Raw genomic sequence first — 129,035 nt, 5'->3', positions numbered from 1 at the left:
TTCTTACGTTTTAATCTCTCCTTAAGCAAAGCCATAGCTCTTACAAATCACCTCTGAGACGGGGAGAGAAATATTTTGCTAACAATTACTGCAGTCGGCTCAGCTGGCCATTTGAAAGTAAGTGACATTTAAAAATATACAATAACAGTAATCTTTAAAAATATTTTAAAAAAATATTATTTGGGGAAAAAAGTCCTCATTCTCTTTCTTTGGCAGGAAATGCCCCACAATTACTTTTATTTTCTTACTGTTTGTGGGATGAATTGAAAATCATTGTTTTAGATGAATTTACCTAGCAGCAATTAATATTTAATTTCCTTTAAAAACATAGAAACATGATTAAAATGCCCAATGGAGGGCTCGCTTCTCCATGATTGAAGTTTGAAATGGATAAAAAAAAAGTTGATGTCCAATGCATTAATCCAGAAGTATGAGAATGAAAACTTATGTTCGATATTCCAGAACTAAACTAAGAAGTGACTTAGAAACTATTTTTGCTTATTGTGGTTATCAAGTACAAGTGTCTCACATACGCACAGGGGTGGCTGGAGCCCACTGGGCTGTGGTCTGCAGTGAAAGGCTGAAGCTCACTTCCCACCAAACTCAGGGCGCCTTGGCTTTGGAACGGCCAGAAATTGGACTAATGTTTGTAAACTCAGCGTTTCATGATTCCTTCTGTGAAAAAGGAAAGAAGGGACTCAAAGATGACAACCTGAGATACTCGCATTCTAACCATACTTATGAAGACATGTATTAATGTATTGTTTGTTACTACAATTATCTGACACTAACCCGCCTGTGGCTGTGAGTTCATATCCTGGAGTTGCTTTGAAGGGTAAATAATTTTGCATATGTTTTCTCTCAAAGGCTCAATGGGGAGATTTATGAAGGCTGCTGTATTCAGTTGTCCTGCACTTAGAAGCCTTACGAAGATGAATAATAAACAATTTTTTTTCTATTTTCCCCACTAGTACCTGGAGATCCAATACACTACTGAAGGCTAAAAGCTGAAGCAAGTCCTTTTTTATGGCAGTGATTTCAACAACAGTGACTGTGTATGAACAGCTTTCTTTAAGCCAGCGAAGAAGAGCAAACAGCTAGAAAAACAAAAATGCAAACTGCTTATGCAAAAATCTGTCGTGGACATCTGGACCACCCTTATCCTGCTCTGAAAAAGTAACAGTCATGCCTGTAACCAAAAAGAATCAATTGCACTTTGTGTTTTTGGATCAAAGGTCCCCTGGCAGCTCTGAGCTGCGGGATGGGCAGCTCCTCGCAGCGCTGTCTCCTGGGGCAGATCTCTGCCATCCACATGCAGCTGCATCACAAGGAGTGTCAGCATTCTTGTATCTGTGATTTCCTAGCATCCGTGCAAGCAGGCAGCTGGAAAGTGTGATGCTGCAGCGGTGGTACAGTGAAAGAGATACGCTGGCACTGAAAGTCAAACGATTCAGTTTCTTCTGTGAAAGCCTGATTCCTGATCGTGAGGATAGCACTATTTCAACTCACTTGGATAGCAAGGTAAAGAAATGGAGAGTAATTTCTCCTTAAGATTCTAGGCTTTCTAGTGAGGCAGTATGGAGAACAGATTTATAATCATTTTACTTTGGAATATCTAAACTGCCACTGATGTGATAGACTGTATTGGCTGAAAAGAACTGATACGACTAAACAGACAGCCTGATATAAGATGAGATATTTCTGTAAAAACAAAGCTTTACAAAATACAACATGAGAAGAAATTTGCCATCTTTATAGCCCAAATACCAAAGAAATCTCTTTCTCTCCAATACTACTGGGTCAAGACATCTGTTTTTCATGCTTAAAATACAAATGGTGTAGTAGCAAACCAGTTCACAACTGTAGGAACTGAAGCCTGTTAGAAAGAAGAATAAAACTGGCTTGTCCTCTAAGGCAAGCAAAAAGCGGGAGGAAAAAGCATCTTGTAATTAATGGTGGAAAATAAAATGAAGTTTTCGCAATTATTGTGGCCATATATAAAATGGACTTCCTCACCACTGAAGCCACAGGCAAAACGTAGTCTGGAGCATTCTTCACACACTGGTCCCTACAAAACTGGCAATTATTTTTGTTCATAAGGCTTTCTGCTATCCCATAAAACTACATCAGAAAATGCCAAGGCTTTGTGTTCTTCTGCCCCACACTCCGCTCCCTCTGGACAAGGCGGCGCATCTGGTCAAAGAGCAGTCCAATCCCAAGTCCCTCTTCACCTGTCTGAGGTTACATCCATCTTCTCTCAGGTCTATTCTTTGTATAATGAACTAAGCTGTCTGCAGGCTGAATCCCCCTGAGAGTCATTGACTTACAGCTTCAAATGTAACATGGATAACATGAAAAGAATCATCTGTAAAGAAATACATATGGTCCAATTCACAGGCTACCCTGGACAATGTTCCTTTAAGTTTAAAGCCTCTATTGTGCTAAATACCCAGATGTTAACAATCTCTTCTAAAGGCTATTGAATGCAGGAAGGACATGTTTTTAGCAATTAGAAAAATAATAGTACACTTACACATGGCAATATTTAGCAGAGTTTGTTTGGTTAATAGGTCAGCAGTTTGGGACAGTTGATGGTTGTTCTGGGGCAGCAAGGAAGGTTTCTGCAATGCGGCATACGGGGAAGCACGCTGAGCTGCCAGATAGCACGGAGTGCTCGCAGATGGAAGTGTGCTCTGTAATCCAAGGCACCCAGAAGACATCCCTTGTTCCACCCCTGGTTTGATGCACACAGTGGAATAATGTTTCAGGCATACAAGGATATGCCAGAAAGGATACTAATAAATAAGGCTTGAACTGAAGTTTGTGTCCTTAAGTACCTCTCGGGTAGAGAAAGAATTAAGCAAGTGATTAAGTGCTTTCCTGAATGGGGCACCACTCCTGGCTGCTGCTCTCCTGAATAGATGATCCTCATTCTTTGCAGAAGCAGAACATGCAATGGATCTCACTCAGGGAGCAGGTGTATGCTAACATTGCTTCTAGAGGAGATGTGTCTGCAGCAACGATTTATGATGCATTCCTCACAGTAGCATGAATTTGGCTGGTGGCCTTTGTAATTTATCTTTGCTGATATCGTTATATGCCTTGAGAACATTTATCTTCCTGAATGTGAAGAGTAAATGATTGTTTTAATGAGGAGAAAACAAGCCTTATTATAACAGCCCTAGACTAAGGACCACAGAAAGGCTTGTATTTTTAACACACTCCAATCTGATTTAACAGCTGCCTTCTGTTTCTATAGGCACTGAAGAAACAAATGTTTTTTACCTTTCTTTATTGATGGCCCAAGTTTCATCTCCCTCTGTGTTTGCAGAACGGCAGAGGCCACAGACCTTTGCAATCAGCTAGATTTGTGCAGTTTTCTGCATGTAGTAGTGCAACTGACACTTCTTACACTGAAATCTTACACTGAAAATTGGATTACATATAAACATGAAAAGAAGGGCTGTATCCAATCTAAATAATCCATCCACTAAGCTCAGTAGTCATTTCCAGCTTTTTAGGATCCATGGATCTTCATGGAGTCCACTGACAAGAGACCTGCTTTCTTGTTTCTTTATTGCTGAACTCTTAGATTTAGTTCAGTCACCACCAAGGTCCATGGAAAAGAGACTTTAAATCATACATCTATGGTATTTATAAGATGCTAGCACCTACATTTCTGCAGTCCTAATGAGTGAACACTAATAAACCTTGAAGACGTTTTTTACTTGCCTACTAAACAGACTAGATATATGATTATGCTTGCTTTCACCTTCTAAGCCACATGCTGCCATAAAGACACTACAGCCTCCATCTGTACGTACACAGTATTCTCTCTTCTAGCAAGGCTCAGAGTGATTTTGGTGGTGATTTTGCAATTCATAAGAATGAAAGCAATTTCTTTACAGATTGTTATTCTTCTCCCTTCCTGGGTATGGGCAGAAATGGAAGAGAACAGGACATCCCACTTATCAGAAAAAGCTAAGCCTCACAGTATTTAAATGAAATTTTAATGAGGAATCAGGGCTTTGGAAGAGTCAAGTGTTAGAGCATGGCTGTCCCGGCTCTCATGCCACTAGAAGAGAGAACAGAAATTAATGTTGGGCTGCTGGGAATGTGAAGGAAGCAGCATAACCACAGAAGCAGCACCAATTTTTTTAATACAGGCCCAGGTTTTGCTTTGGAATAAGAACTTGGACTCACATGAATTATGTGGGGGCTCGGCCTTGAAAAATCAATGGGTGCTCAGTATCTGGCAGGATCAAGTCCACGGTGAACGAGAAACTCGGCCCAGATGTGAAACAACACTTCTTTCCAGCCCCACGGTGTAACCACCAGACCACAAACGTCTTCCCCACTTTTTGCTTTTAAGAAGGAAGCGTCAGTTTTCAAGCTTGGAGAAATGTGGTGGACTGAGGGCAGGAAGGATCTGTCATTCATAAGAAAACCTGGGCTAGAGTTTCAAGATCTATTTTAATTTTAAATTTCCCTAATGCTGATAGAGTCTGGGGGCAGAAGGTTCAGTTGCCTGTGGCTCTCAGTGCAGCACGCAGTGAGAGCTCTCCTCTAGCTGCCTTTTAATAACTAAGGAGACATTTAATTTCTTCACGCTTTGGAAAACAGTGGCACCTTGCACAAGATAGAAAGCTGGCTCATTTTTTATGCGTTTTTCTTTCCTCAGCCTCAAAACAGACCTTGAATTAATGTGCATTCCCGATTAGCATGATTATATAAATCACAGCAAGCTGCTTTCATGTCGAGATGTAAAGCCAGTTCTCCACAGTGCCCTGCAGTACGTGTACTCTCAATAACTTGCAAACGAAACAAAGTTGCTTCTGGTATAATGTGCTACACAAACTGTTGCAATTATCTCCAAGGATGTGGGAGATTTATCTCCTCCAAACCTTTGCTCTTAGACATTATGAAGTTAATTATAAAATGTGCCAAGGGGGAGGCGAGGAGAAACCTTGTTAACCTTTTCTTTCTGTGGTTTCCCCCCCTCCCTCCCTGTTGCATTTACATTGGCCTTGAAGCACTGGGACATTTTGCAGATGGTTTTGGGTCTATAAATTCTTATTTAAATCTTCATGAGCCAAGTATAACAGGTAGCAGTCCAGACTTCTCCAGAAAAGACAAACCCCAGCTAAGCATGTAAATAATACTTCAGTGCTTTTTAGCATATAAATACATATACTGGGCCAGGTATTCTGGAAAGTTTAAACACATTTTTTCCTATTGTTACTCTTTAAAGTGTATTGGGTATTTGCTAAATGACTCTGCAAGATTTTTTTGAAAGCTCCTTCTCAGTGAACAGACCAAAGCTAAGGCTGAAGGTTGGTGACATGTCCTCCACCAGCTCCAGCAGCTGAAGGTGGCTGACAAAGGCAGCCAAAACAGCTGCAGTCAGTGTGTATCCATCACCAGCCTCGAGTGGCAGTGCCCAAACAGCCTGCGGCCAGTCACAAAAAGAGCAAGAGGAAAGAAAATGCCTGATAACCAAGCTGGCAGGAGGAATAGAGGCAAGCAACGTTGTTTTCTTTACTAATGCTGAAGAGAGTGGCAATAATACAGCACATTGCACAGCAGGGGAAGTACTGTTCTCTGCTGCACGCTGCAGCTGAGCGATGTCCTGGGGCTGACACTGATGACACCAGCTATGTGTTTGGAAAATTATATCATCTCTGAGGAAGATAATACCAGTTCCATTTGGCCATGTTGTGAGAGTTAACAAATAAGGGCTCTGTACATTGTACTTCAGATGAAGAATCTTCTGGTCATATCGATTGTTTTTGTTTAAGAGTGAAAGAAAATGAATTTGCACCTATTATTTATTTATTTTCTTCCGAGAAATTCAAGAATCCTTTTCAGGCTTCTTTATTTTTTAAGACTTTTTCTATCTTTTTTTTTTTTTTTTTCTTTCTGTACCCACTTGCCAACACTGCATTACAGTGCATCTGTTGGTGAGTCAAAGAGTGTTAAATGTATATAGCTCCCTCCAGAGTTTCCCAGGGAGATCTGGTGAAGTCCTTGCCAGGAGGGATGCGTCGCTTTTCTCCCACAAGCCACCCCTGCCCCAAGTTTTACTGTTCAATTCCAACTGTTCCTGACTGAGACTTGACAAAAGCCGCCGCAATTTCAAAGTCATTCACAAACACTGGGAAAGATGTTGGCTGTGCCTTTAAACTCTACAATATTAGAAGCAGAATAATATTTTATAGGTGAACATCCACAACAGATTAAACGATCTGGTTGAAAACCGTCTGGATGCTAAGAAATATCTTTCTTTTTAATATTGCATTTTCCCTCATATTTTTGTAGCAGCCTTGTGCCTAAATATACAGGCTATTCTAGAAAGCAGCTAGGGCATATGAATTCCCATCGTCCCATAAAATGCTCCCCCTGAAACTGAAATAGAGTGCAAGTGGTTCTACAGGGTAAACATTAGCTGCAAATGCACATACTCAGCACTTTCTGGACACCCAGCATTTTCAGCTCTGCAAACTCTCTATTCCCTGGTACCACCTCTTAGAGAAAGAATTTCAGAAGTGGAGTTGCTATGGCTTATGGCCATGGATTTTTGGGGACTTGAGTATCTACTGAGAGGATCTCTTTCTTCAGACAAACAGTATTTTCATGGCTGTTAGCCTATTAATCCTTGGTTTCCTGGCCTTCTGCCTTAATGTGTGGTTGCCTATCCCTGCTAGTCTGGCAAGGAGAAGAGAAAATATTTGGCCTTCAGGGGCTAGGCAACTCATTGCCCTCTGTTCCTGACAAGAGTGCATGATTGTGAGTTCAAATATTCTGTACCTGTTTTGCACAGAAATGAGTATTACACAAGGTGCCAGGCAAGTGAAGCATAGCTAATGCAAAAACACCTTGGTCTGGTTCCCAGTTACCCCACAGCTGTGTTAGTATTTACAGCATAGTGAGTAAAGTGCTCCTGAAACAGAATAGGAACCATTTATATTCACTTTGAATTCTTAAATCAGGCTACATAGTTCTGTTGGAATTATGGGCTATTTGCAATCATTTGTTTCCCTCCACATGCTTTGACTAGTAGGTAGTCAGTAATTATTTGATAATAAAAATTACGGGCATTTTTACATTGCTGGTCCTCTGCAGGAGCTGAAGATTACCCAGCAATTTTTACACAAGTTGAGAATTTAAGCCTGATGTACTGGCAGGCTTCCAGGCTGGAAGACTTGATTGCCTATCTAAATCCTCCAGCATTTCTAACTGGCTGTGGCACTCATCCTCGTGGGCTGATGCACAGTGGAGCAGCTGTGTTGTAGTGTGCAGACAGACCTGCAGCACCATAGTGGCAAGAGGAATCCTTCCAAAAGAAAACTGCCTGTAATGGTTGCTTTGATAAAGGCCTTTGGGAGCTGCAGGGATGAAAGGAACTATATGAATGAAATCTATCACTGTGCCTCGTTAGTCTGTTTGTTATGGGATAAAGCTTGTGATAGTTCACACCTGTGTGAAAGATGCTTTGAAAATGCTTTGGTTTTACTGCTTCCCTCAAAAAAAAGCCCCAAACTCAAACTATTGCAGAAGAAACGAAGCGGATTAGTATTAGAACTCAGAAGATGTGAAGAATCATAGGAAAAATACAGAGCCAGAAACTTCTGGTTTGCTTCTGGTGGAACCTGTGCCATCTGCCAGCAGTGCTTCAGTGGGCCGGGTCCTGCTTTGTAAAGGTACTGACTGTAAAATTACTCACTTCTCCCTGACATCATTATAAAGGAGAGCTTTTTTTTGCCTATGCGTGTGATAATTTATGTATTTGTAAATACAAAAAAACCACAGCAGTTTGGACATTTACCGAGAATGACTGGTCTGGGGAATTGGGGAAACAAAAAGAGATAAAAACATCAGCTAGAGAAAGGAGTGCCTGCATTACAAATGGACTTTGTTATTTTTATCTTGGCAAGTATCATTAAACTCTAATTCTTTAGGCACCCAAGACAGATAAGTCTGTCCTACTTTGCATTAAAGATGTTATGTGTTATTTTTGACAAAGTAATAAAATTGCTGCACTCACTGAGACCTCACTCCAGGGCTCCAACGCCTCTGCTCAGCAAACATGGGAACCGGGCCTCCGCTTCTTCTCGTCACCATCTGCAGCATTACTGCTGTGAACTTGGAGACCAGCTTTTTTCCCCTTACTGTTTCCGTTTATGGAGTGAAACTGCCACTTTCATTAGGGAAAGCGAGTCTGCAGTCAAGGGATTCCACAGTGGGCATGCATGCATTTTGGTTTGTGCCTCTCTCATTTGCAAAAACCGAGTCTAGTTTTTCAGTCCGGAAACAAGCGCTAAACCTCAGCCTTTAGCGCAGGCACTGGAATGAGTATTAAACTATCGGAGTCATTACAGCTTGGCCCCTTCCCCTCACTGCTTCCCAAGGCATCCCAGCCCATACGTTACTGGGACACACATTGCTTAGCTTTGTTTGAAGGGCAGCAAATGACTGGTGTCACCTCTAGCCAGCATCTCATTTCCTGTTCATTGCTAATCACCAAGGCAGACAAGGAAAGCGTGTTTGATCCAGACGCGTTTGAATCCAGATCTGAGCTGGTTATAAGCCTTCCATCCATCACGGCCACCCTGGGGGCCTAGCTCTGTAAGCGGCATCCACAGCCATGAGGGATGTTCAGAGTACGTTAAATTTGTTTTGGCTCTTCAGGGCGCCCGCTGGCGTCTCTTGACCTCAGGTGAAGAGAACCGAGGCCAGATGTCCCTGAGGGGCCGTATCGCATGGCGGCCTCGAGGCTGCGCGGGATGAGCCCCGGAGCGCCGCGCTGAGGAGAGCGACTGTTCCTGCACCCGGTGCGGCCCTCAGTCAGGTGGGCGCGATGCCCGCCGAGGGGCTGAGGCGCGGCCCGGGGGGCTCTCGCTCCCTGGGATCCCGCCCGGAGGCGCCGCGACGGAGCAGTGCTACTCCGCGTGTGCGATGCGCGGCCGCGTGTGGGGCGCGGGCGGCGGAGTCTCCACCTCTTCTGGCAACTTGAACCTGTGGCTGCCAAACTCCATTAAAGCTATCAGCAGTCGGGGGGGACGCACTTCACAGCGTAGGCGGGATAGGTTGCTTTTTTTTTTTTTTTAATATCTTTTTTTTTTTAACTCCTCTTCGAAAGCTTGTGACTGCTCCCGAGCCGGCCCCGAGCTGCAGCCGCGGTCCCGAGCCGCGCCGCGGGCACCGGAACGTCCCATGGCCGCACCGCCGCGCGCTGCGCCCCGCTGAGCTCCGCGGGCACCGGCGGCGGTCGCGCTCCTCCCGCCGAGGAAGCAGAGCATCGTCCACCATGGTCCGGTGCTGGTGGCTCGCCGGGCTGCTCGTAGGTAGGTGGCATCAATCAGAGCGGCGGGGGGTGGGAGAGGGCGGCGGGGAGCTGCCCGCCGCCTCCATCCCCACCGGCGGCAGAGAGCCCGCGAGGAAGCCGCGAGGAGGGACGGGCTGCAGCACGGGGTGCCCCGCCGCACAGCACGAAGGAGCCTGGCGCTGCCCCGCTGCCCGCTCCGCTGCGGCCCGGGGGTGGTTCCGTGCCGGGGGGTTTTCAGATCTCCGGCACCTGCCCGGTAAAGGAGCGCTGCAGAAGCTGTCTCCCCCCGGCACTCGGCTGTGGGACCCTCCGGGCGGCACAGGCTGCGTCTTTGCAGCCGCCTTTCAAAAAGGGCTTCGCATAACCACCCCACAGTTCTTGGAGCTGCTTCAGAAGTAAAGGTTCTGGCTGAAGAGATCGTGTGGGAGAACAAAGACAACAGAGCGGTGAAAAAGGCAAAATGATTTCTGATGGTGACAGAGGGCAGAATCCGGGGAAGGCTTCCCCATCCTCACACGGATGTTGCCCTGGGAAATGTTTGGGAGACCCTTGGTTGGAGCTGCGTGCCCCCAAACAGGTGAAAGGAAGGGGGGAGACCCCCATGCCCCTGTGTAGAAGCTGGGTTTCCTTTTCTTCCATTCTTTTCTGCCGCTCAGTTTGCTCATCTGAGTCTCTGGGCAGCCAAATATCACACTGACTGCCTGTGAAACTCTGGGCTCCATTTAGTGACCATTGCAGAGGAGTTGTGTAGTGACAGCTGTTGGAAATTATTTGCACTGAGAGTAATGGACCAGACTACAGAAAGTCTCAAAGCTTGGTACTGTATGGTACCATAGGGTTACTTGTCTGTTCCCTTATCTGGGATCTTTGTCATACATGGTTCCCCAGATATAAGATTCCACAGGTTGAGAAATACATATTCTGCCTCTAGAGATTTCATTAGCTCCAGTTGCGCTGCTCAGAGATCTGCTATACTGCATTATGTAAGGTTACTCATGTAACTCTAATTAGAATACTGCTTTCTTAGATTGTCCTGCAATTTTAGTCCAATCAAATTAAAATCCAGTGCTTTTCCATCTAATGTCAGTGACAGAATTTCCACCGATTTCAGTAAGAACAAAGGTTGGATCCTAAAAGATGTGTTTAAATAGCTAAGTTGGATCCAGAGCTCATTAAAACCAAAGCAAGGTTCGCCAGAGATTTCAGTGTGTGCGAGACTGGCATTGGGAATTTTGCATGAAATGAACATCAGCATGACACCAGTGCATAATTAGTTGAAAAAATGCTTTAGTTAGGTAACTGGACCTGAGTTTAGAGTTTCTTCCAGCAAAGAATCACTCATTCTTAGAAATGTCCCAAGAGACTTACTAAGTTTTTACCTAAACTTTCATTAAAGTCTACATTCCAATAACACGACACCGATATTTTTCATGTGTAGCTTCTCCTGTATGGTTTTAACACTTTCAGAGTATATTTTCAGGTTAGAAAATGACTGTGTTGGGGTAAGATAAGATCAGCAGTTGCATTCAGTTGTAAGAATAGGAAGAGAATCCTCTACACAGTAGCACTGAATTACATACAGACGTGTGCTTACATGTATATATCCACTATTAACATCATTGTCTTTGGTTCAAGTGTTTGATTTGGGCAATATTTACTTTACTAATTTAATTTTTTCAAGTTGGCATTTTTTTTCTTCTCCAGTTCTCGAGTTGGCCAAAAAATCAACAACTAATGTATTATGCTGGGTTGTGTGATTTGACTCTATTTGTTCTTCCATAATTATAGCTTAGCCATGTTCAAAGTATGTGGATATAGATAAAAACAAGGCTGAGATGTGAAAAAAGCATAAGTGAAAAAAAATATCGTGTGGTTTCTATATTTTCCCCACAAGCACAAATTGTTGAGTAAGGAGATTTTCAAAAGCCAGAAATTGCTATGAAGAAAACCAAAGCTGGAATCCAATGCTAGGGGAGGCTGCATCTGGCAGAACAAAGTTTGGAAAGAGATTCTGCTTTCAGTGGGATCCTGTGTTTCCCCAGCATACACAGCATATGTCATCTGCAAAAACAACGCTTTCGTGGATGAGATACAATCACCATTAAAATCAACCTCAAAATTAGGAAGCACCTACACAACACACTCAGCCAGTTCCTTTGGTTTTCTTACCTGTTTCTTGAGGAGGACAAAGCCATGCAAACAGAGAATTCCTAATTTCATCATTTTAAGACAGTGCATCTCAGATACAATATTACCAAGAAACTGAAGGTGAGAAAGTGGGAATTTGGAAGTGTAACCCTTTTTTCTGTAGGCTAAGATTGCTGCCAGAAACTGAAAACATGATTCATATGACTGCTCCCCCTCTCTACCCTGCTTAAATTGTGTAACATCTGAGAGGTTAGTAATCTGCAATCTGTTGGGATTTTTTTCCCCTTAGAGTTTGACAGTCTCATGCTGTAAAGAGTGAAATTGGGAAAGTTCTATTTCTGTGTATTAGGAAAAAAAAATCTGTTTGAAATTCCAAGACTCCAGATTGTTAAGTGATAAAAGGGTTGAAATCCATCATTAGCTTTAGCACTGTGATGGTGTGATAATAAGATCTTTCATACTGATGTTTTCTCATTTTCATCAAAATCATCATGATTTGAATTGAACTGAACCTGGGAATGCTGCAAATGAAGCTCAGCTCCCATGGCCTTGTTAGAGACAGTTGCATCTGTTCAGTAACGTCTCTCGTCTTACAGTTGCTGTGCTGGTACATAAATCAACAGGAGAAACTTCAGCACTGAGTGTTCAAAGAAATTTACTTGAGTCTAGCCCATAAATTAAAGCTTTAAACTTGAGTGCAACCATTTGATCAATCACTGGAAAACTTCTGGTCTCTTCTACGCTGATATGAAGCACTGTCAAACATATGACATTTTGGTCTTGTCTGCATCAAAGAGCTTTTGCCCCTGTACTCTGGGATCAGCTTATACACCCAGCTTCCCACTGAGAGAAATGCATTTACCTGGGTCATCTCTCTTACTGAAGCCACAGATGCTGGACACTGGCAGATTATGACTTTTAAGTATCTCTTCTGACCTGTTAATACAAAATCATAATTAGACTTCATAAAGCTTTTCAGAGATTTTTCAGAGAGCAACTCAGTTTTCCTTGTTTGTTTTGCTGTGAAAAAAGTCCTACATTTTGTTAATTGTGAGTAGCACAAGTCCTGTTATTGGATTATACAGTGTGTAGGTTGAACGTCAACTTTGATTTCAGCATCTGTCGGCTGTGTTTAGGGGAGCTGGAACACATCAAAACTTGGCTGATTTTGACTGGCAGAACAGTAGACTGAAATTTCAAGCTATCTAGAAACCACACCCAGACCCCAAAACACATGTTAGAAGTAACTATAATTCTCTGCTTCAGCTGAACAAGTAAGCTTTTTCTGTGGTCACTTGTGATTCTTTGTTAAACGCGTGCGTATTTCTGGTGTGGAACATGTATCAGTTTACCACCTATGTGCAGAACGTTTTTTCTGAGAACACCCTCTGTTAAGAGTGCTTTTGAATGCCTTCCTCATCCTTGTGCTTTGCGTGGGCCAAGTAGCCCCAGACTATTAGATCCCATTAGATCCCGTTTTTATTACTACAAACAGTATCCTTGCTGCAGTGCCAAGACTCCTATTGTGTTAGGTGCTACATAAGGAGAGAACAAAAGGATCGCTCTTGCTTTAGAGGGTTTATAATCTAATTTCCTGGACTTAGGCTTCCAACAGTGAGTTGCAGGGACATACTGGGGTTCCCAGCTGTGTCCAGCAGTTAGAACCTACTGGAGTTGTTTATATCTTTATGTGCCTAAATGCCTTGGTGCCTCTGGCACGAATTTCTGAACCCACCAAGGCGATCTTGATGAGGAGGAGGGTGAACAATGCGCTTACACAGCAGAGCAGCTGTCTCCCGTGGGAGCTGAGGACCGGGAGTGCTCCATGGCAGTGGGAGACTGAAAGGCCACTCTCAGCATCCCGCCAGCTCCCTGCCAAGAGCGGGTTATTCCCTGCTGTACTAAAGCTTTGTTCAGTCCTTCAAAATCCTGCCAAGCAAGTGGACTTGTGCTGCCTACTAGATTGTGCCTCAAGAAGTTCCCACTGATATACAAGGCAGATTTTTTTCACTCTTCATTCAATCCCAACAGAACCTCTTTATTCGCTGTAAGGAATTCCTTCCCTTCCTTGGTGTTTATGCTTTGTGAATATTTATAGGCTGTTATCATGTCCATCTCTCTCCCCAGTTGTCACTCAGCCAGGCTGCATGTGCTCTGCTCTTTTAATTCTTGCTTCGTAACTCAATCTCTCCCACCCCCTAATCGTTTTCTGTTGTTCTGCTCTCAGCTCCCGCCAGTTCCAGTTGCTCATTTTGCTTGGGGGGAATGCTATATTTATGTTAATATTATGTGGTGGGTGGTCCTCTCTGTGCTTATGGTCCATGTGAGTGATTTAGATGTTTAAAATGAGGTTGGCATTTTATAGCCAAGCCATTGCCTGGTTGCCAGTTCCACTCTTCAAAGCACTCTGGGAGAAAATATGCTTAGCCATCACTATTAAAAGCAGCCACAATAGCCACTGGTAAAGTGTCTGTGCAGGGGTTGGAGGGTATTGCCAAAACTCCATGGATGTGCCACAGATTCAAAATGATGGTATGCCATTACTTTCAAAACCATGCACTGTATTCTCTGTTTTTATCTCGCCTAACTTCAGGAAGATAGATGTCCTATTTCCCATTTGGTTAGAATTGAATTCTGGTTAGAATTTAACTGAGTCGTGGCTTTACCCCTGGGTATTGTTCAGCATGGGGCTGAGCTGGTTTGCTTTTCATTCTCCAGCTGCTCTCACCCATCTGTCACCGTCCAGGTGTCTCACTGGGATCTCAGCAAAACCAAACTGAAGTTCTCATCAGTGTTCGAGGAAGAAAAAGTTGAAGCATTTCCTTTCGTCCTTCAGTGTTCTTTGCCTTTTCCTTCTACATTTCTCTGTGTCAGACACCTGTGGCAGTACTGCTCAAGACTGCACAGGTCACAGTGTGTTCATGCTGTCTGAAATAACATGTTTTTTTGGTGATTTACCAAAGCCAAAAAAGAAGGCACGTAGCAGTTATCCCATTAGCTCACACCTCTGCTCATAACCCTCGGTGCTCCGGCTGTTGGTTCCCGTGGCTCGGGTTGGCACAGTGCTGGCAGCAGGCAGGCTCCTGGCTGCATGCAGGCCGCTGCTGCCTGTGGGGGCCATGTGGTGCTGCTCAGCTGTTTTTGACCGAGTCTTTTGACGCTGGCTGGTCTAGGGGAGGAAAAGCACGAGTCTCCTCTTCCAGAGGCTGCCTGATGCCATCTGAGAGCAAGGAAGGAGGGAGAAGTGGCATGGGGCAGCGGGGCTCATGCCCATTAGGGCAGCGAGCGCAGGGCAGGACGGGCTCTGCTGGAACTGAAAAGTGTGGCATCGTGACCGGCAGTAACTGTAGGAGATCTCTTGGGAACGTGTGCTCACATCTGCTGCCAGAGCTTTTATGTCTCGTGCTGCCATAGTCCTCTATGCCAGCTGCGGTGGGCCCTGCTTTGTTTGCTCCATCTGGGGAGAGAACGTGTCATACCCCATTTCTCCTTTGCATTCCTGTGTTCTTTCAGCGGAGTATTCATGCCAGTTTATGGGGAAGGGCACTTTCTGAATAAGGTCCTGATGCTGTGTTGTTACAGTCGTGGGATCTTTCCTATTTACGACTCCAATGAAAGTGGGATCGAGCCCTGCAATCCTATTTACAGTGTCAGGTCTGGTTTTCTTCAGCGTAAACAGCCAGAGAGAGCAGTTTTAAGAGCCTTTTTATTTAAATATAGTTTATACTGAAGAAGATCTTTGACATGCAGGAGAGAATATCTTCTCCCTTCTCTCTTTCCCTCCTACAACTTCCATTTGCCTTGTCATCTACCCCTGGACATGACACTTACAGGAGAAATAAATGGTTCCATGATTCCAAGAGCAAAATATTTACTTCTCTAGTGCCTTAAAAACCTCTAGACAGCTCACCACAAGTGCTCCACTATTTTAATTGTGGATGTGAGACAAATCAGACAATGATCACAGCCACAGAAGACAGGGTAGAGTGTCTGAACTTGTTTTCCAGTGTGCTTAAAGTTATGTGGTGAATTTATGTTTCAAAAAGTTCTTCTCCAAAACCCTGAGCTGCTCGGGACTTCAGAGTGAGCTGAGTTCCCTCTTAAGATCTGCAGAATGTCGCATGTGGTCACGTTCTGTCCTGCACAAGGGGATGCTCTGCAGTGATAGCTAACATATCCAACATGTTTATTGTGCCACTCTTCAAAGAACACAAAGAAACATCTGGTGAATTCAAAGCATTTTGCAAGTAGCACAGGCTGAGCATCAGTCTAGTGAAACAGCTCTGTATATGCCCATTTTACTGAAAAATAAGGGATGAATAATAGAAATACTTTTCCAGAAGCCAAACAGAACTCCAGTGAAAGCACTGGCATCGTCCCTCAACCACTTGACCACATTCTGGCTTCAGTTCAGGGAGGCATTACTAATCAGGAAAAATGCTCACGAACTGGCTTAATTCGGAACTCGTGCTTAAGTTTCACTGAAACCAATTAGACTTAAGCATGTGCTTAAGTCCTGTCCAAAACTGGGTTCAGATTGAATGTAAGCAAAATGCGAAGTTGTGCAGTGATACACTGCTCCACCCCCAGTGGGTTATATTTAAGTTTTACAACTTTATAATATCATAAAATAAAATATATCTCTTCCCACAGAGTTGTTCTCTTGGGAATGCCTTATTGTGAGTGAATAGAAAGCACTGCTGACTTAATCTCCACACAAATGCAAAAGAAATTGATCTGCTCAATACAGACATCTTTGCTTTTGAAAAAATGCTTATTCCTTTAGTGGCTATCCCAAAATCCATTCTGCATGCTCTCAGAAGAGAAAAATGCTAAGGAAACACTGTTTTGCTCTGTTAATGAAGTCTGTGCGGATAAGTACAATTTACTTAAGCAGAATATATTGATAAGTTTCTTATCACCCATTTCATTCCAGTCTGAACATTCCTCAGAAAATATCAAAGGCTTTAGGTCATCTCTAAGTGAAGAAATCTGAAATTCTCCATGACTTCAGGCACTGATCTTATCCCTGTGAATGGGTGACTAACTGAAACATTAGATTTATAACTGGAAATAATAAATTCTGGCCATAGGAGGCAATAACATAACAGATTAAACAATCTAGCTCTGGAGAAGAGTTCATCTTCAGTAACTAATTTGGTGCAAACTCTAACGTATGCATTTTCTCCTCCATTTATAAAGGAATAGATGTGTGACTCAACTTTTTTCCAAAGTCAATCTGCATGGAGAAACACAAACAAGGTTTGTTTCCAACAGAGCATATTGCAGTATTTCTCTCCTGGATGGTATTTTTTTTCCTTCAAAATGGAGAAATGGATCTGAATCTGCAGCAAAGAGTACTTCTGTAGCACAGCTCCTGTGGCAGGTTCTCATTTCAGGCTTGGCCATTGCCTAGGAATCTTTCGTCCTAATTTTACCAAGAATTTACTTTGCGTAGGAATTTCCAGTTCTGCCTTTCTATCATTTGATGCTGTGGGTCTGATTTTTTCTAAGAGTTGCTTATACAAATGAGAGTATGGAATAGTTGATTAGTATTTGCTACTGCAGTTGTCTCAAGACTCGGTCCAGTTTTTGCTGGTTCCAGGGATCAGCCTGGCGTTCCTAATTGCCTGAGTACTTGTGCAGCCCTCTTGCCTGGAGACCTTGGGCCAGCGCTTTGGATGCAGCACGCACCAGAAAGCTGGAAAAAGATCCTGTTTTGTCTAGCTGCTGCACTGAGGAGCTCTCTGGAAACGCTTGTGGTTAATCAATACAGACAGACAGGATAACGAGAGAATGGAAGAGATCACAGTTGGAGATTTTTTTTAGATTTTCCTATGAATGAGTATTTTTGTCTTGAAGATGAATTGTCATTAATTCCTTCCCCCCCCCCCCCCCTCCTTGCCCAAGAACTCTATGAAGCAGTCAGCTTGTGTCTCTCTTAAGATGGAGACAGGAGCTGCGCTGATGTGCGCCCCCAGGGGCCGAGTAACAGAGTGACACATGAGTGACACATGAGTGACACATGAGTGACAGCCACTTTATGCTGCTCTTGGAATCAAAATGTGGCCTAACTACAGATTTTAGGTCTGGAATTGAACTTTTCCAAGTTGAAACACACTGTTTGGATCTGGTGGGGCTGGGCTGGAGTATTTGAGAGAGAAAAAAGCAGCCACAAAATTTGGATACAATCCAGTAGCTTTTGGTTTGAGGATGCATTCAGCTTGGAGTCTTGTGTACAGTTAAGTAAGATAAAATCCCAAGGAATTCCCATCATGTCAAATATTTACATTCTGGAGGTTTTTTTATTTTTACTTTTTCTCTCTCACTTTTTTTTTTCCCCCATGGAGTTTGATCCTGATTATAAAAATTCCCTTTCCTATTGAATGTGTCAAAATCTTGTGATCATGTTGCCACAGTGTCTGTGCTCTCAAATAATGCAGACTTTTCGTGTCTCTGCCAAAAGCAGCAGTAAGGGTTCAGTCAAACACTGAGGCTTCTGCCGCAATAAACACACACACAGCAGTTAGCAAGTTCAGCACGGGGCTGTATTCACTGCTGTTATTTCGGTATAACTATAGACTGCACTAACACCTCCAGAGCCCTTCTGTGGTTGTAAGCAGGAGCAAATTTGGCCCATATGATCTGTTACCTCTAAGCCAAATACAGCTATTTGTGTAGTTTACAGTTTTCTCTAAGATAATTATTTAATATGCTTTAAGTGTGGTTCACTCTGGACTGTCCTTTAACTGAAAGATCTCCAACAGCTTTGCCAGCAGTTAGGCCTGGTGCTAGGATGGGCAGCTGGAGCTTGGCTATTCTGCTGCTGAGTGAGAAAGCAGCAGGAGTGGGGCTCCTCAGAGCACAGCTCTGGCAGCAGTGGGTGAGAGAGCAGAACCACGGTGGTACCAGGCTGCAAACTTAACCAGCAGCCAGGGCTTTGTCATTCAGGTTTATCTTTTCATCTGAGGGCTCGCAGGAACTGATTTTTAGGAAGCACAATGCAGTGCAAGCAATTGAGAAGGAGCAGGCTATCCCTGCTCACCCTGTCAGGCCCTTTACAGATGATTAAAACAGAACAATTGCGAGTCTGCTCCAGGAAGACCCCTCAGCACCAATAAAGCATCTTTCCAGGCAGTTCCTGCACTGCAGCGCGCGGTGAGGTAACAGAACATCCGCAGTGCTTTCAGTGCCTTTGGGTTGGTCGGCTGCTTGTTAACGCTCCCCTGCTCGGCTGGGGCTTTGTGTGCCGTGCGCTTATTCCCTGTGGTCATTCCAGGGTCTGTGTGTTAACATCTGCACACATTTTGAAGGCGCTGTTCCTGCGATGTGTAAAACCTTCCCCCTGTAGAGAAGTGACTGAATTTGTGCATCAGTCTGAAGTTCCATGGCTGGCCGGGCTGCGGGACGGGCAGGAGTGGGGCAGGAACAGCAGCGGGGATGTGGCAGCTTTGCTGGGCCTTCGTTTCAAAGAGGCAAATCTCGCCTTCCTTCCTGAGGCAAACTCACCAGGAGGGCAGCGGGAGTTTGCCTAAGAGCGAATAACGCACAGGAATATGCATTTATGTGCGTGCAGGCAAAGGTCTGCAGCGTTTAACCGCGTGCTCACACATTCCCATAGCCAATAACATCCGCTGTTATGGGAAATGAGGTAAGTGACAGAAGTGCTGTCCTTATGGCGCGCGACAGGCGGGCCGCCGTTCCCATGCCGTAGTTCTGTATCGGTTTGCGCTGCCGCTGCGGCTTCGGAGAGAGCGGGAACAAAGGGCTGCGCCGACGGACCGAGCGATGGCTTCAGGTACTGGAGCTGGGAGCCGGCAACAGCGGGGGCTCCGCGCGTGTGTGTATCGTGTGTATGTGTGTGTATATGTGTGTGTGTGTGTACATGTGTGTGTGTGTACATGTGTGTGTACTGACCGCCTCCCCGCCTTCTCCCCGCAGTGCACGCGGTCGCGGAGCGCTCGCTGCGCTGGGAGCCGCGGTGCCGGCAGCAGCTCCGCCACCTGCAGGACGGCGCCAGGATCGAGGCGCGGCTCCCGCCCCGCCTGGAGGGCCATTGGGTCTCCACCGGGTAAGAAAGGCCCCGCGGGCAGCGGGAACCCCAGCCCACCCCGACCCGACCCCTCAGCCTCCCTCCTCCACTGGCCGCGGGGCAGAGCGGGCTCCACAGCCCCTCCGTCCCGTTTTCCCGGTGGGCACAAAGCACCACGTCGCACCCGGTGACCGCCACCGTCGCGTTTGGCAGCGGCTTTTAAAGAAGACCTCGAAATCTGCCCCTCCGGCCCCTCTGCCCCCTGTGCCCCGCGTTCCCCCCCGCCTCAGCCCCGCTCCCCACAAGGCGCCCGTTGCCGTACCGGCGCTCAGCGCTGCCTCTGTCCCCAGGTGTGAGGTGCGGCCGGGGCCGGAGTTCCTCACCCGCTCCTACCTTTTCTACGCCAACCGCCTCTTCAAGGCCTTCCAGTTCTACTACTGGGACCCGTCCTGCCGCGAGCCCTCCTACTCGCTGGTCATCAAGGGCAAGCTGCGGCTGCGCCAGGCCTCGTGGATCACCCGCGGGGCCACCGAGGCCGACTACCACCTGCACAAGGTGGGCATCGTTTTCCACAGCCAGAAGGCAATGCGGGAGGCGGCCTCCCGCATCGACCGAAGCTCGGGCGAGGGCTGCGGCGGTTTCCTGCCCCCGGGCCGCGCCTGGAGCCCCGGAGCGCTCTACGAACTGCTGAGCGCCAAAACCGAGCGGGACTGCACCGCGGCCCTGGGCTTCGCCATGCACGAGCTGAGCCTGCTGCGGGTGGAGACGCACCACCAGCCCCTGCCGGGGCCGCAGCAGAGCGGCAGCAGCCTGGTGGAGGAGCTGTACCTGGGAGACATCCATACGGACTGGCCGGAGCGGCTGCACTACCGCCCGACGGGCTACCAGCGTCCGCTGCAGAGTGCCGTGGTAAGTGCGGGCGCCCAGCCCGTGGGCTTCGCAAAGCGCTCCTTGGTTTTGTGCTGTGAAAATACCGACTGCCTGCACGTTGAGCCCCACAGACCCCAGGAGGAGATGGAGGTTCCCCCATCCCTTCCTGATTGCTGGAGTGGGATGGGCGAGCGCTCCGCAAGCACGAGCAATAAGGCTGCCTTGGCATGGGGCTGCAATTAATGGCTTTTCTTTGGCTCTGTGTTCTCCTCGGAAATGCAATTTCCCGGCTTCCTGCCCCACGGGCAGTGAAGGCTTCGGGCTGCACGCTGCTGCCCACTCTGCTGTTTGCCTTCCATCCCTCCCTGTTATGTCCTTCAGTTTCAGAGGAGCAAGGAAGCCAATGTCTGCCATTAAACTGCTGCTCCTCTGTGTAATGCCATTAGAGGAGGAAGTTGCTCTGAGAAATGCTATTACACTGAAACCAAGCGTTCTCTGTGACAGAAATAGAGCTGAACAGGAGCCCTGCTTGCTTCTTGTTTTGTTTCAGATGTTGCAGCAGGTTGCTTTATCTCCAGGAAAGCACGTTTTTGTCTGAATCATGTCTGATCCATTCAGAAATGACTGAGCAGTGAGATGGGGGGGGGGAAAACCTCTCTGCATTTTGCCAGATGGAACTGAGTTAACAAAAAAATCCTTTTGGGTGCAGATTGTGGGGGGCAGCATTTCCCCATGCCCCAGATGACAGCAGTTGAGCTTGGAAAAAGAAAACCACAGAGCAGCACCCCCCTTCCTCCAAAGTAACCTTCCCAAATTGGTTAAAACTGTGTTATCTTGGGCCAAACCCATATATATGAGCAAAACCAGATGGTAAATATAAACACTTCTAAAAGTTAATTTAAACCCAAACTTAAAGATACTGAAATCCACTCTCCGAGTACAGCACTGTAATTAATCAGCTCACAGCTCTCCAATGCACCCGCGCATGATGTCACCACTTGGCGGTCATTAGAAGCTGCCATACATTAAGAATTCTTCACATGGCAGTGAGAAGGCTGAGGGAGTGCGACAGTTGGCTTCGTGTCCACAGTGATCAGTTCATTGGGAACAGCTTTTATTTTTTCTTTTTTTTTTTGGTCACTGGACTCATATTCCTTTGCCTGTGCTAGTGAGAGCAGCAGAACTATGCTAGGAATTATTTTTTAACCCTCTTGATGAAAATATCACTCTTTTTCCCTTAAATTTATACTTCTTTTAAAGAAACCCATTCTCCCAAATTACCTTTCATTATCAAAGAATTTCCTGTCTGAGCAGAGCAGATACATTTGCCAACTTCTGGGATTATTTAGCCATAATGTACTGTGTACTGTCAGCACTCATTAATGTGACAGTAGCAGTAAAACAAACTGAAAATGACTAAATTACAGTAGGCTCCAATCAACTCACATGTAAATTACCCCCTCTCCAGTTAACTACTGAGTTATTTAACCTTGCTGCATGCAGTGGTTCAGCAAAGATTAGCTCGTGTTCTGGAAAACGATACAACATTCCAGCCCTGCTTAATGAAAAGTAAAGCAGTTGTGATGCACAGAGTGCCAGAAAGTGTTCCAGGCCGCCCCAAACCCTCTGGCGTTTGACAAAGGACGGCGGAGGCGCGGGGCTGCAGCAGCTCTTGGCCTTGTCCAGCTCCACTGCTGCGTGCGAAGCCTCAGCTCAGGACGGCACAGAGCTCCTCATCACACTTAACCTACCGGGGTGTCTTGGATTGAGTTTGTTGCAGTCGAACGTGCTGGTGTGGGAGTGGGAGTGTGGGGTTTTTAAATGTTGTGAGAAGGGTTTTTTTGGTCATATCGATTGACATGAAAATCTTCTGTCTCCTGCAGCACCACATGCATCCGTGCCCGGCCTGCGGCGCTATCTACAGAGCTGACGAGCACCACCCGCCCATCCTGCCTGCCCAGGTCGAGCTGCCCGTGCAGCTGAGCGGCAGCTGGGTGAGCACCCGCTGCGAGGTGCGCCCTGCCGTGCTCTTCCTCACTCGGTACTTCATCTTCCACGGCAGCAACCACACCTGGCAGGGCTACTACTACCACTACTCCGACCCGCTCTGCAAGCAGCCCACTTTCACCATTTACGCATCTGGGCATTACACCCAGGGCGTCCCCTCCTCCAAGGTGAAAGGGGGCACGGAGCTGGCTTTCAAAGTCACACAAGCACGGGTGACGCCCATGGATCAGGTGACGGTGATGATGCTGAACTCCTCCGAACCGGGGAGCTGCGGGCTCGCAAGCTCCTGGAGCGCCGGCGTGGAGCAGGATATAACGCCAACCAACGGCTGCTTGGCTTTGGGCATCAGGCTGCCCCACACAGAGTATGAGCTCTTCAGAACAGAGCACGATCCCAAGGAGCGCAGCCTGCTGTACGTTGGTGAGAGGCCCACGGATGGATCCAGCCCTGACCGCCCCGACAAGCGGCCCACGTCCTACCAGGCGCCCCTGGTTCAGTGCGCGGGTGCATCAGAGGAGTTCCCTAGCTACTATAGTCTGAAACATGTGGGGAAAGAGGGTGCTAACGGCAGTGAAGAACTGAAACCTTTGCCTGTGGCCCTCTTACTGTTGATAGCACTGCAGGTGCTAAGATGGGACTAGCTCTCTATTCAGGTACAGCACAGAACCCAGATAGTCTTGGTGCTAATATGATTTTTGTAACTTCCAACTGAGCACATCTGGAACCAGTTTTACTTAGACTTGGAAACACTTTAAAAGAAAAAAAAAGAAGGCAAAAAACAAAGAACGGTGAATGAAGCCAAGAAGATGTGCCTGACAACGTACTGCCTGATGGCTTTGTTGCCTCATCTCCCCTCGTCTTTGCATACCAATGTAATGTAGTGACATGGATGCACTGCACATTGCAATCAGTACTTCAGCAATGAGGGGAAAAAGAGCAACATCAGTTGCAACTGATGCTTTGAGCTTTTGGCACTGCTAAGATTTAATCAAGGGCTTAGTTCAGATGTAATTCAAACATCCAGAGTGTCAGCTGCTGAGTTTTTTTGGGGTTAAGCTCCCTCCGCCACAGTCCTTATTGCTGTTTGTGCAAATTTGATCTGCGGTGTCCATCAGCACCAGATACAGTGTCAGCAAGTGCTCTCACTAAGGACACAGCTAACGATGCCTCTCAGTTTATACATGTTTTCTGCAGTTTTCACATGTACATACATGTGGAGATGCAGAGCAGCAACCGCAGAGCATCACCTGAAAGAAAAGCTCCAGTAAATAGAAGAGGCTTCTGTGCACAGCGGTGCCAACTCCCAGCATTCTGTAGCTGCAGACATTGCATCCTTGCCGCACTATTTTGGCACTGCCAACTGCAGCTCCCACTCACAGGCAGTGAGCAAAGCAGAAGATCACTCAGGTCTTCTCAGGCTGTATGTTTTCACTGTCTCCTCTTCTAAGTGCATTGGCTGTTAATCCAGCTGTCGTATCAGTTGGACTGTCACTGCCAGCCCCGTTCACTTGAAGATGGTTTATAAATCTGCCTGCAGTGAACAATGCGCTGAGGAGACGAGTCTGAGCAGCACTGTCAGACTGTCCAGAGCTCTGCTGGCAAGAAGGAGAGAGTAAGAAATTACATTCCCTTTGCTGCAGCCAAGAAGCATATAACATACCTGGGGAAGACCTCTTCCCAGTAGCTAAATCCCCTCCAAATAAGCCTATATATCTTACAAAGGATATTTTTGTTAAACCATCTATGCAATAGCTACTTCTTAATGCTGTTTTTACAAACTTGCAGCTTGTACTTAAATAATTTATGGGTTTTATAGCATCAAAGTACTTTTTTGGGGGAACTGTACATTAATAATTCAGATGAGATGCTTATTAAATGCATACAGTTGTGACACAGATGTTGTCAGCATGTTCACATGTGCCAGGCCCACATAAGCAGCCACATCACTGATGTGCACAGTGGCCAAACTCGGCTCGTCTGCCTTCAGTGCCATCAGTGGAGGCTGCTCCAGGGTTCAGCTCAGCAGGCACAACGCCTCCCTTCGTTGCCAAAGCTTTTTGTGCTTTGTTGCTTGCTGCTGCATGGAGATGTGTGGGCAAACATTTGAAGAACTGAAGTGCACCGTGAGGAACAGGGCTTTTGTCATCTTGGGACACCCTGGGAAGGTGCAGTGTATGACTGAGGCATAGCAGCACTGCCTCTCTTTGAAGCTGCATGCAATTTTTTTCCCTAGCAGTGCTGTTTGCCATCACCAATTAATGCAATGTAGGAGGTTATGATACTCAAGACTGGAGAAAGACCCCCAGCTCCCCCGCAGCAGCCGTGGTGCTCAGCACAGCTCAGCTCTGCAGCACTGAGCACAGCCCTGCACAGCACTTCACACTTTGGAAAGGAAAAGAAGCCATGAAAATGCTATCTGCATAAACATTGCAACTTTTATTGTTCTTTCCACAGTTTTGGGAGAAACATTTCTAAATTATACAGTTATTCTCTCAAGAATTTGTGCCTTTTTTCCAATCTGACAGTGAGTCTTGTTTTGCTCATTTTGCTAAGATCAAAGAGAGAGTGTGTTTGCTATTTTCTGTGCGTGAAGGTAGTCGTGCACTGTCATCAAGACATTCTCAGATAAACTCAGCCAACCAGTTTTCTCTCTCCCTCTATGGCCTTTCACACTCTGCTAGCAATTTAGTAAGTTTTGAATCTCTTTTTGCATCTATCCCAATTATCCAGCTTCTCTCTCAACATCCAAATATCCAAATTGCATCAAAAATGCCCGTCTCATAGCTGAGACATACAGAAATACAATCACTGCCAGGGATAATTCAAAACAACGTGACCTTTGTCAGTTTTTCACCCTGGGACTGCACTGGGAGCACAGGTGCAGCTCTCATTCTCTGACTCTGAGCACAGAGATGTTCCCTGTGTTACTGTTTTCTCAGTAGCGATTTTAGGTATATTTTCAATGGTGATTTGGAAGCACTGAATTGTATCAGATCCCTGCAGAAGCCTCCTGTGAGCATCCCCATTTCACTGCAGTTCTCTTGCAAGGACCACTTCTGAAATGTGCCATTTTCACAGAACGCCAGGCTTTGCTGGGGGTCCAGCTACACCCAACCCACATTAATCCCAAAGAAAAAAGAGAAATAAAAGACAGGATGAAATAAGTGACTTTACACGATGCTCCTCCGTTAGTGTTCATTTCCTTTTTCATCCCTTTCCCAGGCTGACCAGCTAAGCAAGCACATACCCGGTCACCCCATGCTGTACGCCACCCTCATCAGCAGAGATGGCCTCAGACATCTCCCTTACAAGTACTGACAGAAGTTTTATAGGCTGAATTTGAAGATGTTAACTTTGAATGTTAAGCACTGCTAATGAATGACATCAGCTCTGCAGTTCTCCTAGCTCCTCACTAGCAGTTTCACCACCTGCATCCAGAAACAACCCTTATCTCCTGCCAAGATTTCCTCCGTACCTCAGCTCTTCACCCCCCCCTTATCCCCCCCAAGCACTCGAGCCCATACATTTTTCTTTTCCTTTGGCTATTGCTTTCCTTATTAATTTTCTACACTTCATAACTCTTATCCTTCGTGTTGACTGCTGTCAGTTTCCCTTTTTCTTGTTTTATATTACATCTATTTTCCCCCTCATTCATCACTGAAATAGGATGGGCTTTTTGCCAAAGTTGTTCTCTTCCTTAATTGCCAAACTGTTGAGGTTGGGCCATTTCCTACCTTTCTCATAGAAAACTGCCAGTTCTAATTCTGCTTGCCATCTAATTTCTTCTTCACCAGCAGATTTAATGCTGAATTTGCTGAGCTGTGCCCTTTGGAAGCACCACGTAGGTTCCCCGGCAGCTTGCAGGCCCTCGCCTGAATGCAGGGGGGATCCCCCAGGGAGCACCAACTCCTGGTGCTCCGATTCCTTTCTCCTCAGCCAGCACAACCAGGACAAAAGCAAATACCTTCATGCCCAACACTGTATAAAGTCAAGGACTTAACAAGCATCTGACTACTGAACTCTGTTTGGCTCTGAAGCACACACGTGCCTTCCTGCTGTAGCTGTGAAGAAAAAGCAAGCTGAGGGCTGTTTGTACCAGCTGGAAGTCAGTGACACAGCCACACGTGTCTCCAAAGCCTTGCTCTGAACTTCTAATACAGTTAAAATGATGAAAAGCACTACCTCCAAAAACAGAAGAAAAAAAGCAGCAGCACACTTCAAGCATTCTGCATACACTCAGTTGCTTCCTGCACTGCATCTGAGCATAAGTCTCACACATCCAGCCCCATCATTACTCAGATGCACGGCCTGTGATGCTCTGCTCCTGGGGCAGCACACTGATGTACAGCTGCCAACTCAGCCTTGGTCGGATCTGTTCAACAGTTCCATTAGCAGGAATGAACCTCTTGCAGCGATCCATCCTTTGCCCGTGTTTAAAATGCCCCACCATGTTTTCTAATTTGCCCCCAAAACGGAAACAACGCACAAAGTTTTAAAACACTTCTGGATAAATCATTACGATCTGATAACCGATCCACACTGAATCTAAAAGCCTCGTATTGACTATGAGCACACTGCACTGAGGCAGCAGGGGACAGAAAGGAGATGGCTGACTGCACCCGGACACCAGGAGCAAACTGATCAGCACGGCAGTGAAACCCAGCAGCTGCTGCTCCACCTGCAGCCCCACAGCACACAGCAGTCGGCCCTGACGTACGGGTGGGTTCCGTGTTGTGCCACGTTGATTCAGGTGACGCTTCAAAAACCACATTATACAGATCTTAAGAGGACTTCAGCTGATGCAGTGCCAGGCAGTGCTGTTGCTGGACACCCTCTGGTCAGCCACAGCCCAGTGCTGCAGTGGGCATCAGAGCCACCTCTCACTCCCTCCAAGCAGCCAAACCCGCAGCTCAGCTCTGTCATCTCCCAGCTCCTGACTTTGTACGGCCTTAATAAAGTCCTTCTGAATGTAGCTGTGTATGGATAATTACACGTGGGAGTTGTGCCAACCCAAACATGAGGGAGTTCAGAAGGCTCTTCTGGTCTTGCGAGTTTCTCCACTGAAGAAAAAAAATTGATTAAAAAAAAGAAAGTATGGCTAAACTGGGGACAGCACTTCCCTGCAGGCTGCTCCTCAGCTCTTTGTAGGCACTTCAAAAGCTTGAAAAAAAGTCACAGAATTCGGAACTTATTAAATGAGAATGAAGTGTACCAATGGAGAAATACAAACCGAAAAGCCAGATGTATGATGTCAACTTGTAATATGCAGGTTCAATTAATCTCTTAATTCATTTGTTTTCTTATCTTCTTTTGCTTTGCCATCTGGAAAAGGCCTTTCTCCCATGACACATTATAGGAGAAAGATCCAAGGTTCAAAATCTGCTTCAGGGAAATGCAGCCTTGTTTCTTTACTCACAGACTGGAGAGATTCATGCAGATGCTTCAGGACAAACCTGGGCCTGGACCAGGGAGAAAACATCTCTGTGGGAGCTTAGGACAGTTGTCAAACTTGTACTCTCCAAGGTAAAAATGTGAAAGCAGTTCTGTAAAAGGAAATGAAGCCACGGGAACAGCAGAGCCAATGATAGGTAAAAATGCATATCAGATCATGAAAGAGGCTTCTGAACAGCTCTCACTTGTGTTGTTTCAATGAAAAGCCTACATTTATCCAGTAAAAAAAATAAATTAAAAAAAATCAATCCATTGATAAAACAAATTTTACAGATAAGCAGATTTGAGTAGCAGAAACACAACTACTTTGTCCTCGGAAGCTCATCCAAACAAGAGGCAGCAGTGCAACGCTGTGTCCCTTCAGCACTGACAGCCATCAGCGAAGTGATTCAGAGCACGAGGCAGTGGGGGCAACACAGAAATCGCTGGTGGATGTGGGCAAAGGATCTGCACTGCCCTGCTTGAACAACAAACCCCTCTGTTTGTCTAACTGCCTCTGATGGCTCACAGCAGCACTGCAGCCCATTGTCAGCTCTTAATGGAGCGAACCTGCAGGAGCAGGCAGCCTCGCTCAGTAGTCACTTTTCTTTCTGGAATGCCCACACACTGATCTATGTATTTCCTCATCAGTAAATCAGACTTGTAGAAATGCTAGAAATTACAAGGAAGAGTAACATCCAGGTATGGCATGTAACTAATCCCAGTCCTACACAGTCACCTTTTTTCATATTTGTTTCTGAATAACAACACACAAAGAAACCCTGCACACACAGATGTGCACACTGCAACTCACCACCTGTCCTTTTTCAACCTGCTCACTTGAGGATCTGAGTAATGGGTGCTGACCCGTTTGCAAACAGAACTGAAAAGCAACTCTGAGCTGCTTCATGCTGCTCATGGTACTGCTGCACAGCACATGAGATCCAGGGGGCTGCTCCTATGTGCTCATCCATTGCAAACAGAGGGCTCTTTGGTTGTGCTTTTCCTCAGCTGCTTTAGATAGAAAACAGAACGTGAGATATGACATGATGGGACATAATGCAAAGCAAAGTAAGGACAGCGTGAAGAGCTCAGAATTCCACAGGTCACTACTGCACCCATGAATGAAGGAGGTGTTCCAATCAAACGATGAAAACAACACTTTTTTTTAAGGGGGATGACACAGAGAGAGCTTCTTGCATTTGGTGAGTGCAATGTCAAACACCATGACATCAGAGATCCCTTTTGTACCACATCACCATGTAAGTATACTGACTGCTAAGTCAAGGTTATAATAAGAATTGCAAGTTCACAAGTGCAGCAACTAGAAACCCTTTATGGTTTATTGGTGAGAAGAAAGTCTAGCAATTTGTAAAGTGAATTTCCAGCTTTATCCCACTAACAGCATTTCAGCAGAAAAGAAGTAACACGGAATACCATCACCAAGCTATCATAATCCTGTATTTTTAGAAAATTACATTATGATGCATCAGTCCCTCTCAGCATTACATACGCAGTATTAACTTAACTGGGCCCTGCGGCTACTCGACAAGAACCAGCACTGCGTGCCTGGCCTGCACACACCACTGCTGTGCATCCACACCGCACAGCTGCAGCGCACAGGGACGCCATCGCTCGCACCCGGAACGGTGCTGTAAGATGGGAGCAGCCAAGTGAAAAGAGCAGAAGTGGTTTTCTCATTCACTCCTCAGCACGCTTCGGCTCTGAGATGTTTCAGAACTGTTTGCAGAGGCACCCAAATTGCGCAGACAGCAGAGCCAGAGCTCCACAAGGAGAGCACTGCCAAAGCAGCCTCTGCTGGCTCTTAGAAAAACTAACAGTAAACGTATCTGAACAGAGCAGTAAGGACAATAAGTAATAACTTGTTTTCTACTACCGTGTATCAACTACAGTTTCCTAGCAGCTGCTGCTGTGGGAGGACACCAGATGATAGTGTTATCCATGAGCTCTACACTTCATGCCTAAGATACACAGTGCCCTCCAGAATATCCACCCCCTGTAATCCAAACAAAAGCTCTCCCAGCAGCAGCATCTAAAGGACGGTTTATAAAAGCTGGGTTATTTTTGCAGCATTTCCACAGACTGGCCTTTAGGAACTGCAAGAAAAAATACCTTCACTGTTCTTTCTGTTGCATATGAAAGAAGGGTCTGGCTAAAGGGCAGGTAACAAGGATTCTACTCAGCAGTCATTTAAATCCAGCAAAAGCAAAGCTACTGTCTAGGCTGTCATCAAAAACTGTTAGGAAAGACCTCGATTATTACTTGTTAAAGCTGCCAAAGATACAAAGTTAACTTAAGAGTCCTGATTAGGGCTGGAGGTGTGGGTCTGCCCCTCCTGCAGCTTTCTGGGTACATCCTCAGCTTGCTCAGTCCTGCACATCTCTCACTGTGCCTTGGTAAGGCATCGAGCAGCACACAGAACTCTTCTTTGTGGGACTTCTTTATAAACCTGAGCGCAAACCACAAAGACAAACTTGCTCACAATGACTGGAAGTTCCAAACCATCAGCGTGGGTGTGGAACAGTGCAAAGAGGATAGACGTTCTGTGGTTCTGTGACTTTCTGCTTCATTCAAAGCTGCTGTGCCAGCAGTGATTGCCAGCCATGTGGAACAGCTGCCTGGAGTGCTCTGACAGACACACTCACAAGAGATGATCAGCGTAAAGCTTTGATTCTCTGCCCTGAAAAGGTCTTTTTTTGTTTGTTTTTTTTTAAATACTTTTTGAGGCTGTTTTTTAGGGCTCTCAAAGCTAATGCTATATACTGTGAAGCAAATTAGGATTTCAGCTCCTCCAATAACATTTCTAGTGAAAGCAAGGTATACGCAGCCTCTTAAAGACACCGGGTAACTCAGCCTCCCTTCAGTGAAGAAATTTCTCAACACATTCTTTAAAGCCAACAATTACCTTTTTTTCCATTATTTACAACTCATGTTTCTGAAAAGGCCCTCTGAGCTGCTTCTGTAGAAGTCTGCACTCCTCTGCTCCTCTGTCTCATCCCTCAGCACACTCTGTCACACTGACCTCTGTGCTCTGCTCTCCTGGCACAGCGCTGCAGCCTCACTTCAGCTCTTTGTCCTTCCATCCTCAGCAGACAAGCAGGCAGTAACATTTTGAAGTAACAACCCTCTCCTTTCTGTCGCTACTTCCAGAGCTGTGCTCCTAAGGAGAAAACACCAAACAGTTTTTCATCCCCCCAAAGCCATTTTCTTGTTAAATCTCACATGAAGTTTCACTTTTTTGCACTTGAGAAACAAATGGAACAAATACCAAAGGCAATGATGGAGAAGAGCACAGCAGACAGCAGCTGCCCAAACACCCTTCCCAAGGAATCCCAGGAGCAAAAAAGGAATGGAAGAACGTTCTGAAGATGTTTCTTAACCTTGAATGGTGCTACAAAAACTTTGTCAGCAATTGTTTCTGGGCATAGGATCTAAGATTATACAAGGGCTCACTTGCTCAGAAGCTAGTTCATCTACTGAGGCCCAACACGTTACAGCACATGGAGTTTCTGAGTTTTGTAAGAAAATAAACAAAATTACCTTTGCTTCACGTTCAATATGTTAGGAAGCATCTTAACCAACGAATCCAACTAAACTGAGAAATGTGAAGTTCTGCAGCACCTCAGCATCAGCACGGCTCCTGTGAACAACGCACACAGCATCCCAGCAGAGGATGCTCAGAGTGGGGCTGCTCACAAGGACTGTAAAATGAGGCAGGGAAAAGTCCTCCTGAAACACGGCTACCGGTTTCCTTATGCTAGAAACAAGCTAAGTTGACAGATAATGCTGCTCCCTCCCCGCCAAAGCTATCAGAGCATGACAACAGTAACAAAAGAAACATTAATTTGGGGGCTTTATTTAATTTCTTTTTTTCTTCTTTTTTTTTTTTTTTTCTTTTTTTTAGATGCTACATCATCAAACAGGATTGGTCTTTTTACGGCATAGGACTAGTTTACTACTAATATTTTTTCCCCTAGATAGACTTATTTACATACAAAAACAGTTTCCTGACCACTGTTTTCCCAATGCTCAGATGATCAGAACTCCCAACAATTGCGTAGTGCCCAAAACTACAGGAGGCAGAAGAATCTTGCATCACTACAGCAGCAGATTTTTAGTTCTAGTCACTGGCTTTAGAACAGGTGCCTTTTCATACCATAAAGCATTAGTCAATTTTGTGACAGGAAGGAAACATGAGATGAAATACATTAAATAAGTTAAATATGCATTAAACATCTCTGAATAACATTTTAATTCAACTAAATGAACCAATAGCAATGCAGCTTGGTCCCTCCATAAGAACAAGGCATTGACTTCTACTCCCAACTAGCGCCACACCGGTCCATACTCGCCTCTTCATGATGCCTGGCACATTCAGCACTGCCACATACAACTCTTTCCAGCTCCTCACTATTCATTTAAGTGTCAAGAAATTGGTAACTTGCACAGAGTTGAAGACACTGACAGAAAAACTGTTAAATTTATGAGCAGAATGGTGGATTAACATATTTTACAGAAGTTATCAACACCTCCTGCCTAATCCAGCTCCAAACATCCAATAGGGCCAGCTCCAGCAGTGGAAGAATCTTTTGTTTTTTCTATTTTTCCTTTTTTTTTTTTTTTTTTTTTTTTTTTCCTTTTTTTTTTTTTAAAAAGAGGTCATCCAGCAACATGTACCAGGGACTAAGAATGTTTAAAATGACATATACAATATTCCATTGTAGTGTTAAATCATGATTTTCTTCCCCCTTCATCACTGAAGAATATTCTTTCATTCATTCCCTCATTGTACATTTTAAACTTTCTAGATTATGTTACATAATATTTGTGCAGGGGTAATTTAAAGGCAAGACCTGTGAGATGTCATACATTAATTTTTTTTTTAAACACTGTTATGAATAAATTTAATCCAATGATATGGCAGAACCATCAAACCAATTTACAATTTCCAGCATGCTGCCTCTACAAGGCTATTTTTCCTATAATTACACCAATGACAAAGAACAAAACCACCAAAGCAAGTAGTCTGGAGCTGTGCCCTTCATCCTTGACAACAGCTGCAGAAGCAGATATTGGGTTGTTCGTCTGGGGTGCCTTTCTCATCCGAAGTCCATCTTCTTCCTAAAGGAAGACAGATTAATTATTTCTCCTGAATTAATAACACATTTGTTTTACAGGTGTTTAAAGAATTTCTTCATGCACCAGCCAGCCACACAACATCAGAGCTGACAGAACAGAGTTGCTTTCTTTGGGGCCTAGCAATAACAAATTCTACATTTTCCACCAGTGCTGATACCTCTGAAACTAGAGATCGATAATAAATGAAACCAAAACAGGTCTTCAGCTTGGTGATCATGGTTTCTCATCTGTTTGGTTTCACAGGGATGTGCTGGGTGTGACCAGAACTGTATTTCTTGTGTTACTTCACTCCCATCAGCCGTGTGCTACAGGTGTCCTGACCAACGTGTAGCATTGGCACAACGCTGCCCTCAAACCCCCGTCAGTCAGAGAGCACAGGGCCAAATCCAACACTGAATGCTTCATCCAAACTCAGGAAATTAGGTGGGGGAAAAAGAAATAAAAATGAGTGGGGATTCATTCCTTTGGGTTGCTATCCCATCAGCTTCTCCAGCTGCATGAGTTGTGTGCTCCTCTCAGAGGAACCATCGATTTCCACACTTTTTTTCTGGCTTTATGAAGAGAAACATAAACAGCTGATTGACAACATTAAAACATCGTGCCAAGGACAGGCAACCAAACCTTCCAGTCTGAATCTTTTATGTCAGGAGAGAAGCAAACCTGGAAAAGAAAGAATCTTTACCTTAAACTGTTTATTCTCCTCCCGTAACCTCTGAACTTCTACTTGAAGCCTCTTATATTCTTCCATTACTTTCTTAACTTCAGCGTCATCCAAGGAAGAACTTATTGATTTAGACATTACAGAGGAATCTGTCTTTGTTGCAGTTGTGGATACAATTTTATTTATTTCTATGTCATGCTGTTAAGAAAGGATAGAGTGATTCTGGTTAGTTATTAACACCGCATCTGATACTCAGGAGGAGAATCAAGTAAAATCTCCTGTTAGTACTCAAAATGGGCCTGTATATAAAAAAATAAGCAGCATTTTTTCTTCTTCAACCTTTATTTCCCCTTTCTGACCTGAACACCAGACCAGCAGCAAAGTGCAGACAGAAGGACCCGTAGTTTTCAGTCCTTGCATGTATGTGAAAGGAAATACCATCACACCGTGTCCCACAGTAATGGAAATGTGACTTATCTGCTGACATTCTGCTTGGAGTCGTGGTGCTCTCTGCACCTTTTCCTCTCCAAGCACAACACGAGCAGCTGCTCCAAGCAGCAGCAAGCTGCCAGGAACCACCCAGCTGCTCTGCTGCAGTTCTCTCACTCTTCCCACTCTTCCCCCACTGCTGGCTATCACATCTCCATCCTGTTTTTCCGTGGTGACAGAAGAACTTCCAGCCCAAGTCAGGAACCAAAAGCTGCAGAGCTCCAAAACCCCCTCATCCTCTTGGCTTTGGATCCTCTCTCTGTTTTGCAAAGGGCCCGGGCTCTAACAAAAACAAAATGCTCCATCCCCAATTTCTACCAATCTCTTAAAATGAAGCTCTTATTTATAAGGTATCAGGACCTTGTTACTATCCCTGCTTTGTTTTCTCCTGATAATTTTTACAGATTACAGAAAAAGTTACCCCTAAACAGAACGGCTGTTAATTCCCACTTAATTCAGATTTCTTTCCTCATCACATCTCTCAACAGGAAAGCTCTTAGCTTTATTAATACCAATTGGGTTTGTTTTTTTTAATAGCATTTTTATCCTATGTGATCATTCACTCAATGAAGAAAGGTCAACTCAAAGATTTCCTTGTGCTTGCGATGCACTCAGGCGGTTCAAATTAGCTGCTAGCAAGGTTAAGCACCACTAAGATTTAAAATGGTTTTATTTTATATTTTAAAAGAAGGATGAGATGCAGGCAGCAGAACAGAGCGCTCTGCTGGGGCCTACATGGCTGCCTGGACACACGTGCCATTTTACATGATTTACTGAGGCATTAAAGTCACTCGATACGCAGCTAAAAATACTCACAGGCTTATCATTTTCCGTCGGTAGCTCAAACACACACCTAAGTTTCGAGTCCATGAGTTCTTCTGGCTTTGCCTCTTTCCACTGGAATAATTTAATATTGAACAGAACAGCACAGTAAGACACATTGAAAAGGTACTGTATTACAGAAACAAATCATACCATCTTAGGAAAAACTCCACAAGCGTTTATCACATTACTGTCAAACACAAACAGAACCAAAAATGAAAACCAAATGCACAGCTGAGTAGTAGCTTAGAAGACCAGACACTATCGCTCTTCATGGTCTGAAACTCAGGTAACTCATGAGAGAAGAGGGAGACCTCGTGCCTTTTCCCCACTTTGGCCACACTTCTGGTATCGCTCAGCATATCTCAAGTAGGTGTCAAATTATGGGTAACCCCTGTGCAACGCGAAGAAGAACTTGACTCATCCTAAACAGCCGAGTCGTACTTCAGTTCTTCTCTGGGGCTGAAGTCAGAGTTCTATTTTAAGCTTGTTGGCTGCCCGCGAAGCGTTGAAAGCTTTATAGTAGCCCAGTAATTTGTCTCACCTGTTTATCCAGAATAGGAAGATATTTGGAGAGTGGTAACAGAGCTGAGAAGTGATCGAGTGTTACAGGAAAAGAAATGGTATTGGGCTGGAGAGCTGGAAACTGGAAAGACCATCTAGATCCTTAAAAACATTCTTTGCTAGCAGAATAATATTCTATATGGTACAAAGTAACTCATAAAATTAAAGAGTTACAAAGAGATGCAGGCTGGCTTATTCACCTGGTGATGCAGACTTTTCATTGCTATTGCTGTTTCTCTCATTGGATCTTATTTTAAGGCCATTAAACAAACACAGTTCCATAAATCTCTTTCAAAAAGGGAAATTCTCAACTCTACCAAAAGGCCTCAGTTCTGAAGAGCTGTTCAGTAGGGTGTAAAGAACTGGAAAAAAAAACACCTGTACTGAAAAAAAGCCCATAATTTTACAAAAAAATAAACCATCAAAAAACCACGCTGTGTATTCTGTGGCTGTTTTTGTTGTTGTTTTGTTTTAAATAAAGTAATATTCATGCTCTCAAACATACAGGCAGCCCTGGACGTTACAGAGTAATGGACGTTTCTTCTTATTTATTGTGTCCTCGACAGTTATTAAATATTCTCTCCAACTAACAAAAGCTGGACCAGAGTCAGCTTCTTTTTGCTCTCCTGTAGCAGTACCAAAATCATATGCTTCTGTTACTCTCACTTGTAATGCACCATACTACGATCTAAGATCTATATAGGCAGCTTATTCATTTAAGCAACAACAAAAGGGATAAAGAAAAATTCAGTTCTCGTGAGCCACCTTCCTGGTTCCCACTGGGCAAAGGAGCTGCTCAAGGGAAGAGCCAAGACAGAGTACAAAGGGGTGCAATATAAAAGATACCACAGACCATATAATTAGAACATGTTCAAGTCTGCCTTTAAAAAAAATAAAAACCATATATATATAAAAATTACAACAACTTAACATGTTTCACAGCTTGGTATGCCATTACCAATGGCAGTCTTCTAAAGAAGTAACCACGGTTGCAATGGCAATCTGCTAATGCTCTCCAGGAACATTACAGCCTGGTTTCAAAAGAGCCCTGAAGAAGTGATGTAAAAGGTCTTAAAATTACAGAAACAGAAATAAATCCATTTTATTTACTTTCAATACTTACTACTGCTTCCATATCTGAAGTATCAACTGGAGCAAACATAGACTGAACCATAAACTTGTGTTTACTCTTCTCATTGGGGTCATAGTCAAAAGGCTGTAGCATCACTGCAAGAAAAACCCCAGAACGTTACGTTAAAGCTGCTCTGATGCACAGCCACGCAGAGATGATTAGTTACAAGATATGAGAAACACAGACATTAACATGATTGCAAGTAGTGCCTCCCTCTGACAAAGGAGCAGCCGAGCCCCGCTTAAAATAAATATTAAAGAAGTTAAAAGAAACAGAATTCTTCAGTCCGCACTAATTTCTGCCTGAGAAGTTTGGAACTGCTGAGCACAGTACAGTATTCTGCACACAAGTATGGCAATATGACAGCAATTTATAGCAAACAGGACAACATACATATCTCCTGAGGCAGCAGGAAAACCTCTCAATGAAAGAATCAAGTTTTTCCTCCATCCTTGAGATAGAAGTAACAAGCTGGCAATGTGATTAGCTGTACACAGCATAGCTGATGGCTGCTGAGAAAGGCTGCAGGGCCAGGAGAAGCCAAACACTTTAAACCTCCAGTATGGCTCAAGGTTCAGGATGGAAATTTCCTCTATGAAGTTTGAATATCTCATGATGTTTATTTGAGTTCTATTCCTCCTTCAAAAATAAGTTGCTGAACGTTTGTTACCAAAATGCAGCCAAAAGGTTACGCTTAAATGCTATAAAAAATAGCTTATGAAAGGTATAAAAATTTTTATCTCCATCCAAAAACCACAGGAATTCTGTTTTTTTTTAATGCAGAAAATAACTGGGGGGCCAAGACAGATTACAAAAATCCTCCCCTCCAAAAAATTTAAAATGAAACTGGCACAAACTTCAACAAAAATTCACATTTCGTGGCCTGTGAGGCTCTCGATTCAATCAAGCAGTTCAAGACCTGGGATTACTTTCAAGTACCAGTGTTATTAACATGCACTGAAATTCACACACACTAATTGCAGGGATCTGAAATGTACAAGTGTTATCCAAAGATCCCATTTATTGCAGATGAAGAAGAGCCAAACCAATCTGCCTCCTTCAGTGAGCAGAATATGCTCTGCCTGTGCCATTTTTACTGCACACACAATCTGTGGCCATCAACAACCACATGCCTTTTAAAGCTGCAGAAAAAAGGAGACAGCAAATTGTCTCAAATGTGCAGTGAAATTTATTATACACTTTAACTTGCCTTAGAATAATCAACTTCTAGTCCAAAATAAACACTTTCATTTCAACAGGCTCCACGTAAAACTCTTCTTCCAAACAGAAGTGACTGAACTGTGACGTGTATTTCAGCATTGCACATCACTGCAAAGCAGCAGAATAATCTTTTTGCCCCTAACAGGCACCTAACGTTTATTTCAAGTCTACACGACGTGGAAGAGCCAGCAGGTACCTGAAGCTATCCACTGCTTAGGGAACTTCTCCAGATCTGCAGTTGTATCAGCTTGCTTTGCTCAGTGCAAGCATAAGCTCGTTTGGAAATCATTATTTCCCCAGTGATAGTGCTGAAGCTGTTCTTGAACACTGAGCAACTGCTGCTCTGAATTCCACTCACTGAATCATAACAGCAAGCAGCTAGAGAGGGCTTGACAGTATCAGCGTTGTTAGCACTTGTATTTTTAGATCAATACACGAAAGCCACATCGACACAAATTATTCAGCAAACGTCTCTTAAGCCAGATGGGAAGCTCAAAAATATTCCCTTTGTTCAAGAGGAAACCAAATCATTCAAAACCATTCAACACACACTCGTACTATTGGGAGTTTCTGTGAAAGAGCAGTTCCATGGAAGTGCCCTAATTGTGACACAATTTACTACTGTGAGTACAGCTCCTTTGCTTTAACTATATTGCATACCTTACACGAGAACTATGTGAAAAAGGTACTAAATACCTGTTCAAATCTTCTCACTTGGTCCAAAGCTCCCATCAGAACGTGGTGTGAGAAATTTGTTAACAGGAGTTTCAAACAGACTAGAACCAGCATTCATCAGTCAGAGGCTGCAATGCCCACCTCCTCACCTCCACTGACTGCCCTACAGTGGTGCTCTGTCACAAGATAAAACTGCAAAGCCATTGGGAGACCAACGGAATAAGGAATAATGTCTGTTGTATTTGCAAGCCATATTGCCTCTCAGAATTTATCTGAAGTATCAACCCCACACACATCCTGTTCTGACACCAGTCTTCTCACACATTCCCATTACATCTCCCACATTTGATACGCAAGGATCTGCAGACAGCGAAGCAGTTGTTGATCAGCTAATGGTGAAGTTAATAACAATATCAAAGCAGGGGAAACCTGAGGCAGGGAAGATGTTAAGCAAAACTGTGGTAAAAGCTTGTCAGGATCCGACCTTCCCTTCCAAGAGCAGGAAAGGAAAAGCCTCCCTGCTCAGATCACCAGCAGCCTTCCTCTGGTTTCCATCTAAATTTATTAATGGCCTGTTCACTTGGTCTTGGACCAACAGTGTGCTTGCGCTTAAATATCCAAGAAGGGGAAGAGTCCTTTACTTGTATCATTCCAAGACATCAATCACAGTAACTCTTGGCCTCTTGGTAAACTAAACAAGCCAGACTTGGGCTATCCTCTCCAAGTCAGGGCCCCCATTCATTCTCCGCACCTGTTCTGGCTTGAATTCCTCTGTATGAGTTACTCTGTGTATACAACCATGAAATCTTATTAGTGACAACAACATTTACACTCTTATCTCTTCCATTATCTAGTTTCCCAGTTTGTTTTCACTTACTGCATTTGCCCTATTCACAGCCACATGATGTCAGCAACTTGGTCATCTCTGATCAGTTACAATATCCTAACATCGCTCACTTTGTTCAGAAAGCTTGCAATTATAGAAGAAATCCAAGTACACAATTCCGCAGTTTTTATGACAAAACTCATCCTGTTTCTCTTACTGAAGCCTTCAAGGACACTCGATTCTTGCTGCATATCTTCAGCCACTGAATTTTACATCACTGTAAGGGCTTTTAGCGCGCTCTTTTTGAGCAGCAACTGCTTACGAAAGCATTTAACAAGATTAAGACCAAACATCATAGCAATTTCTATCATCATTTGAAAGCCATACATCCACCGCAGCACTGTTTACCCTTATGCAGCCCATTTGGTCTGTGAGCATCTTACTGTCTTTTCTACCTTTATTAACGGGTTTCCTACATGATGTTGTATGAAATTCTCTATTGTCTGGCAAGATCAAAACTTCCACACATCTCAGCTTTACCCAGAAATGCCACCAGCAATGTGGACTATCTACATCAGGGCACACTCTGACCAGCTCTGCAGGAGGCGAGCAACTGATCCTCATGTCAAGAGAAGCCACGGCACCACGTGGCTTGTTCCTCATTTACATTGTTCTTCCTGTAGCTACTTGGATAACACAATTGCTGAATCTCCAAGATAAACTCCTGCAAAGCAAGCGGATCAGACCAAGCCCAAGCTCAGCACTCACTGTGTTGTCCACTGAGGCCTGGAGGAGCAGCATGCAGCCAGGGGCAGCCCTGTCCTGAAGGAAACACAACCCACTTCTTCCTAGTTAACCCTCACCCCCTGCAGGGTGACTGGCAACACAAGGGTGACTTCACTTCTCCCCATGTCCAGCATGTGCTTGGGCTGCTCTGTGATGCACACAATGCATCCTTCATCTCTCCCACTGCACATCTAGCTGCAGACATCAGCACCTGCTTCTCATTTCTCACTCTTCCTCTGGAATTCACTTATGCCTTTTATTTAGATTTCAACCCCTCTCGGAAGTCACAAAATCAGCTGTATTTGTTCAAATAAGACACATTTAACAAAAACAGAATGGGTGCAAACAGCCTTCTTTGCCAAGCGCTTACGACCAAACGCAATCAAACGGTGACAGCACACATACACTTCCTGACAGTTACATAAACTCAGCTGTTAAAATTACACACCATTATATAACAGGTGAAAACATGGGCTACAAACCTGACATTGCAGCAAGCAGTGCGTGCCGGCAGAGACTTAAATGCTGGTATTTAGGAGCAGCTGTGATAGGGCAAAAGCAGCCAGTATCCAACACTTCAGTAGAATAAAGAAAGCTTTGCTTTTCTAGCATTTTATGTGTGTGAAATGAGCCAACACACTAGCATGAAATAATGTTCTGATAGCAGCCTCTAAGGACAAAATACCTTCCCATGAGCTTTGACCAAAATAGGACTCTCCTGTGGAACTGCATGTAAGAAAGGCACCCAGCTGCTATGGTGCAAGGAAGACGCAGGCTGCCCCGAACCCAACCATCAGTAATGCTCCAGGAAACAAACCCTCACATCACTGTACTTTGGCACCAAATATTTTTTGCAGGCAGGAGGAGCACATTTCCTTCCTTTCCAAGAATATGAAAATAACTCTGATCTGTAAGCTAATGAAAGCTCCCCTTTTGATTCCCAACATCCAAAAGATTCCTTCTGCTGATCACAGTCAAAGATGCTGATACCTTCAGTGCCAAAATTAAGCCCCGTGCATGGTTTGAAGAAGCTACCAGGACTGCAATGTATATGACTTTACTAAACAGAAATTCAACCACAAAACGAGACGACAGCAGCTTCTATTTTGAATGGGTTAGAAAATGAAGAATTAACATCCATAACTCCAGAATTCTGCAACATATCTACCTATAAATCTACCTGAATGTGCCACCTGAAGAACAACAGACGTGAATTGCTTGCATTTAATACGTAACATTAATAGAAGGGCTGGTAATTTAGCACAGTTTATTACCACGACTAAGTAAAGAGAAGCATGAGAGTGAGTACAACAGAAAATGTAAGCTCTGTGATTAAATAAGCCAAAGTAATTTGTAAAACTGAATCATAAATCGCAAATCACTACAATAAAAGTTGTACATAAAAAAAAAGGAAAGTTTTTTCGAAGCTTTGTGAGCAAGAGCAAAGCACAACTTAGGTTAAGCACAGTGATCTTTCAAAATGGGACACTTCAGGTCACATCTTAGACTGGTTCCATATTCCATGTGGCATGCTGCTGGGAAGAATGGGGCTGGAAAAGCACATAAGATACAGGTTCACACAGCACTTCCCTATCCTATGTTCTGCAAGGTAGAGCAAAGGGTCACTGTAAGCAGAAGTTAAAGAAAAAAATGTTGAGATCAAGAAGACATTTTAAAAAGCGTGCTATTTGCTAGCAAAGGAAAAGAGCTTTTAATTTTGAAAGTTCATCTGAGAGATGCTAAGAATTCCCATCTTTATAGCATAAAGATAATTTGTAGCTAGAAACCATGCTCATTTTCATTATTGCTTCATTGATTCCAGTGCATTTAATATGCTTGCCTGTAGCTAGTATAGATGACAGACAGCTTTACTTGGGAATCTTCCCCTGTTTTAAAGATTTCAATTCCTCTCTAGAGATCTTATTCAATTTCATATTAATCATTTCAGAGCTTTCTGTATATGTGCTAGCCTTCCCCTGCAGCAGAACTGCTCCGCCTTCCCCTTGCTATCGGTACCATGTGGCACTGCTTACCACCTCACTGTGACACGCTCCAGAAATTAAGTGCAAGTGAGGCAAACTCAGAGGCACGCTGAATTAGACACAATAGAATACCAAACAGAAAAGGTCAGTGAGCGTGCAAATGCAGGTACACCACAACTATTCCCCCTTGTCCTGTCACTGTCCACCCTTGTAGCTCACAAATAATTTATTCCAGGTCACAAAAGCTTGGTAAGAGCCTAATTGATAGGTTTATCAATTACTGCCATGCGTAACTCCTGTTCTGATCATCTTCCCATAGGCCAGTAACTCATCTGCTTCTATTATGCAATATTAAAATTTAATTAAAACAGTAAAAACGGATCCTCAGAAGTCATTCCTGTAACTCAAAAACCAGACCTTATTTCTGCAGGCTACCACTATGAAACGCTTTGAAAGAGTTTTTTAGAGTATAAAAATACTCAGTGCTTCATGCCTTCAGTGTAACCCACTCCTTTGTTTTTTCCATTACTCAAGTTTGGCAAGTGAAGAGCTACTGACTCATTAGAGAAAATCATTAACCTTTCATATGAAATAGCAAAGTTTTAGTCACTTGACGTTTCTAGCACCAAAGTATATTATATCTCCAAGGAACACAAAACAAGCATGGTTTCAAAATAAATGTTTTCTTTACTGGTTGGTTATATTGGGTAGTCTGGCAACCAACTATCAGCCTAAATTGGCGTGGCTGCAGTCCACCCAGTTTTATTCCTCCCTCGATGTTCCTGTCCAAGCACTCGTTTGATCCTGCAGTGAGCTGGTTCAGGAAGTCAAGCTGGCAAAAAGCAAACCGTACAAAAATAATCCCACTGGGAGGGCAGGGCTGCAGCAGCACTGCCTTGGATAGGCTGGCTAAGGCTGCTATGGAACCATATAAATTATTTATATATTCCTCCTCCCTCCCTCAAAACAATATGTCAAAACAACCCCATTACTGCTAAAGCAGGAATAAGGGAAGTAAAGATATATGAAATGGCTGCTCCTCCATGAAATCGTCACCTGCTTTTACTAGCGTTCCACACAATACTTTTGTCTTGCAAAACATTCCAAGAAATAATTCATTTGATGAAGCCATTTTCAGTTACCAAAGAGCTGCTTATATGACTTACCAGAAACATTAATTGATGTTCCTGCATCAATAATTCCACTGTTAGGCCTTACACAGTATCTACGTGGTGCTGTGGTCTTAACTTTGAAGCACACATTTTTGTCTGTAGGGTTGCCGAGTTTCAGGTTCGTGGTGACAACATCTGTGAAAGGACCTGAGGAAGAGCAAAAGCAGACTTTAGATTGCACCAGAAAGTACTTGACAAGTAGAGGATAAGCAGGGCACAAATCTCTGCTCACAAATCTTATAAAGTAATTAGATGTTCAACTTCCATCTATGGCACGTACAGAAAACCACACGCAAAGTCCAGGATGTAGTGAAGCTGCTGAGCATGACTGTATGCTCACAGTACAACAGCTCATCATTAACAGCAAACAAATCATTTATACAGGGGGGAATCATTTATACATGCTACCAGCACAACAACATGGTATTCAAATGAAGCCAAATTCTCTGCTGTATCACTTACTCCATTCTAACTGCTGAATCACCCAGGCTTGCAGAGAAACCATGCACACCTACGTACAGACAGCGAGCAGGGGAGACCACTGAACTGTACAAATGTCAGCACATAAAATGTACCTTACATTCATAAACTGCACGTGTAAGCTGCACCTCCATGAAGCCTTCCACCTGGTGTTTAGAAAGGCTGTGCCAAAACCAGCAAGATGAGCATCCACTGTGCATCACGTGTGCTAGTTTTTAAAAAATCATTCTGGTTACAACAAATGGTGCATCAGAAGAGACCTGCATTAAAAAAACCCAGCCTCACCAAGAGGGGAAATAACCATGTGCAAACAGGGCAATTCTTGGATGCCGACAGCACTGGCAGTGATTTCTGCATTAGCAAAGCCAGAATCAGACCACTGTCAAGCTCTGCAACAACATGCGATAGCTCCTCCTAGGCTCACTACCTACTTGAAACAACAACAAAAAAAGGGGGAAAAGCTCATTACTGATTTTCTGTAAGACACAAATTAGGCAGGTGCTGTGTGACTGCACTCAGATTGCAGAGAAATACAATTAAAGAAATGTAAACACTCTTTGATCAGCTGTCTTCTGCAGAAAGAAAGTTACCTGAGAGCTGAATAAAATACCTTCACCTATCCTCAGGAATAAAAGTAAACTTGAAAAAGAAAAAAACAACAAAAGAAATTCTACCAATTCCTTTCCTTGAAGACATGACAGCCCTGAAGTTTAAAAACTGTGAATGATGATCATTTTTATAATTAATAGTAATAATAAATACACGCACGGTCATCCCCCTGCTCTCCTGATAAAACAAAATGGGTTCTCACTTGCAGCATGGAAGGCTTAAGTTCACCTGACACTATTTTCTTTTCTACAAATTTTTTCTTCAAAAAATCTACAAGATTCATCTCTTAAGATGCCACTAAACTCAAACAGCAAAGCATTGCTGTCCTGCAACCTTCACCTAAAAACACAAATCAACCAAACAAAACCAAACCACCATACCATTCAGCCAGCAGCATGGCATCTACCTGCCTGCTCTCTGAACGAGCCAACTCAGCATTCACAATGCCATCTGGCAGCAAAGAAGCTGAAGCAATAAAACGCTCAGATTCAATGATAGGGACCCAAACCTGTGCCTGGTGGAACACCGAGATGCAAACAAGAACGAAATACAGCTGTTGAAGTTCTGTCTGTGTTCTGCACGCAGACTCTTTAGGTCTGACGGAAAATAACTGAGCAGAAGCCAAGAGCTGTTAAAGAAGTTAAACAAGCCCAGCTATCAGAAAAATCCAGCAAAACATTCAGGTATGTAAAGACAGTAGCAGATCTTTAAGGTAGACCTAATTGGGTCTAACATTTCAGAAGAAATTACTTGATGCCTTAATATTATGAACGTCCATTTACAAAGATTACAGTGTGAGCTATTCCAGCAGAGAGGGAGGTTCGTCTGCACGCAGCCCTACATGTGCAGCTGCATCCTCAATAGAGCTTTACTAGTCTGCATGCTGGGACAGATTTCCTGTGGGAAATACCGTGTTTTCACTTGGCTGATCCATGAATGCATGCGGGATTTGTGCGCCCCAGCACAGAGCTGCTGTTTTTAATACTAATATGACAATAATTCTATGTGTAAAATAATTTCCAAATGGATTTACTTATTGCTAACACAGACCATACCAAAATATTTGGCAGCAAAAGCTTCCAACAGACTGAAATAATTTCTTCTTGTCTGCTTGACTTTTCCCTCTGCTAGGCTACAGAATGTTTTTTAGATACGTTTCCCCCAAATTACAGGTCTTACAGGTCAGCCAGCACAACTGCACCACAGGGCTGACATCTGCTTTCAGCAAACCCATATTCAGTACGGCACCGCAATTCAAATAGCAGAGTGAAGCAAAGAGGACCAGACAAGTGCAGAATTAAAGCGTCATTACAGGTGTTTTGAGGTACATAAGAGAAGGAGCAATAGACTACGGAGTAAAACTGGGGTAATCAGGGCACGGCAGTGAAATACTATCGGCCTGCTTGGCCTGCCTTCCAGAACCGAGCACCGCAGCCTGCCAGCTCTGAGGTGAACCCCGAGCACCTGCTGCTCTGGGACTGAGGCCTGGGTCAGCCTTCCAGGGGAGGCTGGCTGTGGGAAATGGGAGATTGGCCTTTGCTTCCTGCAAGATGCATGAACAGCAGCTGAGGTCATCTGGCTCAGCCCAGAGGAGGCTGAGGGAGGCTTCAGGGCAGCTGCCGCTCTGCTCTCTGGTGACGGCAACAGGCCTGAGGAAATGGCATGGGGCTGTCAGGGGAGAGGAACGTGGGGACTGCAGAAAGGCTCTGCCTCAGAGGGCGGTGGGCAGGGAGCAGCTCCCCAGGTCAGTGGGCACAGCCCTGAGCTGCTGGAGCTCAGCGAGCGCTGGGACACCAGTGCTCCAAGGCATTGGGTTTGGGTTTGGGGTGGTGCTGTGTGGAGCCAGAGGTTGGACCCAGTGGAGTCCCTTCCAGCCGAGGTACCCGATGACACTGCGCCTGGGTTTGAGCAGGTTTTGTTCAGGCATGGCCTCACACCTCACCCACAGCTCTGCTTGTCAATGCAGGCCATTGCATCTTCTGGAATCGGCTCAAAACAAAAGAATCTTTTTGTGGCCGTTCTCACTATTTCTAGAACAGTGAAACTTCTATTTCTGTAAAACTAACCCGGTAGGGTCAAGGGTAAGAAGCTTTCCAAATGTCAGTTTGCATTTAGAAAAAACGAACACAATAAATCACTCCTGTTTATAAAGACTGTGAGAAAAAAGTGCCATTGGTGCCAATGCAAGGACAAAGTCATGGGAGACTCGGGCTGTGTGTGCATCACCTGGCATGGGGCTGCCATGGGAGTGAGTGGTATAGAAGGAAGAATGTAGCAAACTGAATTTGGCTGTTAAAGGTTGGAATATTTCACAAGGATTCAACTTCATCCTGCAATTAGAATGAAGTCAACTTCTGTTAATGAAGTAGCAGACATCTACTAAAAAGTAGGCACTAAAACAAAAACACAACAAACCCAACCCCACCACAGATGCCATATTCATGACAAACAACAAGTACAACGGTTTTCCAGGGGTTACTTTTCATCAGGGCTTGTTTCAAGCTACAGCTGTGGCTCTCCAGCCAGAAGATACATATACAAGCTTTCATATTTGAAGATCACAGCATTATCTCAGAATTTGCCATGCTCCATTTCAGATTCAAACACCAGAGCTGTACCAATCTTTCCTAAAACCGTCATTCTGCAGTGCGCTGCATTATAATACCCAGATCATTTTAGTAACAATACAAATGCCTGAGAATTAGGTCAAAAGAACATGATGTCAACGCTATTTAAATTTTAAATAAGTCTCACTGCAATAGAAAGAAGTGCACGTAATTGAAACAGCAAACCCCAGCTGATAACTCTTTGGTCAGCACAGTGCTTGCTTTAAGTCTCTTACCACTCTGCCTGCAGGAACCATGTCACACAGCTACACCCTTTGAGCAGATCTGTATCACAACTATTCTCACCTTAACCAAAATTCCTTACTTTAGTCTGGCAAATAAACCATCCTCATACACATATATTTCCAGTGCAGCAAGACTACTGCTGTAGCATGTCTTTGTGTGTTAGCAAGAAAATCAGAGGCAGAGCTTAGATGGCACGTGTTTGGGTAGCGCACACTTAGCAGATTTCAAACTAAACAGATACAGTTCTCCGCAGATCTGAATGTGCAAATATTACTACTAATACTTCTTTATCATTAAGTGCAAGCATTAGTTGGGCCACAGTCCCACGGTCAGTTTATTCATGCACCAGCCTGTCTCACTGCTGCAAAGGGAGATGGCCTGACCTCTCATTTCTACCAACTGCTTGAACGGCGTTCATCTGCTGCACCAAGAACTGAGCCAGGAGCTGCTTTAGGCTGAAAATTACTCCACTTAAAAGACAGGGAGTGAGAGAGGGGGCAGTGGGGAAGGGAAAAAAGAAATTCATTTTTCAGCAGTGCTCAGACACTGCCATCGGGGCCCTGCATCTTCCTGCACAGCAGACTTATGTCAAATTAAGGTAACAAGGTCTCCTACTTAGTAGGTTAAAACTAGCACACCCAGGCATACGCTTTGCAGTCACGCTTCCTCTGTAAGTGCTGGCATAGTTGTTTGAAGAATGAAGGCACATGCTTTTGTACTTCAACCTGCAAATTCTTATCTGCTTAACGCTGAGCATCCCCCCAAAGGTATGACATTACTCAACTACCAGAGCAGTTCAGAGCAAATGCACTGAAGTATCATTCGATACAACCACAGCTGAAAATGGCAATCACTGACTAGGAAGACTGCAAATAAATTCCCATCAGCCTGCCCATATTATTCCCAGAACATCCTAGGTGCACTTTCAACACCTGGCCCTACACAAGTTTTCACCACTCCAGCTCAGCACCACACACACGTATTAGAAGGCATGGTACCCAGATGCAGTTAGAAACAAAACTGGAACCACTATGCAACAGCAGGAGAGAAGAACATATTTCACCATGGTTTAATCCCACTGATATGTCAGAGGAAAGTCATTAATCAGCAAACAGATTAATTAACCACAGAATGGTAACTAAGGAATCTTTAGGGAGCAAGATGATGAAGAGCAGTAGAGAGGAAACCGAGGTTATTTCATGCTATTCTCAAGAGCACAAGCCTTACCCTGTGTGACTGAACTAGGCGATGTCCACACAGAGCTATAATTCATTTACTGACACAGCCACGTGCTCTGCATGTACAGATGGTGGGGGCTGAGCACCATGCCTCAAGCCCCATCCCACACCCTACTCACAGCACAAAACGATGCACACCAGCCCCCCATCCCAGGGCTTCCCACTTTATTCAGGGGGCGCCTATCAGCAACAGGGAGATAGTTAAAATAAACACACCAGTGGTAAAACTAAATTGAGCAAGAGGGCTCAATTCCAGCTGCAGCACTGCCTTACTATGTATTTATTTCAAAAGTTACACATGAAGTCGATGACCTTTAAAGAGAAATACTGAAATGAAAAAACTTGAAATGTCAAGCAATGCTTTTTGAGCTATGAGCCAGGTGTTTGTGAATCAAGAAGACCTAAGATCCAATCAAAGTCTCATACCACCTTACTCATCCTTAGACAAATCACTCGAGGGCTTGATCTTTTGCTATTAAAAGCCTTAAGAGTTGACAGCAGTTCCAAAACAGAAGCAGGTTTGGACCCTTATAGTTTCCCTCTCTGTGAAGTCAGGAGAATACTTACCTAATTACAGAAGTCTTGTGAAGATTAGTGTTTTAGAAAGCACTGGATGCCAACTTTTAATCACCACCACCATCTGGCTCTGGAGACACTGATAATTAAGTGAGCATCAGCAACTTTTGAAATCAAAGAAGTTGAAGAAAGAAACAAGAAGTGCCTGTGTTGCATAAACATCTTTATTTCACAAGTCGCTCACTGGAGGACACAGCTAACCCACATTTGGTCGTTACTTTTAAGACAGAACTCAGGCTGCTCTTCACCCCTGTGTAAATTACTCAAACTTTCAGTCCTCACTTGGATTTTATACAGAAGCCCCTAGAAAGCTGTGCCCTTGTGGGATCACTTTTGTTCCTTACTATGACCATCCTCACCAAAGAGCCCTCAAAGCAAAGTAAATGTAGTCAAGTGGCCACTTCCACTTTTGCTGTGCTGTGAAAGCCATGATGAAAAGATTATTTTTAGTGCCATCCAAATCACTCTTCATGCAATAATTTATGCTGTGAATTTTTTTTTTTTAATAGCATGTAATCAATAAAATTATCTAAGAGGAGGAAAAAAGGGCACACAGGACACCAGCAAAAATAAATGATCAAGGTGGCAAAGACAGGTCAGGGCTGGCAGTAAATTACTCCGCTTGGATGGATTAATCAGGGTCTTCCCCTGGCCTATTGTGACACTACCTACTTTTGCCAGAGCATGCTTCATTTTCAATAAGAAAAGAATGTCAGAAAACAAATACGAGACTGAAGACTATTTTCAGAATATCTATTACTGTGTACTTTTTGCCACCTCCTATTCCTCAGAGGATCATCAACAGTTTGACTTCTCACTCTCAGGCCACACACCAGGTTCCAAGCGAAATGGAAGAATATGCCCTCCCTGTAATATTGCCACCAGTGTCATCTGCGGGTTTTCTTTTCCCCTGCTGACCTCAGATTTTTATTAGACTCAAACATGTTTACAGAAATGTCTGGCAACAAAGTCATACAAGAAGAAACAGTCACTCTATATCTTCACCTTAAAGCAGGTTTCTGCACACAATTAAATAACCAAAAGACTGACAGCAGCTGGCTAGCTTTTAGAGGTATATGTGTCTCAAACGTGCTTTCATATCCCTTCAGAACTGAGTGCCAAGCATATTGTGTTACCTTGTTCATTCCACTCACCAATACCACACATAACAACTCTCTCCAGATATTGAAAACAGCTCAGAAAACAGGGCCACACTCGTCTTGATGGAACAGCAACATCTCTTTCAATAAGCATGAAATACTAAGACCTGTGTATAATAAGATACCTAGTTACTCTGCATAGCTAGAAGCCTCATTCATACAGTCACAGCTGGTATCAAAAGGACTCTGAAACAAAGCACAGCCCCCTGGGGAGCAGCAGGGATGCAGCAGCAGAGTGCAGCACGATGGTTTGCTGCGCAACTGCCCCAGAGCTGCACTGGCTGCACACTGAAGGCGCTGGGAAGCACCCTGCCAAGAGGCAGCACCATTTTATCCTCCACGCCTCACCCCAAAGCACACTTTTCCTCATACTTCTTGTCGAGCAATTTAGCCGAGTCCAATTTAATCACTAATCTGTAGTTCAGATGCACAAGCAAATGGTAGGAAAGGAGCAACTTAACCACTCTAATTTTGTGCTCATAAATACTCTTCAAATAGACAAATCTGATGTGTAACTTACATAGCAACTATGCAAATATGATAAGTGCAGAATTATGCTTAAATTGCAAATACCAAAGAAAAGAGCAAAATTAGAGATTTTGGGATGCACAATGAGTAGCAGCTTTTCTAAGTTAAAAAACCCAAACCCACAAAAATTAAATAGGCAGTGAGATACTAATTACATCTATAAATGAGAAGGAATTCTGAATTTAGCAACATACTACTCTGAAGAACCATCCGAAAACCAGCCCATTAACTGTGCTTTAAAGATCAGAGCAAAAAAACATAAATTGAAGCAGAAGGGAGAACTTAACAAAGCAAAAAAACCCCTACGGTTTATATTGTTTGCACGATATATATGTGTGAAATTGCATTCTGCAAACCTAAGCTCCCACAAGCATTATCTGCATCCCTGTATGAGTGATATCAAGAAGTACAGTGTAAAAACAGCTATAAAAACATTGGAATTACTGCCCTTAGACCTTTGTTCCTGGTCTGGTGAGCATGTAGGAAGGCCACAGGAGGAGCCACTGCAAACCAGTGAAGATTATACAAGCAAACATTCTGGAAAGATGCAACACGCAGTGAAAGTTAGAAATCTCCATATCTGCAAATACAAGCAGGTGAGGGGCAAGTCCACAGAGCTGCAGGGCTGGGCTCCCATGTAAGAAACAGCAGCAGCAGCAGGAGGATGAAATGACTGGTTAGATGAAAAGAACGGTCAGAGAGAAAGAAAAAATTCTGTGGTTGTTCTGTCTTAATTAATTAAAGAATTACACAGCCATTTTACGTGCCTTCTAAAGCACAACCAACTCGAATTAAGTCTCTAGAAATGTTTGTGAAAGCACAAGATCTGGCTGCATAGCAAGTCCCACACACGATTTTACATTCCACATTGAAAGTAAATGGATCACCAGGCAAACCTCCCCCTCCTCTGTTCTGCATCCCTCGTGGCAACCAACCAAGAAAACAGGATTGAATTTAGAACGATGAAATCTTTAATCCACAGCACCGTGGTGTGAAAGACTTTGGTTAGTGCTCAGAAAACTAGACACTGAAATAGTTTAGCAAAGAGACTATTTTCACAAAGTATTTCTAATGATGTGGGATAAGGTCCTGCAGGCAGCAGAAGTGCCCGGTTTGTAGGAATGTCTTCAAGGCCAAAAGAATTACAGTGGAGGTAAGCAATTGCCAGAAGAGCTGTAATGCAAGAAGGACACATCCAGTCAGCTCTCAGTCTGGATTGCCTGGACAATGTAAACACTCCATCACTTCCATCCATGTATGCTTCAATCCTGCATTGAATTAAACACGGAAATGGAAATTTGCTTTGCATATATTTTCTATGCAAGATTGTGACAGCTGCTCCAGACTGATGGCACAAATCCCCCTTCATGAAAGGTGGCCCAGCAGACCGCATCTTCCAATTCAGCAACAAGACAGACATACTAAAAAAATATCCTATTTGCCTTCTGTAGACATCTCAGTCTACAAAGCAGGTATAAAAGGATTTATATATTGAATAAATATTGAATCAAAAGCCAGAAGAAGAGATTTGGCATGAATGTGGTCATTAATTTAGATAAATTGGTACTTAAATATTGATATACGTAAGCAAGATAGGCTCCTTTTCTGCCTCACTTCTCACACAGCAGGAGGCTGACAGCACTGGGTGCTGCGCCTGGCAGCGCTGCCAGAGCGCCTGCCGTCCTTGGAGGAGAGCAGAGCAGAGCAGTGCTCTCTCTGGGTAGGACTCCTGGCCTCGCCAAATCCTCACGTAAACCAGCGAGATTTATTTGGAGAGAAAAAAGGGCTTGCAGCAGCGTGATGGTAACGTGAAGGATCACATCCCCAACAAAAACAAAGATGAAATGTAAGTCTGAAGCAACAGCTGTTACCACAAACAAAACTGTTGCAAACATCATCAATAAAGCTCTCAAAGACAGCTAACTTCACTGGCAAAAAAAAGTAGAAAAGTGTTACTGTACCAGCTAGGAACTGCTCTCGGCAGTCATGAGTCCTTCCAAGCACGTGGACCAATGCAGTAACAAGACAATAGAAAATGAATGTGACTGCAAGACGTGGGCAGACTTAGCAAGGGTCATTTGATTCCTGCATTATGTTCAGCTCAGCAAAAAGCTATGTTTAGAGGCAGGGGAAAAGCAAAGAACAAGAGAAACTCCCAGGTCCCCCAGTTTTCTTTAAAAACTGCATTATAACATATGTAGAAGTTAAGTTGCTCACTTGATCCAAAGCTGATTGGACACAATACCTTCCAGAGCCAGGAGCGTACAACAAATTATGCTCGTCTTAAAGCAGGCATTTGTTCACAGATGCATGCTGAGCTGAGCTCATGAAGTTGGATCACTCACTATGGAGATGATGCCATTTTTCCAGCTGAGTTTCAAAACAGATCCGACAATCTATTTAAAGGTTTACACTCTGATTTTTACAATCCTAACTCTGAATTCAAGTACAATTAAGCAAAATTCAGCTTTGCGTTCAAAGGTAGCGAACCCATTTAAAAATAAATACACCACTGCATGACTACTGATGAGTTTTTCATTTGTAAAACTCAAAAAGACAGGAGATGCAATAATTCATTTCCAGTGAGAAGAAACGATCAGACAAACCTGTGCAGGCTCTCACTGCCCATTCCTCTTCCCCAGGTGACAAAGCACTGCACGCAGGCAGGGCAGCAGCTGGGAAGCACGCAGTCAGCTTGCACCTGCTGTGACACATTACCTGTGCCGTTATTTCAACATGACTGCCACATTCCCAGGGCTCAAGGCAATCACTCTCTGCCTTGTGTTTACATATACATATTCAATATTATTACCAGGCATTTTCTGAAGCAATGAACAGGGGACATGTGCCAACATCCTGTCTGGACAGGCATTCCACCACCCTGAGGAGCCCTCAATAACCAACTGGACAGCCTTGTTCTTCATGTGCCATTGTGGTGGTTGCACAGCTGAAACTGTGCAAGAGTTTTCAATACAATCACTTCTTAAAAGAACAGTTACAGGACCTTCCTATTAAAAACTTACCTGAAAATGGGTGCACAAACATCCGGTTCCCAAGGAATAGGAAACTCTGAATGCACTGCCCCTTACAACAAAGGCAAAGAGCTGATCATATTAAAAATGCAAAACTCCACCAACCTGGGAGAAGTATACTCCAAATGAAAATTGTTCAAGCTGCCTCTATGGCCACAAAAGGATCTTCCTAGAAATATTTTGCTCCCATTGCTGTTCATTACTTCACCTGCGGTTCTTAGAATCAGCGCAGTACAAAACAATTCAGAAGACCTCAACCCATAGACACACTAGCTGAAACCTTCAAGTTGACAGTGAGAAATGAAAGCAGTCTTCGGAGACCTAAATACATTAATTAAATTTAATGGAAAATGTGGCTAAACTTCATCTGCTCCACACATCTCAGGTAATCATTAGTTGGGTCTCTAACCGAAGGCACATCCTATTTTAAGGTTCAAAATTTTGCTAGCCCTCTCTTGTGCAGCTCCTCACCCTGTCCCTGTGGAGCAGACAGTGTCCTGCATCCATGCACAGGGCACCAGCCAGCTAAGGAAGCACAAAGAAGCACTGTCTCCAGCTTATTCCACCTTTCCAGAAACAAGATGCACCATGAGACTGGCACCATGTGCCCCTTCTTGCCTTTATCCTCAGCTCTTTTCCTCCAAGCACTGCTCTTTTACAGTGAAGAGTCTATGGAAAGTGATGAAGTAATTATAAAATTAATACATGTGAAATTAGAATAATACAGTGAGATGGAAGCCTGTCCAACTATAATGAATGCTTAATAGTTAGAATAAGCTATTAATTTTGCCAAAGTTGCAGTAATAGCTAGCATAACATGAACTGCAAATATTTAAACATCACCAGAAAATGAGTAATGAAATACAGATTCACACAGATTTATGAAGACTGTTACTGAAATACTGTGTTCTCTTTTTAAGTGTAAAACTTGGTTACATTCAAATATGCAGAAGGATGTGAGGGTTTACTCCTATTTGATCTAACACTGACTTTATTAGGAACCAGGCAGAGGAGAGGGCAGCAGGTTTTCCAGCAGAAAAGCAGACAGCCATTGCACAGCCTTGAAGAGCAAGGAAACCCAAGCACCGACTGCCATTACGCTGCAAACACCAGAAGGGCTCTAACAGTTAAAAGGAAACACTGCATAAATTCTCAGCTTAAAAGACGCATATTAATTACACTAAAGAGGCAACTTCTCACAACACTGTCAGTATTTCACATCCTTAAACAGAGCCTGTTCCAGTGGCAGCGATGAGAAATCCCCATTTATCCAACCCAGAATGAGAACAGAGTCAGATCCCCACTCACACAGGCCGCAGCAGGACAGCAGAGGAGCTGCACAGTTCGACTGCAGCGCCTATAAGTGCTGAGCCTCTCTTCTGAGACTGCTGACAGCACCTTCACACCAGGCCAACCACACCCCAAGCACTGCTGGGATGAGCAGCCTCAGCTCCGTACCAGCATTCAAGGCCAGGCTGGATGTGGCTCTGGGCAGCCTGGTCTGGTGGTTGGTGACCCTGCACATATCCAGGGGTTGAAACTAGATGATCCTTCTCAATCTAGGCCATTCTATGATTTGATTCTATGATCTGCCTGACAGGAGGTCTGCACACCTGCACTGCAATGCACAGACCTGGCGACAGTGTACAGATGCACAAGAAGGAGCTCCATGCCATGCAGGCTGCCCCAGGCTGCAATCAGCACTCCAGGAAGGCCCCAGGGCCCAGTACAGCCCTCCCTGCTGGGGAAGCAGCACTGCAGGCCTGCAGCCAGCGCTGCATGGGGAGCGCTGCCCGTCCCGCTCTATTGTTGTGCCCTTTTCCGCACAGGGGCGTATCGCATGCATGCAGGTGGAAAAATCACACACTGGAAACAGGAAGCAGCATTTCCAAGAGGAAGCAATTTATGCTAGTGAGGGAGGAACGAATCCTGCGCTGGGCAGTACTGCTGCTTGCCACTTGGGGAGCACTGCAACAGCGAGTGCTGAGTCATTAGTCCCAGCTCACCTGGAGCAAAGCCCTGTGTGCAGGGAGCAACCTCCGCCAGCATCACCTCAGGTGCGAGAGCATTCTGCCAGCCTCCATCACAGCACTGCGCTGCAAAGGATGCAGCATTCAAGCAGCTAAAGATCCAGACAAGTTCTAAAAGGATTTACAATCTAACAGTATTTTACTTGCTGGAATTAAATCTATTCCAGGTGGGCCCATGCTACTGGAAGGATGGATGTGCTCCACCAGGAACAAGGTGGCATCCTACAGCTGCACCCTTCCAGCATGGCACTGGAAGGAGCGATTTTATCTATATGTGCTTCACAGAAGGCACCAGAGCTGCACATCCCTAGCTGAGCTTGCAGCCAGTGCCTCCTTCGGCCAAGCCCCTGACTACTGCAATCTAACTTACAATCCTTGGCAGGTTGTTGGATGCTCTTTAGTCCTAGATTAACAAAAATGGAAACATACATGCAAACACGGAACAAATACAGCCTTTTTCATCGCTCATTACCAATAAAGCCCAAACAATAGCCCTGTGGTTCAGCGCTTTCTCACCCAGGCTGCAGGACTCTGCTGACCAACCGGAGCAAGTCAGCGCTACCAGCATCACAGAGCACAGCGACAGCAGAGACCTGCGGCCAGGAGGGGCACATCCTGCAGCCTGTCACTGTGCTTCAGCACACGGCCGTGCTATTTTGGAGCACACGTGTTATGGTGGAGGAGGCGGAGGTGGGGAGGAAAGACAACCCCTGTTCATGTTCACATGCTATGAAAAAAATGTTCTGGCACAAATGTCTTCTTTGGTATTTCTGCAAAAAGACACAAAGGCAGCATTTTGAAAGAGAGCTCCAAATACACTTAGAAGAATTGCTGCAAATGAAGGGGTACAGAAGATTCTTAAAAAACACCTTCAAATCCTTTTTTAATTGCAAGCGCTGACTGACAGAGACTGCTGCAGTCCTGTATTGGGACACATTATAGAATAAACCCTCGCTTTGGGATCTTATTCCTGCATCTACTGTCAATGTCACACCTTCCTCTTGATCTCATATTTAAGAATCATACTGTAACAACAACAGAGCTGCTAACAGTCTGCTTCTTCCGACCCTCTGCATTCTGACCAAGGCCCTTCCCCACTCCTGGTGCTGTGGAACCCGGCCCATGGTCTCACCATAGCAGCACTGCTGCCCTGAGTTTTCCATGCACAGCAGCACCGCCGACACCTGTCAGTGTGCATCGACTCGCTCTGTGCAGAGCGATGCTCTGCAAATAAATGCCACTATTTGCAAAGGTGAGAAAATCACAGCTGCTACACTGCCAGGCAATGTGCCATCACAAACTGCAGGATGGGGATTTCTTAGGGCAGAAGTTGCTCAGTGAAAGCTTCAAATGGGTCCTTCCTGAATGAAGGACAGCGGTCAGCACTCCTGTCAGGAAGGACCGTAGGGCAGAATTTATGGCCAAGGCAGATGAAGGCTGTCGGCAGCATTAAGCCTGTCTGAACATTAATATTTAAGCACACATTAAAATTAAGCCATTTGCTACTTGCAGCTAGTCAAGCTGTGCTTTACATTGCAAGGAATATATGTTGCTGGCTGAAGGTTGGGCACAGAAAACCTCTGTGGTTGGTGGATTTAACATCAATGGCTCCTGACGGCAGAGGCCATGCAGGCTGACCCAGCAGCACTGCCCCAACAAGCAGCAGCTAGCCTGGTTCTGTACCTGCTGTGCTGAAAGCAAAGCCCTGAACCACAATTGCAATCTCACTGCTGATCAGCATCAACTCAGGGCCCACATTTTGCCCACCTGTTTGGATCTGCCTTCTGGTTAGAAGTAAGGTTACTTGTATCCAGAACAAGACAAAAATCAGCCCTTAACATAAACAATACTGGAACAACAGTTTACTTCTTAAGCACGTTTGATTCTGCTGCCATAACAACATGCAAACACTTTGGCTTACCACAAGGACATATTTATTCCAGCCAGCATTTATTACCAGGCTTTTTTGGTGAGCCCACTCTGCACTGTTAGTCCTGATGTATTTATTGCTAAAACCAGGTAGAGACATCCCCTAAGCGTAAAGAATTACACGAAAGCCTTTTAGATAATGAGTACTTTAACCAGGCGCCAGCAAATAAATCACTATTTTTAAATAAAGGCTATTGGCCAGGTACCATACAAAGCTGTGAGTAAGTACCTCTGACTCCGGGAGCATAAATAAACTTGCCAAATGCTTACTGGTAATCCCTGAGCGTTGTGTTACAGCAGCACTATCTGTCAGGTTACAACCCTGGCATTTCGAGGCCAGCAGTAACTCAAATCCATCCGAAATCTTTATTTAACAAAAAAACGGAGTTCTGCGCGGGCAGACCGCGCACAGAGAACGCACCTCAGAGGCTCGCAGCGTTATTACGGCGCTCACCACAAAGAACGCAGCCGGGATCGCTGCCGAGCCCGCGGGTTTCCCCGCACGGAGACGCCACAACCACGCGCTCCCCGACAGCTCCCGCGTCCCGCAGCGCCTCAGGGCCGGATCTCAGCGGGCAGCGGCCCCGCGCTACGTCAGCTGGAAAACCTTCTCCTTCCACCCCACCTCCGCGGAGGCCGAGGCCCCTCCCGACGCCCGCGGTTCCCTTCTACCCCCTCCCTCCCGTTTCTTCGGGCCCGCCCGGGCGGCCGCAGCAGCCCACGCCCTACGGGGAAGGTCGGTCCGGGGGAAGAGCGGGGCCGCGCCGCCGGGAACCGGGCCCCGCGGCCGACCGCCCCCCCCCCTCCCTCCGCGCACTTTCCCCTCGGGGCGCCCTCGGCCTCGCGGTGCAGCCCGCGGCACGGGGTGGGTGCGGGCGGCGGGGGCAGAGGCCCGGGGCGGCGGGGAGCCCGCGGGGCCGCGCGCCGGGAGCCGCCTCTCCGCCCGGCCCCGCCCGGGGATGCGGGGAGGCCGCGGCGCTGAAGGACATTTTCGCGGCGGCGCCCGGCCCCGGCCAACGGAAAATGGCTGCCGCCGGAGCGGGGCCCGCGAGCGGCGGATCCGCGGGGCCGGAGCGGGGCGGCGGTGGAGGGCGGCGGCCGCGTACCTTTGAATTTGAGCTCGTGCTGCGGTTCGAGGCTGAGGACCTGCTCCGCTTTCGCCATGTTCCTCTTCCTCCTCCTCGGCGGTGGCGGCACCAGGCGGAGAGAGGAAGGGCCGGGGAGGGAGGGAGGGGAAGGAAGGAAGAGGGGAGGGAGGAAAAGAGGGCGGGCGGGGCGGTGCGCCTGGGCGCTGCGCTTCACCCCCCGCCGAGCGGCCCTGAGGCGGCGAACGGAGCGGCGCTGCGGGCGGCGGAGCGGAGCGGGGCCGGGCGGAGGACGGCGGGCGGCGCCGTGGAAGGGACGCGGAGCGGAGGGGCGGCGCGGGGCGGGGATGGCGCAGCGCGGAGCGGCGCGGGGCGGGCTGCGGATGGCGCGTGCACAGCCGCGGGGACGGGGGCGGATCCCGCCGGGGCGGGCGGAGGGCGGCGGGGAGCCGGGCTGGGGAGCTCGGCGTGCCCGAACGGGGCGAGGGCGAGAGAGCGAGAGATAGCCTGCAAGGTTCGTTATCACCGAAAACGCTCGTTTCCGGGCGGTGCGGGTTACCGGCCGGCTGGTTGAGCCCTCAGTTCCGTAGCGCAGCGTGCGCCGTTCGGAGCCCCGGGCGTGGCGGTGCCCGGAGCTGCGCTGCGGGGCCGCCCGTGACTCAGCTGCTCCGGGAGCTCCTCCGCGATGAGGGAAAGGAACAACGACGGGGCGAGCAGCGCCAGGGAGCGGCTCTGCACGCAGTGAGATCTGAAGGCGGGGAGGGCACGAGCGCAGGGCCGGGGCGTTACGGGACCGGGGAAACGCTACTGCGAGCCGGGACTGTCATCAAGCGCTGGGAAACGCTAACTTGGTCATCAATAAAAGCATGCTTAAAAGTCAGTAGTGGTTTTGAGGCTCTCCAACAGTAAACGCTAGAAAACAGCAGGTGTTTTTTTTTTTAAACTCGCTATAAAATGACTTAAATTTACAGGTTGGTTTAAGATGAAATGCTGCTTTATTGGTGGCCTTAGGCCAGGGCAGCACAGCAGCAACGTTTGGGTTAATCGTACCCACTGCTCTTAAACATTCTTACAGTTCGTAAGAATCCATAAACTGTTTCTGTAACACAACAGATGGAGGGGGGTGTGCTGATGGAGCAGAGCTCGTGGGGACCAAGGCTTTAAGGTCCTAAAACCTGATCGCTCAGAGACGAGTTAAAAAATAGCTTATATACACACAAAAAGTGTTTATTAGGCTGCTGCACTTGGGATACGTGGGACTGCGGAGGGGATGATACCACATTTGCAGGGACTAAAAGCAATCCTATCCACATATAAGTGTTCCGAGGAATACCAACTATTACACCACTCAGTTACATTACAGCAAGTTCTAACAGCGGCTGGTTTGCCAAAAAAAGACAAAATGAGCAAAAAGATCTGGAATAAAAGGGCTGTTGGCACTGCTGGCAATGCAAACAGTGGCAAATGACTGATGGACATGTTAAAATTAACACCACTAAATGGGACGATGACATTCAACGCTGTAAGGAAGTCTGCACAGTATGTCTGCAGTATTTATACCACATCAACACTTCAGCTGCTCTTGTCCATGAAAACCTGTATTTTTCATCCAGTGCAATCTACAAATGTGTTTTGTCCTTCGCAGTTGTTGCAACTACTTTCATTCCACACCAAAACAATATAATTCCTATATGTATTTTCATTTCACATGATACAAATGAAACTTGGTATCACTTTCTAGCCAATGAATACATCAGGAGGAGTCGTTCGAAGTTTCAGCCACAGGTAGCAAAAAGCTAAAATACATGTACTGCTGTTCTTCCTTAACTTCCTTCTCTGTGTTGGAGAAAAGGTGGCCACAACGTCATAAATGCAAGTTGGTTTTTCTTTCTTGTTGTTTTTGGTTGCTTTTTTTTTTTCTTTCTACATCTGTGCTATTCTACTTAATTAGATTTGGAGCCTAGGATGTCCTTATTAATTTTGCTATTTTGAGGGGTCTACTTTATGCTATAAACTACAGCTTATGTCATAACATTTTATTAGATCTCAAGAAGTAATTTGGTTCACACACACTTTGGAGTAGAGCTTTTTCTTGGCTGATACTCTGGAAACATTATCTTCTCCCATACAATCTTTTAGATTGTTTTATTTTTATAAACAGATTCCCTCACTGAGCTATAAAACATAGCTGTCCATAAACATTCCAAGTAATTGGTAGAAAGAGATAAGCTTTATATATATATATCTACAAGTTAATTGGAACATAATGAGGAATAAGACAGAGGAAACCTTATACAGCATACAGTCATACATAATAAAATTCCCCAAAGTAAACAACAGCTCAGCATTGCTGCCTGCACCCTGCCACGTTCTGCTTTTTCTGACAGTATAAAGTACAGCCTTAAGTGCTGGATGATAAAGGGTGTGCAAGGCTGGATCACCTTACAAAGGCAGACTGCACTGAGCAGCTCTGAACTTACCTGCTTGGACAGCAAGGATTCCCCTGTTTTCATTCATGCTGAAACATACATAGAACTCAGCAGTTTTTTTATGCAAAGTTAACAACTTACCAAGTCTAATGAAAGTAGTTTTTTGGTTGCATGTAAATGTGCACACAGTCAGTATTGTTCAGATCAGAGTAACTGAAATGGATATGCATCACAAAACCACCTGCAATGCCCCACCTTCATCAGTTAACAAAACAACCTTCGTCTCATTAACAGTCCAGCCACTCCGAGGCTGGAAGGCACACGTTGCCAACGTGCATTTCTGATTAACAGAAGGAGCAAATCGGGACAAACAGCACTGGGAATCTCTGAAGGGCATTAAGGAAGCTTTGGACTGTAGCAGTTTTAAAGAATGCTTCTCTTTTACTTTAAAATCTATGGCAGTCACTATCCACATTACACGAAAACCAGGATACAGGAATTTCAGGTGAAGGTTCAGTGAAGGAGCAGTATTAGGAACAGGATCTTTTGGGGTCATGCTTTTGAAGGCTGCTGTTAATATGTTCAATTGCATCACAATGAAACAATAAAACTATGTATTTTAGTCATTGCACGAGACAAGGGAGATAACTCTAGCCAAGTTTATATTTTTGAGCTGTACATAACCAAAGCAGTTCAAAGGAACCACAAAGAATAAAGGAAGCAAGCAACCAGCTAGCTGTACCAGCAAATCAGAATGGAACCCCTTCCGGCATGACAGCCCCCCAGAACACTGTGCAGATATTAAAAGCACTTGACATTTCTGATTGACAGGAACCTGGCCTAAGCAGTCAAGAATTCAACTTCTGATGCAGTCTAAGCTAAAGGCAATGTATTAAATAACTTGATCCCATTAGAATGTGTCAGGCCTTGCACAAGCTGACAAGGCTGTGTGTGGCCTGCAGTTCCTCAGACATCACGCTGCAAAGAAAGGAAGCATGAGACAAAAGCTGCATTCTCTCTGCCATTTTTTCTCCATCCTTTTTTGTGCAAGCTTGTCTTTTGTCTGTGCATACATAAACCATGGAAAAGCTTCAGTTTCTGAATGATCACTAGTGATAGCTTTTGGAAAACAGCTATTTGAACCTACTACTTACATTCACTTTGCAGTGGTATTGCTTAACATTTCTCTTCTACAATTCTATTACTACAGAGACTATTTCTGACAACACTGAGAATTCTGGAACCACTCAAACAAGGTCAGCGCATTTATAAACAAGGCTTTTTATTAATAAAATGTTTACACCTTTTTTGCACAATACATTGGACTGGTAGTGATTTAGCATGTTATTACACTATAAAAGTTTATTATGAATGCATAAGCTGAAAATGCAGTTTACATTATGCCAAACCAACATTTCTTAATCTTCGTTCTATGCACTACATGGGAGTATAACAATACAAACTAAAAGGAGAAAACTAAAGTCTGGTTTTCCTCATTAGCATCTACAAACCAACAATACAGACAAACCTGTACACGCCCTCGGGACCAGCCCAAGAGAAGACTAGAAAAGTCTCAGAACATTCATTAGCTTGGGAACTCATCACTGTACGATTTCATCACTCGTGATCTGACTACGTTTCATGCAGTGAAGCAATGGTAGTAAATTTGTGCAGTTTACAGTGCTGCAAATGCTCTGTAACTTTGAGCGGCTTTAGTTTGTTGCAGTAAGAGACACCACAATAAGAAGGCACAGATCCTTCCATCTCTTTACCAGGTTAACTCAATACCATAAGGAAAAGGCAGATGGTTCTTAAGAGGGATAACAACTGCTGATTCCAAAGTTAACCTTCACGCTTAATTTTACAGGCATGCATTTATTACACCGCAAGAGCTAAATGCACATCAGGTGATCCTTGTGCCCCAAATACACAAATGCAAATGTAAAGATTTTGTTTAGACACTTCCAGAATGATTCCCTTTTTTCTTCATCATACTGGGAAATGAGAGGGTGCAAAGGGGAAGATTGCCAAGAAGTCTTAAGTGTCTTACAGCTAAATATCCTCCATTTCTGAGTCTTATGTCAATTCACTGTGCCACAGTTTCAATGCTGGATGCACTATATTCAGAAATAGCAAGTACAAAAGAAGTTAATCGTTTCTATACTTCACATGATGCTGTTAGGCTTTACAATAATTTACTTCCTCTAGACGAAAGTGCTTCTTGCCCTCTCATCTAGTATAGTGAAGCAGTGCTACTTGTCTCAGCTGCTATGATTCACAAATATTTGCTGCTATGACAGATATTTCTCGAACTCTTGAGGAGAAAAAGACACTTGTCAACTTTTCTTGGCCAAATCCCAGAAGGACACAAAGAATAAATAGTCAAGAAAACATAATGGATTTAATAACAGGAAATTCACACTGTGACAAAATGAAGCAAGAAAGCAGCAGTGAATTTATCAAAGGTTTGCTGCATCTCAAACCAAAGTGCAACAACTGGATGGTGTCTTCTGTCCATACAAATGAAAAGAACAGCACAAAAGCTTGTCTGTATCCTTCAGCATTAGAACAGGAATAGCAGTTGGTTTGTTCAGTAACTTGTGTTTAAAAACATTGACAGGAATGAAAGAAAAACCCAATTTTCTTGAATAAAGCAGTTAGTGTTTCAGCAAAAACTTAAAGCTCCTCACTTGCAGGATGATGCAACGGGAAGAGCAGAACCATTTCTTCTAGGAAATTTCTGTTTTAGAACAAGGACAGTTTCAGTAAATGCTGTAGCAATTTTTAGGGGGCCAAACTCATCTTAGTGCCTTGATTTTCCATGCAAAATAGGAGGCATCAAATAACTCTGAGCTACTAGAACTCCTGTAAGGATTTTGAAATAGCTGTTTACAGAATGTACACCTAAAAATTGAGGGGAAAACTGTGAGGAGTTTGAAGGAAAGGATGACTTTAACACGTCAGAGACAAAGCCCATCAATATGCTCAGGATAGTCTCACGTCCCTCAAAAAACCTAACGATCAGTGACACTTCATGGACAGTCTGGTAACACTTATTCGATTTTGGCAGGTCAAACATTTTTGATCCTAACTGATAAAAAAGAGTTTGCATGCAAATTTTCAAGATTACCAGAAGATCAAAGGGGATTTTTTAAAAATAAGACGTCAGAAGGCCTAACAGTTACAGAGAAAAGTGTTTTGGCACTTGAACACTTGCATAAGAAACAAAGATATAGTTTGAAGCTTCTTTCTTTCGTCGTGCTGGAGTCATAGAACTCTAAAAAGGTCAGCTGATGTTCTTCTGTTCTAAAACACTGCTAAGAAATATTAGATTAGTGATTGACAACAGATTCTTATTTTGCCTAACATTAGCAGGGATGTGATCTACTAACAGAGATGTGATGTGAACATAGAATAGTTCAGGAAAAGACCTATGAAAATCACTGAGTTGAACTGAACACTTCAGGGCTAACCAAGATTTAAAGCACAGAAAAACATTCAGGCAGGTTTTGAATATCTCCAGAGGAGACTCTCTGGGCAGCTGTTCCAGTGTTCCCTCACCCTCAAATTAAACATTTTCTCAATTCCATATGGAACTTCCTGTGTTCCCATTTTGCCCACTGCCCCACATCCTGTCGCTGGGCTCCACTGAAAAGAGCCACTTCATCTGCCCTGAAGATATTTATAAGGGTTGGTAAGATCCCCTCTCAGTCTTGTCTGTAGTTCTCTAATGCCAGTAAAGGATTCCTGAGCCAATTTTGATGTATGGGTAAGAACTTGCAGAGCCCAGAGCTGCACACAATATCCAAGGTGAGGCTACAGCAGCTCTAAATATGGCAGGAGATGCACCTCTTGACCAGCCAGCCATGCTGTGTGCACTCCATAACACAGTTTGCTCTCTTGGCTGCCAGGACACACTGCTGGCTCATTGTAAGCCTGCTGTCACCAGCACTCCCAGGTCCCTTTCTGCTGCTCTTTCCAGCTTCTTGTCTCCCAGTCTGTACCTGCACATGGCACTGCTCTGCCCCAAGTGCAACACCCAGCGTTCTACTGTTGCTGAAATTCATGCCACTGCCAATCACCCAATGCTCCAATCTATCTAATCTCTCTGCAAGGTCTCCTGTCCTCCAGGCACGAGCACCTCCCAGTTTATTGTTGTCAGCAAATGTGCTGAGATTGCATTCCACTCCTGCACCCAGGTTGTTGATTAAATGGTTGAGCAGAGCTGGCTCTAGAAGTGAACACTGGGAAGTGCTAAAGACTGGCCACCGACCAGACGTAGCTCCTACAAACCTTTCAGTTCTACTGAATCTACAAACCTTTCAGTTCTACCATCAAGCCAGTTTATCAACTCAGTTGGACAGTTTGTCCATAAGGATGATGTGAGGAAAAGCATCAAAGGTCTTATTGTGATCCAGAAGGACATCTACTGCCTTTCCCTCACAGACCAAGCAAGTGGTCTGCCACTGAAGGAGATCAAAGCACCGAGGCAAGGCTTTCCCTTTGTGAACTCACGTTGTCTATGCCTGATACTTACTGTCTTCCCAAGCACACAGATTTATTTATTTTTCTTGAGCAGGCTGGTAACATTAGATTGTGTTACATACACCAACATATTAAAAATGAGTTTAAGCTGAGCACCCCTTCTAAGCTGTTATCTGCCTGATACTGTGGCACTTCCAGAAAAGGTCTCACTGAAGTCAGGAGGGATTTAAAGTGCAATGATTTGTTTTGCTTCAACATGTATCTAACAATATAAAAAGTCTTTACCTCCCTGTCAACAGCAAAAGTTGTCAGAATTCTCCTAGAACTTGTTAAAGCACCTATTACAAGTTTCAGTAGTTTGGCTACTAAATGCCTCTGTGTTTTGTTAAGCACAAGCTTCCACATTTCACCTACCTAGGCACTTAGCATGCCAGCTTTAAACACATATATAAAATACACTACAAAACTACTCAGCACGGATCAAGAGCATCACAGGTCATTTAAGAGACAGAGAATTCATGGGGAACGATGAAGACCCCTCTCCAAAACTTAGGCAGCACATTGAAGTAGCTCCAAAACTAAATAATAAACTATTTATCAAATGACGTTTTTGTACAGATCTATCCTTTCTGAGCAGAGAGTTGGTACTGTTTAGAAGCAGAAATAGTAATGTTCTGTCAGTTAAAAAAATGCTCCAGATCAACGCTATCACACAGCTCATTAGCTTTTTACAAACCTGATGTTTGCCCCTTCAAAACACTTTGTGCAGCAATCACTTCCCTTTTATAGCATTTTAAAATCCAGTCTCTGTGATAAGTGCCATTCATTAAAGAGAAAGGCAAACCTCAGGACTTCAGTTTTATTCCGCTATTTCAACAACTCCTTCACAAAATTATTAATAAGTTAGCTGAAATGGTTGATCATCAGTATTTCAAACACTCAAAGGCTAATCTGCCCCCAAATAGAGAAGTTACGTTGGGACAAAATATAATTAATTTCAGCAAGCCTAGGACAAAATGGAAGCAGATGGCCTAAAACTAATACAGAAGAAACCATTTTCCTCCAACGAAAATGAGACACTGAACGTGTGTGTCTCATCCAGAGAGGACTGCACATCAGCTTTCAGCTAAAGCCAACTGCTCAACAAACAGTTATCTTGGCTCAAACCAACTTACATCAACAGTCTGTCATTTTACATAGGCACAGTCTTTAAAAGCAGTTTCACTTCAACATTTGGGCAATCTGAAACAATGGCCTTTCCCATGGTTCCACTAACTGGAGTAATTCAAGATCAGAACTGCAAGAAAGATATGAAGTCTGCTTTTCTGTGTTTCCTTCAGAGAAAATACTTCAGATGATAGAAAGCCAGACTGCAAACAGAACAAACCTCATTTTCACACTAAAGCTTAACAACATATTAGCATGTACTTGATTACTTGAGTCTTTTAAAGAACCTCAACAGTGCCAGTAGGAAAGAAAAAAGCGAAAATAAAACTAAAAAAAGCACAAAAAGGTATGGTCAATCTATGGTTTAATTGCAAGCACACTAAAACCAACACAATAAGCTAAACATTGAATTTGAAAGAAAAAAAAAAAAAGAGAGAGAGAGAGAGAGAGAGAAAGAAAAAGAGCCCCACCAAAACAATAAAAGAAACAAAACCCCAACCCTAGCAGGTAAGAAAAAAGCCCAGGAACTTAGAGGTAATGATCTACATCACCACGTGTCTTAAGGTTACTTTTTATTTGCACTTTTGTGCCCAAAGCAAGAATGATTGGGTGCACCAAGATGAAAACCTGTTCAACAGACAGACCTCACACTGTACCAACAGCAGCCTCTATTGGACCTTTCAAACGTGATTTAAAGAGAACTAATTTCAGCCTGTCTCTGGAAGAAATTACAGCAACGATATCTAAAAGATGGTGGAGAAAAAAACCTGATGGAGAACCCCAGGAGTGCATGTGTAGGTGTGGAATGGAAGGAGCAAATAAGACTGCAAATTTTTAAAGACTGTTTTTACATAATTTATAATATTTTAAACACTGGTCTCATAAATATAATATGAACACTTTACACATGCTAAGCAGTTAAAGGCTTCCCCCAGATCTTTTAAGACTTATCAGAACTATTGGAAGCATCTGTTTACAGCATCTGCTTTTAGTCAGTAATTACTTCATTTAGTCAGAACTACACCTAGGCTTTCTTTGACCAACAGCTTAACGTCAAAAACTTGTAACAAGATGCCTATGAGCATATCAGTTTGCCTCAAAATGATTAAGTCAGCACAGAAAAAAAGATTGTCCGTGGTTTAAGGTGTGTTGCATGCGTCCCCACCCCCGCTGCTTATCTTTAAATAAAAAGTGCAAATGGGTCCTGGGGAGTGGACGGACTGATCTGACTGTTATCTGCCTTCATTTGCTTATTCTGTAGCCACCTCAAACACAACTGTCCCACTGTACTTTGGATTAGCTACACTTACATTTCAAATAAGGCTCACTGAAGAAAAGAAGAAGCGACATCTCACTAAACTTCAAAATCCAGACTCCTTCCACCCACCCCCAAGTCCCACAAAAGTGCTCGTTTTCCTTTTTACAAAAACACAATCTCAATTACAAAACTACTAAACATTTCAGTTCAACCATTCATAGTCAGCTTCCTTTTAAGCAAGGCCAAAGAAGTGATGATGGATTCCCTTTGAATGCAAGAGATACTACAACTTTTTGTAAGTAAACAGGCTGACATACCATGGCAGTCTTTTCTGCGAGCATACAGATGTCAGATGAACTGGTCCATTTTTACTGGACCATGGGCGTATGAACACCAGCAGATAGAGATCTAAGACTGATAATATAAATCCAACATGAACTATTAACTTCCAAGACCACCTACTGTATAAACAAGTCTGATTTTCAAATGGACCAGTCAACAGCAGCTGCGCTTTGTCACCGATGGCTGTCTTCTAAGTTTGAAGCCCTTACCACTAGATGGGGGGTTGGTGTCAGTTGATGGGATTCTACGACCTACAAGGAGGCAGAAAAAGACATTTATGGCAAACATATTTGAAACTTACTCTTTTCATTCAGTGTACGTCAGGTCATAACGTCATTAGTGCAGAACATAAGAATGGCAGTTAACAGTCTGTACTGTGTTAGAAGTATGGATCCACAAATAAAAGTGAAGCAGCCTAAGCTAACTTCACGCTTCTGGCTAACCTTGTCTCAGAGTCCTAAAGCATAGGAGCATCCAGAGAATATACTCTGCAGGATGCAGTACCTTCTGGAAACTCTCTGCTCTTGATCTGCCTTTCCCCAGCAGACCACCTGCATCAGGCTTAACACCGAAATGCTTCTAAGAATAGCTGCTTCAGTCACCCAGCAAGCGTTTGAAGCTGACCATTCCTGGTTGAGCATTCTTCTTGAGAGGGATTTAAGAAATTATTCCATAGCTTACTCAACAGAAATTTTTAGTTTAGAGAACAACTATTAAAGTCAGTAAACCACAAAGCTTACATACAGGACATACTTTTGACATCAGCTTCAATATACTGAACTGCTTACAAGAACAAGAAAAGTCTTTTTATTTGAGAAACAGGCTATCTGTATACTGGTGCTGCTGCCTGAAACATATCCTACAAATAATACTTTATTCACTTAGGAATACTGTTTTTCATTCATACATGGAAAAAAGTGTTTGCCATCATCCTCTGCCATGAACGAGACAGAAAAGATTTGCCATTTAATTGAAAAGTGAGGTATCACAAAAATACTGCTGGAAAATACACACACTAGGTGCTCTTCCTTAGGCAGTAATCTATTATTTTCAGTTCTTATGTTTTTGAAAATGCATTACTTGGGACTAAGTACAAGCACCAAGAGTGAGAATTCAATTCATTTCATGAGATGTATGAAGTCTGGATATTCACCACACCATTTACTGTCCCTTCCATAACCTTGGAAGTATTAACTGCATCATTCAATTACAGACACAGTAAGATGACACTGACTGCTATTTATCCAGCAGCATGAAAGTACATGTAAAGTCCCTAGATGGAACCTTCAGAAGCCATTAGACCATGAAAAATATATGCAGCTCATTTTGCAGTTAGTATTAATATTTGGATGTCACACTTACATCAGGATACTCTTGCCTAAATAGCACAAAAAACAAGTAGTATCAAATTTCTACTTGAGCTGCTTGCAGAAGAACACATTACCTGTTTAAATACTTACTAATTTCTATAAAGAGTTCATTAATGTTTATTGCATTTTTCGCACTTGTCTCTACAAATATTGCATGAATGGAATCTGCATAGTCTTTAGCATCTTTTTCCATGACTTCCCTGAAAAGAAGCAAAGAAAGAACTGCATGTAGAAAAATACTTAATTCGGAACTTTAAGAGACTGATTAAGCTTTTAAGTGTCATGTTTAATGAGTATTTTGTATTACCTGTTTTGCATCACCCTGCTCCCTCATCCTGAAATTGATATCCATTTTTCACTGTGCTGTCTCCTTGTTTAGGGGCAGGAGCATCCCTAAAGCACAAACTAACAAGGCCATCTGACATGACAGTGGAGTTTCATTCTTGACTACTCTAAGTGTAGGTCTGCAATCAATCACTGGGAGTAGTTTATTTTTTCCCCACACATACAAATTTTAGACGCATTGAAAAGACCCTCATGTTTGCTCCCCTAATCCAGTGATTTCCTACAGCTGCTTAGAAAACCAGGCATCTCTCAGTGCTGCACAGATCATTAGCACAGCATTTAGTTTACACAAAGCAGTGAAGACACAGCTGGGAGCAGGAACTTACTGAGACTGTGCACACAACCACAGAAACAAGAAGTGAAAATAAGTATTTTACACCCTCAAGCAGGCAGGTTGCTAATGCAGTATTTCCTTCAACAACAGAAAAAAACCCAAACCAAACCCCAGCAAATAAAGAGAAGATTATGCTCTCCATGTCTTTACATAACGTTTCTAAAACACATAACTATTTTCAGTAACAAGAGACTTAGGACATCAGGACACTAGAACACTGCCTTCAGGACAGTGTCTCAGATATTGCCTCTCGTAAGGAGAGGAATCTTACTCATCACAAGGACTGTTACTCATTAGCTTCAATTGCAATGTTTACATGATTTACAGCTCCACCTAAGGACCAAGAAATAAGCGCAAGACTTCATACTGCATGCCTTACAATTGACACATAAATAATTTTATTCCATGCTGACTCCAGGGGACATGCTATTTCTATCAGGTTATTACAGCATGCTAGGTAACTAAAATATAGGAACAATTTGTAAAACTATACCAGCTTTGCAGTGGTTCTTTAAACACAAAACCATCTGTCTCTCATGAGACAGCAGCTGCAGTACCTTTTCCAATGAAAGCTAAAAACAAGGAGCTTGCACACACCTTCGTTCTGAATTCTGGGTTATTTAACCAGGATATGAATAATAAAGGGCTTCTTTTGTTTTTAATACATGCCTGCTTGAAAGTTTGGCTGTTCATAAAGTTTCTCAAAAACTTTTCCCACTCCCTGCAACCATTCAACCACAGCCAATTCCACCCTAATGCTTAAGCAGTGAGGGAAGGCACCTGAACAAGCAAGTCAGAAAAACCTACACAATGCTTTCCAACAGGCTTGATGTTTTTCATAACAAAATGAGGTGTTACAGATTGACAGGAGTACTTCTTATAAAAGGAGGTAAACAGCTTGTATTACACTGTAGTTTCATAGGCAGTTTTAAGCCTGTGTAACTTGGCACTGCCAGCAGAAAGGTAATCCTGTCTCCCTGTAAACTTCTCATTCGTAACCCTGCTACCCCTCCTCTGCCATGCCAGCAAGTTATCATGTTGTGAGTGAGATAAATACACATGGATAAGTTTTCCTTTTTAAAATTGGTTTGTTTTAATGTAGATCAATTTTACAGCCTGAGTTACTGCTAAATCACACATGTACTCACACCAACAAAGAGAAGGATGGGGGCAAGAAAAACAAAGGCAAACTAACCAAGATTTCTGGCAGTGGGAATAGCTCAGTCTCCTTGTGAAACTAAAATGGCTGCTCTAAATCTTTTACCAGCTTTGAAATCTTAAAACTAGCATCTTTAGCACTATTAGCTTGTCTCTCATAGGAAGGCTCCAAACTGTAACCAATTATTTACCTTACGTCGTTAAGATCACATTTATTTCCTGCAATAGCTACAACAATGTTTGGAGGTCCATGTTGTCGAAGCTCTTTAACCCAGTTCTTTAATGTTGAGAAAGTTTCCTGATGTGGCAGGAAAAAAACAGAATTAATTAGGAGCCAGAACTGCTTCATAACATGAAAAGAAGAATTGGCAATGCTGAGTAAAAAAACAATTGAATTTATTGAATTTCTTACCTCTTTCGTGATGTCATAAACTATAATGGCAGCTGCTGACCCTCTGTAGTACATTGGGGCTAAAGCACGAAACTAGAAAAAAAAAATAATATATTATGAATCTGATTTTTCACTGATCTCCTGAATTTGCTTCTTAATATTAAAATGAGAGAAAATTATTTTAAAATTTAACATTAGCACAATGCTTTTCTTTGCAGAGAACCAGCACAACAGAACATGTAAGCTTCCATAACAGCACTATTATGTGAAGGCCAACCAATAAATAGCTTGGGGATCACAGCACACCTACCATAAAAAGCAAGCAGCCCAACTTGATTTTGTCTGATCGAAAATCTCTCCTTTAGTAGGCCAGTTATGAACAGACAAACCCACAGGATATACACTCAACTTTGAGTGGAACAAAATCAAAATGGACTTTTTTATTCTTTCCAGTGCTTTTGGAAAAAGTAATTCAAGAAAGCTAATGTACTGATATCTGCTGATCTGAGCTGTTCAGAGGATCGTGGCAATCTCCATCCTTGCTGAAAAGTGGTTAAGTTGTGCCACTCATTAAATGCTAGATTAAGAAAAGAGCATTTTTAACTTCAGGCTTCAGGGATTTTGCTCAGGTTTTTCCTCAAAACTCGGAAACTTGAAGCACATTTAGAACTAAAAATGGCAAAAACACAAAGCTGTGTGATCCACTGCAAACAGACATTTAAGGAACATTTTGGATAATTAAAGCTTACAATAATGTTATTGCAATATTCAAGATTAAATCTACGTAAGATATATTCAGCTGGTTGTGAATTTGCAGGCTATAAACCAGGTCTGTACCTTCACATAATGTTCTGAATCCATCACAGCAAGAAAACACAGAAAAGGGGGGTACATGATTGAATATCTTTCCTCAACTTCCTAAATACCCAATGTGATATTCTGCTCATTAAAAAAAGAACCAGACAACTACTCTAAGAAACAGAACTCTCATGGAAGCAGAATTAGCTACACGTGCAGTTCTGATGTAACCATATGAACTCTGGTCTTCTGTGCATCTTGTTAGCAGGGAAAAAAATCATGAATAGAACACAGATTTTCATGAAGGCCTATGGTTCTTATAAAACATCAATTTCCTTTTGCTTAGTACAGTTCAACTGAGAGCAATATTATAAATCATGAAAGTTTTGGTATAAAGGAGAATTCCAGACCATTTACATTTGGCTCTCAAATTCTGTTTTGAAAACAGTATTTTGAACACAAAGTTCAGAATAGAAAAATATTTAATAATGGGAAAACACAGGCAGACATTCAGTTCACATTGGGGCATAATCCCTCCCCTCCACAAACACTAAAATGTAAAGGGAAACGTATTTGGTAAACCATCAGTTGGACTGGTTGCAACTTGGCTTTTTGATTATTTGACTATTTACCTTGGGAACAAACCAACTTTCACTCACTGATTTTGTAGTACTCTCATTTCCTGCCTGCTAACACTTAGATACATTTTTCCACTTAAGAGCAGTCAGCAGATAAAATACATTAACAAAACAGATGTTAACAGGAACACTGCATTTTCCTTTTGCTGTTTTTTCAAAGACTGCAGCTTGCCATCCTGACTGATTCGCATTTTGACAGAACTAAGATGTAATTTCTACAGTTAGGCACGAACATAAGAATCCTAACTCCTTTAAATAGCCTTCGTCCAACTTTACTCAGGGCAGAAGAAATGAGAGAACAAAAACAGCACAGGCATGTAGCTGTAGGTCCAGTGAATGAGTGCACATCTCCAGCACACAGCAATGCTAGCTTGCCACTCCCTGAAACCATGTAGAACAAGGGGCTGCCCCTATCTAGTCTGCTAATGGGATTTAGAAGTAGAAAATAGCAAGCACTCCCCCAAAAGCCAGGATCAGGAATTGTGTTTATAAGTATCATTTAGAGATTGCAATTCTTGAATGGTTTGGATGTTCTTGCTGTACCAGACCACCACAAATGGGATTCTTTCCAAGATGCACTGTCAGATGTGCTGCATGGCAAGAAAACCATGCAGCAGGTTTCAGCACAAGGCATGTATAAAGATCGGCTGTGACCTGCAGTGACAGTACTGGCTTCCTTGGAAGTATGTGGGCCCCACAGAAATTTCTCTGTGCCGTGGAATAGCCCTTACAGATACCACAGAACTCAGATCAGAAGCCAGGGTAAGTCATCCTTCCTTTTTGGATTAAAACAAAAAACAAACAAAACCAACAACAGTAACACCATACAACTTGAACAGAAGAAAACTAAAGAGATGTCACTTGGTCTGAAAACAAAGACACAGAACGTACTGGGCATGCACAGAGAGCTTCCTCAGATTGTAGCATGCTGAATCCAAACAGGATGGAATGCTAATACGTAATGGATGCTTCCTGCCAAGTTGTTGCAGGCACATTTGTAAGACTTTTTTTTTTTATTTTTATTTTATTTTATTTTTTTTTAAGAGTACCACTCTCTCAAAAGTCTCATTTCATTGCTTAGAAGCCTCACATTCAAACACTACCATTTCAGAATGAGCTCTGGTGTTCACATCAGGCATGCCATTAACAGTAGATGCTGACTGACTGCTGCAAATAGAAAGACTGGGACATTTTTGATAACATGCATACACACACAACACATCCCTGATGATGAAAGTCGGTTTTATATCATGCTGCTGGGAGGAAATCAGTAGTCATTTGGAATCCAGAGTTCTGAAAGCAATACAAATATACTAGAGTGACTTTCTAGACATCAAGTGTGTTACCACACTAAAAATCCAGCAAGTCAGTTTCACCAGGACTCCAGAAAGTCAAATGACTGCATGAAAATAACCGAGCCTTTACAAGACTATTTCTTTCCCCTGCTTTGTGGTTTGGGCTCGGGTAGGGTTGAAAAACATCACAAACTCAGAACGATATATGCAGACAGGATGAAAGATATTGATGCTACTTACCCGTTCCTGTCCAGCTGTATCCCAAATGAGGAATTTATGCAGCTCATTTTGATACTGTACAGTCTTGGTCATAAATGAGGCTCTGGAAAATATGCCAAAACATCATCTTAGAACACGACCACCATGAACTGTTAAACAGGTTTCTTTTTCAATTAAATTGCTTTTCCTCCCTAGATGCAACTGATTACAATTTTCATATATAAATATTGAAACTGAGGCAAAAGGCCCCATTCAAAGGACGAAATTCAACTAACAAACCAGAAGAAACAAGAATGCAGGCTGTAAGTCTTTTTATAAAAATAAAGGATGTATGATGACAAAAAAAAAAAAAAAAGGCAGAAAGGTCAGCTTTCTCAACAACACTTTTCTTAAAAGAGGAGTTGTTACCACGGATTATCTGAACGTGTACAGGATGCTTTTGGAGGGTAAGAGATCAAAGCCTCACCCTTGGCATCAGCTTTTTTTTTCTTTAACATCTCGGTACTAAAATTCAAATGAATTCTTCATCATTCCACACTTGGGAGGACAGCACAGGAGAGTCTTATTGCCATTTGTAGGTGTTAAGGGCACAGACATCAGTAGTAACTCACTCGCTGTCTCCAACCTGTACAGCTCCCATAACCTGTCTGTCATTATATCTCAGCCTGCAGAGGCTCTTGCAGATCTAGAAGACAAACGAAAATTCTCTTCTTCAAATGCCCCTGCCCCCAGCTTCCAGTGTATTACAGTAACATTTTGAACTGCTTCTGTGTTTTGCTTGATCTGTTTAATGTGAATCAGTGTGCATCTCAATAGAGGAAACTCTAAGATCTAATATTTTAAAAGAGAAAGTTCTTTGCTAAGTCCGTAACCTGTAGCCATTTTTTATTAGAAAAACAACACACTGAATGCAAATAGCCAACGATCTCTAGATGCCATGATTACTTTAGGCATGTGAGATCATACATTATGATCTTAAACAGCTTTTATATGCTTAATTTTCATCATTCAAGATATTGCAGATTTCCAAACATGTGCTACTGACAGTTTTGGACAGGATGGTAGATAGTAACCTGGAGGCATCCTTTGCTAGAGCTTCTTAAACTGTATTAAACTGCGTAAATTCAAAGCAGAAAGCAAGAGTCATTCAGCATGACAACATTAAAAGTCAGTATCTAAGACTCCAAATTTCAGTTTCTCTTGCTCTACATTTTACCAGGGCATGAAGCTTTAGTTCCCATTACAATTTTGTAGTGAATAGAATGGGTATCTTCCAGCATGTCTCACTGTTACAGGAGGACAAAATTATTATGCATGCTTAAAATAAAGGGGAGCAATTACACAATGCTTCCCTCTGTTAAGAGGTAACCTTCTCCCATTTCCTTAAGCTCAGATAGTTTGCCAAAGAGCATGTCATTGTCCAAAGTTCATTGTTATTTTAAGAAGCTAAATACACGACTGCAGCATCCCTACCAAGAAAGGATGTAACTACAATTTATTTCAGTAGAATAAGCTAGATTTATTTTAGCAATGAGTAAAAGTAAAGAAAATGATAGGAACATCTGCTGTAAAGTGCAAAAGACTTTGGTTTCTTTAAGATTGCTGGAAATTCAGCATCACTTCCTGAATTAGACTCTCACTGACAACTTCTCTGGTTCTGCAAACCAAACCATGCCAGTGCGTTCAACTTGAATTGAATGGCCATACTTCACATCACAATTCAACATGCCCAAATGGTAGCTGACTACAGAGGCTCAGCTCCACCTGAAATTCTCTGAGAAGCGTGACAGAAGCAAGTGAGAAAGCATGAGCATGAGTGCAACTCAAAGACAAACTGCTCTGGGAGCATCCAAACTAGAGTTAACCTTGAGTTATTCTAAGAAAAGCAGCAGTATCCCTCCAGATTTCCTGGCTGCTTCTCCAAGCAAACACACACCATAACTACACAAACACCTGTACTACACTCATTCAGAGTGCCTATGTAAGGCTACAAAGAGCGATGCAAGATCCTGCAGCAGCAGCATGAAGTGCCCCCAGCACTGACAACACAGAAGTTCCAAAATTCTAACAGGGTTTCTACAGGCTGCCCACACTCAAATTTGAATTAATCATGGTGAAGTATGATTGCTCATATTCTTAGAAGAGTGGAACTAGGACAGGAAACATAAGATCATATCTCATGCACTCAAATACCCCGGAGGAAATATTGCTTTGTTCTCACCTTTAGCTTTGCAAGATGCTCTACAACTCCTCTCTAGTCCTCACTTTACTCTTTCTACCCCCTTGTCTCAATTAGGAAATAAAAGCATGGTCTCGCGCAAGATCCAATAATTCATTTTTTCAACTTCACACCGTCTGGCATATGGGAACTTTGATCAGTTGTATTACTACTGCAGAGTATAAAACACCAAGTCCTTGGACCATTTAATTTATCAAGATCACCAAAAGATGCAGATTTTCAGCCAGTCACTTCAGAAAACCACAGGAATCCTGTAGCTGTCACTAAATCAATGAAAGGAAACAAAATCCTGCAAAGTATCCTCATCACCACAATGGTGAGCACTTTCCAAAAGTACCACAAGGTATTCCCAGGCCTTCTCTTCAGGAGAAACAAAATAAAACTAATGATCCAATGTAAAACACTCTCCTAAGCTTTCTCCAGAATGCAAAGAGTTCTGTTGTCACAACAAAAGCATTGCAGATCACACAGATCTTTGCTCTGCAGCTTTACACAGTCTTGCAGATACCTGGGGCCTAAACCAGCACAGTTGTTTTTTCAGAATAATTTGAGAGATAAATGGAGGAGAATGCAAATCCACTCTAGGTTACTCCAAGGTTTAACTCAGGCAACTTAAATGTGTGGTCACACACATCTCACTACAGAACAGAGCATCCCACAAGAATAAATAAGCACTCCCCATCTTTGCAGATTCTGTTACCACACCTGAACACCTACTAGTTAAGTAGATTTATTATTATTATTTAAATTAAAAATCAAGAACAATGAAAAAACCACAGCATCCAAACAGACAGGATGTGTGTGAGCATGACTGACCACTTTAGGCCTCTGTAGATACCATCCATATTAGTCAGCTATTTAGCAGATTAAACTATAACAAAATGTTTTTCTTTTTGTTTCTAAAAGTATCTGGAATGAAATCAGGTGCCCAATTTCTCAGAAAACCTCACAGGATACAAAAAATAAACTGATCTTTCAGTAGTGTCTCAACAAGAAGCTTTGCTTGCAGCTATGTCACTGTGAGCAGTAGGTCTTAACTTTCTGCACACACTAAACTTAAACGTTTAGAACAGGTTGACCCTTGGCGTAAGCAAACAGCACTACAGCTACTATCCCCACTGCAGTTTCACTGTCTTCCAAAAAAAGAACATTCTTGTAGCTAGCCTGAGAGCCAAGAACGTTCAGTCCTTGAAAGCATAACAAAATAATCCAGCAATCTATCTTAAGGGCTACCTTTGTTAACAGGAAAATTGAAATAAAAACATAATTCCTATAGAACATCTTGCAGTTTGATACCAGTATTCATACTGAAAAAATAGGAAGAGGAGAGCAGCAGGGAAGAGAGCAAAAAAGAGAAAGATCAAGGAAACCACATTCTTTAGAAGGACAGGATGAGATGTAGCTGACATTTAATCAGCAGAATCTTTTTGATCAAAGCTGTAGTAGAGGCTGTGTGGCACCTGAGACAGGAAGATGCAATGCCCCCCACACTTCTCAGCATCAAGTCATGTCCTCCTGTAAGTAAAGAATTGCTTCTGAGCAAAGCAGCTCATAAGATATTTTGAGAATTTAAAAAAAAAAAAAAAAAAAGGCAAAAAATCATCAGAAAAACTTTCAACCACACCAGGAATTCCTGATGTCCTCCCTCTTATCTATTTGAAGATCTGAGCTAGGCATCATTGCTCCTCTGAGGCTTACCTGTAAAAAAATCCTTAGCTGTGATAGCAGCTGCACCAGCAATTTCTTGTTACTTAAGAGAATAGGTATAGCATATCAATGTATAACATCAGACTGAATTAATGAGAAGAACTATAACCTGATTTAATATATTAATATCTGCAAAAGCCTTGGAGACTTGATATTGTAATTGATTCAAAAAAAGGAGGTCACAGTTGCATTATAATCAGACTTCGCAATTTAAGAATAGCATTTGAGAAACACATGTTCATCTAGCAGAAGCACCTACAGTAAAACACTCCTAACACGATTTTATTAGCTGACACTAGCAACACAACGGGGGCCCAGATCTTACAAATGAAGATTTCATTTAGTTTCTTACCCTATTGTTGGGTTGATGTTGGGATCAAAGCTATCTTCCACAAATCTCCACACGATACTTGATTTGCCCACACCAGTGTCCTAAAAAAAGAACAGAAACATGAAAGAGATAAAACTTGCTGTAAACAATTCTTTTTGTCCTCCCATCTTACAATATTTCGTAGGAATAACACATTTCTGCAGAGAATCTCAGTGAAGTTAGAGGTTCACAAATATTTCATTTCCTCTTCTTTGTAGTATTGAATGTATTATTTTCTTTGTTAACTAGAAAAATGAAACATTTCTTGTAAGTTACAACTTCCTAAATAAAACTGTTATCAAGGAGTATAAAAATCTGTATTCCTTATTTATCAGTCACTCAACCTCACCCCAGGTGTATACAAACCATGTATGAATTAGAGCACAGAAAGACCTTCTAACACATTTAGCAGCATATACAGAAACTGAATTCAGTACTCCACCTTTGTAAACCAATCAAGCATGTGAAATTATACAAATGTGACACACACATTTCAACTTCTGACTAATGCCGTCCCACCCTGCTTAATGAAAGGCCTGAGATGTCTTGTATGACACACACCTGAGACATGTTTCAAATACAACTTTACAGGGTTGAAAACGGAAGAAGAGAAAATATGACATAAAAATTTCACATAACATTGTATTTGTACCACCAACTTGATTGTTAAAAAAAAAAAAAAAAAAAAGTAATAGTAGGCATATCTAGGAGTGAAATGATGCACAAAACCATTCTCAATAGCAGCTGGACATCCCAAATGGTCATTTATCCAGGCAGGTAACAACAAGCATTTTGCTTTGCATGTCAAGAATCAACAAAGCATTAAGGAAACAAACAAACAAACAAAGACACTTCATTGGAAATGAAGTTCTACTCATACATGTTCTTAAATTGCCCTCCTATCGGTGACGGTGTATGACCTTGGTTTTGGACTTCATAATATTTGCAATCTCAAGAACAACGCAAATATTTAAAGAGAAAAGGAGACGCAGCTCCTGGCTCTTAGAGTTCAGGAATCAGTTTTCTTAGGTGCTTCTCTTCTTAGATGAGGAAACACAGGACAGGGGGAACGCAGAGCAGACAGGAGCTCTGCATCGCCCCAGGTTGTCTTACACCACACGGAGCACAGAAACATAGAGCTTTCTCTCTGAAGGGCAGAGAGGCCATCTGGGAGTCCTGAGAGCACTGCCTGCAATGCCCCCAGCACAGGGCCGAGGCTCAGGGCACTGCCCTGCTTCCCACAGCAGCTCCGCAGCCCGGCAGCACTTGGCTTCTTCCAGAGATTTTGAAACTTCGACGTCACTTTGCTCCAAGTCTCCTCCTTCCCCACAGCTAGTGTTTAATGCACTTTCAGAAGCCAAATACCGTTAAACAAATATAGTTCTGCTTCCCTCCCTCTCTTTCAAGTTTGATTTTAGATATTTGCGACCTCCAAGCCCGAGGCAGCATGCCTGGGAAGCGCGAAAGCGTCCACCGGCTGCCCGGGCCTCCCGTCCGCTCCTTTTCAAGCGATAACGCTGGAACACAGCAGCGGCATCGTCCCGTCAGGAGCCCCGTCCCTCAGCACGGCTCCCCGCCCTCCGCTGCCGGGGCCGGACAGTCGGGACCGGGATCAGCCCCGAATTCGGAGGGGCCGCGGCCCAACCCTAAGCAGGGCAGGCCCGGCTGTCGGAGCCGCCGGAAGGCCAAGCCCGGCGATCTCCGCAGCGAATGGCGCAGGGCGGACGGCCACCTCCCTCTCTCCCGCTCGCCCGCCGTGCCCCGCGCGGAGCACTCACCCCCAGCAGACAAACTTTCAGCTCCCTCAGAGCCATGGCCGGGCAGGCTGCACCTTCAACGAGCGCCAGAGACGCGGCCCAGAACGCTCATAGCCCTCCTCGCCGCACGCGCGATGCCCGAGGGACGCGGACAGCCGAGCACCGGGAGCTCCGCCGCCGCCTCCCGCTACCAACGCGTCTCTCTCCTCAGGCGCCGCGGACCCGACGCCATCTTGGGCGGCCGCCGGAGTCACCTGACCACACCCCCCAGCGCGGCCGCCGCCGCCCGCAGCTTTCCTCCCTCAGAGGAAGGGACGGCGGCCGTCGAGGGGCGATCCGCCAGCGGGGAGCGGCCGGCTGTTAAACCGGTCGCGTTTGGAGGCTGAACTGAGGGCAGGAAGTGCGGGCGGCTCCTCCCCGCGTGCTCCCGTCCTCCTCCTCCTCCTCGCCCATGTCCGATCCAAGATGGCCGGTAAGTGGGCGCGGGCGGGGGGCGGCACCGGGCAGCGCTGCCACGGACCGTCCTCACCGCCGCCCCCCGAACCAACCCCTCGGTGTCTCTTTTGTTTTTGTTCGTAGGGATCCCTTTGTATTTTGTGGATTTGCAGGATGACTTAGATGATTGTGAGTAACCGTTTTTTATTTTTCTGCCTCCCCGCTCAGGCCCTCCCCCGCCCCACGGCCCCGCTGTCGCGCTCTTTTCACCTCTCCGTTTTTACCCCCGGACGGCTTTCGGGCGGTCTGACGGCTCGCGGGCCTTCCGAGGGATCGGCGGGGCGGCCCGCGTCGCTCTCGTCGCCGTGCTGAAGGGCGACGGGTCGGGACCGAGCTGCGAGGCGGGGGGGTGGGCCGGGGGCGGCTTAAAGGATTGACTGTGCTGTTGTTGTGGCTGAAAGTTGGCCGGGGCCGTCTGGGGGGATCTTTGCTGTACTAATCCCGACGGGTGAGGCCTCTGAGGGCTTTGCTAAAGGCGCTGCGTTTTGTTTTTTGGAGCATCTCCGAAGCGCAGACTTCGTTACTTTGTGCGCTGCTGGGGCAGGGCGTGAAAGAAAATCCGCCTCGGTGCTGCTCTTAGCCGACACGAGCCCGTGTGCTTAGGTGAAGTGCCCTTCCTTGGGTGCCAGACGAGGCTGCAGCCCCCGGTCCGGAGTTGTGTCGTGGGGTCAGAGCTGTAGCAGTGCGGGGCAGCCTGGAGATAGCTGTGTCTCAGGAGATAAGGCTTCAGCTGCTGCTGGTTTGAACTAGAAAGCGGCTGGCACATAGGGCGGTTGGGATGCTGCGTTGAGTTTTCCATTAAAAAAAAAAAAGAAAACGGATGCAGAATTTGTTTTGTTTGTGCACTGGTTTGTTTAGCATGTGAATGTTATTGTAACAGTGCTGGAAAATGTACAGCAGAAGCAGAATTACAGAATAACTTTTCCTGAATCTTATCATTAGTGTTTAAATCCTGTTTAAAGAAGGTGATTTTGAGGAACAGCAGGAGAAACACTGGGTGCAGAACATTGAAGTTCTTTACAGAGAGAGTGGTGAGGTGCTGGAACAGGCTGCCCAGAGGGGCTGTGGATGCCTCGTTTGTGGAGGTATTCAAGGCCAGGTTGGATGAGGCCCTGGGCAGCCTGGTCTGGCATTAAATGGGGAGGGTGGTGGGCCTGCATGTCGCAGGGGGGTTGGAGCTTCATGATCCTTGAGGTCCCTTCCAACCCTGGCCGTTCTGTGGCGTATTAAAGAGGCTCTAAGTGTCCCCTGGCAAGGTGTGCAGGGATGTGGCCTCTGCAGGCAGGGAGGGGGTCTTCCTATGGAACGTCATTAGCTGGTGCTGCTAACTGGTTTTGCTTTCAGTGCTTGAGGCTTTGCCCTTTTGGTAGTAGGACAAAAGGTGTTCATTTGTATTTTGATAATATTTAAAAAATGTTGAGATTAACTGTATGCAAGATAGCTCATTTTGTTTTGTGTTTGTATCTGTAAGTGTATTACAGAATGTATTTGATATTTGTGCAGAGACTTAAATTGTAACGGTGTGAGTCTTATTGAATTGTAAATTACAATTAGAAATGAGGAAACCTTGGAGGGTAATACTTGTAGTACATGGGTTTTTTAGTGCATGAGGATTTGGAGCCTTGTTAGGGCTATAAGGAGTTATTATAAGTAGGTACTGGAGGTTGCTGGTTACTGCAGTCTGTAAATGAAAGAAGGCCACACCAAGACCTTAAACGACAAAGCATGCGAGTTTTGAGCAGGATTTAGGTGAGAAAGATATTAGATGATGCGTTTCATCTGTTCTGTAGAGCAGAATCTGTCTCACCTGAGTTTCTCTGACAGCCAGATAGCTGCAACAGCACCTTATTTAAGACTTAGAAATATTCGATTCTTTCTACTCTAATTTAAAAAAAAAAAAGCAAACAAAAATCCTTTTCATAGTGCTAACAAATGCTCAGCTATGTGAATTGATTACATCAATTGAATTGAATCCCATCATTGAATTGTTCCCAGTTCCATTTCTCTTTTTTTCTGTCTGCAATAAAACAAAGATACCAGTGTGTCATCTGAGTTCTGTTTGCTGAGCGTAAAGCACAAACAGCAGAAATAAGTGCAAATATCTCATAGCGTTCTGTGGGTTTGTCCTGGAGTTAGGTGTTCATTCTCCATTAGTTTCCTTTACATATATATATATCACAGGTGTTCTTCCAACACGTGGGATAGGCTTAGGTAGTTCAGTTGGGAGGGACCTGTAGAGACCATCATATCCATCTGTCTGACCACCTCAGGGCTGACCAGAAGTTCTTGTTTATAGCTGAGCAGATTTGAAGTTTTTGTGTTTCACTGGAAAGAAAGTGCTGAATAAATACTTCATTCACCTGTGAGCAAATATTATATACATTAGAAGTACCACCTTATTTTTTTCCATTTATTTACTACTACCCTGTAGTCTAAAACTTGGAGCTATCTATAGCTGCTTCCTTTATGGGGAAAAAAATTGTGAGAGAAGTGGAAACGGGTTCTGCTGTGACTGTTCCGGGTATTGAGAGTGCATGCAAAAATTTCGAGTATTTAACTCTTCATCCTTAGTAAAAGTGGTTTACTCTGTTTTCCCTCAGGTCCTAGAAGCGCTAATGTGTACTTAGCCAATTAAATGAATAATAAAACTGCTCAACTAGTAAAGGTAATCCTAGGTGTAGCATTATGGTCAGGCTATAGAGATTTGTTTCACTATCATTTGACTTGGTAGGAATTCTGCTCAAAATGCATGAAGGGGCCAATAGCAAAATGGGCTGCTGAGTGCATTCATTTTTGAGTTGCTCTGTAGTTCAGTAACAAGTGGGAACTAGATGAAGTTAATGGCAAGTGTGTTGGGTTTTCATTATTATTGTTTGTGTTGTTTTCAAGCCTCAGTGAATCCTTGCGCAGCAGGTGGCTAGCCTCAAAAATCAGATAGTGCAAGAATGCTCAGTCTGTGTGCACTTCAAATATGTAATGCTGTAATCGTGCAGGCGTGGGGATGGGCAGAAATTGGTTTATGAGATGGGAAAGAGTTACAATCTCCAAAAGGAAATGTGCATCCTCTCCTACAGCCTGTAGCTTCCTGCCAGCCCTCAGTCATACAGTGGGTTTGCTTTGAAGCAGGAAGTGCTGGTACCTTCAGACAAGCTTCGAGGGATCCCAGCATGCGGATAGATCAATCCCTATTAGTTCTGTGTAGTGTAAACTATCTACACTTGTGCAAATAAGTGATTTGAACCTGACAACTTCATGGTTGTTGTTTACGTGCTCTTAGAAATAATAATGGCCCCTTGAATGAAACTAAGGCTGCCATGAGAACGAGTATAAGAATGAGTAGCAGTGCTTCTGGTCAGGTAGCTGTGGGTTCTCTTTTGTCTGTATACATTTTAAGTGGGAACCATTGGTCTAAACCCACAGTTGTCGTCTTTTTGAGTTCCATTGAGCTGTTGGTAGGAGCTTGTCTCCAGGAAGTAGAGTTGCTCTGTCTTAAAATTCAGATAGGTTCCTTAGAAATTATGCCTTCAGAAATCCAGTCTGTTTTATTCTTTTGTTCCCCAGAGGACTGCGGCGTAATGTTTTGCCCTGAGTATGTCCAAATAATTTCTTTTTTTTTTTTTTTAATGACCTGTGTATTTCTGTGGAGAATGTTTTGGCTTCAGTTTGCGTCTGATACAAGGAAACCATTTCCTAGTCAAAGTAATGGATGTCTTCTGTGAGTTTGAAAGCAATGTCTTCTATAGATTCAGTCCATTTAAGCATATAAAGTGAAACCTGAGTATTAAATAATGGGAAATCAGTCATATGTATAAAATTGGACTTTCTCCTTGCAGGAAAAAAGCCGAGGCTTAGTACCCCTGAGTAACAGATTATCATCTGTATACAGATTTGTAGTGGATATTGATGCAGTTTAGAGCCAAAGTCCATCACACCTGGTCTCAGATTAAGGGGTTCTTTAGAGAAGTGTTGGTGAGAAAAAACCAGTGGTAAAGGATGGATAGAGTTGAAACTTCGTTATACTGATGAAGGTACAGCCACTGCAGTGCTGAAGAAATTGTCGTGTTGGGAACCTGTGATTCTGTATATGCACCATTTAACCTCCTGGCAATTTGAGGGAGTATTATGAAATAATGACGGCTTCTCTTTAGGGTGTGCAAAAGCTTTATACAGTCTGGGATGATGTATTTGGAAATACTTCAGTTTTTTATTTAACCAGAGTACTGAAGGGGTGGTTATGTAGGTCTTCACGTGCATATCTGCTAATCTGCTAAGTATGTCCTGTTCTTCCCCTTTTTGTAAGCGGGAGAAATTGATGCTATAAACGAACCTGTGTCTGGTTTGTTTATTTGTTTAGCCAATGGTTTGCTGTATTTTTTTGGTGGTACTTTTGGGTTTTTTTTTTTAAACTTCCCCTCCCTGCAGACAGGAGGTCTCTGCCTATGGAGGCAGCCTGGAGTGCCTGGATTTTTTTTACAGGCAGTTTCAAACACAGACTGTTTGGCCTGTCATTGTGCTTACGAATTATTACCAGTTTTGTGTTTTCTTTACCAATCTAAATACCTAATATAATGTCTTGCCAAGTCAGGAACTGGCTTCTGTTTTACAGTGCTTGTCACTCCTAGCACACGTGCTGTTCTGAGACAGACTATTCCTTGCATCTGAGAAGCAGTAGTGGCATGATTTGTGCTTAAGGAGTATCACACTTGCTGTTATTTGTGTGAACAAAGTCCGAATAATTCAGAAGCGTGCTCTGTTGGGAAAGTTTTAAACTGAGAAATATCAGCTACTCCAGTGCAGTATTTTCTGCCACTTCGATTGCTGTATGTGTTTCTATATGAAATGAGAGAAACTCTGTAGTTAACAATGTCTGCAGTAAAAGGCTCCCTTAGAAATGAGGTCAAGTTGAGGTGTTTTCTAGGCTACCAGTGTGATGTAGATGAGTGAGACCCATGACTTCAGTGAGAAAAAGGAGCCTCGGTAGCTTTGAAGCAGACAAGAGTTTGTGGGTTCAAAGCAATATGGTTTGGGATTTTGTCATTGCAAAAATTGCCATTTCTCTTATTGGGACTGATTCTTATTCTGAATTTGTCTGTTAGTTTGTGGCACACAATTCTTTCACCTGAGCCCTCTTTAACATGCATGTAGTTAGCTCACTCAAGTTGCAATGTGAAATGTTGAAAGGGAAAGATATTATGACAGCTGAAATAGATTGCACTTCAAGGCTTGACTTTACAGCTCTGTACACAAGTGTTGCTCTGTACTTAATTAGGCACAACTTTGAGATTTTTGTAAGCAGTTTTCAGTGATGCACAGTTTTGCTTTGAAGGATAGTTCTGAAAAAAGTGTTGGTGTAGGATATTTTGTACTTCAGCATCTCTTGCTGACTTTTGTGTGATTTTTAAAATTGCTTTGTTTTGTTGTTCTGTTATACTTGTCTTTCAAGTTGGATTTGAAGATTACGGACCAGACTGTGATAGCATGAGGATAACAGCATTCTTAGACATTCCAGGACAGGACAATTTGACCCCACTGGCTCGTTTAGAAAAATATGCCTTCAGTGAAAATGTATTTAACAGGTAAGGATTCAACAGCTCTGCTGGATGACAGCCTGAGTCTACTAGAGGATGTCAGGGGTTCACTACTTCTCTCATTATTTTGCTAAATTGAACATTTGTTTGAAAAACAAGCTGTTACAAAATACTTTCCATAAAAGGTAGTTTAATCCATTGGTCATTTCATATGTCTTGGACTCCATCTTTGTTTTGTTGGAGCCTGGCAAAATTGTGCACCTTGTATGTCCGAATGATCGGAGTAGATCTTGGTCTTGTGTTGTAGGGTTTCCATCTGGTTTTGCTAAGATCCTGCCATGTTCCACCCATGTTGTTGACAAGATACTAAGGCGATTAATATGTTGTCTCTTCACAGGCAGATTATTGCCAGAGGTCTTTTGGATGTCTTTCGAGATTTCAGCAATAATGAGGAAGATTTCCTGACTGTAATGGAAATTGTGGTCAGGCTCTCTGAAGATGCAGGTTTGAATGTATTTATTTTAATTTTTGTAATTCTGGACCATGGTGATGTGTTGTGAGGTTATTCTATTTATTTCCTTCAGAAACCAGCAATCTCAGTGGTAACATTTCTGTATGTTTTGAGTCTTTTCATTTTAGTCCATTTTGTAAACGTTAAACCAAAATAAAATCCTGCCTTTTTCTTAAGGTTTCTAATTTTGAATTTGCTGATTTAGTTTTTTCTTTTTGTAATTGGTAGAGCCGACTGTCCGTACAGAGCTGATGGAACAAATACCTCCAATTGCCATTTTTCTGCAAGAAAGTCGGCCAAAATTCCCAACAGCGTTTTTTGAATACCTGATGCCCATAGTGGTGAGATATCTGACAGATGTGAACAATCAGGTAGGAAAAACAGGCTGTGTGAGTTAAATATCTGGAAGTTTTGTTGTGGTTTGGTAATCCTGAAGCACGAGAAAAAAGGCAATAAGAAATTCCCTGTTAATTGATATCCAGTTCTTCTGTAGCACTTTGTATTTATTGAATGCTGCACAATTTACTATGGAAGTAAATTTATTTGGAAGAATATACGTATTTTTTCCTACTTCCCTTAGTGGGGAACTTGCAGGATTTACCTAATGGCATATTGACATTGTGTTACTGGAGTCATGGCTTCTGAATTCTGACTTATTCTTAAGATTTTGGCTTCTCCTCACAATTTGATGCAAGGGCATCTAACAATTAGATTAACATTTAATATTTATTACTAATTATTTATAGTGCTAAACTTTAAAAAAAAAAAACTTTTAACTTTATGGGTTTTTTTTGTTTTTTTTTCCCTCTTTCTTTAACCTTGTACCTTTGTATTCTACAGAAGCATACCTCTTGTAGCTCTCACATCACTAAATGTTTTTACAGCTGTAGACTTCTGTTTGTTCACATTAACAGGTTAGAAAGGCAGGTCAAGAAGCACTGCTCATACTTTTGGAACAAGATCTTGTTTCTCAGAGTGACATTGAAAACAAAGTGTGTCCAATTCTGTTGGACCTCTCTGCTCCTGACAGTGATGATGAGTATAAAGTGGAAGCTGTGAATGTGAGTGAACTTGAAAGAAAGCTTGTATCTTTACCTTGTTAGGCTTTTCTTTAATTGCTTTTTTTTCTATTTTTTTTTATCAGTGTTGTTATAAAGCCCTTTTGGAATGTATTTGTGACAGCTTTTGTGCAGTACTTTAATAAGCCTAAGAGCTCTACAGTAATCATGGAGCCTAAGCTTTCTATACCATCACTATTGCAGTTTGTTGTATTTCTCTGTTTATGATAATTTGCTCAGTTGCAAATTGCAGAACTGCTGTAGTGATATAGTTGAAGCTGGAACCACAGCTTGTCTCTTAAGCTGTTAGATCTTGAATCTATAAGTTTATTAGTTATTTGTAATGTTGAACACTGTTGGAAAAACATAAATTCTCAAAGGATTTGGGCAAGGTCAGGACTTGATACCTTATATTGAGAGATTTAAAAAACAAGTAATTTTTAGGAGCAGTTTGGGATTTGGTTATAAGCTTTCTAATTTTCTTGTCCTTCCTCATATTCTCTTCTTCATTTCAGATAATCTGTAAAATGGCTTCTATGCTGAGCAGAACAACAGTTGAGCACTTGCTACTTCCTCGTTTTTGTGAACTTTGTAGTGATGGGAAATTGTTTCAAGTCCGAAAGGTTGGTGTATTTTCAACTGAAAGAATTTGTGTATATGTAGTTATTCAAATGCCTACTTGAAGAATTAAATTATAACTTTTGCTGACGAAATTTGAAAGATTCTTAGAAGAATGCTTTGCAGTTTTTGGAATGGCTGTAGTTTCTGAAGTTCAGTAAAGAAACAGGTAACAGTCCTTTGGAAATAGCAAGTCTGGGACCATTTAATAGTTTTTCACAACCAATACTTAAACCACCATGGTCAGTACTTCAAAACCAGAAATTCAGAAGGAGTAGATATTTGAGAGATTCATCCTATATTATTGAACAGAGAAGTCTCAGAAGTGTGAGATTTATTCTAAGTCATGATCAAGTACAAAGGAAATTCATACTATGAAGTCTTAAAATAGTTCAGTAGATTTAAAGGTTACTTAGAACTTCAGTTTGGACCCTAATGTAAGCTGTGGTTGTTGGAATGTGACCTGTGTTAGAGCATTATAATTCTGGCTTACATTAAAAAACCAGACATTAATGGAGGCCCATGTTAATTGATTTTAGATTTCAGCTACTTCTTTTGCATCATGAATGAATGTCCTATCCTACCTTAATTATAGAATTTGTAAGTTACTGCCCTGTAAATGGCACCAACTTGAGACCTTGGTTAAACTTTGCTTCAGCAAAGCGCTTAAGCCAGCAAAGAGAGTTCTATCAGTGCACCTAAGTCCTGACCCTCATATCATGTTTTAGTCTGCTTTATTTTTGACAGCTGAAGTTCCAAGTCATTGAACTTCCAGTAGGCTTGTTGGGCCCTTTTAATTATTACTGAAGCAGATGAAACTCTTCACAATGCAGAGTACTTTTCACTATTGATTTCAAAGACATGTGGCTTACGGAAGCTTGCTCTATCGAGTCTTTATCTGGGGTGAGCTAATGTTACAGGATGTAGTTACATGGCTGAAATTTGAATAGTCAAATGTGCAGTTGTTAGTGGGTGTAAGTGGTGAAGTTCATGATGAAACTAAAGCACTTGAAAAGTCCAGAATGTTGTTATTGACTTTTTTTTCTTCAGATTTGTGCGGCTAATTTTGGTGACATTTGTAATGCAGTCGGGCAAGAAGCCACAGAAAGACTTCTGGTATGTTGGGAAAAAATAAAAAATAAAAATCCAAATCCATTTACAACGCATGTATTTATCAGTTCACAAAGTTGAATAATGAGGTCTTTTCTTGTAATCTATGTTGATGCATTTTTGAAATGGTTTTGTATAAGGCTTGATTGCAATTGTATATCAGAACTGGAATTGAGCAGAAATAAACAGCTCTTGTTTTTCAGAATGTTTTTAAATATAATTGGTGGCTCATATGTATACATTTGAACTACTGACTCTTTCTTTTCCCTGAACTAGATGAACAATCAAGTTATAATTATAAATGGCTAACTTTTCCTGAAATTATATTTTCCAGTGCATGTAGTTATACATAAAGCCCTAATAAAAGTAAACGGGAAATATATATTAACTGAAGAAACAGGGAAAAACTACTTTTAACCTGTCCTCACTCATCTGTTCTGTGAGTTTTCATCGTCTCCAGTTCCAAAGAAATATATTGATAGTAAGTTACTACAGTCTTTGCTTAGTCTTTAATTTGTCTTGGTTTTGCTTATTTTTGGCAGATTCCCAAGTTCTTTGAGCTTTGTTCTGATAGTGTTTGGGGCATGAGAAAAGCTTGTGCTGAATGCTTTATGGCAGTGTCTTACACCACATCCCCAGAGGTCCGCAGGAGCAAACTGTCCCCACTCTTCATCAGTCTTATTAGTGACACTTGTAGATGGGTAAGTAACTCACTTTGTCACTGGTGCGTCCCCCCAGGCAGATCATACACAAATAATGAGCAAGTCAGAGGCACGCTGTAAGTTCTCCACACAAAATTTGCTAGGGTAAGACTCTAATCTAGTAAAATTTAAGCTTCTCTAAAAAGATTTTTAACTTGCTTTACCTCTTTTGTTACTATAAAAGAAAATTGATAGAAATTTTAAGTGTAGTCTTCAGAGAATAGGTTGCTTTTGTTAAATGTGTTCTTTGAAGTTTGCACTGAGACCCTTACCATGTTTGTAGATGCATGTTTAATATTCCAACATTCTTTTTATAGATGCCACTTATTTGTTAATTGGTTATTTTTTGTATAAAATGAAGCTGTTGTAGTAAGAAACAACTTCAAACCTAATTTTATTTTAAGCATTAGCTCTACAGGAGTTGCACGAATCCTGAATGTCGTCTTTCTCCTACACCAGGTTCGCCAGGCAGCTTTTCAGTCTCTTGGCCCTTTTATTTCCACTTTTGCAAATCCGTCAAGTGCTGGACTCTACATCCGAGAAGATGGGACACTGAGCATCCGGCCATCAGCACAAGATGTGAATTCCAATTCCTGCCAACCAAGTAACGTGACTGTAATTGCCTCTACTGCAAATGCTGCATCATGCAGGTAAAATCACGGGAAAGATGTGCTGTAGGGGAAGGGAGAAATAAGAAGGTAATTCTTTTAGTTGTTGCTTGGGGTAAAAATCTTGAAAATAGTTCCAGGAAAGGAATGAAATACGAAGTCTTGCGTGTATGTCTGAGTGTAGCCACATTATTAAAGTGTAATTGATGTTTATGGCTTCAAAGGAAGATAAAGGGAAAACTGGTGAAATAAAGCATAGTACTATAACATATTTTCTGTCTTTCTGCAGAGAAAATAAGCTTCTGTAGTTGAAACTATTTTTCTGAAGTATTTCACTGAGGAATTACTGTTATAGATATTTTATATGGATAACTGTGTGTTTGTTATCAGTTTGGAACAACCAATGGAAATCAAATCAGAGTCATCAACTGAGGAGACTTCAGCTGAAGTTAAGGTGCCAGTCTCTGTTGAGAACCTCAGTAGAGACACGTGGGAAGCAAGTTCAGATTGCTGTATGAGTTCTGGAGAAGATCTGTCTAGATTGCCTCAGGATGATGGAGTTGTTACTGGTGTGGAAGTCGCTAAGGACATCAATTTTCCAGCAGTTACCTCAAGGCTACAGTGTTCTGAGGATGTATTTAATACTTTTCTCTACTGGCGGCCTCCGCTGCCTGATATAAGTCAGGAGCTGGAGTTGCTTCAGTTCAAGACTGAGAAGCACAAAGACAGCTGCTCAGGGCCGTGTAATAACTGCGTTGCTAGCAGTGAAATAAAAAAGGTTCTGGAAAGCTTACAGGAGCACATAGATGATCCAGATGTTCAAGGTGAGACTAACAGAGAAAATAACATTCTTTCCCAGTAGATCCTCACCTTTACAAAAATCTTTGGCTGCTTTTTGGTGGTGATGACATCGGTCATCCTTAATCAAGTTTCTCATTCCACTGAATCTCTCAAGTGTTGCAGTGAATTAGCTTGTAAATATGTCTTTTATCAATTCTTCTGTTTCCCTAATTTCCAAAGTATTCTACTGTTCTTTAAATTATCCTCTGTTGTGTCTTGAGGCTGCTTGCTGTAGGCATGTGGAAATACAGCTGCTGTGGTTTTTTTTTATTCTGAACAATTAGTAACTTCCTGTTCACAGAAGCAGTGCACTGTAACAGTACAGTTTGTCCACATTAACTGGTGATACTGGTCAGTGGTAAACCTGACCTTTTATTTTCCATCTACTTCTGCTAACCAGTTTAGAAGTGGTGTGACTAATTTCCTCCCCTAGCTAGAATTTTTTAGTAATGTTTTTAAATGCGTATTCGACTGCCTGGAGAAGGCATTAAAAATCCAAGAATATGAAAAAGAATTTGTATTAATATGTTTGACATGGTGAGGAATGGGATGTGAGCTGGTATGCTGTGATACTTCATGAGGATTTTCAGAAATGTCTTTCAATAGTAGAAATTAGTAGATGTTTCTGTTGAAAACATAAATTAAGAGCAACAATTTGGATGTATTAAAGTGGAGATTTTGTGGAAGAGTAATTGGCTTTTCAAATATCAAGTGTTTGCATGTTTATGTGAAGCTTAGTTTGGACTTTTTTTATTCCTTCAGATTAAGTAATTACAAGTTTAATTCTTTTAAGTGCAGAAAAGAGACTGAATGGTATCTTTTGCTTTATACAGCTCAGGTCCAAGTGTTGTCTGCTGCTCTCAGAGCTGCTCAGTTTGATTCTGTTGGGGATTGTGAGACGAGAAAAATGGAAGAGAGCAGTGGTGAACTTCAGAACCAAACCATTTCAGATCAAACAGCTGTTTCTGATGCAACCTGTAACCAGGTGGAGGAGGGCACTCTTTCATCCTCTATGTCCCAAGATAGCATCAGTGAGCAGCCCACTACCAGTGTACTGAAAAGCACAGTAAGTATGTATTGTGCTCTGTGGCTGATAGGAATCTTACCAGCTGAAGTAGTGTTTTTATGTAGACAGTGACATCGACCCAATTCTGGCCTATAGGCCCTCAAGTATTGCTGCCAAAATAAAACTATTGAGGGTTATTATTTCTGTGTACTCACAGAGAACCTGGGAGGTAAAACTTTGTGGTAACCCTGAAGGATTTTTCATATGAAACATATCAAGTACAGTCTCAGTTCTTCCTGCAATAAATTTAAATTAATCTTTTATCTTCATGTGGAAGGCTGGATTAGATGTGACATCTACACGGTTCCTGGTACACACACAATTTCTTGATCACAATGTACACATTGCAGAATTATTTGTGCCTTAATAGTATTTCTGATAATAATTTTGAATAAAGGAAAAAGAAAAAAAAAACCAAAAACTAGCTTCATTTGTGAACAAAAGCTGTACTTCAAACTGTACAAACAAAATTGTACCAACAAACAAAAACTTAAAAAGACCAACACCCAAACTGTGTGATCTTATAAGACTCCCTGTGGTTTTGGCCTTTTAAACCTTTTAATTCTTTCAGTTTTCATATTTGGAGGGAGATGTGTGATTTTTTTCTTTTTCCAAAAGAAGTTACCCATTTATCATATTGATTTAGTGAAGCAACTGCTCTGCTACCTTGCTTAATCTTTAATTTCAGTTCAAGAATAAAAAATGTAGTAAAAGTAGCCATTCAAACTCTGAATGACTGTTAGTTTATTGCATTAAAATAGCTTTGTTTTTATAAGTAAATCTAACTACCGTTCCCCTTTCTGTTATTGCAGTCTTAATAGTGTTTGTCTTTAGTATTCAACCGTTATCTTTTTTGCACTTGTACAAACACTGAGCAAGGCTTTGCCTGTACAAGGTTTTGTTTATAAAAGGCTGTTTTGTATCTGAATTGCATTTGTTCTTGGTGTGATGCTTTGAAATATTGCAAATGGTGCTAAGGCTGTCTGATTTCATTGCCTAGAATGTCCTTCTGCAGGACTCGGAACAACACAGAGGAACCAGTGTATTCTTAGAGAAAGAACAGGAGGATCATCCGCCGTTTGAAGACGACAAATCAAAGTTACAGGTAACTGAAATACCACCTGCTTTAGCTGAGTGCTAAATACAGTTCATCTTATCCTTAATACAGTGTTAGCTTTTGCAGTTGTGGAATGTGAAGAAATGCTCTGAGCATTTAAGGAGAAATTTATTTTACATCTGAAAACTAGAAAAATAGTTTCTGGTAAACAAGTTTAAGTGCTGCCTACTGGGTAGAGGCAATCTGCAACAAAGGTAGGAGTTAACTGTTCTTTTCACTGGATTTATTGTTTGTCTTCAGTGAAGAATGTATTTTCAGTTTGATTCGATGTAGCACGTTGATAAAGTAATATTTACTGTTCATTACTGAATGGTGTATCTTAATGGGAAGACAAATTAGTCGTTTACAGTGAAGCTAACCCACAAAACAGGGTTGCTGTTGTTTTAATTTAGATGCCAACTAATTGGTAGCAAGACAATACTGTAGCACAATAGGAATGTTTTCTTACTGATTTTTAAATTAAAGGAAAATGTGTGTTTCTCATGTGCTCTCTTGCTTTACAGGATATCATACCTCAACCTTTACTTGACCAGTACTTGTCCATGACTGACCCTGCTCGTGCCCAGACGGTTGATACTGAAATAGCCAAGCACTGTGCATACAGTCTTCCTGGAGTGGCCTTAACGCTGGGTAGGCAAAACTGGCACTGCTTGAAAGATACCTATGAGACACTGGCCTCAGATGTGCAGGTAAAAAACAAAACAAGTACCACAACCAAGCAAAACCAAACAAATGAAAAAGTTGTCTCCAACCAGAAGTTTGAGTAGCTTTTTTTTGGTTTGCTGTGCTGAAGTTATAATAGACTTTCTTCTAAGAGATTAAACATAGACTAAAAATAAAAAAATCAGAATTTAAATCAGTCCATAAATGTAATTGGCACTTCCTACTGCTGTGCAGCTTGCTTCAGTTGTTCTGCTCTCTCAGTCCCTCACATGGGTGCCTTTGAAAGCTTTGTTTTGTTTTCTGATGATTGTGCCTAATCTATATCAATTCTTAAACTGTTTGCAGTGGAAAGTACGTCGAACGTTGGCTTTCTCCATACATGAGCTGGCAGTTATTCTGGGGGATCAGCTAACAGCTGCTGATCTGGTGCCAATTTTCAATGGTTTCCTGAAAGATCTCGATGAAGTGCGCATTGGTGTCCTTAAACATCTCTATGATTTTCTAAAGGTAGGAAAGCATAAAAGCTAATGTAATTTCTCAGGAAACCATAATTGAGTGAAAAAAAAGAAGTGTGTTTTAGTTAGAGATACAGACATCAATATCTAATTGTAAAAGCCAAAGTTTGTGCTATACTGCCACTTCTTTCTTATAACCCAATAAAATATCAAAACTGAAAACTTCTGTAAACGTGGTTGTAAAAGCTCCTGATACAGGGAAAGAAGAAGTACTTTGAGAGAAGGGAGCAAATGTTTGTGGTCTGCTGCACAGTAAGCAAAGATCCGTAGTTTTTAGTTGGTAATTGCTATGCCTAGAGATGGTGCTTTGTCAGATGTCCTTGCAGAAGGGAAGATTTGTGTGGGTTTGTTTTGGTGGGTTTTTTTTTTTTTTTGGATGTCTTTGTCTGGCTGTCCAGGTAGTTGGCTGGTTATGCACAATTTGCAGTAAATATCTTGTGGATGACCTTGCTTTCAAGTGGGAAAAGACACACAGATGTTAATAGAGAAATTCAGCAGAGTTTTTAACTTGAGTAGTTTCATGGTAATATTGCTTTTTTTCAGTTACTTCATGCGGACAAAAGACGAGAATATCTGTACCAGCTTCAAGAATTTGTGGTGACTGATAACAGCAGGAACTGGAGGTTTCGTTATGAGTTGGCAGAGTATGGGAACTTTCGTGTACATTACTAACTTGGAAATGGATTATTATGCTAAGGAGTTAGTGGATAATAATCCTAATTAGCATTTTTTTCTTACTTTCTTAAATGCAAATTGTGTTGTAATTGAGCACAATAGAAGCTTGAATACCTGTCACGTATCAAAGTGGAGATCTGATTTGCATGGAGCTTCTGAAATAAGACAATCTGATAGATGCTACTCAGTGAGGTTTCAGATTTGACTCAGTTCTGGACTGACTGTAAAGTTAAGGAAATGTATTAGAAAAATGATTCTGTGTGTTTGCTATCCTGCAGATATGTAACCTATTGTAAGAAGCATTATTCAGTTGGTATTTGGGGATATAGTTGAGACAGTGACATCTCCCAATTCTTCAATTCTTTTTCTTGCAAACCTTATTGATAATTGATATATCCAAAGAATGTTTGTAAACTATTTGCAGCAGAAAACTGGTCTTTCTGTTTATCTCACTGCTTTGTTTGTGATATTGAGGATGTAATCTCCCTTTGTAGTTTAACTCAAGAAACTAAATCTTGCTGTGGTGCAGTTGTGTTGTACAACAGTCCTCTGACATCTAGTGGAGACTGCTGTTACTTTGTGGTTGGTTTGTTGATGGCTGCAGTAATGTAGTTGGTGTGACTGAAGTGAGCTCTGTGCAGTTTCCTAAATTTAAATCATTTTCTGAAACATAGCCTTAATTTTCTGTAGAAATCTGTCATTTTTATGTTGCAGTGAGGTAGCTGATACTGGCCTGAAGTTGTGAAGAAACTTCCCATTCTGCTTCAATTTGTAGTTTTTGTTATTTTGATGCATTTGGACAGCTAGTTTGGGTAGAAGTTTCTCTTGCACTGCTTCACTGAATAAAGCATGTGCCTCTTTTGATACATGTGTGTACCTTTCTAAAGAGAAGATCTGTTCAAGTGCTTCATAATAACCACGGTGATTTCAAGGCTCCAAGTGATTCTTCCTTACCTCTAACAGTGGGTGTTGAAGCAGCTTAGTGGTGCACTTGTGTGACCCAATTGCTTCTTTGTTTCAGGCAGCTAATCCTGATACTGGAACTCTACAATCCCAATGATGTCTATGACTACTTAAGACATATTGCACTAACTCTCTGCTCTGATAAAGTTTCAGAAGTTCGGTGGATCTCCTTCAAACTGGTTGGTTTTTGTTTATCTTCACTTATGCTTTCTCTGCAGAAGTCTTATCTCCAGAATAAACGTAATAATTTATTAAATTCTGTAAGCAGAGCTCATTATGCTGTATATGCTTGTTTTCTCTTTGTAAGATTCAAATACAACAATCTACTTTTCCTCAGGGCTACAACGTGTTTCATTTCTTTTTTTTCATCTCCTCCCCTTCCTTTGCTCACAGGTTGTAGCAATACTGCAGAAGTTCTATGCAAACAATGCAAGTGCACTGGGATTAAATTTCATTAATGAACTCGTAGTGAGGTTTCGCCACTGCTCCAAGTGGGTTGGAAGACAAGCTTTTGCCTTCATTTGTCAGGTTGGAATTTTCATTGTGTCGTTAAATTTGGAACCAGTTTGAGGCTTTCCAATAATGTAGTCAAAGCTGAAATCCAAAATTTCTTAAAATTCTGTAAATTGGTCTGGCCTTGGCAATAGTGAATGGCTGTCCAGTTTTGAAACTGTTGCCTCTGTTGTGCTGTGCCTCTTGCTGGAAAAACTGATCCTTGTCTTTTCTGGCATCCTTGTAGCTGAGATGGGAAATAAGTCCTAGTACGATAACATTCTGTAATGCCTCCTTTGACTTTGCTTGGACAAGAGATACATGGACTTTTTTGAATGTTCAGGCAAAATTAAGGACGAGATAGGAAAGAGTGACAAAAACAGTCTTTTTAACACAGCTCTTGCTCTTATTTTTTTGCTTTTATCTTGTAGGCTGTGGTAGAAGAAGAATGTATGCCTGTTGATCAGTTTGTTGAACACTTACTGCCCAGTCTCTTAAGTCTTGCTTCAGATCCTGTGCCAAACGTAAGGGTTCTGCTTGCCAAGGCTCTGAGGCAGACATTATTGGAGAAAGGTATGGTCTCTAACTTCCTCTCAAAGGTCCATGTCTCATGAATGTTGTCCTTCATCTGCCAGTGCAGTTACTCATAAATTGGCCAGCTTGACTGGTAAAAACTTATTTAGTTCTGTTCATACTGAAAGCACGATGATACATTGCAATCTGGGATATTGCACTTAAATCTATATTCCTAAATCAGAATTTACACATGTATAACAGTGTCTTTTTTGTCTTGAAGTGATTGTTCATCATCCATAAGGGGCTGTAAATTGGCAGGGATAACATATCAAGTGCAGTCCTTCATCCAGTAGGGGGCGGTTGCATACTTGCTTAAGGCAGGAAGTAGCTCTGTTACTCCCTGTTACTGCATGTATTTATTTTTGGTATCTATAATGCTTACAGCAAATATTTTTTATTTCAAAATTTTAAACATCATCTTAGTTACTCTTGCTTTATTTCATGCATTTATTTTGAATTAAGTATATTTTCATTTGATACTTCAAATGAAGCTGTACCTCTTTCTGAAACGGTTTGCTTTGTTTTTGTCTCCAGGTAACAATTGTAGTAGGAGATAATGTTGTTTTCTGTGCTGCTATGATTTTCACTATTATCGTTCCTTGGAAAACAAAAAAAGACTGATTTCTGGTTAATCAAAGCAAGGCACAGAGATTTCCTCTGCTTTTTCTCAGTTAAAGTTATGGCGAGTGTTTTCTGAAACACTGTATAGCTGCAGCTTCCTGAGCCTCTTTCTGTTTGCTGATATGCTTCCATTTAGGAACTAGAAATTCTTCATGTACCTAGTAAGATAAATAAGAAGCTGCATATTTTTATCAGTTTCCTTAGCTTGCTGTAATGTCTCTACAGAGTCTATAAATGAGATGAGAGACCCCCATGTATTTTCAACTTCCTCGGTATTTCTGTGCTGTGTGTGCCCTGTGGTTTAAAAGGTTCTTTTTGGCTTTGATTAAAATACTCATTTTCTCCCTTATTCCAGCTTATTTTAAGAGTGTTGGCAATCCTCACCTAGAAGCTGCGGAGGAGACTATTCAAGCTTTGCAGTCTGACAGAGATCAAGATGTGTCCTTCTTTGCTACCATAAAACTAAGGCAAAACAACATGGACAGTTCTCCCACTGAGAAACAAAACTAGTATGTTCTTCTCCAGTAAGCTCTGAACATCAAAATTATTATTTGCACAGCATTCATGGTTAGTATGAATAAGGTGGACAAACAAAAACTACTTCTTGCCTTCTTGAGTTAAAAAGGGCCTATTGAGAATTGCCATCCTCTTCATTCCATGACTACTTTCCATCTACAACTTTCTACCTTTCTACCTTTGTTTTTGAGCAATTCTTTTTTTTTTTTTTTTTTTTCTTCACAAATGTGGCTGGTAACTGCAGGCTAGGTCAGTTTGGTGTTGTCAGTTCATACACATAGTTTATGTTCTCAGTAATTAGAAATCACTTTGTTTTTTAACAAAACAGTTCCATTAGTTGCTTGCTATAAGCTTGCAATATTTTCTAAACCTTGCAACTTCATTATAGCAAATTTACCTGAAGATATTATTTTCTCAGTCTTATAGCTTTTGTATTGTTTCAAGTATTGCATTTTATTTTAACTGGAGGAATTGTATATATGTAAATAGCTCTTAATTTTTAACAAAAAAAGATGAAGAATTTTTTTCTGTATCAGTGGAAAAAAGCTCAATCATTTCATTTTATAAAGTAGTTATTCTGCTGGAGGTAAAGCACGGTTCATTTTTACTTAATATAATGTGATATTTTTCAAAGCACAGAGCTCTGACTTTTTTTGTGACTTTTCTGTTACTTTATTACTAAACTGTACTCTTACAGGTGTTAATGCTGCTGCTGTTACTGCTGGTGCTTGTAGCTGTAGAGAGACTGTTAATGTCTCAAACTGAAAATTACTCGTTCCATCCTAGTGAAGTTCCCTTCAGCTAAAGGATTCAGTTCTTACTACACGTTAGTATCTTTGGAAGGATATCACAGGATTTTATAGACCTAGGCTCTTTTACAGGTCTCTTTCATGCCCGCTTCATTTGAAGAGCACTGTGAAGTGGGCCAACGTTCAGATCCCCATCAACCTGTCACTTTTTTCATAGGATGTTGAGGACATCTAAGTTCTGGAGAAACTCCACATAGTAAGTGTTCAGGGTAAAGGTGTTAATTCAGTTTGCTCTAGAACTTTTGTTTATTATATGGTAAGTGTAGAGGCAGACAACAGGTGTAGGCTACTGAGATCCTTAGGCTTGAGCAGGACGTGCCTTTTGTTGATTTAGGTCTTTCAGAAGACAATATACAGATGGAACAAAATTCCATTAATCTGACAGCTTCTGACTAGTTTGCAGAATTACAAAGCTGCTAATTCTTGGTGGATGCTGTCTTCTGTTATGCTCCAAACCTACATTACCCCCGTAGGGCCTGAAACAAAAAGAGCTTTATTTTTTTGGTTTGGTTTGGTAGTTTGTCTTGTTCAAGAAGAAAAAGTTCTCAATACTAGAAAAATGGTTTCATGTAATAAGTTACTTTGTGTACCCATTAATTTGTTGTCAGTAGACCTGTGGAGATATTTCTGTCCTCTTATTTCACTTCTTTAAATTATTCTTTAAGACGTGGCATTGTCTGAGATGCAGAGTCCAGCTGAGGAACCTACTTGCTGTATTTTTTAAGGGTACAGTTTTGTATCAGTTTGTCTAACTAGTCTTGTATTATAATGTACAGTATTTGTAATAAATTGTTTTCTTGTGAGTTCGCAATACTTTTGGAAAATAAAGGCAGAAATGTACCATTGCCATCACTGCTCTTACAGAAACAGCATAAGCTGTAAATTTTGCAGCATTCTACATTTAATTTTTTACAATTTTTTTTAATAATTTTAACTGGTTCTACAGACTTTTTATGATTGCAATTTCTTAACAAAGATTATTCAAGTTAATTTTTTCTAGTTCTAATATCTTTTTCTAATGCTGGCTTTATATTGGTATTTTATAACAGTTCAAATTTTCTAAGGCCTTTCTGAGAAGGTTTTACTTCTGTTTTTCTATTACCAGCTCACTAAATTTCTCAGCACTGATCAAAATGTTTGTGTGTATATGTAAGTATGTTTGTAATGTACATGAAGTTGAGCATTGACACAGCCCAGGCTTCTGTTTGTTGGATAATGTTTTGTCACCTTGCAATAATCCACTGAAAAACACACAAGCTTTTGTGTTTTGGCATGTTTGATTAGTGTTCATTAAGAATTTTTAGTTAGAATATATATATATACATATATATAAAAAAAAATAAGCCACCATCTGTAGAAGTTCACTGAAAACTAAATACAGATCTTTGTTTCTGACAGTATTTAATACCTCTCTAGCTCTGAAAATCACATCTGTTCCAAATGGTAAGATTTCATTTGGAGCATTCAAAAATTTGTTTGAACTCTACAGTTGCATGCACTAATGGAGGACACCATAGCTTTTGGGAGTGTCTTTTTTTCTTTTTGTATGACAAAGTGCAGGTCTGTTGGTGCAGGTTTACCCTTTACAAGGTTTGCCTTTTTGTTGCAATTTTCTACTAGAAATGATTTCAGCATGACTAAAGACTGCACTTTACATCTTGTTCTGGACAAATGTATACAGTGATGAGTAAAGCTGTGTGTTAGCATACAATCCTCTGGGTTTAAATTATGCAAAAAAAAAAATGTATTTTAAAAGCCAGACGAAACAAAGTTAGTTAATCCACTTCCACAAAAACAGTATGAATATCACTTTAAAGCATTTCTAGCTAAGGAACATGAAAATAATGTTAGTGGGTGCAATATTGCTTGACTGTTACAGGAAATCATCAAGCACTTGTAATCCAAAGCATGTTAGTCATGTTGCTTGGAATTCAAACTCACTGGCATCTTATGTATGATGTACACTTGGCATCTGTGGGGATGCTGCCCTAGTGGCAGCTGTGACTGTACACAGTGTTGTTTAGAACCCAGTTAATGGAGACACTCTGGAAGTGTCATTCATTTGTCAGAATAGAGAATCTATGTAACTTTCTATTTGTATTTATCTCAATAAAATCTGTGACTGTTTTATAAATCAGCTTGTAACTGACTTTTGTCATTAGTGGGATAAGAATCTGTTCCTTTGGTTACTGAAAATCTCCCTGTCATAAGTGCAATCATCTCTTTAAACCAGGGTCTTTTGGAATTCATCATGATGTGTAATAAAAAATCCATTAGATGTCCGTAGATTTGAAGTAGCTTTCAGCACTTACTCCTCAAAGCAAGCATGCCAGCAGTTCTTTGAAACTTAGATTCTGTCAGAGCTGGAGCTCTAACAAGATATATTTTAAGTGGAAAAGGCTTGTGGATGTGTTGGATGAGAGTGGCATTCAGATCTTTATATTATATCCTTCCAAACTTTAGTTAGGAGCAACATTCTGGACTTCTTTTCAGAGTGATGCCCTCAGACATCCTGCATAAATGAACGATGGTGAAGCTTTTAGACTTTGAGGGGGGGAATGAGTAATCAGCACCTGGCTGGTTGGATTTGCTTCTCATATCAGGAGTCTTCTGTATGTTCTGCTGCTGCAGTCATCCTTTTGTTTGTTTCAGACGCTGGCTGTTCCATCTCTTGCTCTGGAGCTTTTGCCAACTGTTGCAAAAGAAAATATGCTCTCTCCCCTTCTTTTTTTCTCTCCAAGATTTAACATGATGTAAAAATGAAGAGAATGAGCAGCCCCTTGCACCTCCTAGTGAAGCGTTTCCTCACTTTGCATAAAGACAGGAGAAGCCTGTGTAGCAAAAGTGGAAACACAATGGAACAGCCATGTGCTCTTTTTAACACGCATCAAGTTAATGTGTATATTGTGACCTGAACTTGTCCAAAGAAAACAGGAGTGTGAAACGTGGGTGCCTCAGATGTGTACTTTAGTAATTAGTTTTTTTACTGCTTGTCTTCCAAGTAAGTTTGTCATCCTAGTGAAAATCAAGAGGAAAAAGTCCTTCTGCTACCATCTTGGTGTGTTACTTTCTGTGAAGTTCTCTTGCTTTGTTGGTACAGGCTATTACATCACACAAGCAGGGTGCACTTTTGTGATGTCAGTTTATGCTGCATGGATACTGTAACGTGCTAATGCCACACAGGGCTGTCCATCCTTAGTGACATCTATCCTGATGACAGGGGGAGCGCCGAGGGAAGGGAGGAATTACGACTGGTATTGGGCCCCTGTCCTTATAATGGTACCAACCTTTGTTGAGAGGAAAGCCTCAAGCCTTCCCAGTCAGTAACAACTGCATGCCCAGGTCTTCCTTGCCTCTGCAGACCTTTAGCTTCCAGCTCAGGCTAGCTGAAACTAATGAGATATTTTCACTACCTCAGTGCCAGAATGACTTGACGCTGAAGCAGCTCAAGTCTGATTTGGAATTATTGACTGGGATCCCCTTTCATTTCCAGCGGCTTCACTACTTGGATGAAAGTAAGAACCTGTAACCTCTGTTGTTCTTGAAGGTTACTGACAGGTTATTGTTCACTCACCATCTATTTATTATAGTTTACATTTGTTTACAGTCTCTGAGGGTACGCTGACTTGCCTTTATTTTATAACTCCCTTCAGTAGATCTGCCAGACGATTCTACGCTTATGGACAATGATTTTGTCCCTGGTGGAACAATTACAATGCGCATCTGGAGGCAAGATGGCTGGGGGCATCTCGTGGCAGCTGCTGCCAAAGGAGACACGATGAAGGTTGATTCCATTGCTTCTGTGAACGGGTGGGGTGCTGTCTGTAGAAATGCTGAAAGTGTGTTGCTGAAGACTTTAAGTGCTTTTATCAAGGAAGAGTTCATAGGGAAAAGAGTGGGGAATTCCTTAATGGAAGAGACAGTTGTTAAGTAGGTTAGTTGTATTTACTGCAACAGTTAACAGCGAAAACAATGAAACAGCAATCCAAAAACAAGAGAAGTCAATCCTTAATGCAGGCTGTTCTGTTCAGAAATGTCTTTTTGCTGTTATTAGTGGACAGCATATACAGTTGAAGCCCAGTTTTTTCTCTGTCTTGGGGCTTTTTGTAGGACTAATCTATGCTCATGGTTTACTTTTCTTGTTCCTGCTACCTGAAAAATGTTGGGATTTTTTGTTGAGCTGCCTGCTGTTTTATTCTTTTGATGTGTTCTGTAGAAAAGATACTTCATTCCAGTACTTTTCATACAGGTAAGAGAGGTGACGCATAGTATGCAGGAAAGTCCTTTTTCTTAGGTATCTTACACAATCATGAGAGGGCTTTGGATTATTTCTTTTTAGGCATTCAAGAGAGTCTGAGTGACTTGTTTGAATTATGAAATTGAGGCAGAAACTCTTTCTTACTCCATCCTTCTCTGGCAATATTGGCCACGGAGGAAAAATGGGAACTGATGCTCTTTCAAAGCACACGGCAGATTCAAAATCAAGGATCAGAAAACATTTTGCATCCCTTTCGCTTTACCTTCTGTCTTCAGTTTGCAATGCTGTCAAGCCTGATTAGTAAGATTAGTAAGCTTTAATGTTTTTGCAGAACAAATAGTTTCGGTGGCTCTCTGATAGAGGACATGCTGCTTTCTTGATTTAGGACTGAAGTGTTGTCTCAGCAGAAATGCGAGGTACTCTGAGATGTACTGTAAATCTTTAGGCCCAAACAGATGTGATCACGAAATATCCTTTGGTGCCTTTCATAACGAACCATTATCGCTGTTGTCCTGGCCAAATTCCAACTTGGCTAGTTACATTCTGTTCCTCTGTATCTCCCCAACCATTGCCAATTGATGCTGCAGGATTCTTCACTTGCTGTCATTAACTGTTGTGTAGTGTTGCACTTCATTGGTAAGCAGCTGTTCTACTTCATGCCACAAACTGCTTCCATTTTGCCATTGGGCAAAGTGTTTTTTTTTCTCCATGTTTTAAGTTCCTTGTGTATTAGAACCTTCAGTGTGGAGGCAAACAGATGTGCCAAAGGCAGTGGTCTCCTTTGAAATGAAAGACGTATTAAGAGCCCACAAGAAAATTGTTGATAATGATAAAATCTCTCAAATATATTTAATAGAAAAAAATCATTGAAGAAATAACTGTGCAGCTGCTCTATTAATGTGCTTCCTCTTACTAGGTGAGAAGGCCATGGTGCAGTGTTAAAGATTTAGTCCAGCTTGGAATTGCGGCGTTGAGAATAACAGCAGGATGAGGCACCTGAGAATTATGCCTAAAAGGCTTTTTGGCAACACTTGAGATATGTTTTGGCTTTATTGTCAAAAAACCCCACAGACCACCTTATGGAAATAAAATGGTACAAGACTGTATCCTGAAGCAGCTAATGTTTGAGTTGTCCAGAAGAATTAAGGCCTAAAGTCTTAATTAGATCCTAAGGAAGTTGTGCTTACATGGCAAGTGTCTCCTGTTTTTGTTGTCCTCTCCCGAAAACTTAGAGCCTGGTCAGGTTCCAGTGAACTTGAAGAATTTGTGAAGTCAGTAACTACATGCAAAAAGAAAACCTAACTTAATGTTCCCTTTAAGGGATGGCTGTGAAAAAACATCATTAGGTAGCGGCAAATCAAGATAGGGCAGCGCAACATAAAACAAGCATGTGCTATTTAGCTTAACTTAGAATTTATGCAGTATGCTCCATGTGCAGAAAGGAGACTGTTGATATTTTTGAAGAATAAGGCCATCTTTGTGAAAGAGACTAAAAGGTTTCTGTTTATTCTGCAGCTGGCCCAGCTGGGAGTTACAGAAGAGTACGCTGGCACCTCTCCATATGCAAAGATTCTGGGACCGGAGCAGAAAAAGGAGTGGGTAGCACACCGTGCTTTTGTGGCTCTGTTTGTTGCCAGCCACAGAGGTCATGTTAACACAGTGAAGTTTCTCCTGAGTCATGGTAATGTTATGAGATAGACTTATTCTCTGGCTGTTTTTGCATAGCATACCACCTTCCTGCTTACCAAGTTACAGAATTTTACCTGAACTATCTCTCAACTTTTGTATTTGAGTTGGAGAATGCATTTGGCCCATTGGCTCTGGTGTAGACTTGAAAACAATCAAAACTGCTCTTGCTAATTGTAACAAGTTTGATATTAAAGTAGGTAAATTCGGAATGGAAAACGGGAATGAGAATTATTTCCTTGCTTTTGAGCCTCAGTTATTTCTATTTTCTTGTTATCTAAAGATGTTCAGTTTTTCTTGATCTTGTGCAGTGCTTTACAGTCACTGCAATACAAGCAGAGTTGCACATTCTGCTTCCATGGCTCTGACATTTGGGCTCTTTGCCCTTCCTGAGAAATATGCATTGTCCAGCAGTGCTCCTTCCAGCCCAGGTTCAGCGTGGCCCTGTTAAATCTTGTTGAGGGATGGTGCTGTTTTCTCCCAGTGCAGGAGTAATGGCAGCGCTCAGTCGGAATGTGACTTTGTGTGAGCTCTGGCCCGCTGTCCCTTTCTATGAGTCCTGTCACACTCATGCTGTGTTTCTTTGCAGGTGCAGATGTGCACTCTAAAACTCCACTGGGAAGGACTGCGCTGCACGTAGCTGCTATCATGGGCCACTGTGAGTGCATTGAGCTGCTGGTGAGCTGTGGGGCACGAGCCCTCGACCCAGATTGTGAGGGGCAAACCGCAGTGAGGTTGGCCCAGCTCTGGGGCCAGAAGCAGAGCGAGCATGCCCTGATGCACGTCCCACGGCCGCCGGCTGGAGCCAGGCCTTGGTGCAGGGATGGAGCTGTGCTGCAGGCTCATGGCCAGCCGGCCTGATATACACAGGCTGACCTGGTTCTGGCAGATCTGAGGACAGTCAGTAACTTTCCCAATGACACGCACTTTAAATAGAGGTCACTGAGTACCTTTTGTAGGGTTTTGTTATGAAATAATGTCATATTCTGATGATGCTGCAGCTAAGGTGACAGCTAGCTCAACCACATAACCCTTGAGCGTGTGCTTTATTTGTAATTTAAGCTTTTTGGTAGTGCTGCTTTAATTTCTTTGAGTTTAAAGTTGCCTTTTTTTTCTTTTCTTTTTTTAATCCGTGGATGTTGAGATCGGGAGGTGGCAGTGGGGCAGCAGGGGGCGTCCCAGCACTGCACTCAACTGCAGGCAGCAGTGCTGCATCCTCCCCTGACGGTGGTGCTCCGACTGTCTCCAGAATAAGGGGATAAATATCCCTGACTTCTTCCTGGGAGCTAAAGCAAGGTTCAAAACCTTAGCCTATGGAAGCCAGTTACTGTGGGAGAGCATATAGCAAACTGTATATGTGCTGGCATTGGTCTGAACAAACACAGAATTCCTGCTGTAACGATACCTTTTAGTACTCTTTAAAAAAGGCTCACTCTCTGGTTTCCTGTTGGTTATTAGTTCTACCTGATTCAAACATACAGATGTTGGGTAAATGCAATGACAAGATCACGTTCTATCAAAGTGATCAATGGATAAGATATAAAACGGTGTTTGATGTCGTGCTGAGCAGTTGGATATTGTAAGCAGGATTATGCAGAGAAATCTTTAGAAATCCGTTATTCTTTCTTTGTGTTGTCTGTCTAGACTGTCTGATCTGTGCTTAGGCTTCTAGAAAGGAGGAGAGGATTTGTAGTTGCTTTTAGCCATTATGCAGCATAACTTGGGAGAACATAAGAATGTCATACACAGAGAGCTGAGTGTCTTCAGGATGAGAATTCCAGAAATGGTAGAAAATTATGTAGTATACAGTCATGGAGGGCAGATAGCAAGTATTGCTTGCTGGTAGCTGGAAACTCACCCTCAGAAAAGAAAAAAGAAAAAAAAAAAAAGAAAGAAATCCTAAATGTGTTGTGGCTGGGAAATGAGTGTACACTGATCCAAAATTTGATGGGGCAAATCAGAAGAGAATTAACATCTGGACAAGGCCAGCACTGGAACAGTGTGTGCTCGTGTTTTTCTTAGATGAGAAAGGAGAACCCAAGCTAAAGAGAGATTAACCAGAGGAAAGGAAGGAGTTTGTCCTCAGGAGAGGAGCAGGAACACGAGGCATTCTGTGTTGTGGTTGTTACTTCCTCTTCTCTGTGCTACAGTACAGAAAGAGGATCAGTCTTCAGAAGAATTTAGTGAGGACTTATTAATGAGCTTTGGGATTCTCAGATAAAGGAAGAGGCTGACTGTTATGAAGAAGAAAAGGTATTAAAATGCTTTGGGTTTAATTTGGCCCAGGGCAGGACAAATGTCTCAACTGTCTCTTAGTATTAGGAAATCCAAAGCAACTCTTTTGGAAGGACTGTTGGTGGCCCTGCATGTGGCAGGAGGGTTGGAGATTCATGATCCTTGGGGTCCCTTCCAACCCTGGCCATTCTGTGATTCTGTGACTGTGACTCCCATGGATGTAAAAACCAAAGTTAAATAAAGATGACAAGCACAGCAATAATTCAACACACTTTCTTAGTGTTACAGATCACCCCTTCCATTGCCTGGGCAGAGACCAGTACTGTTGCTCATAGCCATCACAATGACTGCTGCTCCCTCAGAGCCTTGAGAAAGCCAGAGCTCAGCAAGCCTGACACTGGCTGCTGCTACTTAGAGGTAGTTGCTGTAACCAGTGACAGCCTTGGATATCTATAGACTGTCACCTTTGATGATAACTCCGAATAATGATATGTTCCCCAAACATTTCCCCTTCCTCTAGAAACATTTCTAACTTTAACTGAGTTATACCTGTTCCATATTTGTCTGTAGTGCAGAATGTCGTGGCAATCATGACATTCATTTTTCAAAGTGAATCAAATGAATAGAAATTGTTAAATGCTGGAGTACAATACAGCTCATAAAACCCAACATCAGGAAAGTTGCACTGATTGGACTCTTAGATGCTGTTTTCCTTTTGCTTGGGAAACAGAATTGTAGTCAGCTTGCAATCTCCTCAACATTGTTCATGGAGGAAGCAGACAAAAAATACCAATGGCTGCAATTTAGTTAATTTTATGCTAAACACAATCAGCATTCAAACTGGGAGTTACCAAGTGGAAATGTATTGATAGAGAAGCCAAAATATTCTCTGTGAGTAGATGGTGAAATATTAAAATCTCAAATAGACTCCTGAAAAGCCCGTAACTGTGGGGCGGAGAAGATGCAAAGGTGAAGTTTGGCCCTGCTGGAGTCAACAGGAGGTCAGTGAGGTCACGAATTAATCCTCGACATGGGAGGTCATGACTCTGTGTGGTAGGAACCAGTGCAGCACTGGTATAACATAAGGCCTTGTAACAACAAAGACAACGATTAAAAAAAAAAAAAGAGATAAAAAAAAGGTTGCTGAGGATCTGTCTGAGTCAGGACTTATGTAGGAATGCTTTCTCTGCCATCAGCTTTCAAATTTGCAGCATGCCTTGCATTGCAACCACCAACTGTGTTCAAAGACAACCAGAATTTGGTTGTGAACTTTCTGAGGATCGTGTTGACCATTAATGTTTAGAAAGGATAGCGGTTCACAGAAGGAAGCCAAAACCTATATACTTTCTAGCATGCTTCCAACATCTATTATGCTTCCAGCATCCCGTTTAGGTTGGTTTGATGCCTGACCTACACTGCAATTGAGGTTAGTGCTTTGCTTTTCCTTGCAGTTCTCCATATGGTATTCTGTTTGCAAGATTTGCTTGACATAACTGTCTGGTATGGTTTGTTGGTGTTTTGCTAGGATTCCTGTGTGTTCAGAAGCTAATAAAGGAACTGTCAACTCAAAGGCCTGTCTTAAAATGTGGCCCTACTGGCTTGGGATAAGAAACGCAGAGATTCCTCTTCCAAGCCTCTTCTGTGGAATTCGTGATGCTATTTCAATTCCTTTGGTTTCCAGTAACAAAAAAAAACAATTGGGGTCAAGCAGAAGTCAAGGTATAAAAATTAATCACTGTGAGCTTCCTTACTTGTAAGCTGGGCCATATGTTAAAGGAATGAGCAGTTCTTATATCTCTTGATGAGTGTTTGTATGCATCGTTCAAATGTACATGTGTTTGAATTCCAGCCTGTACTGATTGAATTGGTCTATGATAATAAACAGGATAAATAAATCAGATGAAAGTAAAAGCACTGATGTGCTTGTAGAATTGTGCGGGATTAAGTTCAGTACTATGACCTTGAGCAGGATGTAATTTCAAAAGTGCCTTAATTATGATGATGACATAAAATAAGGCTGAGGAAGCTGGAAAGGCAGAGAGATAGGAGGCAGAGGGACAAAACAAACTCATTTGGAATGACTTGGTTTTAGCAGGATTACAGGCTGATAAGTGGCTTATGTGGCTTATGGTAGGGAAGTGCAGGGCCAGGGAGCATAGGCAGTCAGACTCCAATTGGAGTGGTGTGCAGTAGAGATCAGAGCGTGGCTAAAAGGGCACATGCAGCATTGGGGAAATCGTTTCTAAGGTGAATTGCTGCCTTGGTGCTTCTTTTCTGACGGAGATCTGCTGCACAGCTGTGCTTGCTGCACAGCTGAGGAACTGCTGGCCCTGTTGAATTCAACCCCCATCCAGCAAAGCACCTCCTCCTGTGATTACACTACTGTAATAACAGTGATGAAAGAAAGGTGACTTCTGTGTACTTGTACCCCATGTTTCTATTATCCATTGGTTCTCCATAGCACATGGCAGCGTTAGAGCCTTCATCCTTGGAGTTCCTTTGTCGGTTCAAGCTGTTGTCACGCGCCTCGCTAATACCCTCTAGTAATTTTCTTATTCACATGCACACTTAATGTCCTTAGTCATTAGACTGAAAAATGTTAACCTTGTCATAGTTAGTGACTGGAAGCAGAAAAGTCCATTTAGTTCTCAGGGGAATGAATTCTAATTTTCTGCTTGTCAGAAAGTGACATTTTACATATTTTTCTCTCTCTTTTTTTTTTTTTTATTCCCACCATTTTAGTGCTGAGTTTAAATGTGTGTGTCATAGGAATAGACTTTTTGTCTCTGCTAAACACCCCAAAAGGCTTGGCAGGTATCCAATGCATGACCCTCTTGACCAACAGCTACTGCTTGAGCTTGTCTCGTGCGCTGAGGAGAATGGGAGGTGAGAGCGAAAAGTTAGCAAGGGGTTATTGCTGAGGGCATATTAATGTTGCATGTCAGAATGCATATTTTTTATCCTGGAAAATATGGATGAAAAGCAGCTCATCTGGAATAAAATATCCAGTGAAGAAACAAATTATGTTAATCAAGCAGGCTCGTACTAATGTTAGTCATTAAGATGTGACACCTTCTATATAATGTCACAGGCTGCTGCAACCCTTTGAGAAGAGTGCTGGTTTGAAGGCAGCTTGTCTGTGGTTATTGAGTTCACTGTTCTGTGAAAGGGAATAACTTGTGTCTTGAAAAATAGATGGCATTTATGGCAAAGAGAAATCATCCTCCCACAGATTACAGCTGTTCTTTGCATTGTTGTGTTGGTGGTCTTATCTCATCAGTGGATATTTTCTGTGGTTTTTTTGGTTGTTGTTTTGTTGTTTTGTTGTTTTGTTTTTGATACATTTCCATAAAGCTGTTCTGGGGAGAACATTTTGTGCTGGGAGCTGGATGTATTTTGAGAAAGAGACACCACTACAAAGAACTCGGAGTCTAAATTGAAAAGATGGATGAAGTGAAAATGAGGAATGGTTGTTTTGCTTCTTACAGATGGGAACTGAAGCAGGAGATTGTGACTGTTGTGGCCAAAGTCACCCTGGGAGTCCACAGAACTGCATCCTGATCTTTGAAATCCAATTTCAGTATCTTTATCACGTATTGCCTTTCTGTTCCCTTGCTGCTGAATCTAGATTAAATATGCATGTGTAGCGAGATAAACATGTTCTACATGTGTTTAGCCAAATTCTGACCTTAGGGACATGAAACAAGCTCTCACTGGTGTAGATAGGAGTGCTTTCATGAGTGGATTCAACCCAAGGAATACAAAACAGCGTTGGCATTTAGTTCACCAAACATCCTCTTGTAGGCCTGAGGTGGAACTGGTGTTTTAACCAACTTCAGCCTCTCTGTGAGGTCTGGAGAAGGCATGCCAGGCCAGAGGGTAACAAAACTGTGGGGCTGATTGTCTGACTCCTATATTGCCTGCACACCAGATACTGATTAATGATTTGCATGTAAGAAATTAATTAATGGATGCTGTAGGTTTTTGAGGGAATAGTGTGTACTTATCTAATTCTTCATATAAAAAAAAAGGGGGGGGGGGAAGGGGGAAGGAAATGGCCAGCACAGAGCCCTTCCTCAAAACAGCATAAAACAGCATGAGATTCTGGCTCACTGGGTGTGATGATCCTTTCTCTTGTCTGGATGCTTCTGTTATACCAGGAGTACTGTCTGCGTTGTGTTATTCAGCTCCAAAACAACTGTAGCAATGCTGCCAAATGCACAATGAGAAGAATACAAAACGCATTCTAAATAATTTCAGCATTTATGTGGTTTTGGGTCTTCTGTGTTTCATGAAATCTCAACAGATTGTTTGCTGCAGCAGGACCAGAAGGCCGATAGGTGCAGAGCAGAGCAATGCCTGTCCCTGCTGACAGGGACTGGTTAGCAACGGCTCCAAGGTATGACTGAAAGGAGATTTAAAGCAGATTTAGGGAATCTTCTTTCCTCCTTGCTTCTTAAGTGTATAATTCTGCATGAATACATCATGGAAATCTTCACTGTAATTTGCCGGGTATGAAGAAGATTGTTTCTTCTGAAGTTAAATAGCACTGATCCAAGGTGAAGGAGTTGGTCCTAAGCTCTCTGTTGCTTATAGCCAGCCCACAAAAATGTTTATTTTCTCAGTGCCGTACCTTAAACAAATAGGAGCACAACAAATATGGTGAAATGTTTTGCTCTGAACCATGGCGAGAGCTGTTGAAATTGGTCTTTTCCCATTTGCATACAAGTAACTCAAATGATTAATGGCATTGCTTCCAGGAGAACAAACATCAGCAGCGCTCCCTGCAAGCCAAGGAGTTGTCTGGTTGGCCCTGCAGTGAGTTACCTTTCCCCTGACAAAGTGCCCTGGTCAGAGCCATCCAGAAGTGCAAGCTGAAGAAAATTCTACAATCTTGAAGAGTCAGGGGCCATCTCCTGGTGTTCCGTGCTGCAGAGAAAGAGCAGGAAGTGTTGGAGCTCTTTTCTTCCTCACAGTCCCTGACCCAGCAGCAGCGCTGCTGCACAGACCCACCGTGCCCTGTGACAGAGGCGCACAGCCAGCCTGACTTCTCAGGACCTGGGCTTAAGCAAGAAGGGCAGTTTTGTTACCCCTGCTTATGTCTCACCAGAGAACTGACTGCAGCCACGGCAGAAGCAATGTGCAGATGATGCCCCTCTGCTCAGGTGAATGGATAAGCAGTGTCCCTTCCTGCTTTTTCTCCAGCCCATGAGGCATTGGCATTGTTCAGTAACTATACCTTGGCTTCTGCTAAAGGACTGTTTGCTCTTTCAGCAAGCGTAGTGCTGAGATGGAAGCTGCGCTGCACATAATGGGGAGCACAAGAAATGGCTGTGGATTTTATTTAAACAAAGGATAGGAGTGTGCTCTGGCAATAAGAGCATAATGTCTGCTTGGTTTTTCCAGACAAGGACAGTGCCTTGCTGGTTGGTTTTTTGTTTTGTTTTGTTTGTTTTTTTTCAGGGAGGGGTGGGGGGAGGGAGCCTCTTGTTTGTGTTTTTGCTCCAGCTTTTAAGGATGAGAATGTTGTGTCTGACGCATGTCAGCAAGCAGAGGAGATTTACTAGCATGGCTGGGTTTGTCTTGCTCCCCTGTGATGAATAAAAGCATTAACCGTCTCTCACTTCAGGAGGAGAAGGGGGGCTGTTTTCAGCCTGCGAGAAGTGAGAAGGCTTTGTCAGGTTTGGGTCAGGCAGAGCACAGGGCTGTGTGCTGCTCAGAGGGCCGACGAGCCGGGTGTCACACGGCAGCCTGCAGGCACCGCTCGGAAAGGCAAGAGACAGCAGCGTGCGTGTGTGCGTGCAGGGCGTGGGGGCGAGGCTGCCGTGTCCTGTTTTGGTGAGAGGCTGTTTGCTACAGCAACGATCCCTCTGGAAAGCAGTCTCAGAAAGATGGACTGAATAAAGAGCAGAGAGAGAAACGGCCGTTTCCATACTCCCTGTGCAGTTGTCTGAACTGTTACAAGCATTGCTTAACAAGATGCCTGCCCGGTTGTGATCCCGCTCTGTACATATGAGGCCTGATCCTGTGGTCAAATGTATCCAGTGGAGCTGTGTAACTACATGACTGAAAAGGATGGGGGGGAGAAGAAAGGATCCTCTTTGTTCTGTTTATTTCTGTTTCTTCTGCAATGTGACTGCATCTATTTTGATGCTTTGAAATTCTCAGGTTTATTTCAATCGCGGCTTTTTTATTGAATCACACAATGCATGGAGGAGAAAGATATGAAGGGAATTGCCAAATTTACAGTTGGGTCGAGCTTTGGCAACGTACGTGAGAGTAGAAGATGTAGTTTATATTAATAAAAATGTGTTGTACTGACTCATCACTTCATAATTTCAGCCATATTTCAATATAGCTGTGTAGCTGTGCAGTACATATCACCAAAAGAGGCTGCAGAACCTTATCATGTGATAAGGAAACAGTAGAGCTTGGAATAGAGACCTGGTCAGCTGGCTCACATTAAAGTCTATAAATATGTGTTATCTGTTATTATAATTTTCTTAGTGATGCAATGCTTTCCTCCATTCCAAAACAGTTAAAGGAAACTGGAGAATCCCTAAAGTTGTAGTTTGATTCATTATTGTAATAAGCATGCAATGGCCGTGGGTTTAAAGATCCTTCAACACAAAATGAATTCAGACCAAACCCTCATAACTTCAGCTGGGTAAACTTCAACACAAACACAGAATGGCCCGGGTTGGAAGGGACCTCAGGGATCACGAATCTCCAACCCCCTGCCACAGACAGGGCCACCAACCTCCCTATGTAACACTAGGCCAGCTTGCCCAGGGCCATGGGAGAAGTGTAGGAAAAACTGAGAGTTTTCTCAGTTTGTTAACAGGAAATGCAGAACTTTTAGATAATTCCTACTGAAAAGAAGGAATTTTTCACTCCTGGGTGAAAAACAATTTTTTCTCAGTTGTCCTCAAAATCCATAGCTTTTTGTTGCCATTGCAAATCAGGAACAATGAACGTAAAAGATACAAAAGGCAGGACAAGTAATTATCCTCAGAGCTACTCTCTAAAGAAGAAATTTTAATGCACTGTGCTCTAATGTACCGAGTATAACGTAACATGTAACCTTGCTTAGGTATTTCCAAAGAGGAGGAAGCACGCTTACTTCAAGTTCAGTTTTTTCAGATGCTCTCATTTCTTACAAAAAGAAATAATGTGCCTAGAGGTAACAACCAGGCTTTGATCTACAATTTCCTGTGCTGTTGCTAAACGGTGAATTTTTTGTACTTACAGAAAGTTTACTAAGGCTGTGTTATGTTACCTTTGAGATCAATGTACTGACTTGAGAATGAAAAAAAGCATCGAAGGCTGGAAAAATCTTACATTGGGGATCAGAAGCAATGATGCTTTCTGCTGATCTGCTTTACAACCTTTGGAAGTGGCAGTGTTCTGAAGAATAGATTGCCTCATGTGTCCACTAAGAGTTTTGTGTGTTATAGCAAGTAGAGCTGCGTATGCTTAAGCAAACAGGAATTAAAATTAACCTGTTGTGTTTACTTTTATGTCTGATCCCATCTGATCCTTCTCTGAGCATCTGCTGCACTGCCTCCCCCAGCACTGTGTGCAACCCGTTGTTCCGTGGCAGCCAGCTGAAGGCAGCTCATGAGCATAGAGGGGCAAAGACAAGTGCTTCAGAACGCTCGTCCCAGTTGCTCTGCATGCTTTGTGCTAGGTGCTCAGTGGCTTGACTGCCTTGGGAGAGTTTTGAATGTTTCATGCTCTGTAAGGGTGTACAAAACGCAGTGCTCAGACTGATAAGTGTATCTTACTTTAAGGGTGACAGCATGCTGAGAGTTTTGGCTCCGAGATGAAAAGCTGTCCTGTGGTACTGTTCAGGTTATATCAGAGAGTTTTCTGTTAGAAACCTTTATGAAAATAAACGTACCACCCAGATGTAAGAAAGAATGGTCTTCTAATCTCCTTGTTCTTCGTAACATAGCAAGTGTTGAGATGTGTGTGAGTGACCCTAAGATCAAGAATATCTCCAAGTCATCTGATCAAAACAAGGTCCTTTTCCAGAGTTCTGTTTTGCTGGTGTAATGTGAATCAGATGTTAGCAATTTCTTTGTTAGTTCTGGAAAGTTTCTGGTTTTGTTTTGAACACTGCTTTATGGCTTGTCCTTTCCATGTCTGATAGAGCAGATCAAAGGGGTAGCATTTTTTACACTGAACCCAATCAGTGTCACAGCACGATGGTATCATTTTCCAGTACAGTTCAGTTTATTACACTGTAGTCCTATGGAATTATTTGACAAGCTTTCGACCAGTTAAATAACAGTGTGATGGGATGTGAAAACCACAGGAGCCAGGAAGGAGGTAATAGGCTGTGAGCGGGCCTTATCTGTCTTGCTGCAATGACATTTAGGGTTTTGCATTTAGAAACCTAATGCAAGGAGTGACCTGGACTGGGCTTCGCGTGGGAGTAGAGGTTTGGGGCTGGTTGATAATGGCTGGTGTTTGGTGCTTTGTAGAATGTGCAAGAAACCACAAAGAATCCTTCACTGAAGGAAATGATACGTGTGACTGGGGAGCCTTATGTCTCCAAAAAGGAAAAAAAATATATAAAAAATAAAATTCAATATCCTTCCTTTTGAAAGGCAAGTGATCTCAGAATGAAACACAGGCTGCAGAGCGGCCAGCAGCAGGAACTGGGATGGTAACTTCTGTACAGACTTAGGAGCTGAGTGGTTATCTATGAGGACGGCTGGGGCTCTGTAGAAATGTCCCATGTAGAAGAGCAATTAGTTACTCTCTAAGTGGCCACTCTTTGCAGCAGCAAAATCAATTGGCTGTGACTGCAATTTGATTAGTGCTACTTACACAGAATCACCATTTCACTGTCATGTAATCAAAAATCTTCACTCCGATTCAAAATGCATTTTAAATAAATACGAGTCTTTCAACTTTGAGATCTCTGTAAAATATCTTGTATTAATTAAATTAGAAATAGCAAGAGCCAGTTGTGTGCCAGTCCTAAGAATGCAGAGAAGAATGCACTGTGAAGGAAAAGGGTTTTTTTTGCTACCCAGTGATGTGGCTGATGAAGCAAGCAAGCGCTTATGAGAAGGATAATTCTGATTTCATAGTTCTTCAACTTAAATACAATTGTAACTCAAGTCCCTACTATTATTTCATCACACATCTGCAGTCACAAAAGGTGCGTGGCTGATTTCATGTACTGCTGTTGCTTGTGTACAAAATACACAAGTATTTTTGCATAGAATTCTGAAAGCGTACTCTGCAGTTTCTCTTTAAAAGCAGCATGATAGCAAGGAACGAATTGAACTGAAAGTGCAGTCAGAAGACAAGATGGCTTCAGCTCTCTGAAAAATGTGAGTCAGCTAAGGAGGAATTGCTGTTTCACTTTGCCGGCGGGAGCCTCAGGCCACCAAAAGCATGATGAATGTCTACATTAAATGAAGCTTACTCTGGAGCACAGAAGACAAATAGCATCTCATTTTCAAATTTTGGTTAAAAATAATCCATGTAACATTTTATGCTTGTTTAGAAGCAGCTCTTTCTGCTCTGACTTGCATAGGAGCAGAGGCTTAGACGTTTGTACAGAATTACATTTCTCCCAACTTTTGCTGCATTTTTGAAGTGATTTAATTGTGTTATGAAGCCTTTCCCCCACGATGTGCACTGAATTTACTAACACCATCCCGACCTTGGAAATAGTGTGATATTTTACAGCATGCAGTGACATTTATGTGTGCAACTTGGCTCCAAAAAATAGGTTAATTTTCAGAAATGAGATGCCAGGTTTAAACCTTACAAGATGATTTAATAATCCTGTATCAGCAAGTTGGGCTCACGATGGAGGCAGTTGACTGGGCAGTACGTTGTCAGTTGCAAATCTAAAACCACTTCACACATTTTTTTAGGTATGAAAAGTCAAATTAAATGTGCTGGGAAAAGAAAGGTTTCTAGTTGGTGTATTCTTGAATACCAAAATCCTAAATGTATGGGTCAGCACTTCACAGATTTACCCTATAGGAAGTTAAAATTTTAGGCAATAATGTTTATCCATCCCCCAAATTATCTTTATCAAAGTATTTCTGGAAGTAAAAGCACTATAAATGATAGAAAGTATAGTAAAAAAAAGAAAAAGAAAAAAAACACCACTTAATTGTTCATATGGAGTCAATACTCAGACATTGGAAATAAGATTCAGAAATGTCCAACGATGGGTGGTGGACGAGGAGCTTATTTGAGCTTCCAAAATCAGTGACTCACACAGAGTTGGTTTTCACTTCATACAAACATCTACTGGATATCAGATGCCAGCTCTGGACCTGTAATGTAACATTTTAAAACTGTGGTTGTGAAGCTCCCCTTTCATTTTGCTGGAATCCATGTAATTTTATTGCTACCAAATTACATATTAATGTTACAATACTTGTTTATCTAAATCAAACAAGAATAAAAGGATCTGTGCGTGACCTTAAAAGCTGAGGAACCATGTTACGTATAGAGACACACACTTACATAAATACAGAAACATAGCAATGACAAGAAAGCACTTAAAATTGAAAAATGATGTAAAATATAATTATCTTGCTTTTTCATTGAACAGTTTAACATGTATACTTAGTAGCTAAAGTGCAATTTAGTTTAAATTTCCAGTGTGTGATTCCAAGTAATTCTTTATTCTGTTTTTTAAGGCTGCAGTAGTTCTGCTGCGCATTCTCATTCTTCGGTAATTTTTCCAAAGGATGTGATTCACTTCTCCATTATTTGTAAAGAATATGGAAAAAGTAAAACATAGTTATTTTGTGGGCACTTGGAACTGGATGTAAAAAAAGTAGGTGGGCTGTTGATCATTGTGAGTCATTTCTTGGGAAGAGGGAAAGAACAAACGCTGCTGACCTACTGCTATGAAAGCCAAGGGCTCAGTGCTGACTCAAGCACGAATTGATTGCTGCAGAAAACAGTGGAGATCTAGCAGCAGGATTACAGAGGAAAGCCTTTTCTCCCTAAGTAATGAGGACTACTAAGAATTGCCTGTATGGACTTCTTGGAGTCTGTTGTTTAACAGTTTTTCAATGTTATACATTAGTTAACTAGAACTAGAATCTGCAAACAACTGCTGCACCTAAATGAGGCTCCTTGTGAGTTTTCAGAAGTCCTGGCAAATCTGCAGGTGGGTGATGAAGTGCAAAGGCTGAGCCCTCCAACACTGAGATAGCTGCACCAATAGCTCCCATGGCAATCCCTTACTGTTAATGAACATGTGTGTAATGTAAAATGTAGTTCAGTTTGCAAGACTCCGTACAAGAGAACAAATTCTACAGATTTCAGAAACAACCTCTTGTATGTGAACAGGTATTCATGTGGTTTGCTGTTAACACGTTCCTCTCATCTCCATTTGCTTTGCTAAAAGGATAGCAAGAAGTGTTGAACAGCATCCAACATGTCCATTCTGAACCTAACACCTTGGATTCCTCATCGCTTACAGGAGGAACCAATTCACACAGCTTTATCTGAGAGTGCCAGGCAGGAGGGACCCAGTGCTGATTCCGATCCTCGCTCAGATATTTGATTGATTTAATGGCAGGTGACAGTATGGAAATGTATTTTATTTTCTCTCTCCATGCTGTGTCGTACTGTGCTGTGGTTGCTATGCTGCTGTGTTTGGTAAACAGGATACAGGTGAGATTCCACAGGCAGCCAAACCTCAGCGCTGTGCGACGAACCTTCCCACCAAAGAGGGAGTGTTTGATAAACTGAGGAGCGCCTGGCGGGTTATTCAAGAAGCTGCTGTGGTGTTCGTGTGTTTATTTTTGTTTCTACACAAATATTTCTGAAAATAGGCCTGCCATAAGCAGTGATTTGATAACACATTGTCTTTTTTATACAAAACGTGTTAAATGATGTATGAAGATGGATGTATTTAGAAATTTTCAGTGCAAGAAAATACTTGAAGGCCAATTTAGCTTCTCTCTCTCTCTTTTTTTTTTTAAATGAAGTTACTTAGACTTCAACAGTCTGTTTCTGAGTTCGTACCAGTCCTGATCGATATAAACATTGGTATAAAAAATCTGCAGCAACATAAATACTTGGTGGCATATTTTTGTTTTGAATCTTATGCTTAGAAACTTATATTCTGAACAACAAAAAACACTTTTGATACCAAAACTGCTTTTAGAAAGTGACTTTATTTTACTGAATGGCCTTTGTAAGCTTTACTTAAACCAATCAGGCAGCTCTACTGGAAACTAGGCAACCCAGAAGCAGTATTCACAGCATGAATGCTATAGGTGCCAAAAAATCTGCAGCAAGCGAAATGCTGCATCTTGGTGTTCACACATTGCCACAATGATTGTGGGTGCTTATACAGGCATTGAACAATCTACTGGTGAATGTTAACTTTGGAATGCAAGTGCTTCTATGTGCCCAGCTGCTGTTTCCTGCTGTCAGTCAGAGGGCTCGCGTGGCCAGCGCAGATCCTTGGAGAAGGCGCCTTTGCAGCTCTGGATTTGAAAGCAACGTTCAAGTTGCAGCTCTGGAACAGCTGATCTCCAGCCAATAAATCCCTGGGAAGTCCTTGGAACTGGAGGAGATGGATCCACCTAGAATAGAAGTAAAACGTGGAATTCAATGATTAAAAGGATTTTGATGGTAATTTCTGTCACGCAACATCTTCCTTTGTGCTCCACTGTGGGTGGAAATGAGAATGCATAAAAATAGTGAGTTTAAATGCATTCTGATTAATTAATATCCTGAATGCACACTGACATTTATGGAAGATTGCCTACTTGCATGCAAGTTTGATTTATAAAACAGGATGGTTCATAATATAAAAAGTCATTAGGGTAATTTAGGTCCCATTCTGTAGCAAGGCACAGGGGAAAAGGGAAGTTCAATGGACAAATTCCAGTGAAGTAACTAACTTTCATTTATGATTCTTTATAGAAGTCTTTTAGTGCCTTGACTGGTAGATATAACAGGAAATCAAAACTCAAAATTATCATTCAGTAATACATATTATACATTTTCTTCATGTACACAGTTTTGTTCAATATATTTCTAAGGGCTTTCCATTATTAGAAGGATTTATTCTTCAGCTTTAACAGTAATCTTTAAGCTACTTGCCTTCTCTAAACAGGAAAAACAGCACTTTATACTTGCTGCAGTGTTTTTGGTAGCAGTGCTGCCATGGAATAACAGTTCTGTGGCCAAATGCTAAAGATATTACTGACCAAGCTGGCTTCTATGTCCAGAAGTACTCATCCATTCCACTTTCTACTTTAAAAGATGGGTAAGCATCAAGTTAATCTGCAACTAATCTTGCTAAAAAGGAAACAAAGCAAAAGCCAGCAGCCTCTGTTCAGTGACTGCTGTGCTTGCTTTGGCTGAATCATCTCAGTTGGGCACTTACATGGTTTTATCATCTGGGGACTCAGTAGAGAAACACACAGTAAGAGAACAATGTTTCAGTTCTCTTGCCAGAGTTACTTCACTTTGTTCTTTGGCCAAGACTAGAAATGTTTGTGATATTTAGGTGGAGCAGTTCCTCCGAAAAGATAATTTTTATGGCCAGAAGTGCCACCCACCAAGCAGGATAATAAAGGAAATCACTTCCTACTTATGATCTGGGGGAAGGGACTATGAAGAAGCATGAATCCAGCCTAGAGAGAAGAACAGATACGGTCTGTTACTATAAAGGTGAACATGCAGAAAGACACATGACGGTGTAGGAAAGGCAAACCTGAGCCACTCAAATTGGATGCCTGGGACAAAACTGCGGAACAAGTAGCGCTAATGGCAGAAGGGCCGCCACTTGATTTCTGTCACTCTCAGCACTTGCTCTTTTATTCAGTTTAGTCTCAGTAGAAGTACTTGCTCACCTTATCTTACCACCCTTGGAATCCCTTGAAATTTAGTCTCTTTTGTTTCCCTAATCTTCTCAGAGCACACTACCCTTGCTTTTTGTTGGCACGTTCTGCCTCTCCTTCTACGAGTGGGTTCCTCTCCCCTTGTTGGTGATCTAGCTCTATGGTTATTCTATTTGGTGGTGGATTCGGACGCTGTGTATTTATAAATCAAACACGTTGACTCATTAGAACTCACTTCTCTCAGCTGATCTAATTTGTGCCACTAAAAGAACAGAGGCAGTGTCTCAGCCAAAAATAATGCTTGCACAAAGCTAGAAAAAATCTCCACATCTTGATCACTACTTAAAATTGAGAGAGGAGTCTATGCTAAGCCTTGAAGTAAGGTGTGTGCGTGTATATCTGAACAGTGACTGCTCTGGGCGTTCTTCTATAATAAACCATACAGCTGACTGCTGTGTTACTCGATGTCACAGAGAACGGGGACGTGCTTTAGGGAAACTGATTTCATACATAAAGCTCTGTGAACTAACAACCACATCCAAAGGGCAATTCCTTGTTTTAAATGAGTGCTTTTAAAGCATTGCTTGGGCCGCTAATACAATTTACTCTGACCTTTAGCTAGAGGCCCACCTCTACAAGTCAACTGGTTTTAGGGCTTGGGTGGTCTCTTCAGACAGGCTGTACTGCAATCTCAGAATCTAATTTCTAACCTTAATATATTTTTCCACAGGTGTCACAGGTCGAATCCGCAGATGCTCTGGAAGCTCTATCTTGGGCTTTGGTTTTTTTTTCTTTTCATCTTCAGTCAACTGAAATAAAAACGTCACCATTAAAAAAATGGGCTCTGATATCTATCCCATTAACCTGACTGTTGCATCTGTTCTCTCTGTTCTTTCCATTTAAAACACGAGCACATACTGTAGTGTTTTGGAAGTTTCTGTTGTGTACTTTTTTTCTTTTCCCCAGAAAGTGATATAAATTTGAATTTCAGGTGAAAGGCAAAATGCTGCTGAGTGATTCAACTCTCTTCATTGCACCAGATGTCCAGAAAGGGCTAGAATTATATCTTATGTACCTTCTATGACCACAAGGCAAAGACTAAGTTCACCAATAAGAACACATTGAGTTTGCCAGCTTTTCTGCTACCCATCTATCAGCACTGTGCAAAGGTGGTGTGAGTGGCAGACAGTGCTTGTCACGGATGGATGCTGAAGCTCAGAGGACAAAATGTTTCAGAGGTGCTGACGTAGATGCCTACAGCAATATTCCAACATCCTGCAATGGATGCAGTGCTTCCAGCTTCATGTAGGGTAAACGTACGGCTGCATTCAGGGCCTACACAGATCCTGCTCTTCAGCAATGAAAGATCATGATTCCAACCTAACGTTATGCGACGCTAGATTCTCATATCTAAACATTGGTGAGAATAGACACCTCTCCAAATATTTTAGTTCTCCGTAAATTTCTCCACTGAAATTTTAATTAGCTAGAACCTTTCCCCCTTGGTTTTTAATGTACCATATGGATAGACAAAGGGGAAATGTTTTCCTGTCAGTGTGCATCTCGTACTTGTTAGCACTGCTGGGAGCCGTGTTTCTCAGGAGAAATACATCAGGATGTGTGTGGCATATCAATTACCACTTGCTGCATTTCATTCAGAGGAAAGTCGGAACCCCGAGCCCACCTTTAAAGGTACTGCATTTGCAAACTGTGAACCTGGCTTAGTAAAGCACGCACAGCACTCCTCTGTGCGCTCACTGCTGTGTCTGCACAGCCTCGTGTGCCATCGTGCTCCACACCTCACCCAGCACCGTCCTGTTTTACCTCCTCAAGAGCTGTTTTCAAAAATCCCCATTTGTGAGACCATCTTCTTGCAGTTTCAAGCTCACTTTCAACGTATCGTTTCCTGAAATGGAGAAACGTGTGAGAAGACTCAGCTATATTCTAAAAGCATAAACCAACGAGCCCGATAAAAAGCACAGCAGAGTGTGAGCCTTCAGCCCTCTGCCTCCGAGCAGCACGGCTGTGCTGACAGCTCTCTGAGCGGAGGTGATGGGAGCTGTTTCCCACGGCTTGGAAAGGAGATGATGCACGTGAACGCAGCTCCTCGCAGGTGTCTGTGGTGACACCTGAAGCTCGAGCTCCGAGCTGCCCGCCTTCCCCTGCCCTCCCAAAGCTCTGTACCCTCGTGCCCGTGAAACGAAAGCACGAGCGAGCTCCTCCCGCCCCTGCTGAGCGGAGGGGGCAAAAGAGAAGGGCTCTGCGGGCCGCTACCAGCAGCTGTCCTCAGCCACGGCGCTGCGCGGCTCTGCCATTTCCCTGCCGGCCGCGCGCTGCGGCCGTTGCGGGGCAATGAGCGCGTGGCCGTGCGCGCGGTCGGGGCGCGGAGCGGCTCCGTTGTTTGCTCTCCAGAGAGAGCGGCGCTCCTCGAGCGACAGATGACCCGCGTTGTGCAGGCGAAGGGCTGCCAGCACCCGCCGCTTCCTAAGGAGAGCAGGGAGGTGGGCTGCTGTAGTTCGTTCTCCCATCATTTTCACTTATTTTCTGGACGCTACTCGCTAGGAATACACGTCAGAGCGGAGCAGGTGACAAGTGTTTCAGGGCAGGGGGCGTTTGCTGAGCTCCAGGCGGGGGGTGCAGCCCGGCGGAGCTCAGCGCTGCCGCCTCGCATTGCCGCCCCTGGGCAGAGCTGCGGCGCTTTATGGCCCTCCAATGAAAACCCCAACTGCGTGCAGTTTGTAACAAAGTTCACGTCGTTTTGGCGCTTTTTTTTTTTTTCTGTTTTTTTTTTTTCTTCTTTTTTTTCCTCCTCCTTCAGCTCCTTTAGAAATCTAAATTGAGGAATTCAGAATTTGCGCAGTGAAAGCGGCCCCTCTTGGCGCGAGGGCTTGAAGTAATTCCCCGCCCCTCCATGGAAGCTGGTTTGGACTGAGGCTGCAAATCGTTTTTCCCGCTGTTGGACGCTTATGGTCATTATAATATAAATGCAGACGCGTTCTGACCTTAGCCGGGTGGTTTATAGGTAGTGGGTTTGAATGCTTATTTGCTATTTGTTTCTTTACTGTCAAGCGAAGTATCTAAAAGTCTTAAATATTTGCACGTGAGAAGGCTGTAAATGTTTCCAGCTGTCATGTAGGTACGCCGAGAACTTCTATTTGAATTAGAGGGAAGGAAGGCACTCTGCAGCCCTAGAACAGCACTGATGCAGCTCTCTAAAAATCAAACTATCAACAAATGCAATATTTCACTTATGTGCCGTTTCTTGGTTCTCTGTTTGATAATTAGCCTGGCAATTAGATCAGCTGGGTCTGCTATCACACCCATAACTGCTTACTCATTGTCCTATTTAATTAACCCCTGCTGCTTAGTTACAGTTATCTCAGGAGCCCTCTTATTGCAGACTAGATGTTTTGTGTGAGACAAGTAACTTGTTAACAAAAGCAATCCAATTCATGTTAATATATATAATTATGTATCAGGGTTTATCCTGCAGTAGCATTTGTCAGGAGGGAATGAAACTTCATACTAATTTAGTGAAAATAGAGCCTAATAATGTTCTGTGTTTCTCTTTTGGTGCTTAACTGATGGTCTTTGAGAGGAGGGGGTGAGCCGTCAGCTGGAGCTGTCATTTGGTTCTTCTGAGCATGGGATGATATTAAAAAACTTGCAGTATAGGGAAGCAAAGTGAGATAGGGGTTAAATGAACTGTCAGCTGTACAAAAAGTTTTAAGGTCAAGTATCCATTGATATTTAGAGGTCATTTATGGAAAGTCTACAGCTTGTAGTTACGTACAGCAGTGTTTGTCAGCACGTCACAAATGAAGTAAATAATAGGTAGGTACATAGGTAGTTTAAGGTGCATGTTTGAACGTGGTCAAGTCTAAGTAGGAAACGAGATGATTTGACCCACGCTCTTCTGTGTGGTTCTACAAATGCTGCCAGCAGTATGAGACAGGACAGTGATGGAGGGCTGGGTGTTACTGCTGGGTCTGTTTACAACACTATAGCCTTGGAATGTTGTGTTGGTATGGGTAGAGGTGGTATTGCTCTCTGAAGTAATTAGAGAACCGAAGTGACTTAAACAGGCTCCTCGATAAGTGGAAATGAGGTCACTGATCTACTGTGTTTCACAGAACAGCTCCATGAATGGTTGTGTTTCTGCAATCAAAACAACGAACGGAATGGAGACAGTGGAGTGTGATGCATGAGCCAAGATGAGCAACCAAGGGTAGGTGGACCTTTTTATCACACGAGATGTTATATAAAGCAGTGATGGCTTTGCTTATGTCATTACTGGTCTTCAAAAGCAGTTAAGTTTTTCTGGGAATTTTGTATGCCTACACTGATGAAAATGTGAAAGCTTTTTATATTGGTTGTTCATGGAGAAATGTCCAAATTAGCATACAGTAGCTCTGCTAATCTTTGAAACTGCTTGGAAGGAGCAAACCTGTTCTCTTTCAGGCTCTAAGTGGGATTTTGCAAGTGTTGTTCATGAGCACCTCAACTTCCACTGAATGAACTGAGAGTGATTCTAGATCATATTTGTGCTCAGGTTCTGTGGGTGCAGGTATAAAGCTCCTTATGTTTGACAGTACACTAAAACAGCTGTTCTGTAATGTTCAGTTTTGGTTACAAGGCCAGCACTAAGTCATGGGCCTAATTCCAGCATTACATTATCAACTACACAGTTTTTATTGTGCCTACTATTCTTGCCAGTAGAGATAAGAATCCTCTGCTTCTCATCAGACTGGGGAGGAAAACATAAGAAAGAGGTTGTTGTTGTTGTTGCAGAGGGTATTTTGAATGTTTTTATGTTTTCTACTACATGAACTATAAGCATAAACTGCTACTGTATGGTATTCAGTGCAGAGTTGTAATTAGATCTAAATCCTTGATCTCTTTAATAAGAGCTCTGCATTGTTCATGTTGGAGTTACCAGGAAAAAGTACAGCTGAGCATCTTCTCTGAGAATCAAGAGATAAAGGCTATTGCTAGTTTACTATTTTACTACTCTGTGTGCATGTAAGGTAAGTGTAGGTAGAGGTTTGGGGATCAGCTAGCAGGACAGTTCCTGAGAAACTAATCTTGTTTCCCTTTGAGGAGGTCTTAGCACCTTAAGGACTCTCCCAGCTTTTGGTAGATTCAGGTGTGCAGTAACATGAAAGTGCTCAGAGATTCTTCAAACCCTGTCCTCCTCCTGTGCTGTTCTAACAGTGCACTTCATCATGAACTGCAGTAACTCTCACCATGAAAGCAACGACACAAATGATAAGGAAAGACTTTCTTTCCACTTTGTGAAACTTACGGAAGTTTAGAGTTGAGGAGTAGAAGTTTACAACTGCTGTTTTCTATCTGAGAAATTCAGTGCAATATAGGAACGTGTAGTGAAAAACACATTGTTAGTGATCTGAGGAGTTGTCTCAGGGCTGTGCCACTAGCTTGGAAGTGACCAGTAAGCGCCATGCGCTCCCAGCGTGGTGTGGCTGCTGCTGTACATCTGGCGGTTCCGTGGGGCAACTGTCAGTGTTCTGACTGGGCTGCTTGGCTGGAAGGTGCCAATAATCTATAAATAATCTGTGCAGATGTGAGGTAAGGAAACCCACAGTGCTGTATTGCAGCCTGTGTTCTATGGCTTTATTTGTTAAGGGCTGCACTTCTCACTATAAGCACTGCTGTCTTTGCATCCATCTGAAAACCTGAAAGGCGTTATTTTCCTTTGTGCTTACATGTTACCACTCCTCCTCTGAGGGGAAGCCTCTGAAGATGAAGATGGATGTTGAGGTGTATTTAAATCCATACATAAATCTATACTTATGCATTTGCATTGAAAATGTTTACCAAAAAATGTTGATTATTATTGGTAGTTCTGTACTTATTGCCCCATGTTGCTTTTTACAGCACTGAGTATGGAAGTCAAATAGAAGAGATCAGTGAAAGACTCCAGCTATTTTTACACTGTTTCTGGATAATACCTCAGATGTAGGCTGCTGAGTGGCAGACTGCTTTGTTAGGATGGCTGTGATTTCTTTTAAGTAAACTAAGTCCTATTGAGACCATGGACTCTGTCTTCACCCAAGAACAAAACCGAACCAACCAAACAAAAAAAGCCCCGAACAGCAATGAAACAATAATTAAAAATGCAACAAAAAAGAACCCTGCTGAAGTCCATCACATCAAGGAATATGTTAAGTAGAGTTCCTGGGTTACCATTTATTAGAGGAATCCGCGGTGTGCTGAGAATGATTGTATTTTGTAGCCAAATTTAGAATGGTCATGATCTTACGGCGGCTGTAGTTATCCCATGGCTTTTTGAGTGGTGTCTGGCATTTCTATTATCCCAATTTAAAATTGTTTTCTGTCTGTAAAATGTCACAGCTACAGCTTTTTGCAGGTTT

General features: G+C 42.5%; 6 protein-coding genes across 8 annotated transcripts; 3 read left to right on the top strand and 3 right to left on the bottom strand.

Annotated features, from left to right (window-relative positions):
- The first annotated feature begins 8,938 nt into the window (after positions 1-8,938).
- On the top strand, positions 8,939-28,077 carry APCDD1L (APC down-regulated 1 like). The gene is made up of 4 exons (XM_052684105.1): positions 8,939-9,344; positions 19,415-19,544; positions 19,856-20,414; positions 22,259-28,077. Exons 1-4 carry the CDS (start codon positions 9,308-9,310, stop codon positions 23,021-23,023), a joined length of 1,491 nt encoding a protein of 496 aa, XP_052540065.1. The 5' UTR covers positions 8,939-9,307; the 3' UTR covers positions 23,024-28,077.
- Positions 24,793-58,985, bottom strand: VAPB (VAMP associated protein B and C). The gene is made up of 6 exons (XM_052684109.1): positions 58,843-58,985; positions 43,297-43,449; positions 36,632-36,735; positions 34,939-35,019; positions 33,655-33,831; positions 24,793-32,954 (listed from the first exon to the last, which is right to left on the bottom strand). The coding sequence occupies exons 1-6, from the start codon at positions 58,898-58,900 to the stop codon at positions 32,796-32,798; spliced, it is 732 nt and encodes a 243-aa protein (XP_052540069.1). The 5' UTR covers positions 58,901-58,985; the 3' UTR covers positions 24,793-32,795.
- An 8,264-nt stretch (positions 58,986-67,249) lies between these two features.
- On the bottom strand, positions 67,250-81,390 carry RAB22A (RAB22A, member RAS oncogene family). Its single transcript, XM_052684111.1, has 7 exons — positions 81,145-81,390; positions 79,349-79,428; positions 75,072-75,153; positions 72,122-72,193; positions 71,901-72,007; positions 69,963-70,072; positions 67,250-68,753 (listed from the first exon to the last, which is right to left on the bottom strand). The coding sequence occupies exons 1-7, from the start codon at positions 81,178-81,180 to the stop codon at positions 68,656-68,658; spliced, it is 585 nt and encodes a 194-aa protein (XP_052540071.1). The 5' UTR covers positions 81,181-81,390; the 3' UTR covers positions 67,250-68,655.
- A 76-nt stretch (positions 81,391-81,466) lies between these two features.
- Positions 81,467-102,739, top strand: LOC128081134 (serine/threonine-protein phosphatase 4 regulatory subunit 1-like). 3 transcript variants are annotated; one of them, XM_052684103.1, is made up of 20 exons: positions 81,467-81,595; positions 81,703-81,747; positions 87,062-87,194; positions 87,544-87,650; positions 87,886-88,028; positions 88,572-88,718; positions 89,231-89,338; positions 90,384-90,449; positions 90,986-91,144; positions 91,604-91,794; positions 92,143-92,576; positions 93,426-93,658; positions 94,674-94,763; positions 95,279-95,464; positions 95,784-95,945; positions 96,497-96,597; positions 97,650-97,770; positions 97,985-98,119; positions 98,515-98,656; positions 99,636-102,739. In XM_052684103.1, exons 1-20 carry the CDS (start codon positions 81,589-81,591, stop codon positions 99,788-99,790), a joined length of 2,865 nt encoding a protein of 954 aa, XP_052540063.1. In that variant the 5' UTR covers positions 81,467-81,588; the 3' UTR covers positions 99,791-102,739. The 3 variants fall into 3 exon arrangements, with proteins under 3 accessions (XP_052540063.1, XP_052540062.1, XP_052540064.1); XM_052684102.1 differs by having other exon boundaries at positions 94,659-94,763; XM_052684104.1 differs by lacking the exon at positions 81,703-81,747 and having other exon boundaries at positions 81,479-81,595; positions 94,659-94,763.
- A 108-nt stretch (positions 102,740-102,847) lies between these two features.
- ANKRD60 (ankyrin repeat domain 60) lies at positions 102,848-110,695 on the top strand. Its single transcript, XM_052684112.1, has 4 exons — positions 102,848-104,120; positions 104,259-104,389; positions 106,379-106,544; positions 107,139-110,695. The coding sequence occupies exons 1-4, from the start codon at positions 103,940-103,942 to the stop codon at positions 107,408-107,410; spliced, it is 750 nt and encodes a 249-aa protein (XP_052540072.1). The 5' UTR covers positions 102,848-103,939; the 3' UTR covers positions 107,411-110,695.
- Positions 110,696-121,072: 10,377 nt separating this feature from the next.
- CUNH20orf85 (chromosome unknown C20orf85 homolog) lies at positions 121,073-125,171 on the bottom strand. Its single transcript, XM_052684214.1, has 4 exons — positions 124,953-125,171; positions 124,465-124,584; positions 123,351-123,449; positions 121,073-121,374 (listed from the first exon to the last, which is right to left on the bottom strand). The coding sequence occupies exons 1-4, from the start codon at positions 125,169-125,171 to the stop codon at positions 121,219-121,221; spliced, it is 594 nt and encodes a 197-aa protein (XP_052540174.1). The 3' UTR covers positions 121,073-121,218.
- Between the last annotated feature and the right edge of the window lie 3,864 nt (positions 125,172-129,035).

The sequence above is a fragment of the Tympanuchus pallidicinctus genome, unplaced genomic scaffold (assembly GCF_026119805.1).
Source record: "Tympanuchus pallidicinctus isolate F22 unplaced genomic scaffold, pur_lepc_1.0 scaffold20, whole genome shotgun sequence".
Lineage (NCBI taxonomy): Eukaryota > Metazoa > Chordata > Aves > Galliformes > Phasianidae > Tympanuchus > Tympanuchus pallidicinctus.
This window is presented reverse-complemented; position numbering and strand designations above follow the sequence as displayed.

What these genes read in the sequence shown, in the direction of transcription:
- APCDD1L (XM_052684105.1), top strand. Translation starts at nt 9,308, where the DNA reads ATGGTCCGGTGCTGGTGGCTCGCCGGGCTGCTCGTAG. An exon ending in GCTCGCCGGGCTGCTCGTAG is followed by an intron (nt 9,345 to 19,414) that starts GTAGGTGGCATC and finishes TTCTCCCCGCAG; the next exon opens with TGCACGCGGTCGCGGAGCGC. An exon ending in GTCCGCTGCAGAGTGCCGTG is followed by an intron (nt 20,415 to 22,258) that starts GTAAGTGCGGGC and finishes TGTCTCCTGCAG; the next exon opens with CACCACATGCATCCGTGCCC.
- VAPB (XM_052684109.1), bottom strand. Translation starts at nt 58,900, where the DNA reads ATGGCGAAAGCGGAGCAGGTCCTCAGCCTCGAACCGCAGCACGAGCTC. An exon ending in AACATCAATTAATGTTTCTG is followed by an intron (nt 36,736 to 43,296) that starts GTAAGTCATATA and finishes TTTTTCTTGCAG; the next exon opens with TGATGCTACAGCCTTTTGAC. An exon ending in AGGAGAATAAACAGTTTAAG is followed by an intron (nt 32,955 to 33,654) that starts GTAAAGATTCTT and finishes GTCTTCCTTTAG; the next exon opens with GAAGAAGATGGACTTCGGAT.
- RAB22A (XM_052684111.1), bottom strand. Translation starts at nt 81,180, where the DNA reads ATGGCTCTGAGGGAGCTGAAAGTTTGTCTGCTGGGG. An exon ending in TGAAAGTTTGTCTGCTGGGG is followed by an intron (nt 79,429 to 81,144) that starts GTGAGTGCTCCG and finishes TTCTTTTTTTAG; the next exon opens with GACACTGGTGTGGGCAAATC. An exon ending in TGTGATCTTAACGACGTAAG is followed by an intron (nt 70,073 to 71,900) that starts GTAAATAATTGG and finishes GCTTCTTTTCAG; the next exon opens with GGAAGTCATGGAAAAAGATG.
- LOC128081134 (XM_052684102.1), top strand. An exon ending in CACTGGCCTCAGATGTGCAG is followed by an intron (nt 95,465 to 95,783) that starts GTAAAAAACAAA and finishes AACTGTTTGCAG; the next exon opens with TGGAAAGTACGTCGAACGTT. An exon ending in CTTTTGCCTTCATTTGTCAG is followed by an intron (nt 98,120 to 98,514) that starts GTTGGAATTTTC and finishes TTTATCTTGTAG; the next exon opens with GCTGTGGTAGAAGAAGAATG.
- ANKRD60 (XM_052684112.1), top strand. Translation starts at nt 103,940, where the DNA reads ATGCCCAGGTCTTCCTTGCCTCTGCAGACCTTTAGCTTCCAGCTCAGG. An exon ending in GCTTCACTACTTGGATGAAA is followed by an intron (nt 104,121 to 104,258) that starts GTAAGAACCTGT and finishes AACTCCCTTCAG; the next exon opens with TAGATCTGCCAGACGATTCT. An exon ending in CCAAAGGAGACACGATGAAG is followed by an intron (nt 104,390 to 106,378) that starts GTTGATTCCATT and finishes TTTATTCTGCAG; the next exon opens with CTGGCCCAGCTGGGAGTTAC.
- CUNH20orf85 (XM_052684214.1), bottom strand. Translation starts at nt 125,171, where the DNA reads ATGATGGGAGAACGAACTACAGCAGCCCACCTCCCTGCTCTCCTTAGG. An exon ending in TGAAAACAGCTCTTGAGGAG is followed by an intron (nt 123,450 to 124,464) that starts GTAAAACAGGAC and finishes TTTTTATTTCAG; the next exon opens with TTGACTGAAGATGAAAAGAA. An exon ending in CTGTGGAAAAATATATTAAG is followed by an intron (nt 121,375 to 123,350) that starts GTTAGAAATTAG and finishes CTTCTATTCTAG; the next exon opens with GTGGATCCATCTCCTCCAGT.